Genomic DNA, 144,179 nt, shown 5'->3' with positions numbered 1-144,179 from the left:
CATTAATCCAATATCCTTTGCTCCTAATCTTGGAGTCTTTTCGATATCTTAATATCTTCTGAGGAATAGACATTTTTATTTTAATGGAATTCAGTATGTCATTATTTTTTCTCTTACAGTTAATGCTTTTTGTCGCCTAAGCAATATTTTCCCTGCCCAAAAGTCCTGAAGATTTTCTCCTATTTTTTTTTCTAAAAAATTTAATTTTTTTCTTTTTAAGACTCTAATCCAATTGGAGATAACTTTTGTGCTGATTGTTTTTCCATCTGAACAACTAGTTTTTGTAAAGCCATTTGTTGAAAAAACGATTCTTTCCCCCACCAAATTATCTTGGCACCTCTGTTGAAAATCTACATCTCTATGTTGGTTTATTTCTGGACTCTCATTCTGTTCCACTGATCTACATGTCTATTCGTACAGCAGTACCACGCTGTCTTGCTTACATAGCTTTGTAATGCATCCTTAACTCAGCTAAGAGTTCCAGCTTCCTTCTTCTTCATTTTTTTTTTTTTTTTTTTGAGACAGAGTCTCACTCTGTTGCCCAGGCTAGAGTGCAGTGACACTATCTCACCTCACTGCATACCAGGTTCAAGTGATTCTTGGGCCTCACCCTCCCGAGTAGCTGGGACCACAACCACCACACCCAGCTAATTTTTGTATTTTTAGTAGAGACGGGGGTTTCACCATGTTGGCCAGGCGGGTCTCGAACTCCTGACTTTAGGTGGTCCACCCCACTCGGCCTCGCAAAGTGCTGAAATTACAGGCACAAGCCACCACGCACGGCCCACCTTCTTTTTAAATTTTGTTTGGTTATTCTGGATTAGTTGCATTACGTTATCAGGTTTAGAATTATGCTGTCAATCTCTACATAAAAGCCTTATAGAGTTTTGATTGGGATGGTGTTGACTCTATTCACCACTTCACAAGGAGTGTGAGAATCTTTCCACAATACACTTCATTTCCCCTCCCACTGTTTGCACTATGGTTGTCAAACATTTTATTTCTACATATAAGCCCCATGATATTGTTATTTTCATGTTAAACTGAACATTTTCTTGTGAGAAAGTTTTTTAAAGAGAGAAAATAAAGTCTTCACTCACATATCTACCATTTCTGATGCTTTCCATTCCTTTTTCATGATCTGAGTTTCCCTCTACAATCATTTTTTTTTAATAAGCTGGAAGAACTTCTTTTAATATTTCTTATAGTATTCTTACCTGCTGGGAAAGAATTATCTCTGTTTTTGTTTGTGTGTGTTGTGAGTGTCTGGGTTTTGTCATCTTCCTCTGAGGAGCATTGAGTTCTGCTTTGGCAACCAGTTAAGTTACTTGCAGATCAGTTTGATGAAAGAATCCTCAAAACAGAGTCTTGTTTTTTAAGGATTGTTATTGTGGGTCCAGAGTGGCCTTTATGCCAGTTTAGTTTAGTTCTACCAACTGCCCTGACCAATCTGGGTCACTGTTGCCTGTTCCAAATATTCAGTGATCTCTCTTCATTTTGGCTGATCAGAGCAGATGTCTCTAAGCCTGGTGCAAAGTTGGGGTGTTTTTCAGCTTATATCTCCCTGGTAGCTCTCTGCACAGCCCCATGGAGGCTCACCTTCCACGTATATTCTTAGTATTCAGCAACAGACTCAAGCGGACCCCTATGCAGCATTCTTGAGCTCTTTCATTCTGTAGCTCCCCCTTCTCCAGTCCTTGGTTCTGGAAATCCTAACTACTTCATCCTCACCGAACTCCAAGCTCTGTCTCCCCGTGTCAGTGAGATTGCTGCCCTCTTTTTGGGTTCCCCTCCCTGGCCCACAGTCTGACAAATGCCTCCAAGCAGGAAATGAGAAGGATGTGGGGCTCTCTCATTTATTTCCTTTCTGTCGGGGAGCAGTCCCATGCTGGTCATTGTCCAATGCCCAGAAACAATTATCTCCCATGTTATGTTCAGTTTTCTAGTTCTTTATGACAGAAGACCTTGTCTGGTAGCAGTTATTTCATCATGCCTGGAAGCAGAGGTACCTGTAATATCTCACATAAGCCTGTAATCCCAGGACTTTGGGAGGCCAAGGCGGGGGGGGGTGGATCACGAGGTCAGGAGTTCAAGACCAGCCTGACCAACATGGTGAAACCCCATCTCTACTAAAAAAAAAAAAAAATACAAAAATTAGCCAGGCGTGGTGGCACATACCTGTAATCTCAGCTACTCAGGAGGCTGAAGCAGGAGAATCGCTTGAATCCGGGAGGCAGAGATTGCAGTGAGCTGAGATCATGCCACTGCACTCCAGCCTGGGCGACTGAGTGGGACTCCATCTCAAAAAAAAAAATATATATATATATATATATACATCTCTCTCTCTCACATAAGTGCCGTATATATATATATATATAGTGCCATATATATATATATATATATAGTGCCATATATATATATATATATAGTGCCATATATATATATATATATAGTGCCATATATATGTATATGGCACTTATGTGTGTGTGTATATATATATATATGGCACATATATATACACACACATATATATATTATGAGATATATAGAGATATATATATATGTGTGTATCTCTCACATAAGTGCCATAGCTTGAGCAGTGTCTGCAGCTCCATGGTCTGATTCCTAAGGACAGAGAAATGGTTGACATCCTACCCCATGCAAAGCACAATTCCAGGCTCCATGGGGCATTAAATATTGTGAATTAGTTGTGATGTATAAACACATAAATATGCAAAATAATTTCTTTGACTTAGAATTTTGTTAAAATCTTTAACATCCTATGGGATGAGCATCTCTACATTATAGTTAGAGCTACTTCTCAACATTATAGTTTTAATTTCCATCACATAAGATTTTCTCATTAAGGTTTTGTTGCTGTTGTTCTGTGAATGTGTGTGTGTGTGTGTGTGTGTGTGCTTATAATGGAATTTTGATTGTGTACCAGTGCAGTAAATTTTCTACACAAAATCTGCACAATAATGGGTTGGGTGTGGTGGCTCACGCCTGTAATACCAGCACTTTGGGAGGCAGAGGCAGGCAGATCACTTGAGGTCAGGAGTTTGGGACCAGCCTGGCCAACATGGCGCAACTCTGTCTCTACTAAAAATACAATAATTAGCCAGGCATGGCGGCACACGCCTGTAGTCTCAGCTGCTTGGGAGGCTGAGGCAGGAAAATTGCTTGAACCCAGGAGGTGGAGGTTGCAGCATGCCATTGCATTCCAGCCTGGATGACAGAGCAAGACTCTGTCAAAAAAAGAAAGGAAGGGAAGGGAAGGGAAGGGAAGGGAAGGGAAGGGAAGGGAAGGGAAGGGAAGGGAAGGGAAGGGAAGGGAAGAAGGGGAGGGGAGGGGAGGGGAGGGGAGGGGAGGGGAGGGGAGGGGAGGGGAGGGGAGGGGAGGGAAGAAGGAAGAAAGAAAGAAAAGAAATCTGCACAATAACAGGATTCTGGCTGAAGTTGGCCACCCCGCCCTCACCACGCTGGGACCTGTGCCCATGGAGGGGATGTCAGCGTGTTTGCCATCCAGTTCTGGTTCATTTCATAACTGAGGCTTGGATGACCTGCCTCTTGCCACCTCGTGCTTATTTACTGTTTAAATTTCTGTCCCACATTTTCCTTCCATTGGGTTTCTGCTTTGAGTTTTTGTTTTGGGTTTTATTCCTTGTTTGGCTGGTTAGATTTTTTGGTTTTGCCTTTTGGCTCCCAATACAACTTTGTTCTATTCCAATTTCTCTAGTTTAAAGCTGACAAGGGTTGGGGTTGGCTATATTTACTTACTTGTTTTTCAAAATTAATTAATTTATTTTAGAGGGAGGGTCTCACTCTGTCGCTCAGGCTGGAGGGCAGTGGTGTAATCATAGCTCACTGCAGCCTCAGCCTCTTGAGTAGATGGGGCTACAGGCGTGCACCACTATGCCCAGCTAATTAAAAACAATTTCTGTAGAGACAGAGTCTTGCTATGTTGCTCAGGCTGGTCTCCATATCCTGGCCTCAAGTGATCCTCCTGCCTCGACCTCCTAAAGTGCTAGGATTGTAGGCATGAGGCACCGCACCTGTCCTGGTGTTTATTTATTGATTGATCTTCATCCGTGTCTTCTTATGCTTCAGCTGCATCTCACCAGGGCTAGTCCCAGAGAGAAGAGAAGAGCAGGTGGTGCCCTCCCCCACACTCGTCTCAGCTTTCTTCCTCTGACAATCTTCTTTTTTCTCCATTCCCCTGTTATCAGAATCCAGCTCCCCAGTTCCACACAGAGAGTCAGACCTCCCAACACAGCTTGTAACTGAGTCTGGCAATGTCCTTTCTTTCCAACCTTTCTCATCTCCTCCTCAGCAAAGCTGAGCCATTCTCTATGCCAGTTATTCCCAGCTGCAGCCTCACCCTCAGAAAACTGGACTGATCTTAAGGATAATGACTGATAGTGGCCCCCAGCACACCTAGCTCCTCAGTGGAGGAGAAACCCAGTGAAAGAGCTTCCTGTCAGCATTTCAGGCACAGGAATGAAGAAGCTAAAGGCGTCATTCTGGGGACTGCCCTTCATGGGAGCGCCTCTGTTCCCATCTCCGCCCCTTTCAGCATAGTACCCAATTCAGAGAACCTCTGAACCCACTGAGTTTACCAAAAGACACCCTCTATGAATGAAAGTGGCAACTCTAATAGTACATCTGAAGGCTCAAAATCATAGTCCTGGAAACTCTGTAGATTTCGCCATTCTTGTTTGATATGGAAGTTGATTATATCAATGAACAAGCTTTAAATTCACCCTTTTCTAGAGGCACGGAGCTGGAGTGAGGGACTTGTCTGCACAGCATAGCCTGGATAACTTTAATAATTGATGTTTAAATAATCTCCCAACTATTTGCATGTCTGATGTCTGTGGGGAAATTGAAAGGCCTTGTTTTGTTGGCAGTGATAATCATTGGATATGCAGCAACATGGTATGAATGACTAAAGTCTACTCTGGTCTCTGCATTTTTGCCATCATCAGGAATTTTGATGAAAAACAAAAGCTGATCTGGAAAAACAATTTGTGCCAAAGCTTTATATAAATGATTGATTCCACTCAAATTCATAGTCAGTGGTATTTAATCAGTCCTTTTCATCGAGATGTTTGACAATTAATCTTGAGCCAACTAAACATTCAATTGATTTAGATGTTAGACTTTCATGAAACTGAAGCCGATTCTTTTAAACTGAGCAAATTCTAGCCAGTGTCTTCCTCTCTCAAATTCTCCCAAAGATATTTATTTTAAGTTTCTCTCAATACCAGAGGGAGGAGTGACTAACTGAGGTACTTGGGCTTGTAAAGAAGCATTTATCCTGTGGAATTTTTTTCTATTCTCATGGAGTATCTAAATGCTTATGGCTCTTTTTCATGCAGTGTAAAATATGACTTGCTCCATATAAAAAGCAACAAATATAAGGAACCAAAATGCTTGGTATAATCAACAGGAGCTGCTTCCATGTAAGCTCTTAAAGGAGACAGGACTTCTCTTTGCATCCAAGTCTGATCTTGAGTTTGACAATGCAGGCATAGGCATGGTAAGGGGTGGAAAGACTGTTGGTAGAAGGAGAGCTGCTTGATGTGGACAAAATGCCTTAATGTTAAGATTATCCAGAGGCCCTGGCCATTTAATGAGGAGGCTTTTTGCATCTTATTAATGGAAATGAATGCTCTTACTTATCCCAGTCAGGTTCCAGCATTGCTGTCCATATGCTATTCGAAGTATCTGAACCCTCCCAGATGCCAGTCTCTGTGGGTGTAACACAGGAAATGCAAAGTGGGTTTGGCCCAAGTACAAAAATGTGAACTGTAACAGAGAAAGCTCTGTGGGATGGCCCCTATTATTTTTATACTGTTTCGAGCTAGGTGTTGAATGATGAGTAGCCCGGCTCTGTGGAAATTTTGGAGCATCAGGCCACTTTGTGTCTTAAGTGACAAAGTCCTAATTTAAGGACTAAAACTGAACTTGAGCAACTGATTTAAGCAAGCAACTAATTTAATTCATTGGGAAGATTATGGAATATCTCACACAGGATCAAGAAAGTCACAAAGCAGAGCCCAACCAGGTCCCTAGGATGCCCATTCTCATCTCTCTGCTTCCTCTGTGACTTCATCCTTCTCCCTTCCTGCAGACTGCGTTCTCCACAAGATTCCACCAACAGGCCCTGGACTTTCCTTTCACAGCTTCAGCTGCCTTGAGCAATGCTGTCACTGGCATGGGTCTGAGTGTCCCTGGGAAGGGACTTGGATCAGCTGTGCGCTCCTGGGTGGCTCCACGGAGGCTGAAGAGAAGGTCACCCAGGAGGGGGAAGCACAGGTTGGAAGAGAAGGGAGTCCCTGGTGGAAGCAGATAGGAAGGGGAGCACCAGTGGGCATGTGCAAAGCAGAAAAAACAGTGCTCCAATGCACAGGGCAAGATAGGCACTTAACTCACTCCAGGCCGTTAATCCAATTGTGGTTGGCCACAGGTTTTCTATGGTCTTTTAACCAATATCATTCTGACATGGTTGTCATTTAATAGTTTAAAACCAAAAAACAGCAAGCAATGTCCTAACCTACCTATAACTTTCCATTATACAACCATGGAAAGAGAGACAGAATTTGGTGGGTTTGGTTATATGGTTGTGCGTCACAGTCTAAAGCAAAGACATAGCAAAATGCATAATTAAAATAGACTATGCATTTGTTGAGGGCAGGGGGCATGTCTTGTTCATCTTGGATTCCCCAACAGTGCTTTGAAGTTTATGAAGACATAAACACACTATAAATGCATACTAAATTAAATTTGGGGGGAAAATACTCCAGCAATATTGAGGCAGGAAATCAAAAGCAACGGCTACAGATGCAGTGTTCTTAGTAGAAATAGAAAGAAGCAGTTCAATGCTGGAATAAAGCCGGACTCCACAAAGCACCACCATAACGTCACAGCATGGAGTTCACCATGCAGAGGGACCAGCGTGCCTCAGGCAGGCAGGGGCCTGATGACATCTCTTTTAGGGGCTGACCATTGTGACTTTCCCAGGAGTCTGCAGCCACCAGCATGCCCAGAGGACCGGGCATCCTGTAGGAGGCCGAAATGTGTTTGAGGTTTGACTTGCTGTGCGGCTCCTGGAGTTTTATTGAGTTCCTTTGATTTGATGTCCTCATGACATTACATTAAACTATACATTATCACAAAAAAGTTTTAAAATACGCTGAGATTACTGTAAAGGTAAGATGATAACCTTATGGCAAAATTTACCCTATCCTGGAAGCTAAAGGTGCCTGTTAACCTGTGTTGTCCAGTTTCACGTATTTTAAAAATACTGCCATCAGTACCAAAGCATAGATTTCTGTACTCATCTGCAAGTCACAACTGAGGCTTGCCTCACTGTGGCCACCCTGTTCTTGCTGCATTCCCGTCCGTATGGCCCACACAAGCCCGAGGCCTTCATTCATTCAGCAAACACTTTTCCCTCCTGCTGTTTTCTTTCCCTGCTGCTTAGTACCCTCCTTTCTCACCAGGGTCTTCTCAGACTCACCCCTGCCTCTCCTCCCTGCTGGTCCTCTGTGTGTCTGCTTCTCAGGACTCTGCCTCACAGATCCCCTGAGGGGGCCCCTGAGCCCAGGCACTGCCTAGCCTTGTGGTGGAGCTCAGATTAGAAAAGACTGCTGTTGGGCTACTTACAGCTGCATAATGAACCACCCAAACCAGTGGCTTGACAACAGCAACTCATGATTTCTCACAATTTCTGTGAGTTGGGCAGCTCAGCTGGAGGACTGTGCAGCTGGTCTCTCCTGGACTCAGTCAAAGCTAAGAAGGGGCTCTGAGGATCACAGGCTGGGTGGAGAGGGTTAGGCTTACTCCAGACAGCACTGTCAGCTGAGAGCGACATCAGCCCACCCTGGTGAAGAGCTTCCTTACAGTCACAGAGCAGTGCCTTAGTGGGGATGGCTTCCTGTGGCATGGTGAGTCCCTGACGTCAGGATCGCACACGCGGGGGAGGGTTGGCTGTTGCTTTGAGAAGCCTTAATGACATGGGTTCTAAGAACCCATTCCACTCACTCTCTGTCCCTTCAGGAGCTGGCACCCTTTTCTGTGAAATGGCCTCCCCTCCAACTGTCAGCCCCTTGAATTGGCTTCGAGTTCTTCATGACTTGCCTGGCACAAGTTGCTCAATGCACACTTGGGCAATGAATTGGTGGCCTTGCACATCCTCATTATCTCGATGGAGGTTAAATAATGTAGATAAACACAAACTACCATGTTGCTCAGCCATCATACTCCCACAGACCTACCAAAGAGACAAGAAAATGAGCCCACACAAAGACACGGATACAAATGGTTATAGCAGCTTTATTTGTAATGGTCCCCTAAAATGGACACAGCACACATATACACAAATTGGTGCGTAGATACATCAATAAATGGCCTATGATGGGACGTGATAGTTCCCTTGACTCTCTTCGCTGCGGAAACTGGAGTGTCTCATTTCACTCAGCCCGCCGAGTGCAGGAACCCGAGCAAATGAACTCTGCAACAGGCCGGGCCAGTCTCTCCTCTCCAGTGGGAGCAGGCTCTGTGCAGGCTCTGCAGCAGCATCCGGGCATGTGACAACCAATGCTCTTTCAGCTCTGCCGTCCGGGGACAGTCAAGTGCCAACCAGCTCAGTGGAGGGTCAGTGTGGCAGCCCCTGCCTTCTCGGCACCCAGGTTCTTGTCTGGTATCCAGGAAGAATCGAGTTGCATGATCTCTTTGAAAGATGATAAATGTGGAAGACTTTATTCACCCATGGGTGGCTGTCAGTGGAAAGGGAGGCTGGAAAGGGGATGGGAAGGTCTTTCTCTGATGCTCAATCGGGCTCCTCTCCCGAAGCAGCATCGTCTGATGTTAGCTACGTCTATCCTTAATGTCCACCGTAAGTTGCTTCTCTGCTTGCGGCTCAGCTGCTTGATCCTGGACGCTCAGCCACTTGTGTTACTCTGCCAGCTGAAGTCTTTTATAGGCAAATGTTAGGGGTGGGGCAGGCCAAAAAGGCAACATTTAGGCACTGTTTTCACTTGGGGCCTGGGTTCCAGGCTTAAGGGTGGAGTTTAGCCAGGAGCCCCACCCTTCTGTATCAATACAATGGAATCATCAATAAAACTCCTCAATAAAGGAAACCCTCCTGATACAGCAACGCGAATTTGGAAACATTGTTCTAAATGAAAGAAGCCAGATATGAAAGACGTCATTCTTACGATTCCATCCATATGAAATTCTGGAAAAGGCAAAATTATAGTTGGTAGAGAAAGTAAGACAGCGGTTGCCAGAGCCTGAGGGGATGGAGAAGGGAATCACTACAAAGGGAAGGGAGGAACATTTTGGGGTGACGGGAGAACCATGCTTGTGTGGTAGTTATGCAACTGCAGACACTTGTCAAAACTTGTTGAATGAAAGAATTTAAATATGAGTGATTTATTGTACTTCAATTATACCTCAATAAAGTCACCAGAAAATGTGGATGTGATTAGACTCAGTTTTCAAGCTTGAGAAAGTTGGGAAAAGTCATATTTAAGTAGCTCAGCAGACTTCATGATGGGAAGTGGGGCCCCAATCAATTCTGTCTTTAGGGCTGGGGTCCCTGGACTGTGTTTCCGGCGACTGGTGCCCAGGGTCCATCAGATGGAAGGAAGAAAGATGACAGCACCCACCCACAATGGCTGCAGGGGGACGACCTGTGGCTGTGCCTTGGCACCTGTCATTCCTGCCTAGAGGCAGGAACTTCCCCATTCCTCGGACCTTTAAAGTGAGACAAGACTAATGGAAGCACTCTGTGAGAGATACCTCTGCACCAAACCCCTCAACCAGTGCACCTGGCCCCTCTCCAGCAACCAAGACTACCCCACCCCTTCCTGCACCACCAGGCAACTCTCCAAGTATGAAACACATCAGTCAGTGGTAAACAATGACTCAGGACTGTCTACCCAAAGCCAGAGGCTCTAACTAATGCAGTATGAAAAATGACTTAAAAATACCTGCCCTGCAACACACTCAGGGGGAAACAGAGCAAAGACTAAATCTCACAAAGGAAATACCTCAATTATTTCAAACTAATATGCTAATATGATACAAATGGCATTATGACCACCAAAGGGGAAAGAAATCCTGGAGCAGAATCTCAAGCCAAAGAGGCACGTTTTGGTAGAGGAATGACCTCACCCCAGAACCATAAGTTTGAGATAATGAACTCTCTGTGTAAGGTATTTTGTAACCTGTCAATCACTTTTATGAATCTTTATCATTCTTGTTTCTAATAATACAAACCTTGATTGATTTTGGTCCTTAAAATACCAGTTCTGCAATGAGAACACACGGACACAGGGAGGGGAACATCACACACTGGGGCCTTTCAGTTGGTTGGGGGCTAGGGGAGGGATAGCATTAGGATAGATACCTAATGTAGATGATGGGTTGATGGGTGCAGCAAACCACCGTGGTACGTGTATAGCTATGTAACAAACCTGCACGTTCTGCACATGTACCCCAGAGCTTAAAGTATAATAATAATAATAATAAATACCAGTTCTGAGACAACTTTCAAACAGCTTGCAAAATCGAACTACAGTCGCCGCTGCTTGTCACATTAGAGTTTGTGTACTGTTGCCCAACTAGACAGACAGCCTCCTGAGGGCTAGGATTCGCCCTCACACCCTCCCGAGCACAGCACCCAGCACAGCTTGTCCTCTGGAAGCCACCAAGATGCAGACTGGATGGCTAGAGCAGAGGGTAAGAGCCCGGGACTGAAAGTAAGAAAACCTAGACGCTGGTGCAAACTGCTGACTGGCAATAGCATCCCCCGACGCTCGGGTTCCTTATCTGTAAATGGAGGCTCTATTCCTGCCCACTCTGAAGGACCTGGGGAGGTCAATCTGGAAATCGTAAAGTACCATTTATACCAGAGGCTTCACCTGAGCAGGGGCAGCCATTGTACCTCATGGGTGCCTAGACAATTGTTGGATAAAATGCTTAATATAGATACGGTTGCCTTTGCTGCTTTCTCCTTTCCGCAATGACTGGTGGCTGTTTTACTGTTACTACCTTATCAAACTTTCATTTAAACAAAGTGTCTTGGTGATATAATGCCTTAACAGAAGGACTGGAACTCTACTGCTGACGTGCGCTTGAGGGGAGCTGGTTTCAACTGCATGTTCACCAGAACCACAGGATCACTACACGGTCACACTCGCATATAAAGCTGCATTTACATTAGCAGCCTTAGAATCCTGTGCACAATAGACATAAATATGTAAATAAATAACATAAACAAAACTAAGTATGTGACAAAACAACACACAAAAAGAGAACATTTTTTAAAAGAATGAAAAAAACTATCTGGGGGTGGCTCTGTGGCTTGTTGTGGCTGTAGTCTGCACTTAGTTGGAGAACTGGCTCTAATGGCTTGGCCCTGCATAGAGCTGAGAAGGGCCCCAGCAGTGATTCTCCGAGACCGTCAGGAGCAGTGTGTCTACAAGAACCCTTTCCCACTACTTGGGGGATTGAAGATGCCTGTCAAAGCTGAAGGGACTGGTTTGGTCATTCAATAGGCAAGAAATCACTTAGGTGACTCCTATGGGTTTTTTTTTTTTCTCTGCTTGCTCCCCTGGTTCCAGGTTGCAGGCTGATCTTGCCCAGTTCCTGGCTAACCAGACTGCAGGCTGGTGAATCATGGGACCCATCTTTGACAGCAGGCATCTGGGTATTGGTCTTGGGTGCCCGAAGGCTGATGCCCACCACCCATAGAGCTACAAGCTCCTGCTGTGAACCTGTGATTTGTGTCCAGTTGGTTGAGGGCTGCTCTGAGTTTTAGATGAAGAAGTCCACCATGGGCCTCTACCGCATGAGGCAAAGGAAATCAGGAAATGTGGGTGGGTAGTATCTTAATGAGGCAATCCGTGCTTCAACCATGGCGGGCTGGATAATGTCTTCCTAGTCTCCTCAGATTTTCAGTACCTTTTTAGTTAAAGTGCTGAAAATTAAAGTTTGAAAGAGACTAGAAACTGGCCTCATTCAATGTGTTAATCTGTTTGAATAATGTCATCTCATTTGACCAGAGGACCCTTACAGATGCAATGGCCATTTATCTCACAACTTCTTTGGCTGTGTCCAGGTCCCCTGGCTGGTAATTTATGTTCATACTCACTCATGGGCCACCCCTCCCCATGAGGTCCTGGGCCCAGTCACTCAGGGGCCATGTCTACCTGTGGGGTCTTGGGCACCTCTTTGCCAATCCCACTCACAGAACCCTTCTGTGAACTAGAGCCTTATATAATAAGAACTTTGTGCTTCTCAATATTTTTTTTAGACTGAAAGGAAACATTCCCCCTTTCCCTGACTTTGGCTTCAGTTAGTTATTTCAAATGGCAAATGGCACAAGTTATTCAAATTCCAGCATGGAAACTTGCTTAATAAACAGGAAAGGAGTTTTGAGGACACACCACTGAGCATGAATGTTAACCCTGTGGTTGCCGGTCCCTTGTTTAGGCAGTTTTCAGGCTGGCCTTGGGCAGGGTTCTCCCTCCATAGTGGGCCTTCCTTGTCACTGTTCCTGGCTGCTGCTGTGAGCTATTGTTATATGTACCACACACTTTTCTAATATCAAACTTTAGAAAACACAAGCAGGGTCATATGAAATAATCTCATTTATACATGATCTGTGTAATCATAGATCCACTTTTAGATGACATTTATTCCCTCATCAACTAAATACAGGGTGTTTGGTTCTATGAGGTAATTCAAAAAGAGAACAAACAAATTGAGGAGCGAACACATTAAAATCCAAGGGAGAAAAGAGAAATAAGGCACCAAATACATCTAAGATAGGAAAACATTCAGGGGAGCCAAAGGTTTTTGGGCCAGGACCACACTTTTCTTTTGAAAAAAAGAAAGAAAGAAAATGTGGTCCTGGCCCGAACGGAGAAGCAGGGAAAGCCCCTGAAGGAGGTAGCATCAGAGCTTGGTCTTGAAAGGTGGGTAAATGTGGCAGATGAAAGGTGTGCACAAACCCTTTGACATCCTCCTCTTGAGAAATAGAATCTATACCCCTCCTCCTCAATGCCTGTAGGTTTTGTGAACTGCTTTGATCAATATAATACAATGGCATTGATTTATGTCAGTTACCAGGCCAAGACCTAAAAATACTGGCAGCTTCCTCTTCCTGTCTTTTGGAATATCTGACCTTGGAATACTCTCTCTGGGATCCTAAGCCATCATGCTGGAGAGGCCACATGTAGGCACTTCAGTTGACAATCTTGGCTGAGTCAAGCCTTCCAGCCATCCGTCCCAAGGTGCCACACAGGTGAATGGAGCTGTCTGGGACTCTCAAGTCCAGCCCATCTGCCAGCTGAGTATCATTGATGATCTCCGTCAATACCACATGGAGCAGAAGAACTGCTCACTTGAGCCCTTCTTAAATTCCTGATCTCCAGGATTGTGAGCATAATAAAATGGTGGTTGTTCTCTAAGCCTCTAAATCTGGGATCAGTTTTGAAGCAGTGATTGGTAACTGCAAGAGTAGGGTTTTGACTAGCAGAGATAAAGGCCCAAAGGCATCCCAGAAACTAGGAATGTTGTAGGTAAAGCCATGAACCTGTGAAGATGCAGAGAATAGATACACATATTTTGAGTTTTGGGGAGATTAGGAAAACTATAGGAAGCATAAGAAAAAAATCACTATTGTACATGTTTAAGGGCTAACTAGAGAATCTGAAGGTCTCTGTATATGTTATGTATTCTTACATATGTATAGTTAATGAAGTGCCACTAAGAGTCTATATTTTAAGTTTTTATTATGAAAATGTATAAAGATGTACAAACAGAGAATAGCATAGTAATCCCCTGTTGTCTCAGTCTGTTTAGGCTGCTATAACAAAATACCATGACCAAGTGACTTATAAACAACAGAAATGGATTTCCCACAATTATGGAGACTGGAAGTCCAAGATGGAGGCACCAGCAGATGTGGTGTCTGGTGGGGGCTCACTTCCTGGCTCATGGATTCATAGATGGCGCCTTCTCACTGTGTTCTCCCATGTTGGAAGGAAAGAGGGAGCTCACTAGAGGACTCTTTTTAAAGGATACTAATCTCATTCATGAAGGCTCTGCCCTCACAACCCTATCACCTCCTAAAGACCCCACCTCTAATACCCTTACCTTGGGGGCTAGGATTTAAACACATGAAATTTGGGAGGACAGAAACATTCAGACCATAGCTCCCAAACACATAATAATTAGGAGTCAAGGACTGCGTAAGTGGTTTCCTGGCAAAAGAATGATCTCTGTTTGCCAATCTTTTTCCTGAACTATTTTAAGTGAAATCCCATACATTTTACCCATAAAAATTCAGTGTATAGTTCTAATAGACAGGGCTTTAAAATTGCAAGTACCATTTTCACACCTAAAATATTTAGCAATGTTAAAATGAAGCCCACTCGGCTGTCAAATCTCTCTTACTGCTGGCTCCTTGGAGGCAGAGTCAAGATGGACCCGGCCTTGCTGTGGTTGGTCTCTTTGAGGCCTCTCATAATCAAAGGCAGCTCCATCTTAGACCCTGCCCCCTTTCCCGTGTGCATTCAGCTCATGACACGATCACAGGGTGATGGCACTTCCTACAGTCCTCTATCCGCTTTTGCCAGGTATCTGTGAATTGGAAGCCACAGAGGGAGGACCACTGAGGCCCCTGAGGCATGTGGAGGAAGGGAGCGCCATGTCTGGACTGTGTTTGAGAAGGTCAGTCTGACAATGTGTGACAATGATATGTGGAGTGGATTGGAATCGTCCAAAATGACAGCTCCTGGCCAAAGGAAGGGAGGATCAGAGAGGTGTAAGAGCACTGGGTGGGGAGCTCAGAGGCCAGAGGGAGTTTGGTACTGAAAATAATTTCTAACATTTGTTGAGTGCTTACTGTACACCAGGCTCTGTGCATGTGATCTCTTATCCCAGTGTGATAGATAATATTGCCCCCATGTTACCTCTGGCCTAGAGAGGACAGGTGATCTAATTACACAGTTTGTGCATAATGCAGAAAGAACTGGAACCCAAAGCCCGCATCCTTAGCTACTGTCACACGGCAGAAACGAAGGCCCTGGGGTTCATTTGGTATGGTATATCAAGGGAAAGAAACTGCATTATTAAACTGAGTGAGGCCAGGTAGAGACTTTAGGAAGCAGATGAGTTTTGGTGGAGAGCTGAATGAACTGAGTTACTCAAAGTGCAGTCTGAGGACTACTGATATCAACATCCTCTAGAAGCCAATAAAAACAAACTAGAAACACCTGGGCCCCACTCAAGACCTACAGAATTCCAGGGGATGTGACCCAGAAATGTGCACTAACAAGCCCCTTGGGATTTTCAGACTAAGTTTGAGAAACACTAGAATGAAAAATCAGACCAGACTTAGCAGTGGGAGAAAGGAGGGTCTTGTACATGAAAGGGATGACAAATTTAAGTGACTAGTAAAAAAGGACCTTTAATAGTGTCTCACATGTAGTTAGCATTTTATAAGTGCTACAAACCAAATTTTTGTGTCTCCCCTAAATTCGTACATTAAATCCTAATTCCTGAAGTGAGGTGTTAGGAGGTGGAGCCTTTGGGAGATGATCTGGTACTGAGGATGGATCCCTCATGAGTAGGATTCATGACCTCATAAAAGAGCCCCAGAGAGCTCCCTCACCCCTTCTACCATATGAGGACACAGCAAGAAGGTGCCATCTAGGAAGTAGGAAGCAGGGCCTGACCAGACACCAAATCTGCTGGGGCCTTAGTCTTGGATTTCCAGCCTCCAGAACTGTGCAAAATCCATTTCTGTTGTTTATAAGCTACTCAGCTTACCGTATTTTGTTTGGCAGCCCAAATGGACTAAGACAATAAGTAAATATCGTTGAACAAATAGACAGATGAAAAGGAACTTAGATATCAGCATAAGAACTGACATAGTGTCTCCAGGCTGAATACATGAGTTTAGCGGCCCCTCTGAAGGCACAGTAAGAGGCTCCCTGCTATAGAACTCTCTCTGATCATATCCCGATTAAGTGAAGGTAATTTCTTTTTTTTGAGATAGTATCTCGCTTTGTCACCCAGGCTGGAGTGCAGTGGTGCGAACTCGGCTCACTGCAACCTCCACCTCCTGGGTTCAAGTGATTCTCCTGCCTCAGCCTCCCAAGTAGCTGGGACTACAGGCATGAGCCACCATGCCTGGCTAATTTTTGTATTTTTGTAGAGAGGGGGTTTCACCATGTTGGCCAGGCTGGTCTCGAACTCCTGACCTCAAGTGATCTGCTCTCCTCAGCCTCCCAAAGTGCTGGGATTACAGGCATGAGCCACCATGACCCCCGTTAAGTCATGGTGAATTTGAATGTCACGAGACATTAAGTCACGAGAATTTGAATGTCATATTAGAAGCAGATATTGGTGGCAATCTGCGGTAAGGGGGATGAACTGCACATGATAAATAAGAGATTACAGCCATTATGTTTAATGTATGTTCTAAACCAATCCAAACAGAACATTGGCTTTTTATGTGCCTTGATTTTTCTTTGTATGATAAATTTCTTGTCCTCAGGCAAAAGTAAATACATGCCTAGTTACTTTTAAAACTCCTATTCCCTATTCTACAGTTTCCTCAAGGGTTTAGAAGCACTTCCCCAAGATAACTAGATGCGTGACATTATTCTTCTGATTGTCTCTGACACCCTGGGCAGTATCATTATTTAACTCAGACCCACTTCGCACTTTTTTCTTTGGTCGGCCACCATCTGTCTTTACTAACTCAATGTTAGAAGACTTCTTTCTCCTTCCTGCTGGAGAAATTCAACTGCATTGCATGGAGAGCTAATTATATGGAGAGATAGTAAGTGCTTACCGCTGGAGGGTATAAAAATACTGGCCGGTGCGGTGGCTCACACCTGTAATCCTAACACTTTGGGAGGCCGAGGTGGGTGAATCACCTGAGTTCAGGAGTTCAAGACCAGCCTGGCCAACATGGTAAAATCCCTTCTCTACTAAAAATACAAAATTAGCCGGGCTTCGTGCCGCATGCCTGTAATCCCAGCTACTCAGGAGGCCGAGGCAGGAGAATGGCTTGAACCCGGGAGGCAGAGGTTGCAGTGAGTGAGATCACATCACTGCACTCCAGCCTGGGCAACAAGAGTGAAACTCCGTCTCGGGGGGCGGGAAATAAGTGAGAACCTTGGTGAAGGAAAGAGGTAATCAGCTCACTTCACGGCAGATCTGAGATGGGAACACAGGAAAGGTAATCTCACATCACCATCCTTTTGTAGCCCAGGCCTGGAGAGAATAATTAGGTGACCCGCTCAGAGTCCGTTGGGATAAAGTTGTTCTAGTTTTTGTTCACTACGCCGCCTTTCACGTGTCCTCTACATTTGAACAGGCCCGTTACTGGGATGCAGTTCTGTGTTTCCCTTGGGTCTCACCTTAACATCGCTTGCTGAAGTGTGCCCGGATTACAGAGTGGACAAAGGGAAGCAGTGGTTTTGCTCACAGCTGCAGGGCAGCAGGTTCCTAGTTTCTCAGAGGCTTTTCTATTGGAGAAGTTTGGGTGAGACGATCTCCTAGACTGCAGCTCTGAACCCAGACTGTGGAGTCTTTCAAAATATCTCAAAAAACAGCCCCGCCTAAGGCATCCTTAAGAGCAGCTCTGAACTAAGGAAATTCCAAAGCCCACTTTACAAATCAGGCAGAAGGCCCCCAAGCAGGGAGGGAGGGAGATGGGGAAGGAAGGGGCTAGGAGTAAGGGGAACAGTGGCGTGGCTGGGGCGGGCGGAAGAAGTGGGGGAGCCAAGGAGACACCCCAGCGCTGGGATCCGGCAAGTCCTCCCTCTGAGTGGCCAGGGGGCCTCGTCCCTTCTCCTGATGCCTTCTGCCCTTCCCTGGGTCTCCGGAACCCAGCTTGTCCTAACCGCTTTCGCTGCGGGCAGCGCTGGCCACGCGGCGCCCTGCCGCCGGCGGTTCTCCGTGGCCGAGCATCCTTGGCCTTGGAGCCCAGGGGCTGCGTTCCCCTTGGGGCCGGGGCCGGAGAGAGGACCTCGGCGGTGCTCGCCCGTGCGCTGGGCGCAGCTGCTTGGCCTTCAGCCCTTTGGCGCGGCGCCCACCCACTAGGTCCCGCCCCGGCAGCGACGCAGGGATAACCCGCGGCCGCGCCTGCCCGCTCGCACCCCTCTCCCGCGCCCAGTTCTCCCGCGCAGCGGCTCCAAGTGCGCCCCTCACCCTCCTGCTCGCGCTGCGCCGCCATGGCCGCCTCCCCCGCGCGGCCTGCTGTCCTGGCCCTGACCGGGCTGGCGCTGCTCCTGCTCCTGTGCTGGGGTCCAGGTGAGCGGGGCGATGCCAGGCTGATTGATAGCTGCGCCAGGGGTTGGCCCCGTGTGGCGCTTCCAGGGTGCCCAGGGAGAGCGATCGGTGATGGGGTGGCGGCGTAGGGACACATCCTTAGCCTAGGCAGGGCCAAGGGGGTGGTAGGGGACCGGGTCTGGGGTTTTGCACTCGCACGAGTGCGAAGTGGTGAGCTTGTGCGGGTGGACAGAGTACCGGGGTCAAGGGCAGGGTCTCAGATCTCCCGGGCAACCTTGGGCAAGGAGGGCCAGGCGTCCGAAGGGTGGGCAAGTAGTGTTTCGGGGTGTAACGTAAGGGGCAAAGGGGTTGTGGGGGCTTTACGCAGCTGGTAACCCAGAGGAGGCAAATGGCATCATCACCGCGATTCCCTTCCAGGCAGTCGCTTGGCAACCGAGTTGACTTGCGCTTCCCAGGTGGTCAAGTTGCAATTTGCAAAGCTGGGCACAGGCCTCACACCCCAGAGAGGGGAAAGGCTCTTAAAAGGAGTAATGCTTAATCTTTTCTGCTTCGTGGAGCTCCCAGCGAATCGGTTGAAAACTCCAAAATTCCCCGCTCGCTCTCTGTAAAACGTGCATTCATACGCACACCTAGAATGATGGGTGCTCCGATATCTGAACGCTGGGCTCCACAGGCCCCACTTTAGGAACCATAATCTAAAGCCGTGGTTTGTCCTGAGTTACCACCTTCACTGGGTAGGAGGAACCTTTATGGTTCACAGGTGGCCTCAAGGACACATGACTGCCTTTGAAGCTTACACCTTGGGGAGGCAGGGATTGTGACCTCAGAGTTACTGGTGTATGAAGTGACTTGCCCAAGAGCCTGAGACTGGCGCTGTCCCACTGCAAAGCAGCTGGGCACTGCCTAATGTGAAAGGGAGGCTCACTCGATTGCTCAGTTTCTGTATTGTGCTCATTCAAAACAGGTATGAAAACTGAACTCCAGGTGAGAAGAGGCAGGGGACATTCAGTAGGAGCCCTAGGATGCAGCCCCAGGGTTGCTAGAACAGCAGGAGAGGTGGTGGGGTCTGTTCAGGTGAGGAGGATTACTGTTCCACATTAGAATCACAGGTGAAGCTAGTCAGTCATTTCCCATTGTATGGTTTACCTGCCTCCCACTCTTTGTTCTTCCCATTTTAAGAAGCACATCTGGGCCGGCCTCGGTGGCTCATACCTGTAATCCCAGCACTTTGGGAGGCCGAGAGGGGCAGATCACCTGAGGTCGGGAGTTCGAGACCAGCCTGACCAACATGGAGAACCCCTGTCTCTACTAAAAATGCCGGACGTGGTGGCACATACCTGTAATCCCAGCTACTCAGGAGGCTGAGGCAGGAGAATCGCTTGAATCTGGGAGGTGGAGATTGTGGTGAGCTGAGATCGTGCCATTGCACTCCAGCCTGGGTAACAAGAGCGAAACTCCGTCGCAAAATAAAAAAATAAATAAATAAAAGAAGAAGAAGAAGAAGAAGAAGAAGAAGAAGAAGAAGAAGAAGAAGAAGAAGAAGAAGAAGAAGAAGAAGAAAAAAGCACATCTGAATAAGTAGAGTGAGCACTGGCTACAAGCCATTTATTTTCAGGACTTGTATTTTATTTAGTTTATACCAATAACTCAGTGATAGAAGTCAGTTAAAATATCATCACTGAGCTGGGATGTGAAAGTTCTTATACAATTAAAATATATATATATTTTTTGAGATGGAGTTTTGCTCTTGTTGCCCAGGCTGGAGTGCAATGGCATGATCTTGGCTCACTGCAACCTCTGCCTCCCGGGTTCAAGCGATTCCCCTACCTCAGCCTCCCAAGTAGCTGGAATTACAGGCATGTGCCACCACACCCAGCTAAGGTTTTTTTTTTTTTTTTTTTTTTTTTTGGTATTTTTAGTAGAGATGGGGTTTCTCCATGTTGGTCAGGCTGGTCTCGAACTGCCGACCTCAGGTGATCCGCCAACCTTGGCCTCCCAAAGTGCTGGGATTACAAACATGAACCACCATGCCCAGCCTACAGTGAAAATCTTTATGTAATCCCAAAGGTGACTCTTTATGCCACCTCCAAACGTTTTTTTTTTTTTTTGAGGCAGGGTCTCACTTTGTTGCCCAGGCAGGAGTGCAGTGGTGTGATCATAGCTCACTGCAGCCTTGATCTCCCGGGCTCAAGCAATCCTCCCACCTCAGCCTCCCAAGTAGCTGGGACTACAGGTGTGTGACACCATGTCTGGCAATTTTTTTTTTTTTTGCTTTTAATTTTTAGTAGAGATGAGTCTCACTATGTAGCCCAGGCTGGTCTCGAACTCCTGGGCTCAAGTGATGCATCTGCCTCGGCTTCCCAAAGTGCTAGGATTATAGGCTTGAACCACCACGCCCTTCCTCATTCACAAATATTTAATAAAGAAAACAACCGTGGCCCCTTCTTGATCAATGTATTAATATTAAGCTCCTTCAGAGGAGCATTTTGCAGCTCTGAATTTGCTGGGAGAGCTAATACTAGGCAACTGGATTGGATAAATTCAGGAGTGCTTATTATTGCAGTCTCGAATGAACAACTGATGATATTGGGTGAAAAATCCGTAATACAGAAAAAAATCACAGCTATTCTATTGTTCCTTATTCTTTTCCTCAAACAAATTTAGTGTAGTGTCCAATTATATGTACTGATATGGAGTTCAGTGTGTAGTACCTGGCACAGTAGCAGCATTCATAATTCATAATTTGGGACTTATTTGTGCTTTTCAGTCTATAGCTAAGGTTTGTTTCTGGAGTAATAGTGACATACATTTGCTGCAGGAAATTGCAGCCTCATAGCAAATGCCTACACCCAATGTCTATTTCAACATCAGACCACATTTCATTCATTAATTGTTAAACACTTTTACAGAAGGCAAACAGATGGAGGGGCCATACTTAATTCTGTATGCACTACCCTGTGAGCTGTTAGAGACTGACAAATGTTAAGACATTAATGAATGCTATTATCAGTGCCAAGGAACATATCTGTCTCCCTTGGCAAATATTTTCATAGATTTCTTCATTGAATTTAAGTTTGGAAGGGAAGTAGAGGGTTTAACAGTAGTCCCACCCCCATCTAATTAGAAAATCCCCTCTACAGTAGCCTGGTCAAGTGCTCATCTTTGTTTATTTATGCTCAGATGCCTCCAGCAACTCTTAATCTCAAATCCCCCAAGGCCATTTGTCCCATCTTGGGTGGTTGTCTGTCTGGGTGTTAGAAACCTTACTTCATGCCCTAACCTATGGCCCAGTGGCCCCTCAAAGCCTTTGCTCTCCTCCCACAAGTTTCCTTCCTTCCTTCCTTCCTTTTTCTTCTTTCTTCCTTCCTTCCTTCTTTTTCTCCTTCCTTTCTGTTTCTTTCTTTCTTTCTTTCTTTCTTTCTTTCTTTCTTTCTTTCTTTCTTTCTTTCTTTTTCTTTCTTTCTTTTTTCTTTTCTTTCTTTTCTTTCCTTCTTTCTTTTCTTTCTTCTTTCTCTTTTTCTTTCTTTCCTCTTTCTTTCTCTTTCTTTCTTTCTTTCTCTTTCTTTCCTTTCTTTTCTTTCTTTCTTTCTTTCTTTCTTTCTTTCTTTCTTTCTTTCTTTCTTTCTTTCCTTCCTTCCTTCCTTCCTTCCTTCCTTCCTTCCTTCCTTCCTTCTTTCTCTCTTTCTTTCTTTTTTTTTTCTGAGATGGAGTCTCACTCTGTCACCCAGGATGGAGTGCAGTGACACTATCTTGGTTCACTGCAACTTCCGTCTCCCGGGTTCAAGTGATTCTCCTGCCTCAGCCTCCCGAGTAGCTGGGACTACAGGCATGCACCACCACACTCGGCTAATTTTTTGTATTTTTAGTAGAGACAGGGTTTCACCAAGTTGACCAGGCTGGTCTCGAACTCCTGACCTCAGGCGATGTGCCTGCCTTGGCCTCCCAAAGTGCTGGGGTTACAGGTGTGAGCCACCACACCCGGCCCCACAAGTTTTATTTCTCTAGGTTAAACACCTAAATTCCTTTAATTTCTTCTCATATAACACATGTTTGGGTGCTAGTCCTCTCTGGACACTCTCCTTTGACCACAACTCCAGTTTTTCTACGACCTTCTTCAAGTGAGATGATGTGAACTGAACTAAATAGTAGAGGGGAGGTCTGTTCAGAGCTGTGATGAAACAGCGACAGGACAGTTACTTTCTTTTTTTTAAGTATCCTTTATTAAACAGCCTAAAATTGCAATTGCTTTTTAAACAACTACATCACTGTAGACCGACTTGAGCACAGACAACAAAAACCACTGCAGCTCTCCCACAGGCTGCTGTGCACTACGCTGATACCTTAGCTCGCCACCCAGCAGACTCCCGGTTCTCATAGGGAAGGTGCGAGGGAAACCACCACCTCTCTTCCCTGGCCCTTCAGTGTGGTCCCTAGAGATCTTATGAAGCCATTTCCATGCCATTAAACCTCGAAAAATTGGGTGGCCATGTAATTTATCATCCAAGCTGAAACACTTTTGAGAGCAAAAGGAGGCACTATCATTAATTTACAAGGACAAGAGGTATATACCAGGGCTGTCCCTGGACAGCCAGAAAGTGTGGCCACCCTACCTGTGAATCACGAGGGAGGCACTTAGCAGGAAATAGACTTAAGTTCTAGCAGGTTCCCTGTCCCATCCCAGAGGGCAGGCCAGCAGTCTCCCTGGATGGCCCAATGAATCTGAAGGCAGCTAGGTAGTACTTTAATCCAAATGCTACAGGAGGCTAGTAGGTTAGGTGGCTGCTTAGGGACCATGGGTGTGCTAAGTGACTTGGGCTGAGAGGCATTCAAATTCAAAATTTGTAAACACTGGGTATGCTAATAAAATGCATCCTCAGGTAGGGCAGCCAGCTTGTAACTCTTGGCTATGGATATATTTTTCTCCCCAACTCCATAGTAAATTCTTTATGCAGAGGTTCTCTTTTAAAACATTTATTTTTCCCCCCAGCTTTATCAATGTATAATTCACAAACAAAGCAGGGGTTCTTAATTTTATTTGGGTCACAGACACTTTTAAGAGTCTGGCAAAAGCTATGGTTCCTATTCCCAGAAAACTGTGCCTTTGCAGATGCAAACGCAATTTTACATGCCTTTCTAGACCCCCTAGAGCCTGTCCATGGAAGGAGAGGCTAAGAACCCTGCTGAGAAAGTGGTCACCATTACCTCCATCCTGGGGCCTGACTCCAGTTCCTTACACCCGAAGATGCTCTACTCACTACTTACGATGTCAGCATGTCTGCATGCAACAGTTAAGGGTCAGAGGCTTCTATAGGTCTGCAAGCCAGTTCGCTGGGTGAGGGCATGTGTTCTATCAGGCCAGACAAGGTATTTTCTGTTAACAACGATTGAGCTGATCAGAAACACTTTCAAAAGTGAATACAAATAACAGCAAGTGGTATAAATCATGCTTGATTTTAGGGTGATCTGGGCAAGCTACAAAACCGGGCTGCACTTTTAGAGAGCGAAGGCAAGTTCCCCAGCGTGTGGGAGCCTGAATCCCATTTCTGCCTGCCTCTGTCTTCACATGGGTGACCTCTCTGGATCCTCTCTTCTTCTTATAAAAACACCAGTCACTGGATTTCTATCCATCTAAATCCTGTATGATAACATCTTGAGACCCTCTCAGTGATGGGTAAGGCTGTAAAAAAAAAAAAAAAAAAGAAAGAAAATTAAAAAAAAGAAAATCTTGAGATCCTTAATGGATTATATCTGAAAAGACCCCATTTCCAAATAAGCAAATAAGCTCCCATTCATGAGTTTCTGGTGGATAGGAGTTTCGGGAGGACACTATTCACTATTCAACGTATTACACCGTGAAGTGAAAGTTTGCGGGAGGATGCACATGACAGATGGCTGCACCTCATAGTAAGACACAGGGCTAAAAGAATAGCATCACTCTGACTGGCTCAAATCATAATGCCCTTGGTCGGCTGTGGTCATTATCACCAGTATTAGCCATGGGCAGCCTGAATTGTTTGTCCTGCAGGACAGGGAATACAGCAAGCATTAAGTAATACTGTGATGTTACCAAGTTGCCAAATCAAGGCAGGGGCCCGCAGTTCTTTTTTCCCACTCTGATTTTTGCCTTTGATAAATTGAAGGGAGCAGTGTAACTCTGATATGGATTTCGATTTTCATTTCTTTAGGTGGCATAAGTGGAAATAAACTCAAGCTGATGCTTCAAAAACGAGAAGGTAAATATACCCCAAATGGATAAGGGATGCATTCTTAACTGGATGGAAATAAAATGGCAATATGGATTGTGCTCACTGGAGTCTTGTATTTGGAAAATCAGAAGTGTTTACTCCTTAAAAGGTTAGCAGATATGAAGGGCTTATTCTGTGGGTATGTGGTGTGGTATTTTATTAGATAAATATTATTGCCAGTAAATGTCTGAAGGTTATTTTTCTGAAACCTGTCAGTGTGGACTCAAAAATAAAAGAAACAGTAGTACAGTGTTAATTGCATGCTATTTATTTTAGGACCATGAAGCACTTTAGAGACTATCTTTGGCGCACATAATCCTCAGTTGGTGGGGCAGGCGTGGAACAGCAGTGTGGCGGTAGTCCGTGTATCCGATGAGCTCTTGGGGAAGGGTTTCAAACAGGAAAGGCTTTCTTTTTATTAGCCTCTGTTTTGAATAATGCATCTAAGATAAATGTGAGAGCAGCAAAATGTCATAGAAATTGAACAGTCTGGGGGGTCACAACACACAGGTTCTGGACCTGCTGTAATCAGATCAGGTGGATCAATTGTGGGGTCTCGTGAATGTCATTTTCCCTCTCCCAACTATCATCTTTATCTGTAAAATTAAGAATCCCTTAGAAATGAAAAAGTGTGACCACACTTCTGATGTGACCATTTAGTCATTCTTTCCCTCCTAGTTTACGGGGGATTCTAGCAGGCTGAACTTCCTCCCTGAAGTGGGGTCCTCAGTCATTCTTACCACACTCCCCAGTTCCTGCTCAGGGTCCCTCCCACAGGTGGCTGGAGAACAAGCTTGAGGGTGGTCCCAGCATCTTTTCCTGGCTTTCCAGCCACCCATGAAGCCCTGGCCCACCCCCAATCTCTGAGGCAGCTAGCTCACAGGGTCCCCTCCCTGTGCTATGTGGTGGCCAGAGCCTCACCTCACGGATGCCCAGGGATGAACAACACCCTCACAGAGCCAGTCTGTCATAGGTGAGCAAGCTGCTGAGGCAGTCACAACTCCTAGGTGTGCATCCCGCAGCCTTGACTCAGTTCAAATCAAGAAACACATACTGAGCATCTACTGTGTACAAAACACTGTTACAATCCCTGGAGGGATTGTAAACAAACAAACAAAAGACCCTGCTGATATTTATCCATATGACCAACAAATGCACCAGACCTGCATTTCCATGATCCTGTGCATTTTTCCTAACGTCATCAAGAGGGGCTGTCCATCCGCTTTTATAGATACAGGGACAGAGGCTGAAAACGTGACAGCAGGAGAAAAATGCCTAATGGCACAGTGGCTTCCTCGAGCACATCCTGCAGAAGTGGTTCCATTTCAACAATTGAGACTGTGATGGAAAGACGTTAGCAGCAGCAGTGTGAGGGTGTGAGTCAGTATCCTGCATCAATGGTCAGACTGTGAGGTGCAGAGAGGCATTGGCTTAAGGGGATTCAGTGTCCCAGCAGCCTGGTGTGAGAATCAGCTCTACTGTTGGGCAGGGTCTGGTCCCTGCTCACCGGGGGTTCATCATTCCAGTTCCTTTTTCTTACAAAATCTCCTGAGCCAAGTAAAACCCTCTTGTGTTGGCATATGCAATGGACATGCCCGTATACCTGTGTGGCACTAGATATCCAGTCTGTTTCCTGAATGCGGAGCCTGAGGGGTGGGCCACTTGCCCGTGGGAAAGTGCTGGGTCCCGGGCGCGAGTGGGCTGCAGGGGATGAGCTGAATTTCGTTTCTACCCTGAGGACCTAGAGGCTGAAGTTTAGTCCGTGCCCCTTTATAGGGTTGTACCAAATAGCACTTACTAACAGGAAGCATGGTGACAGAATCTATGAAGCTGTGTCACATTGTCACATGCAAGTAAGAATGAAGTTGAGAGTCAAAACCCTCCTACACATGGTGGTGGGGGATGGGATGTATAACAGGGATTCACCGCAAGTGAGGAAGGAAATCATTCTTTGTGCTTTGGGGATGGGGAATTGATGATTTCAGCACCTGTTCCAACTAAGACTAAAGTGGCCGTTGATGAGAACAAAGCCAAAGAATTCCTCGGCAGCCTGAAGCGCCAGAAGCGGCAGCTGTGGGACCGGACTCGGCCCGAGGTGCAGCAGTGGTACCAGCAGTTTCTCTACATGGGCTTTGATGAAGCGGTAGGTGTTGCCTCCGGCTGCAGGCCTGGCTTCTACGGGGCAGGGTGGCAGGAGGCCTGGCTCGGGGAAATAGGAAGCAGAAAATTCAGCTTTGCTGTTCATTCCTAGAGTAAGAGCCCCATCATATGCCAAGTGCTATCAGGCACTGGATCATGTTACCTACGGTGTAAGGGCGATGGCTGGAAGTTTCCACCAGGGTACATTCAGGAGGCAGAACCCAGGGCAGTCATGAACCAAAACAGTGGGGACCTAGATTCATCGAGAATCTGACTTTCTTGGGAACCCTTTTAACTTGGCTGAACAGTTTTGCCAGAGTATCCTTAAAATAACTCACAATCCCCCAAAACCTTTTAACTTTTACCTTGAAGACTGTCAGAAACAACAGGGATGCCAGGATCTATGATGATAATGAAAAGAGATGAAAAAAGGACCTGTAAAGAGAGGATGGGTCTTTGTAGAGGTTTTGGGGAAAATTTGTCAATGCACTTATAGGAAAAGATGGTTTACAGTTCATGTGCCTAGATGGCATTGGTGGACGTATTCACTGAATGAAAGACAAAGAGTTTATAATCTTAGGCTCCCAGCTGGGGTGCATGTGGAGGTGAGACGGCAGCCCATGGAAGTCACAGACTCGGCCGCATGGGCATCCGTCCATGGTGAGTGCAGAGGCTGAGCTCCCTGTGTGAGACATAGAGGGAGGACCCGTGGCCTTTGCTGCCCCACCAGGGAGCAAATGGGCTTTTCATGGGCAGGACCTCCAATTGGGCAGTCGGATGTGTTTTTCAAAACGGGCACATGATTCATTTAGACAGTGTATACACAATACTGCAGTAGGTGAAGAAAAAACTAAACCCCTTCGACGTATCGTTTTTTTTTTGTTTTTTTTTTGTTTTGAGACGGAGTCTTGCTCTCTCCCCCAGGCTGGAGTGCAGTGGCGCGATCTCGGCTCACTGCAAGCTCTGCCTCCCGGGTTCACGCCATTCTCCTGCCTCAGCCTCCTGAGTAGCTGGGACTACAGGCGCCCGCCACCGCGCCTAGCTAATTTTTTGTATTTTTAGTAGAGACGGGGTTTCACCGTGGTCTCGATCTCCTGACCTTGTGATCCGCCCGCCTCGGCCTTCGTTTTTTTTTTTTTTTTTTGGAGACGGAGTCTCACTCTGTCACCCAGGCTGGAGTGCAGTGGCGCAGTCTCGGCTCACTGCAAGCTCCGCCTCCCGGGTTCACGCCATTCTCCTGTCTCAGCCTCTCCGAGTAGCTGGGACTACAGGCGCCCGCCATCACGCCCGGCTAATTTTTTTGTATTTTTAGTAGAGACGGGGTTTCACCGTGGTCTCGATCTCCTGACCTTGTGATCCGCCCGCCTCGGCCTCCCAAAGTGCTGGGATTACAAGCGTGAGCCACCGCGCCCGGCCCGTTTTTAATGGCTACATAAAATGAAATCATGTGGCTATACCATAATTTCCTTCACATTTCCAACCATTGGACATATTACTTGTTCCCTAAGTGTCTTTTTGCTTTTTTTTCTTTTTCTGTGCAAATAGGTAAACATGTATAGCCAAACTCTGAGCCAAGCATGATTCTAAGTACTTAGAGGTATGAACTTATTTCACATTCACAACAACCCAAAAGGCAGGTGCTATTATTTGCATCTCTGTACAGTTTGCCTCTTACTTAGACCACATTCTTCCCAGTGAGGCTCCTGGGGCAAGGGTGGAATCACATTTAAGTATCTCTGAGTATTGTCAAATTGCACATTCCTGTGAGTCACATGTAAGAGCAACAGTTTTCTGGAATCTTCAGCAGCATCTGGTGTTCTCACTGAAAATTAAAAATATATGTTTGCTTACTTGATAGATGAAAATGCTATATCCTCTTTCAGTAATTTGCACATCTTTGATGACCATCATTAAAATGGGCATTAGGAGTTTAACATGCAGGGACGGGCATGGTGGCTCATGCCTGTAATCCCAACACTTTGGGAGGCCAAGGCAGGTGGATCACCTGAGGTCAAGAGTTCAAGACCAGCTTGGCCAACAGGACAAAACCCTGTCTCTACTAAAAATACAAAAAATTAGCCAGGTGTGTGGCTCATGCCTGTAGTCTCAGCTACTCAGGGGGCTGAGACAGGAGAATCCCTCGAACCCGGGAGGCAGAGGTTGCTGTGAGCTGAGATCATACCACTACACTCCAGCCTGGGCGACAGAATGAGAATCTGTCTCAAAAAAGAAAAAAAAGAGAGTTTAACATGCAGAAACTGCTCAAATAATGTCGGGTGACAAAACCAGAATAAAGATGAGGATCAAATAAGATTACAGTAACTTAATATGCATTAAAAAGAGTACAGTGACTACATCCAAGTGTCACTAGTGGTCTCTGGCAAAGGAATACGATCTTCTTTTTCTATGCTCTTCTCTCACATACAGATTTTAAAATCTTAGTCTACATTATTTCTGTATTCATCAAACATTTTTAAAAATTTTTGAAAATACATATTTAAGCTAAAACTGTAAGCAAATTTGTAAAATGAGAGGCCAGGAACAGTGGCTCATGCTTGTAATCCTAGCACGTTGGGAGGCCGAGATGGGTGGATCACCTGAGGTCAGGAGTTGGAGACCAGCCTGGCCAACATGGCAAAAACCCGTCTCTACTAAAAACACAAAAAAATTAGCCAGGCATGGTGGCGGATGGCTATAATCTCAGCTACTCGGGAGGCTGAGGCAGGAGAATCGCTTGAACCTGGTGGATGGAGGTTGCAGTGAGCCGAAATCACGCCACTTCACTCCAGCCTGGGTGAAAGAGTGAAACTCCCTCTTAAAAAATAAATAAATGAATAAAATAAAATGAGAAAACCCAAGAGGCAAGATCGTTTCACCCATGGCCAAAAATGTTGTATTATGGGAGAAGCAAAACTAGAGATGGAGCCAAAGAAGTCGGTGTCCTCCTTCCCAAAGCAGAGGCTGCGGTGGGCTCAGATGATTCAGACCCCAGGTATAGAGTATGGTAGTGAGAAATTGGAATCGTGCTCTTTAGCCCAGCACTAGCTGGCCCACTACCCACCAAGAGTGGATTACCACCGAGCCCCAGAGACCACAGACACGGGCTAGGCTGGGGATTCCAGCCTCACAAAGTTCTCAATATTAATTAATGTTCATTGGCAGTCTTGTTAAAATAATAACAGGTTTCTGAGTCCCTACATCAGAAAGTTCCATGCAGGAGGCATGGAGTGGCTGGTGCCTGAGAACCTGCATTTGTGATTTAGATGCAGGGGTGCATGGGCCATGCTTGGAGAAAAACTGGCCCTGTACCCCAATGGCATGACCCATTCACCCAGCCCATCTGTCATCTCCCTGCCTTTCTGCTCTCACACTAGATCTCTTGCCATGTCCTGAGCATCAACACCCGTGAGTCCTAGTCTAAATTAATATTGTACCTTCACCACCACCAAAGAAAAAATTAGTCTCTCCTTTAAAAAGAATGTATTAATAGCCAAGATCAGTTGCCCAAACCAAAAACCTGGGCATCATTCTACACTACTTACTCAGCTTTAGCTTCTCTATCCCTTTTATTATCTGCAACTGTCTCTTCTCATATCTGTCACTCAGGAACAGTAGGCTTCTTGAAGGCAGAGACTCTGTTTTTGGCAGCCCTCCAGTGCCCAGCACAGGGCATGACACATGGTGCCCATCTCAGAGCTTTTGCAGAATAAATAAATGCATCTGTGTACTCTCTAACCAACAACACAGGTATAAGAGTCACCATCAAATGTACCCCCAGTTCTCTGCCCTGGCACTATAATAGGCCAATGCAGTGGTTGATCTAACTCAGGCAACATTTTATTAAGCATCTACTACATGCAATATAAAAGGCCAGGCACAGGAATGGGGTAGGAAGATAAGACAGTGTTTGCCACAGTGAGATGTGGCCTGAGGGTCAGGCCAAGTTGTTACAGTATTTGGGCAGCTGTCCATTTGATTTACCAAGAGAGAGAAAAACATTTAAGTCTGGAGTACACTTAGCAAATATTTTGCAAAGGTATGGGCCTGCGCTCCTTTGGGAAAAGATAGCTTTTATCACAGTGAATACTGCTGACTGTTTTGGCCTCTAAGCACAAGACTACGATAACAGGGAGTGACTAAGGTTTGTTAATCATTGAAGAAAAACCACCATGGAGAAAAGCCATAGGTAAGATTAGGTCTTAGGGTACTGTGTGCCCTTAAATCCATTCTCTATCATTCTCTTTTCCTCCAGAAATTTGAAGATGACATCACCTATTGGCTTAACAGAGATAGAAATGGACATGAGTACTATGGCGATTACTACCAACGTCACTATGATGAAGACTCTGCAATTGGTCCCCGGAGCCCCTACAGCTTTAGGCATGGAGCCAGTGTCAACTACGATGACTACTAACCATGACTTGCCACACGCTGTACAAGAAGCAAATAGCGATTCTCTTCCTGTATCTCCTAATGCCTTACACTACTTGGTTTCTGATTTGTTCTATTTCAGCAGATCTTTTCTACCTACTTTGTGTAATCAAAAAAGAAGAGTTAAAACAACACATGTAAATGCCTTTTGATATTTCATGGGAATGCCTAAAATGCATCTCATTTAAAAATAGAAATAAAGCATTTTGTTAAAAAGAAAAGTCTCAGAATTCATTTGGGTGCAAATTAAGCTGGTGACATTTCTCGTTCCCTTGATGTTTTGAAGTTGCATCTGAGAGGCACCTCTCTGTTACCACTGTGAGATTCCTCACCACCACCCAGGCAGACCACGGGACTGAGTGAGAGGTCTTCAGTTTGTTAGAACACAGTCTACATGAAATGCAAGGCATACGATCAGCAAGAAAAGCTAGTTGAAAATAACCTGTGGTTACAGAACGTGGAGGATTCCAATCATTTGACAGAGAACCTTTCTGGTTCTGAGCTACAGCTGGACCTGTTTAATGTTACCATCCAAGAAATGAAGGGCCACAGAAAAAAACCTGAAATTTGGTTGATTTCAGAGCCACAGTTATCTAAAAATAAAACCTCGTTCCATGAATTTAAGACATATTTAAGAATATTCTTTGCATTGTAAACAACCTGAGTGAATGAAAGAAAAGGTGGTATTTGGGTGAGGAGAGGGAGGATAAGACAGGGGAGGTGAGTGAAGAATCTGAGCCTTTGCTGATAGGAAGGGGTCTGGTCCCAGACTATGCAGAACTGCAGGGGGTGAGGTGGGAGAGGAGATTAACAGCATGAGGGGGCAACTCAGAATGGGTCTTAGACTTTTGTGTGTTACAGACTCCTCTGACAGTCTGATGAAAGCTTTTTGCTCTTTTCCTCAGAAAAATTACAATTTTGCAGATAGCCTCTGAAACACACCTCCATTCACAAACCCTATATAGTCAATAACCCTGGGCCCAGTAGGAAGCACTGGATTCAGAGCAGTGGTGTTACAGGCAATCATAAACAAAGGCCATTCTTTTCTTCCTTGAGGATCCATACAAATTAAATTTGTAGTAAAATATACATAAAATTTACCCTTTTAAGCATTTTCAGGTGTACAATTCAGTGGCTAAGTATATTCACATTGTTGTGCAACCATCACTACCATCCATCCATCTCTGGAACTTTTTCATCTTCCCAAACTGATACTGTATCCTTTAAACACCAACTCCCCATTCCTACCCCCAACCCCCTGGCAACCCCCATTCTACTTTCTGTCTCTATGAATGTCCACTCTAGGGACTTTATATAAGTAGTGTAATTTGTCTTTTTGTGTCTGGCTTATTTCACTTAGCGTAATGACCTCAAGGTTCATCCATGTTGCATCATGTATCAGAATTTCCTTCCTTTTTAAGGCAGAATATTCCATTGTATGGATAGACCACTTTTGCTTATCCATTCACCCATCAATGGATACTCAGGCTGCTTCTATCTCTTGGCTCTTGTGAATAATGCTGCTATGAACGCAGGTGTGCAAGTATTTTTTTGTGTCCCTGCTTTCAATTCTCTTTTGAATTGCTGGATCATATATTCATTCTATGTTTAATTTTTTGAGGAACCAGGCCAGGCATAGTGGCTCACGCCTGTAATCCCAGCACTTTGGGAGGCTGAAGTGGACTGAAATACAAAAATTAGCTGGGCATGGTGGTGGGCGCCCGTAATCCCAGCTACCAGGGAGGCTGAAGCAGGAGAATCGCTTGAACCCAGGAGGCAGAGGTTGCAGTGAGCCAACATTGCGCCATGGCACTCCAGCCTGGGCAACAGAATGAGATTCCATCTCAAAAAGAAAAAAAAAAATTGAGGAACCCTCCATGCTGTTTTCTATAGCAGTGTACCATTTTACATTCCCACCCTTAACACTTTTCTTTTTTCTTGACTATGCTGAGCTGGCTCAAATCCCAATGCAATCTTAAAGAGGAGTGAAGGGGCTGACAGAGGACCTTTGCTTCATTCCTTATCTTAAAGGGACTGCTTTCTATGTGCCTTAACTCTGTACTTGCTAGATTTTTTTTTGTAGATGTCCTTTTTCAAGTTAAAAAAATTTCCTTCTAAAAATATGCTAAGACTTTTCTAATGTCATATGTTATATGGATGTTTAATTCTATTTTTTTCTTTACTAAGTTTTCCTTTTAAATCTGTTACTAAGGTGAATTTTATTAATAACAATTCTAATAGTAGTCAAGTTGCTGGAATAAACCCAACTTGATCATGATGTATCATCTTTTATTATTCATTGCTGGATCTGGTTTGGTAATATTTGTTCAGAACTTTTGCATCCATGTTCATAAAGTGAGGTTGAATTGGCCTGTAGTTCTCTGTCTGGTTGTGTTCTTGCAGTTTGGGTATCAAGGCTGTATTGGCCTCATAAAATGAATTGAGAGTGTTTTGTTTACTATTCTTTGTGTAAGAATGGTAAGAATGAAATTGTTGTTTCCTGAATTTAGTTTAGTAGCATTCAAGTAGAGCTATTTCGACTTGGTTTCTTTATGGGAAAAATCTTGACTGTTGGTTGTATTTCTTTTACAGGTAAAGGATGATTCTGATTTTTTGTTTCTCTTTGAGTTGGTTTTGTTAACTTCCGTCTTTCTAGGAAGTCATCCACTATATCAAAGATCTGAAGTGTGCTGAGAGCAGTTCTTATTCCCTCTTGCATTTCTCTGTAGCATCTGCAGTTATGTTCTTTTTTGCATTCCATTTGTGTGTTTTTAAAAAAATGAATAATGCTTTTTCAAATACATAGTTTTTGGTTTTATTTTGTTGATCTCTTCTTTTGTGTGTTTCTCTATTTCATTAGTTTCTGTACTTTTAATTTCCTTCTTTTTACTTCTGTGGGCCTTTGATTCAATTAGATCTTAGCTCTATTTTGAGCCTTCTCATTTTTTTTTTAAGGCAAGCACTTAATGCTCTATGTTTCCTTCCAAGTATTGTATCCCATGTGTCTGATGTAAAAAACTACATGGTGAAATCTTTTAATTTCAATTACAATTTCTCCTTTGACCCATACATTGATGTGTTATTAAATTTCCAAGTGAGTGGACTTTTCTAATTATCTTACATGCTTTGTTTTCCAACTTAATTGCATTGCAGTAAGAAATGTGGTCAGGCGGATCTCAATCCTTTGACGTGTATTGGTCGAGCCTTATGTTTGGGGCATGTCAATCCCCGCATCTGTTCCATGTGTGCTTGAAAGAAGTGTGTCTTTTCCAAATGTCAGATGCAGTAAAAGCCCATTAATTCAAGCTCCATAGTTTCACTGTTCACATTTTCTACTTTCTTACTGTTTTTGTCTGTTTGATCTACATGTGTTAAAATCTTCTACGATGATGGTGGATTTAAAATTTTTGCTTTTAATTCTGTGAGTCTGGCCTTGTATATCATGAGGCTATACACTATTCATATACATACATACATAAATTTAGAATCAGTACCTTTTCCCAGTAAGTGGAATTATCATTATGTAAGAAATTTCCTTATTTTGAGTAATACTTTTTGCCTGAATTCTCCTTTGATATTAATATGACTATACTTGCCTGCTTTGGGTTAATATTTTCCTGGTCTATCTTTTCCACTGTTTGACTTCTAATCTTTCTGTGCGTTAGGTGTTTCTGTTGTAATAAGCACATAGCTGAATTTTGTTTTGCTTCTAAAATAAAACAAAATGTTAACTGGAGAATTTAGTCCACTTATGTTTATTGTGATTAGTGATTTGGTTTTATTTTTAACATCACATTTTGAACATTTGATCTGCTGCATTTTACTTGCTCCTCTCTTCCTTCATTTGGACTCTTTTCTCTCTACTTCCACTGAAGGTATACACTGATCTATTCTATTGGTGTTTGCCTTATTTCATACATATTAATAAGTTAAAGGGACTCAACAGCCATAGTGTTCTCCTGGACAATACACGGGCCTTGCATTCCCCCTTCCAACTTACATGTGACTGCAACTTGGCATTTTAAATCTAGTCTGCTTTATTTTCCCTGCAGATTATCTTTGTTTCATAATCAGTGGTTTGTTTAGATTGTCACATCGTTACCTTAGCTCTACTGTTTCTCCTTAAAACTCAGCCCATGCATCTGAGATCATTTTCCTTTGGTTTGAATCATATCCTTCAGAATCTATTTACTGAGGGCCATTTGGTGGTAAACTCTCAAATTTGTTTGGCACTTTCCCTTGTTTTACTTGGCATAAAATTCTTGGTTATTTAATCAATACTTTGAATTTTACTGTCTCTGGTTTCCATTGCTGATGTTAAGAATTTCATTATTCATCTAATATCCATTCCTCTATAGGTGATACTGTCCTCTTAAATTGTTTTGATACCTACTTTTCTTCTTTGTTATCTATATCCACATCTATGCCTATAAATATTAATATGTTTGAAGTTTGTTGGGCTTAATCTGAGGATTGGTGTCTTTCGAACAATTTGGAAAATTCTCCTCCATTTCTTTCTTTGAATGTTGTCTCTCCCTCATTCTAGTAGTTCTTTCTGGAATGTTTTATTCAAGTATGTAAATTTCAATTATATTTTTCCTTTCTTATTCAAATATGCTTGGCTATATCTCTTGTTCCCTGTTTAGATTTTCAAGTTTCTCTTTTCTTTCTTTAAATGTGTAAAATACTTTTATATTTTTGTCATTTCCAGTATCTGGGGTCTTTGTGAATCTCTTTCTGCCTACCATCTATGGTTTCTCACTCACAGTGACTGTCTCCTTGATTTTATGTAATTTCTAACCATGACCTGCTCATTCTTTTTGGAATGTTGTTTTTAAGACACACTTGAAAGCTGAGTTAAGTTGAAGTCCTCAGGACAGCACTTGCATTTTCTTTTGCTAGTGGCTTGGGGTGCAATGGAGTCTACCAAACTGGGACCACCTTAAATTCTGTGCTTGTGGATTTACAGACCACATAGAGACACCTTGTACTTACTGTTCTCAGTCCACTCCCACCAAACTGAAATTTGAAAGAAAGCATCACAACTGTCCCGTTTTGTGTGATGGATTTATTTCTCATTGGCCCGTACACCAAGGTAGAGCCTTTTGGGAGCTCAGTCTGATGCAGGGTAATCTGACCTAAACTTTATCTCCTGTCCTGAGCCCTTTGCAGCTTTCAAAGATTCTCAAGCTCTACATGATTCTGCAGACATTTTCAGGCAATAGCTGGTTTTCCCTTCGTTTTAGGACTCTGCAGATTCTTCATTTATCATCTAAGGAAAGTGTATATAAAATCACATCCAGCATTTCATTTGCTCCCATTGAGGGGTTTATTCACATTAATCTGTCATACTGCTGGAGACAGAACTATTTGGTCATTTATTTCAAACCAAACATTCTTTACCTTTTCTGTCTCTGGAAATCTTTAAGAATAACATTTGTAGGCCGGGCGCGGTGGCTCACGCTTGTAATCCCAGCACTTTGGGAGGCCGAGGCGGGCGGATCACGAGGTCAGGAGATCGAGACCACGGTGAAACCCCGTCTCTACTAAAAATACAAAAAAAATTATCCGGGCGTGTTGGCGGGCGCCTGTAGTCCCAGCTACTCGGAGAGGCTGAGGCAGGAGAATGGCGTGAACCCGGGAGGCGGAGTTTGCAGTGAGCCGAGACTGCGCCACTGCACTCCAGTCTGGGTGACGGAGCGAGACTCTGGCTCAAAAAAAAAAAAAAAAAAAAAAAAAGAATAACATTTGTAAATGCATAAAACCAAGTACACAGGATTACAAAGGAAATCAATTATATTGAAAAAGTTTCCAACCTTTTAAAAGACAAATTTACAAGATAGTAATAAATGTGTTTCTTCATGCTGTAAGTAACAAGACTTACTGGTAGGTCTACAGCTATTGTAATTTCAAAGTAGTGAAAGTAAATGACATTTTGAGACAATTGTAACAACTATAATGTGATGATATATCTGATTTCTATATGTGGCAGAATCCCATCTAAGAGCTATTTCCATCACAGTTTGTTGTCTACATTTATAATTGAAGGCTAAATTTGAGTTAGGGGTTAGTAGAAACAAAAAGGTTCATTTTTTTTTCCCATTCAAGTTCATGAGACCCCTTATTTAAAGGGATTTCTATTCCAGTTCTTGTAATATATCCAGAGTGAAAGTTTCCAGTTATTCTTAGGATAAAGATGAAAACCCTTGATGTGTTTTATAAGACCTGGCCCCCTCCCTACCTCTTAATATTCCTGTTTTCAATCTCCCTTGCTCTGCACTTCAGCCAACTCTGCAAGACTGTGAACCCCAGGAAAAGCTCACACCTGCTTCTGCTCGCTATAAAACCTTCAGAGCCTAGTATACAGCCTGTCAGAGTAAGTGAGGTTTAATAAGTGTCGAATGGATCCTGACTACACAAAGGAAGGATCTAGTCTCATTTTTACATATGAAGAAGATGATGGCCAGAGAGGTTGAATGACAGTCAGCTCCTGGGATACAAGGTGAGTTAGGAACAGAGCAGGGATTACGACTCAGATGTGGACGTTTTTCCTACACCACATTATTCCTCTCCCTTGTCCCCACCACCCGTTAGCTTATTTATGCCCCTCCCTCCAAAGTATGCCTCTTGGGCCTGGAGTTTCTTGAGCCTCTACTTGGCTTGGCAACAGCAAACTAACATTTTCTCCCACTCAACCACTGCCCTTGCAGCTAGCTGCCTGTGAACAGGAGTGTGCTGTGACTACAGGTGAGATTTCAATCCTGTCAGGTGTGAAGCTTGTTTGTTTGTTTTTGGAGACAGGGTCTCATTCTGTCATACAGGCTGAAGTGCAGTGGTGTGATCATGGTTCACTGCTGGCTCAAACTCCTGGGCTCAAGCCATCCTCCCACCTCAGCCTCCTGAGCAGCTGAGACTACAGGTGTGTGCCACCATGCCCAGATAATTAATTTTTTTGTAGAGACAGGATCTCGCTCTGTTGACCAGGCTGGTCTTGAACTCCTGGTCTCAAGCGATCCTCCTGCCTCAACCTCCAAAGTACTGGGATCACAGGTGTGAGCCACAGTGCCCGGCAGTAGTTCGTTTAAGCTTGGCCAGAGACCCTTGGCCGTGAGCTTTTCAAATCATATCACCTGCTCCCCTAAGGGCCCATTTTTAACAAGCAGCACTGTCTTCTTCTGTGGATCAGAATTACTCACCAGGATTTTGTAAACCAGACATTTTATATAAAGCTGATTCTTCAACAGAGGACAAAAACCCCTACTGTAATATACTGACCAAGAGCCACAGATTAAAGACAGAAAGATGGCGTGTGAACAGGCATTGCTAGCCCTACCCCCAATTTTTTAAAGAGAAGACTGAGTCCCGGGGAACCCATGCTGGGGACGTCAAGCCTAGAAGAGCAGAGTCCAAGGACTGGCCTGACTGCTCATCTTCAAACATCTGAAGGGCTGTCAAGAGGAAAGTCTTTGTCTTGTTCTTGGAGAGCCCCAAGGGCACAACCAGGCCCCATGAGTGGCAGCTCAGTGAAGCCAATTTTTGCTCAGAATTCTGATAATGGAACGGGAGCTTCACAAAGCTAAGTGCCTCCAGCAGGGCGAGTGAGCAGTTGTAAAAACTGTTTATAGAAATTTCTGCGTTTGAAGATGAAAGTTTCTTAAAGTCTGAAGCCATGGGATACCCAATGGTGATTTTCAAGTACAACAGCAACTCACTGCTCCATCCCTGCTGAGCCTTTAGGAAGAGATCTAGTCCCCAATTCTTCTGAAACTTTCACTAAAATAAAACTAGTAGTGTACAAACACAAGGAGTGGTGGCAAGGCTAGACACAGGACGATCCACCGCCCCCCTCAGGCTATAGACAAGTAAACGAAGGCTCCGGGAGGGCTGCTGACTTGCCCATAAACCAGGCCGATGCTTTTTTAGCAGTTTCCTGATCTATCCTGCTTCTCCTATCAGGTTACTGCAGCAAACAGGGAAACAGGTAAGTACAGTCGGGAACTGGGATTTATAAAGACTTGTGTCTTTCCAGTGAGGTACATTTTTTTCTGCCTGTGCCTAACACACCTAACATAAGATGACCTGGAGAGAGAAAAGCACAATACTATGTCATTGCACCTCCATCACGGTTAAAATGGAATCAAGAAAAAGCCCATGCAAGCAGCAGATGTAGCATCTATGAAGAAAGTGTGAGTCAGACTCCACTGCAAATGATGTGTCATGCCTTTGATGTGATTTGGCACTTTGCTGCTGCTTCTGTTGTTTTTAAATTGAGTTCTCTCACCTTACTCTTTTTTGATTTTGAGTTCCCTTTCTCTTCTTGCTGAGAAACAAATTTTGTGAAAATAAACTGGGACATGGTAAGCATCTATTACTGAAGAAGCCCAAATGCAGAGAGGAACCCCATTGAGTGGGTCCTTCCTGCACTGACAACAGATGGATTTTGCTTCCTGCCATTTGATCATGAAGTTGGGAATAAAGAGCGTGGTTCACTGTCCAGGGTGACCTCTCCAGCTGCCCAGCATGCTCAGACAGTTGTTCTGGGAAGTAGTGAAGAAACACCATATCACCGTTTCTGCCTCACATTTGCATATTACATCACTGCAACCTATCACCTTTTAAAGGGGGAAAATAGGTGTTATCACCTTTACCCATATATATTTTCACTTTCAATGACAAGCTTTAACACTTAATGAACAAAATTCCATTTTTAGTGATTATTACCGATTCCTTAGTCCTTTTCAACGCCTTTTAAGTTTTCCTCCCTTTATTTAGACATAATCTTTCAGATTCAAGCTTTGTCAGATAGACAACAGGCATAAAGCAGAGACCATGATACAGGTGAACTATTTAATGTGATTTTTCAGCATTATTTGCTATGACCATGAGATTTTTTCTTTAGCCTATTAAAATGATGGATTATATAAAGATTTTCAAATATTGAGCTAGTCCTTGCATCCCTGGAATAGTCCCCACTTGGTAATAATTCCTTTTATATACTCCTGTGTTCAATTTGCTAACATTTTATTAAAATTTTTTGCATCTGTACGAATTTGGAATACTGGTCTGTATTCTCTTGTACTCTTTGGTTTTAGTATCAGGGTAATATTGGCTTTATACAAAGAGTTGGGTAATGTTCCTTTCTCTTCTAGTTTCTGGGAGAGATTGTATAGGATTGGTGTGAATTCTTTAAATGTTTGGCAGAATTCTCCAGTCAATCTTTCAGGGCCCGGAGTATTTTTTTTTCCTTCAGATTTTAAACTATGAATTAAATCATTAAATAAGCTATTCAAATTACAAATTTCATACTGAGAATTTCCTAGGATATGTTTCCTAGGAATTTGACCATTTCATCTGAGTTTTCAAACTTATGTACGTAGAGTTATATCTAGTATTCCCTAGTTATCCTTTCAATGTCTATTAAGTGACATCCCTTGTTTCATTCCCATTAATGGTGTTTTCTGCTTTGTCAGTCTTATTAGAGGTTTGTGGCTTTTATTATTTAAGGAGCCAGTAATTTGTTTCATTGATATTCTCTATTGCTTTTTGTTTTCAACACTGATTTCTGCAATTATTATTTCCTTCCTTCTGCTTGCTTGCTTTGGGCTTCCTTGGCTCTTCATTTAAATTTCTTGAAGTAGAAGCTCAAATTATTGAGATTTCTTTTTCCTCTACTGATATTAGAAATTTAGTGCTACAAATTATTTTCTCAGCACAACTTTAGCTGCATCTCACAAATTTTGACATTTTTCTTCAGTTCAATATATTTTTGACAAGACTCCCTCTTTGGCTCATGGCTTATTCAGAAGTGTGCTGCACTGTTTCCAAGTGTTAGGAGATTTTCCTCTTATCTTTCTGTCACTGATTTCTAGTTTGACCCCATTGTGGTCCCTTAGTTTTATTCCAGTTCTTTTAAATGTGTTGAAGTTTGTTTTATGACCAGGATATAGTCTACCTTGGTATATGTTCAGTGGGCACTTGAAAAGAATGTGTATTCTGCTACTGTTCTGTGAAGTGTCCTATAAATGCAAATTAGATCCTGTTGGTGGATATTGAGTTCAATATCCTTGCTGATTTCCTGTCTAGTTACCCTATAAATTGTTGAGAATGGTGCTTAACTCTCCAACTATAATTTTGGGTTATCTATTTCTCTTCTAAGGTCTACCAGTTTTTGCCTCACATATTTTGCAGCTGTGTTACTTGTTGCACGCATCTTTATGATTGCTGGGTCTTTTGGTTGGACTGATCCTTTTATTATAATGTCATGTTCCTCTCTGATCTTGGCAATTTTTTTCTTTTTGCTCAGAAATTTATCTTATTTAATATTAGTCACTCCTCTTTCCTCTGATTTTTGCATATTTTTTTTTCTATCCTTTTACTTTCAACCTACATATATTGTTTTCACTGAAGTTTCTCATAGACAGCATATAGTTGGGCCACTTAAAAATATACTCTGTCAATCTCTTAATTTGTGCTGAGACCATTTATATTTAATGCAATTATTGTTGTGTTAAAGTTTAAATCTGCCGTTTTACTTTGTTTTATATTTTCATTTTCTCTTCCCTGCCCCTGCAGGTTGTATTTTTTTTTTTTTTTTTTAGTATTCGATTTTATTTGTGCATTTGAGTACATTTCTTTGTATAGCTTTTTTTTACTGGTTGTTCTAGGTATTACATTACATATAACTTACCAAAAATCTACTAGTGTCAACTTTTGCCCATTTGGGTGAAGTGTAGAAACGTTACCTCCCTTTACCTTCTGATATGTATAATATAGTTGACTATTTCCTCTACATAGACAGTCACATGAGAATGTTACAATTTTTGCTTCAAACTTCAAACATAATTTAGAAAACTTACAAGGAAAAGGAAAGCCTGTTTCATTTATTGATATTTTCATTCTATGTTCTTTCTTCCTGCTTGATGCCACAAGATTCCTTTGTTTCCTGTTAACTGTCGTTATTTTAGAGGTCTGCTCATTTACATTTCTCGTAATTTTCCTTCATCTGAGAATGTCCTGATTTCCCCTTCATTCTTGAAGTACATTTTTGCTGGATATAGAATTCTGAATTAACAGTTTTCTTTCAGGACTTGTGTCACTTATTTCTGGCCTCGGTTGTTTCCACTGAGAAACCTGCTACCACTCTAATTGCTTTGCCCCTAGGCGTAAGGTGTCATTCTGCTCTGGCAGCCTTAGGGACCATGTCTTTGCCTTTAATTTTCAGTTTAACCATGATAAATCTTGGCATGTATTTCTTTGGGTTTATCTTCTTGGGTGGTTACTCAGCATTTTGATTTTTTTTTTGTCAAATTTGGGAAATTGTCAGCCCTTCTTCCTTAAATTTTCTTCAACTCCATCCTCTTTCTTCTTTCTACGATACCAATGACATGACAGATGCTTTGTTCCACGTATCTCCAAGGCTCTGTTCATTTTTGTCAGTCTGTTTTCTATTTGTTATTTAGACCGGGTAATTTTGATTGTTCTATCTTCTGTTCTCTCCACTCTGCTGTTGAACTTATCTACAGAGCTTTTTCTCTGTTATTTTTTCAGTTCTAAAATTTCCATTTAGTTCTTCATATCTTCTCTTTACTGAAATTTTCTATTCATGTTTAGACCATGTTTATCATTGCTAATTGAAGCATTTTTACAATGGCTGCTTTAAAACTTAATTTGTCTGATAATTCTAATGTCTGTGTGATCTTGGTGCTGGTATCTGTTGATTATCTTTTCTAATTTACCTTGAGATCTTCTTGGTTTCTGGTGTGGTGAATAATTTTTGATTTAAACCTCATCAGTTCTGAGTGCTGTAAGACTCTGGGTCTGATTTAAATCTTGAATTTTAGCAGGCCTACTCTGACTGCTCCAGGGAGTGAAGTGGGGAACCTGCCTTTTTATTGCCAGGTAGCAGGTGGAAGCCCAGGTTTCCCTCCAGGCCTCCACTGGTAACATTCAGGCTGTCAGGGGTGGGGAGCTTGTTACTGCTCCCCATGTGGCCTTCACTGAGGTTGCCTTCTTACTGCTGATTATTGAAAGTGCTGAAAGCCCTGACTCTCCACTAGGCAGTTGATGCCATGGGGTTGGGGTCATTACTACCCAGTGGAGATGCAAATCTCAGCTCAGGCCTTCTAGTCCTAAGCCCCTACAGGCCTTTGCTGACAGCACCAGAGCAAAGAGTGGGGGTGGGAGCAGGTTGAGGCATCTTCTTAAAGTTAGGTGAGGGTGGAGCTCCAGGCCCCACTTGGTCTTTGCTGGAAGGGATGGGGAGGGGCTGTAGTGTTTTTCATGTGGTGTTTGGCTACAGTAGAGCCATTTCTGTTTAAAAGTTTTCCTTTTTACTAGGTTGCCCTTTCCCTGGTATGCTGGCAGCAGTGAATAGGTTTCTGTTGGGGTTTTTGACTGTGTCTGTTGGCACTCTTTGGTTAATAACTTATCCAGCTCCAAGGCTGGCATATAGAAGGCAAAAAGAAAACCCAGGGAACTCACTACTTGTATTAGTTTGCTAGGAGTGCCGTGACAAAATACCACAGACTGGGTGCCTTAAACAACAGAAATTCCTTTTTCTCACAGTTCTGGATGCTAGAAGTCCAAGATCAATAGGTGTAGACAGGTTTGGTTTCTCCGAAGGCCTCTCTCGTGGGCTGAGATGGCTGCTTTCTTGCTGTGTTCTCACATGGCCTTCTCTCTGTGCATGCATATCTCTGGTGTCTAAATTTTCTCTTCTTACAAGGACACCATTCAGACTGGATTAGGGCTCACCCTAAAGACCTTATTCTAACGTAATCACCTTCAGAGGCCTAATCTCTATAGTTACATTCTGAGGTCCTGTGGGTTAAGACTTCAATATAAATTTTAAGGCAACGTGGTTTAGCCCGTATCACCACTGCATTCTTCCTCAGGTCCTGAGGTCCCTGGCTGGTCTACCTTTTTCTATCTACTTTCAGCATATTATGCTTGTTTTACATATAATGTCCAGAATTTTAAATTGTACTTAGTAGGAAGATGAGGGAAAGTATGTCTACTCCATTTTCTAAAAATGGTAGAGCCTCTTCCTTGCATTTTCCTTTATCTTCATTTCTTTAAAAACTGACCTCCCCTCATTAGTACATGGTAGAGCCACCCACATTGACTCTTACATCCTGGAATTCTATACCACAGCACATTAGTTTTACTTCAAGTAAAATGTATATAAAATACAGAAACTTAAAATTCAGCAGCACCAAAATAGCAACACTTTTTAAAAACATTGATGTTTTTGATAATAATATCTTTACTTTTTTCCTTCCCACAACACAGTTGTAGATAAAAGTGACTCTTGTTCTCCAAAGTGGCCAAGGTACAAGCAGGACACAATCAGGGCTTTTTAATACACAGAAAACATGTGGGTTAATCATGGTGATTAGAACCAAGTCTTGCTGCTGTCTCTGAAGCTCACTGCATCACACCCCAGATACTATGGCATCAGTTCTCTGGGTAATATAACTTTTCAACTCCCTATCAAAGGTAACAACCAACCACTGAGAATATCTGGATAAAGTCAACAAACCACTTTAAACAGATGAACTGAAACATTAAAACTCACAACTCTTCCGCCCTAGCAAACTGCTGAGGATTTTCTAGATTTCCCAGTCTTAAGAGACCAAACTGTAGTTCACAGTTATCACCAGACCAGCATTTCACTCAATACACCTTTTAGATTGAGAATAAAGTCAAGCTCATACATAACTAAGAACCATGAACCAGAATGGTGGCCCATGCAGCAGCAGAGTTGTGATCAGAGATGCCATCAGGGATGGAGCAGAGCAATGCCACAAGAGTCACAAGAGTCCACCTGGGCCAGTGGGCTGGGCTCAGTATCTAACAGGGTGTAGTGGAAATCCAGTGTGTTCACTCTCTAATATGCACCTTGCTTAAGCCCACTATGACTGTCACTGAAGTTAGTAGGAGCAGCTGTACCAGTGTTGTCCCTGCAAGCAATAGCGGTGATGCCTCAATCGGGAGCCAATCCTGAGATGCAGGAGCACCACTGTGTTAGTTGGTTCAGGGTGCTAGAACAAAATACTCCAGATTGGGTAATTTATAAACAATAGAAATTTACTGCTGGTAGTTTTGGAAGCTGGGAAGTCCAGGATCTAGGTGCCGGCAGATTTACTGTCTGGTGAGGGGCTGTTCCTCATAGATGGCACCTTCTTGCTGTGTCCTTAAAACATGGCAGAAGATGCAAAAAAGCTCCCTTGGGCCCCTTTTGTTGGCACTAAAGGGCTCTGCCCTCATGGCCTAATCCTCTTAGGCACCCCACCTCTTAATGCTATTGCACTGGGGATTAGGTTTTAACTCATGCATTATAGGGGAACACAAACATTCAGACCACAGTAACCATGCTCTGTCTACCCATTCATCCCTTTCCAGGCCCCTCAACTCCACTTCCCTCTCTTCCCAGGACATTCATGGAAATTAACCTTACACTACATCCTTGACGCATTACTTCTTTCTTTAGGATGAATTAGATAGAATTCCTCTTTCCCTTCCTCCGCCCTCCCCTGAAAATATTTTATGAATATCACAGGCAAGAAAACCAAAGAATGAATCCCATGGAAGAATTCCAGATACTAACTAGCAAGTAACTAGGTAAGAGAATTCTGGACCCTGGGGCCTTTATGTTCTCCCAAATCGCACTGCAGAGCTTAGTCCCCGCAAATTCTCAGCTTTCCCTGTCTACACTCCTTCTTCAATGTTTTGGTTACCATTAGTAGCTCCCAAATGAGCTTCCCAGCTCTGTTAATCCCATCTCGGTAAATGGTATATCACTTACTTCCGGTCAAAATAATTAAAATTATAAATAAGAAACCATCTTTGATTCCTTTTTCTCTCTCACACCACATCCAATCTAGCACTGACCCTAGTTCCAGAATCTTCTGGAGAATTTTGCATGACGAACAAACAAAACCACATCGTCCTCTGCCCTGCCCAAGACTGGGATTCCAAAAATATGTCCAATTAAGAAGAATCCTGAGGTGGTTAAAGGACAGGCAAGTCTAGCTTACACTGGTTAGGTATCTTGGGATCTCTCATTTTTAAATGCTTCTGATACATAGAAACCTTTAGCCTCTCAGCACCTGCTCAGGTTTGTGTTGCTGTCACGCGGAGCCAATCTACTTGGAAAATGTGGAGCTTTAACTTACCGCATTGTTCTTCCATTTATTAAGAGGAAAAACAAAATGCTAACACTAAACCTTGAAAGGGTTCTTATTGAAAACAAAAGCTCTCAGAGTTTTCACTCAATAAGCCTAGTTCACAAATCTCTCCAGAGGAGACAATTTGCACCTTTTTTTTTCTCCATCTGCTCTGTGTTCCCAAGGAAGGGCACAAAACTGATTCTAACCCTGGCTAAGATCTGAACACTTCACATGGCAGTGAATATTATACGCCTACACTCAGCCCAAGTAGCATATAAATGTTTTCAATAGCTACAAATCAAATTATATAGTGCACAAACCTGAATGTTTTCAGAATTTTCTTTGAAACGAAATTCTCCAATATTTTCCTTAGCACTCCAACAAGTGCCATGCCGAAGCAGAAAGACAACCTTTAAAACTGGAAGTCCATGACTGGTGAGTTTCAATATTTTATTAAAATAGCATATTTAACCATGGTTAACCAAGAATATGTTAACTTTGTCCCCCCCAACCTGCCCCCACCCCAGATACGCAGCAAAACACAGTAGTGATTTCAAATATCCTTGATCATGACCAACAGGAATATTTCAAAGTCAAGTTTGCAACTCAAAAGTAGACCTTGGAAAAACTCCGAATTAAAAGAGAAACATAAAGCTCTCACACAGAATTCTTTTATCTGCCCTAAAATCAATGCCGGTGCACCACCACCTGACAATACTGCTAGGAGTTTTCTTTATGCATAGTATAAATGACTCATTTATTAAGTACCCACTTTTATAAATAAAATCGGCATTTTTCGTCCCACTTAATGTTCCTTTTCAGCTTCACAAAGAAACCAGTAAATAAAACTGTCAACGACAGTCACAACATATGCTCTCACAGCAAGATAAAAAAACTTGAAAATACGCAGAGATGCATCTATGCTACTTTACATGAAGAGAGAGATTCAAAAAGTGCAAGGCAAAATCTGCAGTTTTTTGAGGGGAGCTTTTAGGCACATCCATTTCATTAAAGCAAGCTTCAGAATGAAATTCCAGTTTGTTCTTCATGACACCTGTTAAAGTCTTTCTTTAAACAACAACAACAAAAAGCCAAAAATACATCCCATCAAGTGTACAATGGTAGTCTTGTGTCCTAAAAGTGAGGAGTTCAGTTGTGGCGAGTCCGTCCTTTCTTTATTCTGGCAGGCTTTGGTTTGGGGATGTACTGATTATTTGCCTGGTACTCGAGTTCTTTACGGAAGTAGTGAATTGCTTTGTTTAAACCTTCCTCCAGTGGGACCTGTTTAAAGGGAAAGCAAGAAAGGGAGACAAGGTCACATTGACAGAAGGGCATCGCAGGAAGGAAGTGCCACCTTGCAGCCAGTCAGGCCTCCTTCAGAGGAACACTCACAGAACCACACTTTGGTTGTGACAGCATCCAGCATCCAGCATCATGGCCCACCGAGAAAAGCCAGAGGTCCTTCAGGGCCGCTTTCAGAATGTACTGCGGAGCTAACAAGCGTCACTCTTACTGAAGTAAGGTGAGCTCCACCTCACAAAAGACCCCAACTACCTCTTGCTGGTATAATGTCTACTCCAGTTTGAATCGGCTGGCAAGATTGTTTTTCAGATAATGCCCATGTGCCCCATTCTTTCAGAAGAAATCCACCTTGGAGTGGCGGGAAGATGCTTTGGGAAGGTGATCTGCGTCTGATCAACACGCCCGATTCTCCCACGTGACATCAACCCTTTGCACTGCCCAGCGGATCATGGCCCACTTGCACCCCCACCATACTAAAAGGCTGAGTCTGAGAGGGGACCCACGGCAGCCCACACCACAGAAAGCAACCTTCATCTGAAGCTGCTTTGCAGCCAACAGGAAACCAGCCAGATCAACTGCTGATTAAGAGCAGAAAGAGAAAAGGTGAAGGGAGGCACTGCCAAGGGGTGCTGGGGCACCGCTGGGGGAGAAGGTCTGTCAGCTTGACTGTAGCGATGGTTTCACAGGTGTCAAAATAGATGAAAACTTATCAAATTGTATCTTCTAAATATGGGCAGTGTGCAGTTTGCCAATTATATCTCAACAAGCTGTTAAACACACACACTTGGGACAATTAAGATGGATAATGCCTATAAGTTTCTTTGGATCATATCCCTCAAAAATTTATTATAAATTAAAACTACTACTAGAAGAGAAAGCAGTGGTAGGTGGCTCACATTCCAAGAATGTTAGAATATTATAGGTCTAAATTCCAGAAAGATAAAGATACTGAGCATACACACGCCTCACATAAAAAGCAATAGTTAATACACAGTGAATGCATATTTAACTCTTCAAAAAACATTTTGTTTAAAAATATAGGCTCTCCTTACAAAGGGACCAATGGCCCCTTACAAAGCTTCAAAAAACAAGAAACCTAGGCTGCTATAACCTGTTTTGCACAGCTTGGGATTATTCGATTTTGTGAAGTCTGGGTGTTAATTGTATTTTTATTTCACTCAACAAATTTCTGTGGTTTTTAGCAGATCACGTAGACTTGTACATCACAGAATGAAATAAGGATCAGGCTGGAACTCTCATGTCCCTTTGAAGTTCAATATTCTAGGATTCTACTCACTCAGCTCTGACTATGCACATTTTAAAAAGGTAAACTGAGCTCTCTACTGCATCCCTGACTCTCTGACTGTGCCACAACCCACGGGCCATGCCAAGATGCTCCTACATTTGTTGAGCACCCAGTGTGTGTCAGGTCTGACAGGTGCTGGGCTCCTGCTGGACACAGGGCTACACGCCTCTGCCTGAGGGGAGCCCGAGTTTCAGTGGGGCACATGAGGGTGGGCAAAGAGGGAACAGCCAGGCAGAGGTGACAGTAAATGAGGTGGGCTTGCTTCTATAGATGTGGCCAACCCAGCCAACCTCCCTATACAGATGGTCTCTGAAGCACACAGGCAGCCCTGAGGGCGAGCGTTCTCTGGCGGGGAGGAGCCTGCAGTCACCCAAGGCAGGAAGGGCACAGCAGGCGGCAGAGCAGAAGCAGGCGGGGTTCAGGCTCAGCCCCAGGGAGGCGGCAGCCGCCCCCACCCTGCCCCCTTCAGTAGACACACTGAAGACAACAGGAAGGCACGCAGTTCCCCTTCCTCCACACCCTTCAGTCTCACACGCTTCCAACCAGGGGCTCCACTGCGGGGCTGATGCGGACCACTTGCCCCTGACCTTGCCCTGCACACTCCATAGGCAGGCAACCGGGGCTACGCGGGGCTCTGAGTGTGTGCCGCCAGCGCTCTTGGCACAGCGTTCACAGTCGGGTGTGTGTGTGTGTGTGTGTGTGTGAGGGACTGTATGTATGTGGGAGTGGGAGTGTATGTGTGAATGTGTGTGCGTGTGGATAAGTGAGTGTGCGTATGAGTGTATGAATGTGAGAATGTGTATGATAGTGTGAATGTATACGTATGAAAATGAGTGTGTGTGAGTATACTTGTATTAAGTGTGTTCATATGACAGTGTTCGTATGACAGTGTGAATGTGTGGGAGACAGTGTGAGTATGTGTGCATACAAGTGTTTGTATGGCAGTGTATGTGTATGAGAGAGTGTAAGAATGTGCATGTGCGTGAGAGATTCTGCGAAAACAGAGCCCAGAGCAGGGGCTTCCAGCCGCTTCCCAGGTAACATACTCTGAGATTCCTGATACAAGAGAGGCTGTTTACCACTTGGAGAAAACCCCTCTATCTGCCTGGATGCCGAGCCCACCTTGCTCCCTCAGGGGTGCCTGACAAGGGTCAGTGCCTACAGGACAGCAGACACAGGACATGGGAGGCCTCTCCCCACAAGGCAGCATTAACTCCCTGCACTTACCACGGGCTCCCACCCCAGCATCAGCTTCGCTTTTTTGATGTCTGGTTTTCTTTTCTGTGGGTCATCCTGGGCTTCGGAGAGAAACTGAATTTCACTTCCGCTACCTGAGATGTTTAAAGAAAAAAAAGGTAGGAGAGAATCACAAAGCATGGGTAAGCACAGCCTTACCATCCACATCAAAGTCAAACCCCATATGCGGTGTGAATAGGGTGCAGGCGGTGGAAATGCAATTCTCGAGAAGCCCCGGAGCTCCCGAGGGACTGTTCTGCGTGGAAGTCCAGGGAGCGCTCCTGCAACTGCTGTGGCCAAGCTGACTGTGTGCAGGCGCCCGGCAAGAGCTCTGTGGGGGCACGTTACTCTGTCTCAACAGGCCTGAGTTACCGCCCAGTACAAGTGGGTTGCTCCAAGGCAGACCACCCACACCAGGTAACAAGTGCAGACGTGCCCACCGAGCATGACCCCGGTGTGAGACCACAAACGTGGTGTGGGGCTATCCCTGAGGTGGATGCCCCAAGTGGGTCACACTTGGGTGCTTGGAGCCTAGACAGCCCCGAGACCCAAGATGTGCAGCCACCCAGCTGGAGGGACCTCTCAGAGGATGGCAAAGGCTGGCCTGTTCCACATCCTTGCTGGGCCCAGGCCCCACTGGCCAGCAGTATACAGCCCCACCAGTGACTGTGGGCCAGACCTGCAGAAGAAAGCCTGTGGAGGCTTTCCCTGCCTCCCTGTCACGGAGGCCACATCGCAGACTCTGCAGTGAATCACCACCACAGGTGGTTCAGGATGGTGTGTCACAAAGCTATACACAGCAGCACAGCAGGGAAGCTGCACGCCCCTCCCACAACCTTAGGTTTCAAATAGAGTTTCTCAAGCGTCAGCACGCACGGATCACCTGAAGAGTCTGTCAACGGGCAGATCCTGATCTGGGGGCCTGCCTGGGCTAGGGCATGAGAGTCCAAATTTCTCACATGCATCCGATGATGCTGCTGCTGCGCTGGCCCACGGGCCTCACTCTGTGCAGTGAGGGTGTGAAGGAGTGGATGGCACAGAGCTGTGATCTGAGCCTGCCCCTTCCTCACGCGGGAGGAACACACAGATTCAGGATGGAAAAGCTGGGAAGTGCATCGGAGCAGCTGTGGGAGCCACAGATGATGGAGGCTCTGTCTGAGGAAGACCGCTGCCTCTGCTGCCACGAGCAGCGAGAGGATTCCAGCCGTCCGTGTTGATTAGACCAACGCCGGTGAATGGCAGCCTGATGCCAGGAAGGGCACGCTGGAGGAATTAACACAGCCAAGTGGGGTCTGAATGGTCACCTCAGGACACACTGTGGCATACTCCTCCTTGGCCTACCTGCCAGTCCAGTCTGGTTGTGACTTCACTCAAATTTCGTGATCAACCCCAGACAACAGACACCTTCCAAGGGTCTGACTCCTCAGAGCTCCAGGAAGTCTGAGGATGAGGCCAAGGGCTCATCCACTCTATGTCTGCAATCCAGGGCTGGCCTGGAAGACCTGACCTTCTCGTGGCCTAAGAGCCCACCTTGATGGGGTGCTCCCAATGCTACACTGCCCCCAGTGGGTGGCGGCCAGGATGACCAGAACTGCAAACAATTTCAAACCTTCCTGAAGCACACAGCTGGTGGTTGCTGTCTCTTGCTGTCTGAAATTCTATGCTTGACATGACCAGTTTGGAAATCCAATAGTTGTCACCCATGTAGGATGATCTAATACAATCGTGCCTCAAACACTGGGAGCAAATCTCCTCCTCCCTCCCACTCCATGCAAGCCTGCAATGAAAACTGAGGAGAAACCAATCCTGCCCTCCTTTATCTTTCTATTCCTTAAAAATTAGAAAACACTTAAGTGTTCCTGATAAAAAGTTCTGCTTTGATCCAATTCAATTAGCTTGTATTAATTACCCACTTTCTAGTCAAGGTGTTATCAACAGATAGGGCAGGCACAGCCGATTTTACTCAGGAAACGACTTATCCTACTTACCAACAAGGTTTTTAATTAACTGAGCAAATTCTAGGATTGTGTGTTCTTCTGGGTTCCCCTAAGGAAAAAATAGTTTCCAGTTATAAGCGTCATGACAACAGCAGCAATCCACCACCCAGATCACAGGCGTGTCTGCAGAGACGTCTACTGGCCGAGTCTGACCTCCCTGCACTGCTTCAGCAGAGCTCCGTGTGCCAGAGGGTACTCTGCTTCCAAGATGACAGTTACTCACCTGGTAGTGCTAAACTGCACCATCTATACCTTCAGCCTCTAGGCTGCTGTGTACAAGGCTGGGCTTTGGATAGGTCAAGAGTCTCTGATGAAGGCACACATTCACTCACTGAGTATCAGATAATTTCCATATCTAACATAACTTCAATGTCACTTTTATAAAAGCTTGGGTTTACAAAATTAGCTCTCCTAACACCATCTATTCCCCTCTGGGTGAGCTGTGTTAACCATGTCACTGATGAAGGACTTGTAATCTCACACCCAGAAGCTAAGGCAGAAATGAGTATGCTCACAGGCGAGTGTCCCCAGCAAGCCAGAGGACAAACTCCATGTGCTTCATAAAGAGAGAATACTTGTGGGGGCTTTAAGGAAAACCACTTGCTCTTTTTCTCCCTCCCATCACACATCAGAGCACCTGTTACTCTTACTCTGCCACCACTGCCCCCGTCATAAGAGACCACCATAATGTCTGATAATTCTATATCCTAAAGCCTCTTCATGCCCAGGTCCTCAGTTAGCCTGAAGCTAGATGGTAAATGTGGAGGGAGAGACCCTGGGCCTCACTGGAGCACAGAGGGGACTGACTAGCAAAGTGGAGCGACAGGAATTTGCAAGAAAGTGATTCTGCCTTTCTCCTGGCAGACACACGATTCCAATTTTAGGAATTGTCCCTGTGCAAAGACCCTCCACAAAGAGGGAAGGAGGAACATGGTATCTACAGAGAAGAGCCTGGCTGCCCAGGGAAGTCAATGACAACACCCCTGCTAAAGAACCTGCAGCAAAAACGCACAGCAGGGGCGGCTCGGGCCTTTCCAGTGTACACAGGCAAACGCTGCAAGCAAAATGAGGCTTACAGTGTGAGGCACGTTCTGGTCTGTTTTAAGTGAATGTTTTTTCAAAAGTGGCACACTGTACCCATGAATCAGCAACAGTCCCAGAATGGAGTCAGCACTCCAGGGCACATTCTTTCCTACGTGATGAGAATTCCCTTTCACCTCGGGGAAAAATGCATGGTCTGCACTGTATTTGAGATGGCTGGTTACAACAACATGCATAAGCAAAGGTGACATGGTTTGCAAGAAATAGGTCACATGGCCAACATTTTAGAGTTCCCCTAACTTTAGAGTGTTGTGTAGGAACCAGGAGAGGTAATTTGGGAGAAGCACCTGAAATGACCCCAAGGTAGGGTTAAGGGGGAGGTCTCTAGTGAGCTAAGGGGTTCTTGTGTCCACTGCCATCAACATAAGCAGAACATCTTGAATGCTGGACAGTCCACATTGGAAACGTGCATTTTAAATGAGATGGAACAAAACTGCTCAGAAAATCACTCAGTAATAGAAAGGGTAAGAGGTCCTACCATGACCTTGGCTGACGCAGCCAAGGAGGAAGAGGCTTTGGGGGTAGGACCATGTCCTTCAAATCCTTGGAGAGTTACCACAATGTAGAGGCATCACACTAGCCATGAATGGCCCCCAGGTGGAGAAGTGAGGTCAGTGGATAGGTGTGCAGAAAGTGAGATTTCTGGTCCAACATAAGGAAGAGCTTTCTGCCGGCCAGAACTGTCCAAAGACAGGGTGAATTTCTCTAAGCAGAAGCAAGTTCACCAGCACTGAAACTGCTCAAGGCTGGACAATCCCTCCAACAGGGAGGTTCTGGGGCTGTGGGCAGGCATGCAGGGAAGGCAAGAAGCCATGAAGGTGGTCTGTCCGGCTAAATGATAGACATCATCAGCAACTGGAAAACTTTCCCTCTGAACAACCTCCATCTTCTAAAAATGCAATCAGGTCTTATAATGATGACCTGTCTGTTAGATAGAGAACGAGATGCATACACATGTCCACCTACTACCACCAAAAGGCTTCATACAATTTTAGACCTGGGCCCTTCAGAAGGTGGAGGGACTGATTACATCACTCACCCATGCCTTGCAGATATTTTACTTCTTTGTATACTTTTACTTTGTGTTTGTTTTTCCTCTAGTATTTAGCAAGCAACAAACACAAATGCCTTAAGTGTGCTGATGGCAAATAAAGCAAAGCCTGGTGCTGCTCATGGTTTCACAAATGAACGAAAGTCTGAGCTGTCCTGCAGAGTGGAGGGAGAGGAGCACTTACCAGGTTGACCGGGCTGCTGACGTTGCTGTTCATGAGAGCCACGAGGCCATTCACTAGATCACTGGAAAAAAAGGGGAGGCGGGTGAGGCTCTGCCTGCTGGAATGTGCTAGTGCCATGCACCACGCAGAAGCCCTCCCAGAAGAAAAATTACCACCCCCAGGAGAAAACAAAGACTCAAATGGAAAATTGAATGTCAAAATAAAACCCTACAAACTAAGATGGTGTTTATAATGCGAAGGTATTTATGGATGAAATGACATATTTGACGTCTGGGATTTGCTTTTTTTGGGTGTAGTGGAGATGGTTAAATAAGATGGAAGCTGAGCAATGGGGCTGAGTTTGCCACTGCATTTCTGAAGTCCTTTAACAATTAAAAACTAAGCGTAAGTTAAAACAGGCATACACTCAAAAAAGATGGAGTTTACATAAGTTTCCAAAGAAAATTCATGTTTGATGTGAACCCAGTAGTTGACCTGTACGAAAGCACGTGATTACTTTTAAAAACAAGATCCACGGAAATGAACGAACTCCAGTATGTGATCCCCATACTGGCAAATCACAGATAAAGCCAAACAATACTGAGGGTTGAAATAAACAGAAATGTCACTCCCTACTCCCCCAACCTTGAAGTCGCCACCCCCCAAAACACCTCGTATGAAACGGTCAGGGATATTTGGATGCTTCAAATGGATTGTGATCAACTGGGCCATGAAGGTGAAGATAAGTAAGCAAACTTTCGCTTACCAAGGTTTGGTTCTTATTTTCAGAAGCTTTAAAGTGTGGCTCTGTTAAAAAAAAGTTACTTCGTAAAAATGACACCTCACTGCTAAGCACAAGCACTTTTTCTATGCCAATTTTCCATGAGCTACAATTCTTAGAAGACTTTTAAAGCTCTGACCCTTCTCCTTCTCCTCCTCCATCGTTACCAGTGAGGAGCAAGTCACTCTGGGTCAGGATAAATTTCCAAAAGAAAACCGCAGATAGGTTTTGCTTTCAATTGAAAAAAACTATTGGGGTATTTAGTAAATCACATATTTCTGCGTTTTCCTTTACGACAAATGCATATTTCATATGAACATGCTTAAAATGTTCTATTCTCAAGGATCAAGCACAAATGCAAATCCCTGCTGACCTTGGATGATTTCTCTTTTACAGAAACTAGCAAAAAGTCACTTCATCACTATGGCGGTATTGTTACATTACAATAGTGCACTCATGACATACATCTGTGCACGTTTATAAAAAGACATTAAAAGCTGCCATTCCACTGCAACCACAATATGATTTAATATTGAAACTGGGGAGTGGGGTTTATTTGGGTTGGAAGAAGGCTGACTCAGGTAGTCACCCTCAGTGGGGCAGACGGGACAGCCATGGGCCTTTTATATGACAAACTGGCAACTTTTAAGGTCAAAATTGCATAGAACACACTCCTTTAACCTGAAGCTCTTTACAAGTGTCATTTTGACAAAGTGACTTTTAAAAAATATAGCATGCCTTTGTTATGTAAATGAGGACAAAACCGGCCATGAGAATATTAAACACAGTCATGCCAAAATGCCGATGCGGATGGCCGCCTAGACCTCAGACTCCCTGCACTGTTGTATCCAGGCAATCATGGGTTTGGGGAATGGTTAATTTAGTACAGTAACTTATGGACCCAGACATCGTGCATTACTAAAAGACGCTCAGTTCCTAAAAAATTGCTGGTGAAAAACATCAAAACTTTGGTCAGTTAATGAACTCAGCTGAGTCCTCAGTAAGTAAAAAGTTTAAGTCAGGAAACCCTTGCCCAAGTATGGCAAAGTCCCTGAAGCCTCATCATCTCAGACTCTGCTAACGTGAAACCAGAGAGGATCACCAGAGTGAGGAGTAAATAAATACTACGGAAGTGTTATGAAAAGGGGTTTTCTAAAAGGGTTAACAACCACGTGTCTAGGGAAACTGCTCACGCCCTCTTTTCAAGTAGTCAAGTGGTGTGGGAGAGGACGATGCACCTCATGGCAGCTAGGAGCATGAGCCACGACCATCAAAGCAGGCGCAGGACAGTGACCAGGCCATCAGAGCGGGCCAGGCACCCTGGGTGCATTTTGTCCTGAGCTGGGACAGCACATAGCACAGGCATCACTGAATGCTCAAAATATTTTAATCCCCAGCAAAAAGAAAAGTCTCTGAGGCAATTTTAAATGAATTTTGCACACAATGCCCTTGAGATAATGAGAGCAGAAAGAAGAATGGGTTCTGACTGGTTTCCTTTCACCGCACAACATCTCATTGATATTCCATGTGGTGTGGGGGCTGGATAAGCCTGGGGGCCACTGGTGAGGCAGCCCAAGGCAGGCACACATAACCGAGGACAGCAAGACTCCCTCAGAAAAGGGCATAGCTGGGTGAGTGGAGGAGGATGGGATGAGAACGTGTCACTACGGAAAGACGGTACTCAATTCACGGGAGGCCCACAATTTGGTCCCCATACAGAAGTGTGCCATGATAGTTTCCTCCAGGGACATAGTGCCTACGTTAAGTGCTTTGAAATGAACACAGTCCCAAAGCGGGGGCAGCTGCCATTTCCCTGTTAAATCGCTTTTTAGAATATGCATGCCTATTTGGGCAACATAGTTGGTTATAGTACACTTCCGGGCTTTTTGCCCCTTGAGGCAAGATACTAATGGGTGGGGAGGAAAAAAACCACTGCCTGTGTAAATGTTTACTCATAGCTTTCTTTTGGAGTAAATGGAAATTCACACATACTTTCAGCAAAAATCTACAGTGGTTATTTTGAATTCTTTTTAAAATCTCATTTTACTACCAGTTCCATTTCTCCAAGGGACTCCTACCCAGGACACTTACCCAAGGGTCCTGGGTAGATAGCTTTGGCTATCTCAGCTTTGGCTGAGGTGGGACTTGGGGGCTGCCCCGACCTGCACCACAACAGCCACCATCTCACCCTAGTGCCCCTGGGATGGCCCCAAGACAGCAGGAATAACACTTCCTGATTGACAGGCATACTGGGGTATTTGCAATGAAGAGTGAAAATATGTGGGTTCAAAACATAGAACTGGGTTTTACAACAATTCAGGATACCAGAAACTTTCACAGAATTTACAATAGCCACATACTGGTGGATGCACTTTGGCATACGCAACTGCTTCTATCCTGACTACTCTGAGAATCCATACTGACTTCTAAAATTAATCACCAATGGAATGGAACAACAGAACAGTGGATTTATAAGGGTTGCCAAGAAAACAATAAAAATCACCACGTGAATCTATTCAAAAAATATATTTTTATCTGCATTTAGTTTCAGCATGAAATTCAACATGAGAACACTATCCACCTTGTGCCCTCCACAAGGACTATCTCCTCCACCCCGCGAGCCATGTTTGCAATGGATCAGATTCTGGCATTCACAGGTCTGCTGGATGCATAAGGCCATCTCTTAACTCCGCCTGCGCTGAAATCACCCAAGTCACCCTCAGAGTTGGGTAACTTCACCCACACACCGCTAGGTGGCAGTAAAACACTAGCACATGAGTCACAATAGTCATGGAGATGAATGCAAATTTTAACTTTCAAACAGAGAACAGCAAGTTTTCCCATCATAAAATTAAAAATTTTTAATCAATATATAGTGTTGACGTTGTGGAAATGGTTAACATATACAAGACACTGAACTGTCAAGTCGGCATGACCCCTGCTCCAAAGCACTGCTAAGGCTGGGGCAGGGCAGGGCAGGACAGTCTTACCTGACGTACTGGAACGCCCTTGTCTGAGACCCAGATCCGTATACCTGGAAGGAAACCAATAATTAGGCCTCCTGAGAAAAGCACACCAGTACTGCATAGGTGTCCTTGAAACTCCAGGGGACACAGGCCGACCTCGAAACTGATCCCAGGGGGCAGTGATACTGACTCAAAGTATCTAGCGCCACATCCCACACTCTACTTCGAGACCATGCCCTGATAGTGAGACGGTGGCAGCAATACCTAAAGTGTGCACCTGGTATAGATGTGTAAAGTTTTCCCTAAAAAGACAGTGCCTGAAGGAATTCGCTTCTGCCGGAGTCTTACGATGTGACAGGCATCATGTGAGGCTCTGGGGGCTGTGACCTCAGAGTCCAGCTAGGTGACAGATCTACACATAAACATTAATACATGCATTTAACTGGGGTTCCTCACTCTGACTGCCCAGCAGCAGAGCTGGGGATGCCGCCCAGACTGGTCCACAGAATGTTTGGGATGAGGCCGGCATCTCCTGGTATTGTTACAGCTAGCTCCCCAGGAGATTCTAATATAAGGTCAAGGTGGAGAGCCACGCAGGAGACTCTGAAAGTGATATGGAGGTGGCAGGAGGGAAGGTCACATTCCCCTTTGTTTCCACTGCACATTTGCTCCACAGTTCCATAGCTTGGCTTGTGTTCTTTGCTCTGCCGGCTAAGACCCTCTTGTCTACTTTCCACCTGGCAGAGTGCTACTCATCCTTTAGGGACAAGCTCTGATGCCATCTCCTGGAGAAGCTTCCTCTGGCTCATTGCCCAGGGAAAGCCCTTTGCCAACTGCCCCCAACTGTGAACTCCCCAGAATGACTGGTGTTCGAACCCCCTTTGCCCTGCTGGAGCCCAGCATGATGCGTGGTGCGATACCAGCATGGGATGAGCATCTGCCGAATGACCTGCGGAGCGCCATGGATCACGCCACTCACTGAGGCGGAGACGGCAACAGAGGTGCTTGGGGAGATCTCCTACGCGCAGCATCACAGGAACGAGAGTGCCCTCGGGGGTTTTGTTTGCTTGTGTACCTCCCTGTGGTGGAAAGCAGGCAGCTGGGAGGAAGGGACTGTCTTTGGGAACAAGCTTGATTATAACAACCCTGGGGCCTCCTCCTGCTTGACAGCAAAAAAGAGCCCCTGCCAGCAGCTCTGTGAACAGCACCAGCCCCCTCAGCCCCAGACACTCAGCCTGGCTTCCCTGGAGCTCCTCCATCCAGCTCTGAGAAGGAAAAGGGGAAGGAGCAGGTGGAGAAGAAAAGCACATGCATGGCCGGGCGTGGTGGCTCATGCCTCTAATCCCAGCACCTTGGGAGGCCGAGATGGGCGGATCACCTGAGGTCAGGAGTTCGACACCAGCCTGACCAACATGGAGAAACCCTGTTTCTACTAAAAATACAAAATTAGCTGGGTGTGGTGGTGGCTGCCTGTAATCCCAGCTACTAGGGAGGCTGAGGCAGGACAATTGCTTGAACCTGGGAGGCGAAGGTTGCAGTGAACTGAGATTGTGCCATTGCACTCCAGCCTGGGTAACAAGAGCGAAACTCCGTCTCAAAAAAAAAAAAAAAAAAAAAAGCACACGCATCGAACCCCCTGAATGCCTTATTTATTTATTTAAAAAGCAAGTTCAAAGGATATCTGTTTTTTTTAACAAGCATTTATATGCCAGTTCACAGGTGTATCAGTTCTATTTATGTAGGTTCTGTTCTTGGGGGGAAGGCCTTCCACTGAGAAAAGGCTGGGGATACTGAGGAATGGGGATTCCTGTCAACATAGAAACTACAGCTGCAACAAATCTCAGTAAAGGAACATCGAGGAAAGATGGGCATGGGCCTCTTGGAAGCAGAGGGGAATTCCTTGACAGTTCTGCCTGAACCTGATTCTCTGGCCCGGCTGATACTTCTGATACATGTGAGGAAGGTAGGAAGCAGTGGGCCTGATTTGGTAGGACAGGAGGTCCACCCACTGCCAGCTCCCTCAGCCTGGAAACTCACCTCTACACCAGTGCTGTAGGTGTAACTCTTTTTGTTTTTTACAAACTTATTTTGGAGATGAGGTGATAGAAGGTCAAAGCACTGGAGTGACCTGCACTCAGTAGAGTGAAATTTATCTTGACTCCAAGTTCAGGATTCTTTTTCCCACCCTATTGTGTTCACAATTTCAGAACTGTCTGTAGATTTTTTTTTTTCTTTTTTCAAACTGTGGCTCTCAGGCTGGCACCAGGCCATTCTCCAACCTCACTGTAGTGAGCATCAGATTTAGGCAACTCCCACGTCACAGGCTCCTCTACAGGTGGGTTTCGGGCTGTGCTGCTGTCCTGCCTGTTGCCTCTGCCTGCATCTGGGGCTCTGCTCTCAAAGCTGAGCGCAAGATGCATCTCTGCTACTTGTTTTGCACCTTCCCACCACACTCAGTCAGGGCCACTGTGATGGTGGGCTCACCAGTCTGCTAGTGCATTCCAGCCATATTCACAGAAAGCCCACCTTTCCATTCCACCCAAACATGCTGACCCCAAGCCCTGGAGGAACACAATCCAGGGCACCATATGCTGGGTAAGCCCCCAGACCGGGATGGGTTAACCAGGCTGCCAGGGTCAGGATATGAAGAACCATGCCAGGTACCTGCTCAACCAAACAACAAGGCACTTGTGGTGGAGACACTCAGCAGCTTGAATGTCACTTAATCCCAAAGGGCTGCAGCCTGGGAAGTCCAAAAGGCTCCTGAAATAACCTGCAGTCTGCTGGGTATTTCCTACCGTTGCCTCATTCAAAGTGCACTGGAAGGAGAGTTACAATTGTGGGCGCATTTCCCTGAGTGACTCGTCAGGGGCAGCTCCCCACCCAGCCAGCACCGACACAAGGTTCATCTGCAGGCACCATGGTCACCGGGTAAGCTCTGCTCCCTTCAGGTACGGTGACACAAGGTGCTCAGCAGCACCCTCTCTGAGGTCCCACCTGATGTCCACAAAGCAACTGGGCTTCAAGGAAATAGTCCCTAGTACAAGAGGAGGCTGTTCTGCCTGGGCTGCAGTGGAAAGGCGTGGATCCCATGGGATGCCCACTGCACACCCCCACAGGCCTTGCTGGCAGAGTCTTGAAGGTCTGTATGCTCCAGTGTGTGCATTAGGCTAAGATGCAATGTCAGTGGCAGCCTGGAACACTTCCTTCCTCGTATCCTTAAGAGTCCTGCTGGATTTCAGTTTCTATAGCATATGTATCATATCCATCATCTATACTTTGGTTTAAATTAGCCTCCCTATCTCACTAGCACAGTACTTTGCAAGATGAGGATTTGTAATTCATGTGTGAAATATTCACTGTGTGCGCTAATGTGAAAATGTAAAGTAAAAGAAAGGGGTGTGTGTGCAAGAGAGATGCTATGCAATTATGCCCCATCCAAAATATGTGTCTTCCCTGGGCTCTAGAATGCAACTGCAGCCCCTGTGTACACCCCTCCCAGCGTGGTCTGAGGCCTTCCACCTCCCCCACTTCAAGATAAGGCCCGCAGGGACTTGGCACAAATTGGGTGTGCAGCAAAATCCAGGGCATGAGTATCACAGGGATCTGGTGTGGACAGGTGATGTCAGCAGAGCTCCCTCAGCCTCCTCATTGTTCTTCTAACAGAAGACAGTGTGAGATTCGGTCCCTCTGGCTTCATTTCACAGAACAGAAGAGATGCAGGGAGATTCGTGCAAGAGTCAAGGCTGCTACTGAGGGCCAGGGAACGAATGGCTCTGTGCAAGTCAAAGCAGCATGATGATCAAGGAGTAACCAACAGCAGAGAGGACCGGCTGGGGGTGAGGGGCAGCAAGGAGCTCTCATGATCACTTGGCAATGTCCCCAGCCGCTGTGCTTTATGTGTTTAAGATGTAACAAAGATTCTTTGCTTGGCCAAACTTCATTCAGGCTTGAGTACCTTCTACTAGGCCCATTTGTGCACTTCCTTGTAAAATCTAGTTTTAACAAGAACCCTGCTGAGTCAGTTTAGCAAGAAACCCTTACCCTCGGTATCTGATCACCCTCGATATCTGACATTCCTCACCCCCCATATCCCCCAGAGTGTGTCCAACCACCCTGGCCTGTTGTCAGCAAGAATCCTGTTAGGTTGGTTTAGCTAGAATCCTCCTTACCTCTGATGCTTCCTCTTAATAATTTTCCATCCACTCACCTCCTCCCTGCTCCTTGGCTGTAAATTCTGCTTGCCTGTGCTGTATTTGGAGTTGATCCCAGTCTTTCTCCCCCTGAAAAATCCCACTGCAGTGATCTGTATTCCTGTCATGATGGTCCTGAATAAAGTCTTCCTCACCATACTTTAGTACCATTGAATAACTGTTTAACAAATCCTATGGTTTTCCGCCACAAACGAAGGCCCAATGTAAGAATCACTTAACATACCACAGTATCAGTAAAAAGACTAAACATCATACCAGCTTTGAATTAGTCTTAGAAGTATGATTTTTCCAAAATTTCCCTTTGGAAGAATAGCAAGGCTTTTAAAATGATATAGAACTGGATTCAAACCCAAATTCTACCACATCTGACCTGTCCTGGGCAAATCCAAACCTGGGATAAATCATGTAAGGTGGAAAGCAGAATGGACCCCTCCTGTGAATGTGCATGCTGTAACTGAGCTGTGGGCCAAAGCCTCTTCGAAAATAAACTTAGGACAATAGCTCTACCTGAACCATGCTCATCTATTTTCTAAGCTGAGATGCAAAATTTGCTGAACTTCTACATGATTCCACTTAAAATACAGCTTTGATGTATGATGCACTTAACCTAGTGACATACTCCCTGAGTCCTCCTCACAGGCATCTGGTACAGCAGCGAGTGAGAGGCTAAGACAGGCATGAGGAATCTGCTCAAAAACACAGCTGCAAGGTAAGCAATCACACCCATCCAGCTTGGAAAGGCAGGATGAGACACTGAGCTGTTTCCGGCCACCCTTGAAGAGGTCTTCATCCTGGAAGTGACTTGTCAGAAATGTAGCAGAAAAGGAAATAGGTGGACACACCTCCTTATTTCCCTTCCTCAATAAGCCAAGTATTCCTAAAGACAGGCTGGCTGAGGCAGGCCTGCGAGTCTCTCCCTAGACCGCTCCGCAGAGCCATCCGACAAGAGCAAGGCATGATATCTCAATCGGACAGAAAAGAATGAAGTCAGTGACTTCATCAAATTCTTGCTGGGAAATAGAATTCTGTGTGACAAAGGAAACAAAACACATTCTGAAAGGCCTCCCTCGGGACTTCTCCCTCCTGCCACCAGAAGGTGCCTACAGAGACTGAAGCCCGCCACGTTCTGGATTAACTGGTCATGGACGGCTCCAGAGATCTTCTCCCTTCTGTCTCTGGCACAAAAGTTTGCTCAATGTGAAGACAACACATGAGTTATCGCCTCTGCCAACAATGCATACATTCTTGGGGCGGCTAGGGGACACCAGGAGCCCTGGCTGCGGCCAAGGAGGCACTAAATCAAGCTGCTTCTTGGAGGCTTTCACAGTTTACTCTGCAAACAAAGCAGCTCTCATCTCACAGCATGAGGGAGTTTCTGAACACAGTCGCTAAAAAGTCACCAGGCTGTCCTCAGATGTGGAATTCTCAACTGATCAGGTGGACTAAGGGGTTCGCAGGGCACGGCACAAGCTCCTCGGAACCCCAAGTAGCCATAAGAGGGGAACATGAGATGACAGTAAGTTGCACCACTTTCACTTACCATAAAGGAAAGCAGCCACTACAAACCTAGTAATTAGTCAACCCAACATTTCTCTCCTGCGCCTGGTGGTCTTCTGGGAGCCGGGGATGCAACCGTGAATGAAACAAAGTCCCTGGTTTTGAAGAGCGTACACTGTACTAACAGGGATTGGGGCTGGAAAATTTGTATTTCAGCTGGTTACAAGGGCAGTGAAGACAACTAACATGGTCATGGTAACCAGCCTGGTGCCGTAATGCAGAGAAGCGTCAAGAAGTTTCCCTTAAGGAGAGGACGAATGAACAAGAACACCTGGAAGAAAAGCAAGACACTCCTGGGACAGGCAGGAGCAAGGGAGCAAGGAAGCCCGGCCTGAGGGAAGGCACGGAGGCAACAGGGCCATGTCCCGTGCTCTGCTGGAGCTGCAGTGCCACTCGAGCTTCTGACCTCTCTTTACAAGGCTCCTTCCAGCTGCGGGGTTGAGAGTACACAGGACAGGGAGAATGAGAGTGGCTCCGAGGCTACGGCAATAAATAGGGGTAGGGTGGCGGCAGTGTAGACCAGGGACTGGAGTCTGGCTCTACCTAGGTAGGGCATGGCCATTAGGATGTGCTGGTGGATCTGTGCAGCGAAGGAAAGAGAAGAGCCATGTGTAGTCACAGAGTTTCCATTTAGAGGCACTAAGATAACCACTTCGTGACAGGGGGAGGTGGGAGAGCTGGCATGGGATGTTGGGAGCCTAAAGCTGAGTTAGGACTCACCTCTCCCCGGGAATGCATTCAGTGAAACTCAGCTATACAATGCAGTTGCCCTCGGAGAGTCATCCCACTGTGTAACAGGCTAGGCTTTTGGTTCTACGTTGGTAGTGGAGCAGCTAACACAGACAAGGAGACATACACACCACGGAGAATGCTCATGAAGAGCGGGGGCTCTGGCTTCAAAACCCAGGCTACCACTGTGTGGCCACCTAAGCCTGAGCAGCTCATATAACCTCTGCGCTCCAGCATCCTTGCCTGAAAATGGAGGGGAATAATGTCACCTGCAGATCATAGGACAGAAGAGTGAGCTAACATTATCAATCAATCAATGGGTAGGTGCATATGTACTACACAGAAATACACAGAGCTATAATTCTTCCCCCTGGAATACACTCAATTGACAACTAAGCATCCCACAGGATTTTCAGAGTAACAGGATGCAAATCGACTCTTGAGTCCCACAAAATGCCACGCTGGAAAGTGCTCTAGGAGGCTACGGATCAGAAGAGCGAAGCAGCCTGGGCAGACAACCACGAAGAGGAGTGGCCGGGGAGCTGGGGGTGGGAGGGAGGATTAGCAAAACCAAAGACGCTGGCAGAGCCTCTCACCAGGCAGGCCTGGGGTGCTCCTCCCCAGGGAGGCCAGAGGGCTGTGGGGACAGGTGTGGAATGAGCAAACCCACCCTGACCCCAGATGGTATCTGAGGGTCCCAAGCAGTCAGTGTCGGCACAGACATCTTTGCGAAACACTCGGACCACTGACCACAGATCACTGGGACCTCTGCTGGCTCCAGAAGTTTCCCTGGATTGAGAGTGGCCAGTGGAGGATGGTACTGAGGGCCTGCCGGCATTGTCAAGGTGACGGCCCAGCCTGACCAGATGCGGCTCGCCTCCCTACCCTACCTGTCCAGACTTCTCGGCCATCCGAGGACACCCAGTACAGGCACATCCCTGGCTACAGCCGGCAGGCCAAAAATATGTCGGAGAAGGTCTTCACAGGCCGGCTGGTACAGGCAGGCAGGCAGACCTGGAGGCATGGGCAGGGACCCCAGTGGCCACGGAGGGCAAGGTGACTCTAGTTTCGTGGAGCAGCCATGCATCTGGGTTATGTCCCCGTGCCTGCCTTCCCCTTAGTGGAGCGTAGCGGGTATACACGGCAGCTTCAGAAGTGTCACTCCCCGAACCAAGATGCACTCATCCCTCACCTTTTGTGAGCTGACTTCGATTTGGGTTGTAAGGTGTTCCCTGAGCCGAGGCCAGCACCTACCGTGAGCGGCTCCCCTTGAAGCGCCTGCAGGATGAAGTTGCTGACCACCCGCCCATCGTTCATGTGCATGCGTGGCCCAAAGGTGTTGAAGATTCTGGCCACTCGCACTTCCACGCCTTCCTGGAACAGAGAGAAGAGGAGGTCAGGCGTGCTCCCCTGTGTGGTCCATGCGTCCACTTTGCATTTCCAGTGCCCTGCATGCAATGCAGAGTGGAAACATTCTGCTTTCCATTCCAAAATGGAAATGACTTTTTTGTTCTGATTCCATAACGTGCTCATTATAGACCAATCAGGAGACTACACAGGGCTATACCAAAGAGAGTCAAAGCTGTCTCAGATCTCGCCACTGAAAGGCCACCAGCATTAATATTTTGGTAGAAAACCAGCCAAACAGTACAAGGAGGAAAAACGTGTGTTTATATAAATTTTTTTCCCAGTTAAATATATATTTTCCCAAATGGGATCATGTTATGAATATGCTTTTCAAATCTTTTTCACATAATATATTGTGCAAACTAATCACTCAATAGAGATTTAGATGTCAATGAATATTTAATAGCTAGGGAGAAATACAAGAAAGCTCTCTATCTTAAGAAAAGGGGACACAGAAACGTTCTTACTGAGTGACCTTGCACCTACACTCCCAATCTATTTTACTAAAAAACATCTGTTTTAGTGAAAAACTAAATACAACTTAGTGCCCAGTGTAGGTTATTAGCTAATGGCCTGGAAAGAGAAACATACTGACACTGTCTAAAATAGTCATCCCTCCTGTTCATTTTCATCTCTATGTTCATTTTCTTCTATGTATTTTTAATGCTTCTATTTTTACAATAAACATGTATTACTTTTGTAACCCAGAAAAGCATGTTTTCAAATATGCAATCAGGGAAGTGCATACTTGAATAACAAAAGCCTGCTCTAAATGATCGTGTTAATTATTAACTTCACAGACTGCTTTGCCATGGATGGAAAAATTAAATGTTTTTATCACAAACTCTGAATTAGTGGGCTTTTACAGTGTATATGTATCTAATGTTTGATCCATTGCAGAACAAACGTGCACTTTCTGGGCATCTGAGGGCAGGGAGCCTGGGGCGTGAGGACCTGGGTTCCTCCTTTTCACTGCGCCCATGTGTCTGCCATTCCCGCTCCACCGCTCACTGCCCAGGCCTGCTACTGACTCAGTTGCAGTGAGACTGGGAAAGAAGCGGTACTCACCTGACTGCCTCAGTGTTCTAAGACTGAAGCACAGGCCCAGTGGCTGTACTGGGTGCCAGTTATCACTACCAGCTGAAACAGTTCTTTTTTCAATTTCAGCCAACACCTTAGGCTGGCATGGGCTGGGAATGGGAATCCAATGAACCCTTAGCTAACAAGGCTTACTTAGCACAGAATTTCTCCACCAGTATAGCGAGTTAAAGGGCATGAGCCATGAGCCCCAGAGGCCCCATCAGCCCTCTCAGTGGCTGGAGTGACACGGCCGCCACCTCAGCCCACAGTAGGTTTGTCAATTTCCCTAGGGTGTTCCACAAACCCAGGCAGGTTTTTATGTGTGCTGTGATATGAAAAAGGGTGAGAGGCATGGAAGCACACAGTTAACTTTTAGAAGTCAGAGTGCTTTATTTGTGCTAATTCTTCCCAGCAATACACTCTAATACTTCACATGAGCCACTCAGATACTCAGGACAAAGATATGAGCTAAGTCCAAGAATAAATCAACCCTTTTTCCCACTGAACTAATGAGTGTATTAAAAAGGGTGGGGAGCAGAGATGCTGTTCTCAACAGAAAATAACTCAGAAGCACCCACTTGCATTTAATTGATAAGATGAGGAAAGAAAGTGAACGGCTATGGCTTTATTCTAGGAAAAGACTAGAAAAACCTCAGCAAATTTACAATAATCAACGCAATGTGCCTGGCAGGGGAAAAGCTCAATGGGTTAGGCAAAATTTGCAGCAAATCAAATGCTTTTATCTTCTTGACCTTCCCTTTCCACAAAACAATATTCCAGAACATGGCCTCATTAGGATCAGCAGACATTAAGTGTCCAACCCATAAACAGGCTTGCTTGCTGTGGCTTTTCTATTTGGGCCTGTAATGGTTCAGCGACAGAGGGCAGCCCTTCTACACAGGTGCAACAGCTGTGAGCACAACAACACTTCCAAGAACGCTAGCTCTCAAGGCCGGTCTACACTAATAAGACAAGCTACTCATGAAGCCTAAACTCCTTACATGAAATAGACAGGAACCCAAGGCTCACTCCAGTGAAGACCTGCTCTCCTCTGGGATGATGGTGTATTCTGCAGTTTGTATGCCCATCTATCCCTTTCTAGGTAGCATCAGGGAACCCTTGGCCTTCACACAAAGGTGACCCCCAGTCAATATGCATAGTCCACTTGCTGCTGAATCCTCATTCCCACTGGTCCTCACAGTGGGACCACGTGGGCAGGCAGGGGGACAGTCGGTGGGTGCCAACACCACTGTTTACGGTGGCAGTTCAGTCGCCACCCACTTGCATGCCTTGGAGGAAGGTATAGTTATTCCTCATCTCAGAGCTGAGGAGAGGTCCAGGGTCTGACCCCAAGCCACCTTCCTAAGAAGAGAAGAGCCAGGCTGAAAACCCAGCAAGTGCACACCAGGCAATGCTGTCTCATTTAAGGAAGAGCCCACCTCTGAAGGACCAAGAAGCAAACACATTCATGAACCCCTGACTCCCACACAATGTTCTGCCTGGGAGTGGTCAGGCCCTGCTGACAGTGAGCTGGTGCCTTTGAGCATAGACAAAGCTGTCAGTCAGAAAGCTAACTGCTGACTCATCCTAGGCATGGCTGGATTTCACTTTATGCTCTGTGGTTCCGTCCCGTGTGGTGGCCCATGAGTCATGGACAGCTCCAAGCATCAGGAAGGTCAAGACAACTCCTACAAGCCTGAGCTGCGCCAACATAGAACCAACGGAAACTTAGAGAGGATGGATGCTGAGGGACCTGCACAGGGTGGAGGCTGCAATGTCTGGATGGCCTAGTCTCATCCTGGGATTCATTATCCCAAGGAAGTCACTTTCTAAGATTTAAGATCCTAATCTTTGAGATGAGGACAATAATATCCATTCTACCTACAATACAGGGGTTAAAACACTGAAACTGTTTTGAAAACTGCCATCATTATTATATACCTCTAAGGGATGGTTCTCAACCCAGTAATTGCCCTTGACCTCTGTCCCCAGTTTTCTGATGACACTAATTTACCTTGAAGTGATGGTGACCACGTGTGGAATAGCTCACAAACATTGCCACCAGGACACTAGGATTACAAGGGACAGGCTGAGCCTCCCAAAGGCCCTTTGGAAACACCAACTAGGCTGGAACAGTGTAAGCTGGCATAAAACGCCTCCTTGCCTCATTCGTAGCAGCTGAGAGAGGGGTGAGGCTTGGGTATGCAGGTCCTGAGACATGGAGCCAACTAACAGCAGGCCTGACAGGCAAAAGAGGTGATCCAAGAGGAATAATGAAGGTACAGGGATTCCTCCCTCCCCAGGTATCTCCCAAGGACAGAAATGTTACCAGCAGGGATTACACAGTGTACAGAGCACCTCTGACATAAGTGATTTTATCTTAGAAAATGACTCCATTTCACATTTCAAAAGGCATCCAGCCAACATGGTCCAGATGTTTGCGTAATCAACAGAGACAACACCCAACCAGATTAAGGGCATACATAACCCTTTACTGTCAGTCCTCACCAAAGGGCTCAAGGACCGTAACTTCAAGAGCAGGACTTCTACACCTAGAGATGGCCATCTTGACAGACTCCGTCTTGCTGTCACTCACGATCAGCACCCAGCATCTGCCGCCAAAGACTGCCCAAATCAAGGGCTCTTCCATGCAAGATGATGCTGTGCATCCAGATAAGCCCAGGACTCTCTCTTTGTCCATGTCACTGTCCTTGGACTGGTTAATGAACCCCTTTTCCTCTCCCCTTATCTCTTGATGTTAAATGTTACTCTGTTTGATGTGGAATGCTTAATCTAAACATTTATATATTAAGTATACTACTAGGTATGGTTTGCAGTACTGACTGACCTGTGGGGTGGCTTGAGCCTGTGTGACCACAGCTCTGATTACCGAGTGAATGGAGAGTACTAAGAAGTCCCTCCTTGGAAACTGCATGGAGCACATGGATTTTATGATGGAAATAGTATCAATAAAAGCCTGACCTTGTGGAAAGACACAAACGTTCATGGACTTGGTTATGTCTGACCTTGCCCTGCTCACGACACATGGATTCTCCCTCAATATTTCTTTTAAAATGCAATCATTCAGTGGAGAGTACAACAGGTCCCCAAATAATATCATTTCATGATAATACGGATGAGAAAAAAAATCACCTCCTGGCTGGGACTACTGTCTGCATGCAGCTGGCAGGTTCTCCTCTCCCCACGTCTGCGTGGGTTTTCTCCGGGTATTCTGGTTTCCTCTCACATCCCAAAGCTGTGCATGTCAGACAAGTGGGCTGTTCCAGTGGTCGCAGTGTGAGTGAGTGCACCCTGTGAGAGGGTGGCATACTGTCCAGGGCAGGCTCCTGCCTGGAACCTGGAGCTGTTGCGATAGGCTCTGGCCACCTGAGAGCCTGTAAATAATTATCTTGTTTTTATTAATCTTCCTTAGGTGGACAGCTCACATTTATTTCAAATCCTTAATATTAGAAGTGTTTTAGTCTTTATTTAGAATTTTGGTGATGTTTTTGTGACCAGAAATATGCCTGGGAACTTAACTCTTGTTTATAGCAGTTAGCCTGTGGTACTGCTGATTTTGTTCTATGTCCTTCTGCTTAAAGTAGCAGTTTCCAAGAACCTGCTGATGCTGTTAAGTGATGACTTACTGTGCTATATCAAGCCACTGAACACTGTGACATGATCACTATATTCGCTGACGGAAGGTACTATTGATAGAAGGTGGAACAGAGCCCTGCATAGTGGGAGCAGGTCCTGAAGGAGGTGCCTGGGCATATTCACCTGTAGGGAACAGGATGGAGAAATGCCAGGAAGTGCACCGAGATACAGCAGCCCAGGCTCTCTCTGATGCTTCTCTCAGAGAAGTACATGCACATCCCTAAAGCAATAGGGCCAGGCTGTGAGGGCCGAACCCCCTAACTCCCCTAGGGCCTGTCATGCATACATCTCGATGGGTTCTGCTCCCTACCTGTGGATAAGACTAAGGCCACTGCAGAATGCACAGCTCACTGTGCTGAAGCACGATTCTCAAAGGTGCTAAAAGGTTCAAGTTGACTCGAGGGGTTAGCTGAAGAAGGGGGTCCGGGAGGGGTGTGTCTGCGTTTGTTTGGCCATCTTCCTCAGCACTCCTGCTTCAGCATCAACAATCAGCTGACCTTCCCTGAGGTTTGCTCTGCAGCAGGCCAGGAGGGGTGGATATCACTCTGCCAGTGTCTAGGTGGGACACGTGGGATGCGGCCAGCAGGCACCCAGTGAGTGAGTCACAGGGCCAGGAAGCCAAGCTGCTACTGGGCAGGTCCAGAGGACAGGACAGGCCTCCTAGGGTGTGATCCTACCCATGGAACACTGCACCTGGTTTGGCTGCTTGCTTTTTTTTTTTTTTCAACTCAGGTAGAATATGTATACCAACTCTGACTTTTTCAAAAGTACTCTGATGCCAGGAACTAAAAGAAAACCATACCTTCAGGGCCATTAGACTAGGTGATTTCTGAGTTTGCTTTCTTTCCACTCTGCCATTTGCTGGTTTTATGAATGGTGGCCTGTTTTGCAGATCCAGCTCAGTGGGTGGGCCACAGACCTGAGTCAGACTCATGAGAGGGCAAACTCAAATGCACACTAAGCACTGACCACAGCCTACGGGGGAGACCCCCACATTTATCAAGCCACTGAGTCCAAATGCACGCAGAGGTGACAATTTAATTCCTCCCTGGGCAAGTTCTAACTATTCGGGAGAGACTCTGCCCTTTGATCTCAACCTCCATCTCACTCCATCCCACGAAAAAAGATTCCAGGGAGCTTCTCTTTTTCTAAGGGATGTGTGGTACATTTTTCTGGAAAGTAAAATTCTATTTTGAATACATTAGGACAGTTCATTCATTAAAAGAAACTCAGAAGAGAATCCTTAGGAAAAGAGAAATTTTTCTATAAAAAAAATTATTCCTACCTCTATCTTGTTTATATTTTCAAACTTTATGTATTATTCAGAGTAAGACATATCCACATACTACATAGGATCTTGACAATAAAATCACAATTTATACTTAAAAGGGGGTATGTTATTATGTATAAGAAATTAATTAAAGTTGTTAAAATAATGAATTAAAAATATGCCAGATGTACTATTCCACCTGGTTCATCCTCCTTGATTTTTCATTTGTCTTCAGATAGCATAAATCCTAATACACAAAGTTTTAAATTTTCTCCCCAAACTATCTCAAAAGATCACATGTTTAGAACTATAAACTGACAAGGTCACAGTGCAGCTCCTGTTGCTGAATTTCCCAGCTGAGAGGTGCAGGGGTGACGCTACTGCAGGCGCGTGAACTACTCGTTCTGGGCAGTGTCCCACAACTGTGAGAGCTGCAAAGGAGCCTTGGCGCCTTTGGACTTGGAGCTGCGTGGTCTCCTCTTGCTCACTCACGCTTCTTTACCTGCTTCAGCCTGCAGGGACAGCCAGGGAGTGTGGGGAGGAGCAGGCCCCACAGGTAGCCAGCTGAGGGTTCCAGCCCCACTTATGGGCTAGGAACCTGGAAACCAGTTTTGGAGCCCATCCTTCCATCTGTGAGAGGGGCTGACCACTCCCACCTGAGGGGGCTGCGGGGAATTAACTGAGATTAAACGGACCGAGCCCTAACAGAGGCTGAGCACGCGGCAGGCATTCCAGCCCCCAGTTCCTGCTCTCTCACAATACCCACGGCAGGCACGCAGAGCATCCTCAAACAATGTCACCTCCAGACAGTGGCACATCCAGAAAGGCACAACATCCTGCAGGCCGCTGTGCTCAGAACACAGTCATAGTCCCAGAAAACAACAATCACTTTGGAGTTGTTGCCCCAAAGAGGTCCAGTGATTTGCCCGAGATCAGGCCACAGGTAGAGGGCAGACCCAGTGTGGCAGGAGGTGCTCGGACCCACCCTTGCTGCCAGCTGTCACAAAATCCTGAGTTAAAGAATCATCTCAACGTCTTCATTTCAACGTTTTATATCTCTCACAATCTTTATATAGTGGTGTTTGTTTTATTTTACTTTTCCCCCTTATGTTTGTCTCTAGATGGGATTATGCATAGCAATTTTTCTTTTTTCTTGCTTAATCAGTATTTTCTTATTTTTCTATACCTGGCAAAATATACTGCCATAGCAGGAACTGAAACCTGTCTCAGCTGTGAGGTGTCTGCTCCTATGCGCAGAGAGGAAAGGCAACATTTTCCTCCCTCCTCAGCACCCATTCAGACAAAAGTGGGAGTGATTATTCGGGTACCAATCTTAGGGCCCAGGGGGGCTTGTGGCCTTGGACCCATGGCTCTTCCTACAAGGGAGCACAATATTTACAACATGAATAACAGGATGGAAGGTGGGAAGAACACACTGCACCTTCTTCACAGGCCTCCTGGAACTCAGGCAATACCACAGTGACCCTCACAGGCTCACTGCTCTTGGTCACGTCATTCCTGCCTCATCAGGAAACTACAACCTCCTCCTGTCTGCCTCACAGCCACCAGAATTGGACAGCGCCCCAGCACCCCTAGGGTCAAGGGCATGGTCACTCCCTGACATAATGACTGCACAGTGGGAACGGGTAGGATCCATGGGGAAGGGTGGCAACATCACACCTGCTTACATGCCCCCCTCAACGTGCCACCAGAGGTGGGCCTTCCTCGGTGCCATTTCTCACCTGGGCAGATGCAAACCCTCAGCACATATGCTAAGTAGAGTGTGAGCCCCAATGAAACTACAGTTTACTGACCTGTTGGCCAAGAGCCCAAGTTCCACACTCTCCTTCCTAGAAAGTGCTGCACCTGTCTTCCATGGGCCAATTCTCAAGCCTCCCAGTGTGATAGAAAGCAGCAAGCGTGGTTCCCACATGAAGAACCCACGGCACCCCTGTGTGAAGTACACTGTGAACCTGGCCACAGAAGTGACTCTTGCAGCCATTCTGCAACTGTCTGTTAGGGACTCCAAGGTGGGAGGCACATGCCTGGTGACTCCATAGAAGGCGTATCATGCCAAGGGAGTGACAGGGACACCCTCCTGATAGGGTTCGTGTCAGGGGTGCTACCTTGAGCAGGAGGAACCAGCTGACCACACGGGGGGCTTCTAACAGGTATATTACTCACGGTTTTCAGGGCAACGCTGCCCATGCCATTAAGCTCCCGAGACCTATGTGAGCAGGAATTTAAATGCTGATGTTCCAGAGTTACTAGGTGCTACCTTCCTGAACCCCCAGGCACAGATGACAGGAATGGATCCAATGTTAGCATTTGTGTGAAATGCAGACCCTGGCTGGAGTCCAGGACCCTAGAACAGTACCTAACATACAGTCAGTGCTCAAGAAATGCTGCCTCTATTATTACCAAATACCATAATTATTGCAAGCATATACTTAAGGTAATATGTATACCCATAAAGTTATCAACTACATTAGCCAAATAATCATTTAATTAAAACTAAAAGCTCAATCAAAATGTCCCATTTGTCCACCAGCTTTACCTATATGAAAATTCACTAGGTAAGAAATACAATTATAGGACTGAAAGCAAAAGAAAACAGTTGAGAATCATATCACTCCTGGAACATATTCTAGAATAAAATGCAACAATGTGCCTCAGTACTCCTAAGTACCCATGCACACAGAGTGGTCCTGTGTGTCTGGGAGATCATCTGAAACTTTTGAATCAAGATATTCTAGGCCCCAAAATGATGAAAGTATGTGCCTACTAAAACTGATCAGCATTTCATAGAGGAAGTGGATAACGTAAGCCAACAGACTGAAGTAGCTTAGAAGGCAATTAGTTCTGCTTCTGGCCAAGAAATAAAGCAGAAAAGTTTAAATATCAACAATAGCATAAGGTTAATTTATGGATCTTTAATGCTGGCATTTCATTAAACACATGATGAGAGAGTCCTCGACATTCTCTCCTACCCCTCAGAGAGCCTACCTGGCTTTACATTGCCCTGTCCTCTGTGGTACCACGGGGAGGGAAGGCGATTAAACTCTCATCCCGAGGTCAGGAGCAGGTGACCTGGCCCTTGGCACATGCTTGATTGGGGCTCTGCCAGAGCCTGAGACAGACGGCCAGGAAAACTCCTGGATGCTGGCCATGCTGACGACACTTTCTCCTCCTACAGAGCACACAGCTGACAGTTCCCCAAGCTCACTTGCAGACTGGATCCTGGGCCTGACAGCATTGCTCCCAGAAACAGACACTGCATCTACCAACAGCCTGTCCTGGACCAATGTTCCACAGCCACGTTGATTTACCTGCATGTCCCACTATACCAGAGGGCATTTTCATGAGGATGTGAAAATTCAGACCCAAGCCCAAGGACACACTCAGTGAGAACATGAATGGGATATCCTGTGCCCAGGCCTCCACCTTCTCTGCACAGTTCATTGGCTCCTGCACCGCCCTGAGATGGGCAGGGGAGGCTTCACAAACCCTGTGTCAGAGGTAAGAACTGAGAGAATGACGGCTTAAATCTTGGAGTCACACGGCAGTACGGCCAGCGTGGCAACCTTGACCTCTTGGTCTGTGAGCAATTTCTGCTATAACATGCGGGTGACCAAATCTGTGACATAAAATATCGTCAGCACAACAATGACTAATGAAGAAAGCATGAAATAACAGTAACTAAATATCAATAACAATTCCTAAAGAGGTTCAAATTACAGCAATAACGCACCCATTTTTATACTTAATTGATAGAAAAGTAAAAAAAGAAGATCCATTGATTTGGAGGCTTCAGGAAAAGAGGTACTTCTTAGCTGCTGGTGAGCAACTGGCAATGAAGAAGCATTCTGTTCATAGCCATAAAATAGTATTCCAAACTCAAGAACTGATCTCTAGGAAATCATTTTTAAAATAAGGAGATACATGGAAAAAGCTGTTGATAATACCATTAATTTATAATACTGGGAAACTGAGCTTCCCAAACACCTATCCCCAGACAAAATCAGTCATGGCATTCATTCCTTTACAGCACTTTACATCTGAGGTCAGGGTGCTCAGCATGCCTAAACCGCAAGCCCAGACCCTGGTGAAATACCTGCTTCATGTAGGCATAGCACATGGTCTCTGCAACACGTTTGCCTTCATCGTAGCAGGCCCGAGGTCCTATTGGATTCACGTGGCCCCAGTAATCCTCACTTTGAGGGTGGACTTCAGGATCTACGATGGGAGAAAAGTGAGACTGTTTTCATCTTTTCTTTTTCCAGTTCATATCAATAATACATATTTATGATGCAAAAGGGAACTTCGGAAAGACACATTTAGAGATGGAGGGATGTATTAAAAAGGCAACCTCAGGTTTCCAGTCCATTCTCTAAGTTCCAGTAGGACATGATATTAAGCAATGACAACATTTTACTTACAGGGAAAAAAAAAAAAAGATCAGGTCTCCCAATTTTAAGTCTTCCCTCTCTTCTGTAAATTGTTCTTAACTTTTAGAGTGCTACCCAAATTACAATTAAATGAAATCTATGTGAAGAGATACATGGTTTTGTTTTATATTTATAAAATTGATAATTGGAGCAAAACATGTATTTATTGGAAAAAAAAAGAAAAATGCAGCATCTCTGGAACATGATGACTTTGACATGTGCCATCAGCAGAACAAAACTGGGACCCGTGACGAGACAACATGGAGGCTCCTGTAGGGCAGGTGGAGGGACCGGGTGACCCCTGGCAAATACGTGCCTGTTCTTCTAGCCCTCATTTTACAGTCCCAATTCCTGTTTCTCTAGTGTACAAATCAATCACACTTTAAGACATACCAGGGGAAGAGACTATTGGAAGAAAACAAGTGACAAATTCTTTTATTCACACAGGTATATTTCTGGAATGTGAACATACACCTAATTTATTTAGTACACCAAGAATTTTATACATACTTGAGTACAACTATGATATAAAATGTATAAGTCTTTGCCACGAAATCTGGACAAAAAGATGCATTGTTATAAATTCCCATCTTGTTTATCTTACCCCTGAAGTCTGACTTGGGACTCAGTGGACCTGAGCAGGTGCAGGGAAGTAAACAGACAGGTATCCTGCCACATGTCTGCTCGGCCGATCCCTCTGGGTCAGCACAGCCTCCACAGCAATGCAGAAGTGTGCTGTAAAGAAAGGTCTATGTATCTGCTGCTGTGGTTTAAAATTCCCTTTCGAAGGGCAAACTTCTCACTAGTCAGTGAGAGAAAAGTTCTAAGGAAAATACTTCCTGAGAGAAAGGAACCATTGACTTAAATTCACAGAATGTACCAGATGATTAATATCAGACCTTTTTCTGGGGATCTCTGACAAGAGCTGGGCAAGCTACACTCCAAAAAAGATGGTCATAAATTTGACAAAGGACAAGAAAGAAAAGGCTGGGTATGCCCATCTGTCCCTGGACTGGCACCATCTGGACTGAAATGCCCAGGACGCCAAGCTTCTAAATAAGTCCCCTCACAAAATTACCATGGAAAAAAACAGGGCAAAACTTACATTGTTAATACAAAAGTAAAGATCTAGAGTCAAAAATAATTTCCAATCATCTCCCCTTTCCAGCATTCTGCGAGGCTAAGACACTAAGCAAATACTCCACAAAAGTTTACTTTGGTTATTCAAGGTCAGAGGAGAGCACCAGGTGACTTCCATAAATTACACTCTCCAATTATTTAGGAAGCCTAAGGAACACAGGCTCCTGTCAGACATGCAGATAATAAATGAGATGAGTGGGGGAAGCAGGGTGGCTGTGGGAAAGATGTCACTGTTCCTCTCTGGACAGATACCATACCCCATAGGTAGGGAGGGGCACACTCTGCTCTTTTATTAATAACTGCCCAGGACTTCAAAAAAGTAGACAATGAATTACCTTTTCATAGAGATTACAAAGAATATCACTGCATTTAGAAGAATTTCTCTGTTGCTATGATTTTTTTCATTCAGTTTCCTTAATTAAAAAAAAAGTCTCTTCTGATTTTACCCTCTTACTTCCTTCTCTTGTACACAATAATAACATAAAATAGAAAAATTACATCATACTAAAACCTGGCTTCTGCTGCATCAGCTAAGCAGTTCTCCTAAACCTTGCACACCCAGCTGGTTTGGGGCTGAAGAGAAATAAACACACATTGAAAATATAGCCCCTGGTCTCCACTCCTCAACTCCTTCCCAGGCAGTGAAGGAGAAGAAGGCTGTAGCTTGGTAAAACAAGCTCATGGGTGTTCTGACACTACCTGCTTAAGGTACTTCCAGAACTCGTTATACAACAGGGGAGGCAGTCAGCGTGTGTCTCTTCTCCCAGCAAGCTTTAAAGGCCAGCCCACGAGCTCTTGGGAGGTCAGGCATGCAGCATGCATGACTCATATAGAAGAATGGCATGTGCTAGCCAAACAGGTAAAAAGATAGTGTGATTTCTGGGATGTTTTCAGAGCAGAATGGCAGAAACACTTCTGTGGAATCATAAATGGTGGGTCTTTATTGGCCAGGTGACAGGGTACAGTCCTCCAGTGATGTGTGATTAAACAAGAGAGGTTGTCCCACCAGGAGGAGGAGCTTGGCGACCCAGGAGGCTGACAGGTAGCCTCTTGCGACAGGAGGAGCATGGGCAGGCTGGGCCTCCTCAGAAAAGAACCCTGGCCTCTTCTGAGACAGGATGAAAACAGTCCAAGCGCTAGAGTGAGCATCCCCTGAGAGAGCCTCCTACTTACCTCCATACACCTCCGACGTGGAGGCCAGGAGCAGACGGGCACCGACTCGTTTTGCCAGCCCTATAGAAAGCAAAGACATGATAAGAGACTCAATTTACATGTGCAGGCACATTTTTTGCTGGCCAATTTAAGCACTGTTTTAGTATTAAAGACATTTAATTATCTATCCAATTATCTACCCTTACTGCATCTGCTTTGGCACCAAAATAAATAAAACAAATGAAGTAAGAAAAACCTAAATGGATTCTCAGAAGGCCAGTATTTTGTTGAATACTTGTCATAAGCAGGTCCAAATGCAGAATCTGTAAGTTTGATAAAGTGTGATTTGAGAAGTTTCGTGAAGACTCCTCTGCCCCCAAATATTACCCCATATTTTACTGGGTAACTTTCCCTTGGTTGACAGAAGGCAAGGCCCTTCTCTCCTTAACTTCCACAATGGTCCACCTGCTGCTTCCTGAACATGTCCCTGGGCTCTTGTAACTGCCCATGCCACCCTGTCTGGGTAACTCTCCACTCATTCTTCTTCCTCCTTTGTGGTTCAGCTTACATAGCACCTTCTCCAAAGCAACTGTCACATTCCTCAATCCTGCTCTGAACCCCTTTCCTGGACTGATCACTCACATGTAACTGACTAGAACATCATTATCTATGGTGGTCAAGTAAGTATGGAAAGTCTTCCAAACTCATTCACAGAGTCCCTGTGTACAGTGGTTCATTACAGGCTCCAAGAACCCCCCTAACCTTCACTAACCCTGTACTTAAGACAGGCAACATACTCCACCCCCAATCGCCACTACACTAGAGGGGGGCTGTGCTGGACACCCCTCAGCTCTGCCCCCCACAAAGAGCAGGGGCCAACACATGCCCACAAAGCACTGCTAGGAGGGTGAGACGAGCCAGGCGCATGCAACCTATGTGCGCTTCTGGGCGAGGCTGGGTGGGGTGGAAGGATTCTAGTGTGTCCGACAATGTAGTAGCTTCAAAATGAAGGACGCTGAGATCTTTTTCTTCCTGATTAAACTTTTTGAGATATTTGTACATTCAAATTCAACTGTACAAAGTAGTATAGGGACCTTATGTATCTTTTACCCAGATTCCCCTAATGCTAAAATTTGTAAAACTAGATTGTGTCACAATCAGGACATTGACATTGATATGATCAGTGACTATTTCCACTGAAACGGACATTCCATTGATAAAAGTGATAGAGCATTTCCATCTCCACCAGGTTCCCTCACATGGCCCTTCTATAGCTTCTCCTCGCTCCCTCCCACCTGCTGATCCCTGGCAACCACTAACCAATTCTCCATGTCTATAATTGCGTCATTTAGAGGATGATACACAAATGGAACATGGCCTCTTAGGACTGAATTTTTTCACGGAGCATATTTCCCTCAAAATCTATCCAAGCTGCAGTGTGTATCAAAGTTCCTTCCTAATCTATTGCTGTGTAGAATTCCAGGGGATATATGTATGCACTGCCGTTAATCATTCACCTATGATAGGACATTCTAGTTGCTTCTCGTTTTTGACCTCTACAAGTAAAGCGGCTATGAACATTCATACAGGTTTTCATGTGAACATAAATTTTCATTTCTCTGGGAGAAATGCCCAAGAATACAATTACTGAGTCTTATGGTAGGTGCATATTTAGTTTTTTAAGAAAGCGTCAAACTGTTTTCCAGAGTAACTATACATTTTATATTCCCCCCTACGTGAGTTCTTTCTAGTTTATAGTTTTCTCTGAACTTTGGTCACAAACACACATCACAAATGCAATGTGTTATATTTCAAAAACAACTGAGTTAAAAGATTTTGAAACTAAGACTATTTCTGTATCACTTTCATGGAATGACTTACGCAGGATCTATAGAGACAACTGTCAGGGAGTGAAGCCAAGGGAGCTATCCCGCTGCTGTAGTGTCTGGGGGTTACGAAAAACTTTCATCAGAGAAAGAACTCTAGCACAGGGTCTGGGAGGTGGGCAAGTTACATAGAGGAAAGGGCCTCACCAGGAAGAAGCCAGGCAAAGTTCATGGCATCTTGTCTCAAGTGCAAGATGGCTAATGACGGCTCCTCTCGGTTCAGAATACAAAGTCCAATTTGGGTTTCTTTGCCTTTTTTATCTCTCCTGGAAGACTCTTTACCATTCCTGCAAGGCCTCCACATTCAATCTCAGTCATAGCTCAAGCCCTAGCTCGAATCACTTTTGCCTTTAACTCTAATAGCATTTTGCTGAGGCCTTTCTTTGGGAGCCTTTCCTTTCCTACTAGGTATCACCAACGCTTGTGCCCATTCAGCAGCCCCCAACCCCCATGGGGCGCCAAGTGCAGAAAAGCCTGAGGGTAACCCCATCTGAATCTGCCCCACGGTGACAGGACCCACGGGCACAGTGACTGCATCCCCCGAATAGGAAGAATAAATGGAATCTCTCTAAACACCAAGTACATGATGGGCTTTTCCTCTATGGTCTAGTTCTGGTATGATGGAGGGGGGCGGGGCAAAGAGAGTGTAGGGAGGGGTAGGTGCTTGTGATGGCAAGAAGAGGGCACCACGCACACCTCTAAGCAGAAGCAGCAGCACGCTGTTCTGTCTGGTGACCAGAGCAGGAGACGGTAACAAAGAAGATAAAGCTCTTTCCAGATAGGAAGAAGTTGTTTACTCCAAACAACTTGACCCTTGTGATGGTTCATTTTATGTGTCAACTTAGGCCACAGGATGCCCAGGTATCTGGTTGAATATTATGTCCAGGGGCGTCTGTGAGGGTGTTTCTGGAAGAGAGGAGCATTTGAATCTGTAGACTAGGTAGAATAGATGGCCCTCCCCAATGTGGATGTATCATCCAGTCCCTTACAGGCTTGACTCGAACACAAAGACGGAGGAAGGCCGACTGCTTACATAGAACATCGATCTGCCCTCGGCTCTCCGGTTCTCAGGCCTTTGAACTACACCCCTGGCTTTCTGGGTTCTCTTTCTTGCTTGCAGAAGGCAGACGGTGGGACTTCTCGACCTCCATAATCATGTGAGCCAATCCCTCGTAACAAATCTCTTTCTCTAAATCTCTACACATCCTATTGGTTCTGTTCTTCCGTAGAACCTTGACTAGTACCACCCCCTAAAATATTGCATCTAAGAGATAAACCAATCTCTGGCTGTCCTTTCATTCTCTTGACTCCATGCTTTGTTCAAATTAAAATTTAGTGCTGTATTTCCCAAGTCTATTTGCAGAACCTGTACTAAATGTTCCTATACTTAAATCCATCATTTACTTGCCATTTTTAAAAGTGGTACCTTTCTTCCACTTTGCAAATAAACAAAACCCCTAGAGTTTTTTGAAAAAACTGTGCCAAATTTAAGCATGCCTCTAATTTTAAACATTAATATGTGCACATTACCCAGTGCTATAAATCTAAGGGCATGTCATTTGTGAATATACACATGTGGCCACCCTTAACAATGCTCTCTCTTCCATCTTTTATGAATGCGAACCCTGAAGTCCAATCTAGGGCAGGTACTCAGTCTTGATAACACCCCATACAGATGTCTCCATCCATTCCTTCAAGGAGTGCTACTGAATCACCTCTGTGTGTAAGGCCATGCCAACCCAACCTCGGGATCAGAGCCACCACTGCCTCTTTCCAGCATGAGGCATGCCACTTATCCTCAGCATTCATCAGCTGGTTTCAGAGGAGGGGAGGGAGGCAGGCTGGGTGGTCAGGTCACATGAAGCCCCTGTGGTCACTTCCAGGGGATCTCCACCAGGGTGCTGCAGCCTGATTACTACAATGCATGAAAAGTTAGACCATCTCCTCCATAACATATTCTGATGACAAATAAAGTCACACTGAAATAACACTGCAAAACTGCCAAATACCACAGGCAGGGCGATAAGGGATGAGGGAACACACTCAGATTAAACTCTAGTAGAAGATTCAACGACCTATGCTTATAATCATCTAAAATATTCCCAGCAACAGCCAAAAAACAAGAAAATGACAACTTACCCAACATGTTTAATGTCCCAATCGTATTGGTCTTTAATGTCTTGATAGGATTATACATGTAGTTTGGCGGGGAGGCTGGAGATGCCAAATGGTATATCTGGTCAACTAAAGGAGACAAAACAGAAGCCTGTTACTTCAGAAAAAGCACTAAAAAAATACTGACCTCCTAGGATATATGCTGTATAATAAACGTATTAGTATATCTTTCACTGAAATCAAGTTATTTTATTCTTTATATAAGCTAATTTACATTTGTAATTAGAAAAATGTTAAACAAAAATAGAAAGTCTATCTGGAAACAAAAACATGTGCTGGGTCAGCTGAGTCTGTTCTCGTGTAACCAGAGTCAATTCGATTACTGAGTTGATTGTTTTCTGAAATATTTGTCCCAGATAAAGCATTCAAATCAGAAGGAAGACTGAATTTTTTTCAGACACAGAATTAAGCATGAATTTTTTTTTTTTTTTTTAGTTTGTAAGGCAAATATGACTTAAAACCAAAGACACAGAACTATGGGAGAAAGTAGCCTTTCCTTTGTTTTTATGCATCCTGTATACATAAAACCAGACCCTGAGACCATGGGGAGGGAGGGAGGGGGGTTTTTAAAGCCATGAATGGCAAAGCAATTCAGATTCCATACACCCCCCGCCCCTCCTGGAAAGGCATTCACTTTAACGTCACTACCCACAGTGCTCCAGCACAGAACCAAGTCAGGTAACATCTGCACATAGCAGAGAAGTCCTCGGGGACCAACCTCTCCCTGTGGAATGGCAGCAACAGACACACACACACACAGGAGGAACGCCATTCTTCCAGACAAAGTCCCTGTCATGCCATTCTACTTTTAGCCACTGGTGAGGAAACACATCCACCATCCACAGGAGTGAGGAACAGGGATCTGAAAGCTCTGCTGCCAAAATGAGTCCTCCCTTGCACGTGGATGTGTAAGAATACCTGCAGGGGCCCCTCTGCCTGGGCCTTCCGGGCTCCTGCTGACCAGGGAACTGCTGCTGTTTTCCCTTTCCCAGTGCTGGTAATGGAAGAGCTGAAGATCAAGCCTTTGAGCCACAGCAGGTCAGTCTGGAGGTTCTCAATCAATCCTGACTGTGCACTAGTCACCCAGTGAGGTGATGCCTGGGTCCCCAACACCCTGAAGCAGGCTGGGAGACTCTAGACCTTCATTCATATATATGTATGTATTTTTTTTTTCCACATTTGAAAGCCAAGTCTGAAAAACAGTGAGTTAATTTAGAAATAGAACCAATGCTTATGGGAAGAATAATCTTTTTGTAAAGAAAACTAACAAAACACCAAATCTTTAAAATTATTGATGGTCTGTCAAGATACAAGTTCACTGAAAGGATCTGTCCAAGTAAAAGGAAATCCTGTGACTGCTGTTCCCACCCCCACAAGTTATTCTGAGCTGAAAAACTGCTAAAAATAAAAGGTGAACTAATATTCTGTTATACAAATTGTAATTTAACAAGATACCTTTTAAAAATCAGCTCTCACAAAGTCCCATAATTCTAAGGCCAAACTATGTTTTGCAGTTTCCAGCTAGGATCAGCACAGACCAGGTCAGTTCCTGCACACCTACTTCCAAGCTCCAGGGCTGCAGGGTGAAGCAGCAGACCATTAGCCCCAGAAACAGGCACTGTGCTGCCTCCTCTGAAGATGCCTCCTCATACCCACTGCCACTTTGGAGCAGGACTGCACCAAGTTCAAAACCAAATGAGGGCCAGGTGTGATGGCTCACACCTGTAATCCTAGCACTTTGGGAGGCTGAGGTGGATCACTTGAGGTCAGGAGTTCGAAACCAGCCTGGCCAACATGGTGAAACCTGTCTCTAGTAAAAATATTTTAAAAAAAAGCTAGGTGTTGTGGGTGGGCACCTGTAATCCCAGCTACTCGGGAAGGTGAGGCAGGAGAATCACTTGAACCTGGGAAACAGAGGTTGCAGTGAGCCAAGATGGCACCATTGCACTGCAAGCCTGGGCAACAAGAGCAAAACTCCATCTCAAAAAAATAAATAAAATTTAAAAATTAAAATTAAAATAAAAAAAAAATGAACCTGGCCAGACCTTCGGAGCTGAGTACGACACCACAGAGCCCGCTCAGGTGTGCTAGACCTGGAGCCTGCTGCCACCTGACTCACACTCACGGGCATTTCTGCTCACACAGACAGGGTCACCCTACGTTCCTCAAAGAGAGTATAAACAACTCTGTATGGGTTGTGATCTTACACAACAAATTATGCACCACTATCTTTACTCTTGAGGTGACAAGGTATGCAGGGAAAGACAGGAAACTGCATTAAAGGCTAAGAGGGAAGAAGTGTGCCTTGAGAGTACAGGAAGCCTCCCCTACATCAAACAGAAAGCCACTATCATTAACCTCGCACTCTTTCCTCCTCCTCATCTGCTCCAGTCCTGGCTTTCTTCTTCAAAACTCAATCCAGACGTCAGTCTGTATGGGAAACCTTCTCACGGCCCTTGGTCAGAAATAATCCCTTGCCTGCACCACTAGTCCACAACAGCTCAGCACTGCCTTGTCCAGAGATTCACACATGCCTTCCTCACTAGACGAGCTCACTGAGCACAAGATGCAGGCCTTTCCCTTCCCGATGCTCTCCACAGTGTGGACTCTACAGGGAGGGGAGGCCCCCTCGGTCACCCACAAATGCAGACTCCTGAGCCCACTGCAGGTCTCAATGCTTCAGGATTTCCAGGAGGGCCTGGAAAACTTCCATTTAAAACAAATACCCCTCCATGGTGCTCTGGCCCAGGCCAATTTGGGAACAGGGCTCCAAAAAAGTTAGCTGAGAGAAGAGATGAGCGTAAACTGGGGTTTTTCCATCCCCAAAGGCCATTCCATCTGGTTTGGTGTTTCTTCCTTATTGGACAGGTCAGTCCCACTGCTGCTCCGGAAGGCCGAGGGCTGCCCCATCAGACTGTCAAGACGTTCAGTTAAGTAGTGGCACTGCTGCATCCTCCCATTTGAGAGGAAACTGAAAACCCTACGAAAATCAAAGTTTCCCACCACCCCCTCTCCTTTGAGAACGTGTTCTTCCTGTAACATTAACAATAACTCCAGTTCCTCTCCTAAAAAGGGCACTGCAGCAGTCTGTTGGTTAAATAATCTGGTGAGAAATTCTGAAGGGGAGAGAAGAGGGGAAATTCAGAGCAGGGACAAATAACCAGCAATGAGAGGTGCTAGGTAAACACTAAGTAACATTAATAACAACTGGCTTCGGAATATAAATAAAGCAGCAAGGTTAACCCTCAGAGGCCAGGACAAAGGCCCTCGGAATATGTCAACTGCACAGTTCAGAGTACACCAAGCATGAGCTTGACGTTCCAAAATCCAAGCTGAGGTGGGGAGAGGAAGTCAAAGTGGGACAGAAAGGCAGCCCATTCATGGGTGCCCACACAGCCGCTCCAGAGACCGCTAGAGACCCTGCCACAACCCTTCACATTTACAAGGCCACGTGCTGGGAGCTCAGCTAGAAAAATAGAAGTCTCAAGAAATGAGCCTAAAAGAGCTCCAATTAATGATCAGCAGCATTCCTACAAGAAAGCATGCAGTGTAATCTTATGTTGGGAAGAGGCTGGGTGAGGGCACGGCTGTGACTCACTCGGCCCTTCTGTGAATTCTGACTGGGGAAACTCAACCAGTCAAACCACAAATGAACTCCCTATAGGGTCTTAGGTTGAATTTCCCTGTGCCCAAAACCCACATAAATGACACATAAATAGGGAAGAAAAAAATCACCGTAGGAAAAGAACAACTCGAGATAACCTGAAACCACTGTTCAGAACACATCGGAGAAATCAACATTTTCTTCTACCAAAGGGGAAATCCACATAAAAACTGACTGTAGCTTCCACTCCTTTGTTGATTTTCTTTTTTAATTTTGTCTTAAGTTAGTGACATAGTCTGTGTCAAGCCTCATTCTGTGCCACACCCACGCTGTACGAAACTGCCAAGGGCCAGTTCAGGATTTGTACCATCAAACTAAAGACTACAGAAACACTAAAACGCAAAACAGTGGGTTACTTCTTTCTGTGATAACTCACATGATTATTTAGCACATACTAAATTCCCATCATAAGAGATACAGTAGAATTCTCTTTTTCTACACTCGAGTCAGAGGTAGAAATACTCCCCAACGAGATGTCCCTCTCTGCGATGTGAGGTCTCACAGCATGGCCCTAGTCTTTGTCTCCAGAAACAGTATTTAGGATGGAAAACGGGAATGAAGAAGATACAGAACTTCTCAAAGTATAAAGACCAAATTTCTCTCGGCACAAAGAAGCAGAACAGCAAGATTTTCCCTTCATCTCATGTCAAATGTATTTACTTAGGGCAAAGGCTGCACACACTAGAGACTGGCTCAGCCCCCGGGAGCTGGGGTTGCCCGCCAGTGCTGTCAACTGTTCTGAGTGAGGGGCTCACCTTCCTTGTGAAGCCACCGCAGGGGAAAGAATTTCCAGTGTCCTAGGCTGCTCCATAGGAAGCCCCCACAGCTCCAAATTAAACAGAGGGCTATCTCTAAGAGCTGCCACTGCAGTTTTATTTACATTTGCAATATAAACTGAAAGCTGAGAAAAAAATTTCTAAATGATACTTCAACAAAAATATTCTCATCAGAGCTGCATGCTTTAAATGTCTACATAAACACGGACTCAATCCCCTTGGCAAACACTGTTTCCACACATCCTCTTTAGGGTGGGTGCCCAGGGTTGATGGCTTGGCTCTCCCGTCTTCCCTCTCCTGGTGCCCCCACCCCCGGCCCTCCATAGCAACTGAGCATCCAGGTAAAAGGCAGGTAATGGAAAGGGCTCCATGCCTTGGTTTCCTCACCTATAAAATGAGGAAAATAGCTGCCTACTTTGCATGGGTATTGACATAATTAAACTTGCCAACCATAAACAGTGATTAGAATAGCACTTGGAATATAGCTACGTGTTAGCTATGGTCACTTTCTTCTTTTATTTTCCTGGACCTCTTCAACAGAGATACTACAAGTTCCCGGTACTGGTCTTCCCATGACACAATGCACATTTCTGCGTTTTCCTGTTCCCCATGGAAATGCTGGTCTCAAGATCCCTGTTTATACAGACGGTGGAAAAGTAAATTGGGACAGCATTTCGGGGAAGCACAGGTGCTCTGTAGCAGGACCCTGGGAAAGCCAGTGTACTATGAAAATGATGACAGAGACACAGATGTGTGGCTTTCTGAAGCACGGTTTATGATGGCTGCAAACTGCAATCAACCTAAAGATCCAACAACACAGGACTAAGGAAATTACAATACATTCATATGAAGGCAACTTGCTAACAAGTAATGTTGAGGGGGAAAAAAATCCGTGTCTTGGTAAAGAGATCTAGCTAGTATAGCCACAAAACAGAACACTAAGCAGCTGCCAAAAAAGGTCTCTATATATGATATAGAAAGATCACCAGGACACAGTAAGTGGAAGAAAATAAGATTCAGGACAATACATAATAGGTTATATAAAAAGGGAGAACTATAAATACCTATTTGTGTTAGCTGGGTCACATACACACACTGCAGATGAATACAAAGAAAGGATCAACAGCTGTTTCCTGAGGAGAGCTGAGAACTGGCAAGAGGAAGACTTTAACTTTATAGTTTTATCTTTTCCATTTTTATGTTTATTTATTTATTTTTGAGACAGGGTCTTACTCTGTCACCCAGGCTGGAGTGTGGTGCAGTCATGGCTCACTGCAGCCTCAACTTCCTGGGCTCAAGTAAGCCTCCCACCTCAGACCCCTAGGTAGCTGGGACCACAGGTGCATGCCACCATGCCTGGGTAATTTTTGTAGAGACAGGGTTTCACCATGTTGCCCAGGCTGGTCTGGAACTCCTAGGCTCAAGCGATCTGCCTGCCTCAGCCTCCCAAAGTACTGGGATTACAGACGTGATCCACTGTGCCCGGCCATCTTTTCCATTTATTTTTTAAAATAACTGAACCATATAACCATATTACCTATTAAGCATGTTTTTAATTGGAAAAAAAAATCACATTTAGGAAAACGACTGGATGTTAGCTTCAAAGTTTTTTTTTTTTTTGAGATGAGGTCTTATTCTGTCACCCAGGCTGGAGCGCAACGGCACTATCTTGGCTCACTGCAACCTCCACATTCTGGGTTCTAGCGATTCTTATGCCTCAGCCTCCTGAATAGCTGCAACCACAGGCATGCACAAGCATGCCCGGCTAACTTTTTGTATTTTTGGTAGAGACTGGGTTTCACCATGTTGCCCAGGCTGGACTCAAACTCCTGAGCTCAAGTGATCCACCCTCCTTGGCCTCCCAAAGTGCTGGGATTATAGGTGTGAGCTACCGTGCCCAGCCAACTTCCTCAACAGTTTATAGAAAGATTAAAAATAATTTTCTATTTGCTTTGTAAAATACCTTTCTATATTTTCTTTAACATGTATGTATTATTTTCATCATCAGCAAAAAAGATTCTTTTGAAAAGAGAAAAATATTTCAGATTCTCTTCCATCTCACTGTTTATCAAATATATAAACAAGAAACCTAATTATTTAATTTAGTTCAAAGTATGTTTAATCTCTCTTGAGATTTCCCCTTTGTCCCATATGTTACATAGAAGTTTGTTGTTTCATCACTAAATATTTTTGTAATTTTCCAGATATCTTTCTGTTACTAATTTCTAGTGTAATTCCACTCTGGTCTGAGAGGACACTTTATAGGACTCTAATTCTTTCAGGTTGGCTGAGGTGTCTTTTATGGCTCAGAATATGATCAATCTTGGAGAACGTTCCATGTGGGCTTCAAAGGAAGGTGCATTCTGGCATTGTTGGATGAAGTGGGCATTGTGAGAGCAGAAAGAGTGAAGAGATGGAGGGGCAGCAAGGGGGAAATTATCAAGGGCACAGAAGACCTGATGCTAAAGTTGAGGACCCACTGAAGGAGAAAGTGAAAAACAGGCTTCAAACTATAGAGGCAGAGAAGCATCTTATGCTCTCCCAACATAAATGCCAACTGAGGGAATGCAATACTCCGAGCAAAGGACAAAGCACCAATCATTTATTGTATGACTTCATTCAATGTGTAGGGGTGTGTGTGTGTGTGTGTGTTTGCATGTATATGTATGTGTGTGTGTGTGCGCATCCTACACACTGTCACAGAATTGGCAGAAATGGCCTAGAGCAGCTTTGGTATCAAAGCTCACAGTTAAAGAAGATAATTTACTTATTAAAACACCATTTTTACTAAGTTCTGGCTTCTCAGTGGTACTGAAATTACACAAACAATAGTGTCATAAAATAAATGTTTCTTGCCATGTGCTAAAAAAGAGAAGACAGTAGTAATATTAATAGGTATCATCTGGGGGAGGCTGAGGTGGGTGGATCATGAGGTCAGGAGATGGAGACCATCCTGGCTAACAGGGTGAAACCCTGTCTCTACTAAAAAATACAAAAAATTAGCCCGGCATGGTGGCGGGTGCCTGTAGTCCCAGCTACTCAGGAGGCTGAGGCAGGAGAATGGCATGAACCCAGGAGGCAGAGCTTGTAGTGCGCTGAGATCATGCCACTGCACTACAGCCTGGGCAACAGAGTGAGACTCCGTCTCAAAAAAAAAAAAAAAAAAGGTATAATTTGGGCAGCACTTAGCGAAATGAGGGCCCAGTGCTGTGCTAAGTCCTCACAGTAGTTTTCTGTTGCTGCCTAATCAAACTTAGAGGCTCAAAGAATATCCATTCACGATCTGATCTGACAGTTCTATAGGACCGGGCACAGTGTGGCTCAGCTGGTTCTCAGCTCTGCCTCCCCCCAGGCAGAAATCAAGGTGTCAGCGGGGCTGTGTTCCTTTCTTCAGAGGATGATTCAGGATGACAGCAAAATTCAGTTCCCTGAGGCTGCAGGACTAAGGTCTCCTTACAGGCTCTCCCCAGGGAGCCATTCTCAGCTTCCAGAGGCTGCCAACACTCTCCCACACATGGCTCCTTCAAAGCCAGCCAGGGTAGGTTAAGTCCCTTGCACACTGCAAACCTCTCCAGCTTCCCTTCTGCCCGGTCTCCCCGTGGTATCTCTTCTACCCAGTCTCTCTACCTGACTCTTCCATTCTCTGTTGCTGCCTTTGACGGTTCATGTGACTATGTGGGGGCACACCCAGATAATCCAGGATCATCCTCATTTTAAAGCCAGCTGGTTCATAACCTTGATTCTATCAGCAAAGTCCTGTGACAGCACCACCTAGCATCTTGGGTTGAACATTGGGAAGGGGATTCTTAGCAGGGAACTGTGAGAATCTGCTTGCCAGGCCCTGTCACATGCATGACCTCAGTTAACCCCACAGCAATCCCAGGAGGAAATCCAAGAGGAAAGTGAGCCCACTGAGCTATAATCTACATAGGCTGTTACACTTTACAAAAACTACAGCTTCACTCCAAAATGAACCCTAAATAGATTACATAATTAAATGTTTAAAAATGAAGCAAAAAACCAACCAACAAAATAACACCATGGCTGCTTTCTAAATATTAGATTAAATATTCATCTCATCTTGGAATGGTTAGAGTAGAAAGAGAACAGAAGAAACAGCAAAAAGGATATGAACAGATGAAACTATGTTATAAAATTTCGATCAAATGAAAAGGCAAAAACTTTTTGCCTTTGTGGGAAAAATGCTAAATACAAGCCCAACAGTTAACATTCCTATGACAAAGAACTCATACTAAAAGAATATTTTTAAAATGGACTAACAAAACCATTGGTATTTCTCTGGTGAATTAACATGTTAAAGTCTAACCATATTTAGTAACCAAAGAAATGTACATTGAACCAATGGTTTTCTATCAAATTAGCAAGATCAAGGGGTTGGCAGATTGGGTGCTGGTGAGGACCTGCTTCCTGGTTCATATATGCGTCTTCTCGCCATGTCCTCACATGGTAGAAAGGCCAGTGGGGTTTTCCCAGGCCTCTTTTATAGAAACACTAATCCCATTTGTGACGGCTCTGTCTCCATGAACTTATCACCTCCAAAGGCCCCACCTCCTAATACCATCACTATGGGGCTTGGGATGCCAACATATGAATTTAGGGGGACACCAACATTCAGACCACAGCAGATGTGTACTACAGGAAAGTTACTTCAACAGCTCCATGAAGTTCAGGACCAGGGGTGCCATGTAGGAGAGAAGACGGCTATTCACACTGTTATAACCACTCATTATCACAGAGACTAGGACGGCACCTCATACACATCGAGACATTTCAAAAATAAAACCCAACATAGCTTTCAATGTGCTGAGTCAAACAGCTTACCCTCCCGCAGCTCTGGCGAGGCCACCTGCGGAGCTCTGAATAATAACAAGGTGCAGTTTTCACTCACCCTCGATGTAGAGGGGCTCCACCACGTCGTGGTTAATCAACTCGAAGTTCTCATGTCCGATCCAGTGCTCCACGTTTCTCTTCCTGCCCGTGAAGAAATTGTCCACCACGGTCACCTCGTGGCCGTCCATCATGAGTTTGTCAGTTAGATGGGAGCCCACGAACCCTGCGCCTCCGGTTATCTGCATCCGGACAGCGTGTGCAGAACATTCCCAGAAAAAGCACATGAGAACACAGTGAGGACCAGCTCCACGGAGAGACATCTCTGGTGCAGCCACAACTTAAAACTCAGGAGCAAGGCGGGCAAGGAAGACAGCAAAGGTTTTAAGGTAGCATCTTGACTCTTACTGCAGAACAAAGAGGTCACACTATCTGTAAACTCCTAAGCAGCCTAAAATTTCAAACTACCACTCTTGGAAGAATACAAAAAATTGTAGTTACAAATTTCAAAATGTCTTTGCTGACAGAGAATTTCCCATTAGTCAAAGGTTCTTGTTTTATAACAAATGGGATGCTGGACATAGCTCACATGGTTTTAATATTACTGCTGAGAACTTTAAAAATTACTTTATAGAAAAAACAATTAGCAAAATGCAGAGATTTGGTGAACTACCAAGAAAAAAAGAAACTTAATATTTAAGTTAGATTCAAAAACCGCACAAAAAATGAATATCTTTTAAATTGTTTACAAGAACAAATTAATAAGCAATACATGCTGTTTGTAGACTAAAGCCCTAAATGCCTAAGTCCACTGTGTGGTTAATTTCTGAGTGGTGGTGTGAGCACAGTGTGGTATCCACTCCCAGCCACAGAGCACAATGAGGCAGCTGTGAGGGGTGTTGACAGGAACTCAGTAATAACAAAACCTAGACCCCCGCAAAGGTGAAAAGTCAACTGCGCTTGAAAAATACTTTTAAGTTGAACACAGGTATTTTATTCAAATTAAATGGTGTAACTGGAGGAGGATAAAGGGAATTTCATCTGGGGGAAGGTTATAGGCGGTGGGAGTGAAAAGAATAGGCTCAGAAAACAGACCTGCCATGCGCAACTCGATTCTCTAGCCTGCTGTACCCTGTTCTCCACTCTGCCTTCTCTTCACCCAAATTCTCATTCATTTCACCCTTCTGTTTCAAACTGAAAGAATTAATAGGAAGACAGCAATCCTTTCTACCTAAAATAAAAGGTAGACAAACTCCTAGGTCTATGGTTTTAAAACATGTAATTCTCCATGAAACTCCTGTTTAAAATAAATGAAATCTCACACACGATGAAATATTCACCACGGGTGAGAGAGTAAAGCCACCTGGATTTGACTGGAGTGGTAGCTCATGCCTGTAATCCCAGCACTTTGGGAGGCCGAGGCAGGCGGATCACTTGAGATCAGGAGTTCGAGTCCAGTCAGGCCAACATGGTGAAACCCCGTCTCTACTAAAAATACAAAAAATTAGCTGGGCGTGGTGGCACACTCCTGTAATCTCAGCTACTTGGGAGGCTAAGGCAGGAGATTCACTTGAACCCAGGAGGCGGAAGTTGCAGTGGATTGCACCACTGCACTCCAGCCTGGGTGACAGAGTGAGACTCCATCTCAAAAAAAAAAAAAAAAAAAAAAAAAAAAAAGAAAGAAGCCATCTGGATGAAAAAGATCAAAAATGGCAGAGGGGAAGTAAGGGGAGGCTATAAACTAAAAATGAAATCTGGGTTGGGTGCAGCGGATCATGCCTGTACCCAACCAACACTTTGGGAAGCCGAGGTAGGTGGATCATTTGAGGTCAGGCGTTTGAGACTGGCCTGGGCAGCACGGTGAAACCCCGTCTCTACTAAAAATACAAAAATTAGCTACACGCCTGTAATCCCAGCTACAATGGTGGCTGAAGCACAAGAATCACTTGAACCTAGGAGGTGGAGGTTACAGTGAGTTGAGATCACACCACTGCACACCAGCCTGGGTGACAGAGCGAGACTCTGTCTCATAAATAAATAAATATCCTAACTGCCCCCAACTGAATGGGCCCCCTCTTGGCCAAAGGGAACCCCAGAGAAACCTGAAAAGCTGAGTTCCCAGCCATGATGTGAAAGGAGATTGGACATGCCTCACTATACTTTCTCTCTTGGAGTTTAGACACAACTGACCAACGTTAATGTTAAAACAGAGATCATAAACAGGACCTAGGGTCGTGCCAGACAGGAGCTAAGTCACATCCCTCCAGGTCATTCTGACCCAGTGTATTGGTGAACAGACTTCCTTGTCATAACTTAGATTCCTTTCTGCTGACTCCAAAGTTTTACACAAAGATTTACTCCTTTAACCAATTACAAAGTAAAAAATCTCTGAGCCAGGGAGGTCAAGGCTGCAGTGAGTGGCAATTGTGCCATTGCACTCCAGCCTGGGTGACAGAGAGAGACCCTGTCTCAAAATTAACAAAATAAAATAAAATACAGAATCTCTTAACCCGCCTCTACCTGTGAGCCCCCACTTCAAAAGAGCTTGTCTTTTTGGGCCAAACCAATGTAAAAGCCCTATATATTGATTTATACCTCCTTGTAACTTCTGCCTCTCTAAAATGTATTAAAACTAAACTGTAATCCACCTGCCTCGGGCACACTTACTCAAGGCTTCTTGGTTTTGTGTTTCCTGGGGCTGCAGTTATTCATACTGGATCACAATAAACCTCTAAAATATTTTAGAGTTTGGTTTTTCAGTTAACAAGGCCAACCCCAAGAATAACCATCCCTTAACCACCACATAGATATTACATATGCTCTGATGAAATGCAAATCAAATGGTTAAGACAGGATGGGTGAGACTAGGTTGAGAAAGCTATCCTCGTGCTCGATAGCTTTCATTTGGCTTTACCAACAGCACCATTTTCCAAATCCCCTTTGCCTTTGAGATAAGAAACTGACACCCAGAGAAGTTATGTCTTTGACTAAAATCCTCAGAGATCACTAGCTGGGATAGACTGAAGCTACAGTCTTTCTAATTACATGCTCTCTACTGCCTGTCAATTTGTGTGGTTTGTGTTTCATCTCAAGAGCTCCCACATTCTACTGCTATACCTGAACAATGACTATGAAAAACGATTTTCCAGAAAAATAATTGAAATTCAAAGTTGACTCACCACTAGAGCTTAACTCACAGGATGAGATTTCATTTTATCTTCATGTTATTGCATTTTTCCAAGTTTTCCATGATTTTTACATTTAAAAACTTGCAACTTTTAAAAAGAAACTTAACCCCTTTTAATGTAACTGTTTCTCTGTATGCAAATATTTCTGAAAACAAAATGTTCAGTGGCACTCTAACATCATCTCTGCACCCAAAATACCTGGCAGACAGTTCTGAGATATCAGAGATGCAGCGTATTAAATTATACATGATCATCTCCAACATCTCACTAGTCTTAGTACTGACGTAACATTGTTGGAAGCACCTTAGCTTGACTAAAATGCACCAGAATTTTTTTTTTCTGAAGTAATTTCCTTCTACCTAAAATACTTAAGATTTATATAACATAGCTGGATGGTTATGCAATTTTTTATCCTAATCAATGTTAGCCCATTAGGCAAGTGTTTCAAATAGAAACAAATTTGGTGAAAGCTTAGCACTTACAAAGCTCTATCAGGAACACTAATCACCAAACCCAAGGATACTCTTTGAATAACAAGGAGCTAATACCCAAAAGAGAACAGGAGAAAAGAAGTAAGACCTCTTACACTGAGATGGATTAGAACTTACACGGCTTTGCATGGCTTTCCAGTATTGGGGTTTCTCAGTGTGCTTTCTTGCTGGCTATTGTGGGTGCCAATAGGCAGCTAAAGTGGTATAGTTCAAGGTCAGCGTTCAAACCCATGATGCTTAGCAAATTAGCAAAAAATCAAAAAATGTATTTCAAAGCAAGCCTCCTCTTTCTGTTGAAGCTGTCCTAAGGCTTACCAATTTACTGAAAAGGCTTTAAGTTATAGCAACAATATACCAGACTCACATGCCAAATGCCTCAGAAATGTGCTTAACCTATGAGATGGCAGATGAGGGGAAAAAAAAACTAAGTCTGTTTGCTGTGGTGATGTGTAAAGCAAAATAAATTCTATAATACTCAGCATCGACAGGAAGATCATTCCATGTGCACATAATAAAATTCATGGCAAGATTTTGCAGCATTCCTGTATCAGTGCTGCTGTGCTTTTAATGTGTCCACCAAAAGCACGTTTTGGTAATTTAATCCCTAGTGCAACAGTGTTAAAAGGTGGGGTGATTAGGTCATGAGGTGAAGTAAATGGATTAATGCCATTATCAGAGGAGTGAGTTTGTTATCGTGGAAGTGTGTTCCACATAGAAGCACGAGTTCAGTCCCTTTGGTCTCTCTCTTGCCCTCTCTTTACCCATCCACTATGTGATGACATAGCAAGAAGACCCTCAGCATATCACAACCCCTTGATCTTGGACTCCCCAGTCTCCAGAACCATGAGCCAATAAATTTGTTATAAATTACCCAGTCTTAGGTACTCTGTCATAGCAGCACAAAAAGGACTAGGACAGAAAATGGGTACCAAAGAAGTGGGATGTTGCTTATACAAACACCTGAAAATGTGGAAAAAGCTTTGGAACTAGGTAATGAGTAAAGGCTGGAAGAATCTGGAGGTGCATGCTAGAAAAAGCCTACACTTCTGTGAATGGAGTGTTAAAGAGACAGTGGTGAGGGCTCAGAAGAGAAGAGCTGTGGGGGAAGTCTAGAACTCCTTAGAGATTACCTGTAATATGGTTGTGATCCGAACAATTGTGGAAATATGGACAGTAAAGGCCATTCTGATGAGGTCTCAGAAGGAAATGAGGAACATATCACTGGAAACTGGAGTAAAGGCTATCCTTGTTACAAAGTGGCAAAGAACTTGGCTGAAATGTGTCTGTGTCCTCTGGCTTTATGAAGGCAAAATTTACAAGCCATGAGCTAGAATATCTGGTGGAAGAAATTTCTAAGCAAAATATTAAAAGAATTGCATGGCTTCTTTTAACTACATAGAGTAAAATAAGGGAAGAGAAAAATGATTTAAAGACAGACTGTATAACTAAAAGGGAAACAGAACAAAAAAAAATGTTTAAGTCCCCGGCCTTGCCATATAAAGAATGAAAAAGTGTGCAAGAGTGCAGACAATTGACCCTTTGATACACAGAGTAGCATGGTTAGAAGGAAGCCAGGTTCTGTCCGTTAAGACAATGGGATAATGATCCTGAAGGCATTTCAGAAATCTTCCAGGCAAGCTGAGACCTTGAGGCCGATGTTTCCAAAGAGTTGCTCGAGGTCACCATTCATTGCCCTGTGCTGCCGCAAGTCTCTGCTCCTCTTAGCATTCCTCAGCCAGCACAGCTGTGGCTCTGGCCAGTCCAGGTGCAGCTAAGCTACCACTCCAGAAGATACAGGCTGTAAACCTTGGCGGTGTCCACATGGTGCTCTAATTCTGCAAGTGTGCAGAATGCAAGAGCCATGAGAACATGGCTTCTTCCACCTAGATTTCAAAGGATGTCACAAATAGCCCAGGACAGGGTGGGAGGTGGCGGTGGGTAGGCAGAGACTCATTGCAGTGATACAGCTGCCACCAAGACTCCAGAACTATAAAGCTACCAGCATGTAACACCAGCCTGAGGAAGTTACAGGCACAGAACTCGCGAGAGCTGCCAGGTGGACTGAGACCAACAAAACCACAGGGTTGGGGCTCCCAGAGGCCTTGGAGGTCCAACCCCCACCCCAGTGTACCCAGGACTCAGGCCATGGAGTCAAGAAAGATTATCCGGAGCATTACGATTTGATCTTGTTTGCCCTGTTGGGTTTTGGACTTACTTGGGACCAGTTACCCTGTTCTTTCCTATTTCTCTCTTTTGGAATGGGAATGTTTATCCCATGCCTGTTCCACCATTGTATTTTACAAGTAGATAACTTGTTTTGATTTCACAGGCTCATAGCTGAAGGGGAATTTGCCTTAGGGTGAATCATGTCTTGAATTTTTCCCAAATGATGTCTAGATGAGACTTTGGACTTTCGAGTTGGTGCTGGAACAAGTTAAAATGCTGGGCTATTGGGATGAAATAAACACATTTTGCATGTAAGAAGGACATAAATTCTAGAGACCGCAGCCAGAATGCTATGGGTTTGAATGTGTACCACCAAAAGCATGTTCTGGAAACTTAATTCCCAATGCAACAGTATTGGGAGGTGAGGCCTAATGAGAAGTTATTGGTCTATGAGGGCCCCACCCTCATGAATGAGTTATGTCATTATTGTGGCAGTGGGTTATGTGTAAAAGGATGAGTTGGGTCCCCTTTGTCTCTCTCATCCACTCTCTGCCCTTCTGCCACAGGATGACACAGCAAGAACGCCCCTTGATATTGGACTTGCCAGCCTCCAAACCATAAGCCAATACATTTCTACTTATAAATTACCCAGTCTGTGGTAATCTGTTACAGCGGCACAAAACAAACTAAGAAAAGTAGACTATCAGATTTGTGATCAATCTGACAACATGGCAACAAAACATTAAAAAAATTAATTTTTCTATGATACTTGAGACACTAATACATTTACAAATTCATGCTCAAATGTATATACCTTTTTGATGCAATAGAAATAACCTCAAAAGAGGGACATACAAGTATTAACAGACTTCAGAGTCTGCTCACAGCGAGAGTTATGTATGCCATCTCAAAAAGGCAAGAGACTTCTATAACTTCCAGGAGAACAGAGAGATTATATGGGGCAATAGTCTAATATCGATCCAGGAGTGACAATAATATTTTAGGGATGCACAGTCCTACAGCCTAGGTGATGGGTAGAAGAACAAAACAACCTGTGTACTAGTCATTTCAACATCAAGGTCATATATAAATCATTTCTTATAGAATTGCAGTGTAAAGTGGTCCACAGACCTGTTGCCCAAGGAAACAACCATAAGTGGTCCAAATTATTTTTTAAATAACTATTAAAAGTCTCTGGAAATTGTGCCAAGCATGTACAGCAAATGAAGTAACATGTATTCAAGAAAATATAAAATTCACTTTGGGAGGCTGAGGTGGGCAGATAGCCTGAGGTCAGGAGTTCAAGACCAGCCTGGCCAACATGGTGAAACCCCATCTCTACTAAAAATACAAAAATTAGCTGGGCATGGTGGAGCACACCTGTAATCTCAGCCACTTGGGTGGGTGAGACAGGAGAATCGCTTGAAATCAGGAGGTGGAGGTTGCAGTGACCCGAGATCGTGCCACTGCACTCCAGCCTGGGTGACAAAGCGAGACTCCATCTCAAAAAAAGAAAGAAGGAAAGAAGCAAGAGAAAGAAAGAAGGAAGGGAAGGAGAGAAGGAAGGGAAGGAGAGAAGGAAGGGAAGGGAAGAAGGAAGGGAAGGAAAGGAGGAAGGGAAGGAAAGAAGGAAGGGAAGGAAAGAAGGAAGGGAAGGAAAGAAGGAAGAGAAGGAAACAAGGAAGGGAAGGAAAGAAGGAAGGGAAGGAAAGAAGGAAGAGAAGGAAAGAAGGAAGAGAAGGAAAGAAAGAAGGGAAGGGAAGGGAGAAAGGAAAGAAAGAAAAGAAAAGAAAAAGAAAGAAAGAAAATATAAAATTAAGTAAGAACAGCAAGAGCCTGCAACACTTGAGTCCATCCCCACAGTTTAGAGTGGGGAATGTGCTGGGTGTGGCCAAGAAAATGAGAACCCCACTCAAAAGACATGGTATCTCACCAGGAAGGGCCACTTAGCAGTACTTCCCAGACAGGGAAGGCTGAGAATAATAGGATTCCAGTCACGGTTGCCCCAACTTGCTTAGAAGGGAGAAGTTCCATGCCAAGAAGGGCAAAGAAAAAAAAAAATCAGGGGCTATAGCACCCTGATTATAAAACAGAGGTGTTGCTCCCACCCCAGCTCCAGGGCAGTGGTTCAGAGGTTTTCCTGAGGGACAGAGGTACTGAAAACAGCGCACTCAAAAGCCCTCCCGAAACGGAGTTGACTTTATTTGAAAGAGAAAGTGGAGAAGTTCAAGCATAAGGGTGCTCTCAAGAACAAGGGAGATGCAGATGGTAAGCAATAAATAGAAGGCAGTAGATCTATGAGAATAAAAAGCTAAATCCGAGGCCAGCTTGTTTAACAGAGAGAACCAGGGAGTGGACACTTAAGAAACCTTCTGGGGTCAGAACAAATCTCAAAGACTGGTCTCAAAATCTACCCCTGCCAAGGGGACAGAATTTAACTGGATCAGGCTGAAGAGCAATTTAAAACCCACAGCATTGTTGAAAAATAAAGCAATTAGCTAGCAACCACTGCAGCCTAACAGCTGGGTGAGATACTGTGCAGGCTTAATAGAGAAATCAGGGAAAGAGACTGTCAACATGAGCCTATTAGAGCCACCATCATCCCAGGGGGTGTGGCCAAGGCTACATCCTCCAAGGAACAACAGTTAAAGCTTCACGCTGGAGTGGCGGGGAGAAATAGGAAACACTTCACTAAAGTAGACAAGTCATTAAACAAATAAATCAGTAAATAAAATAAAACAAGTTGGGGAAGGTGGGGGTTGGGATGAGGGTACAGTATCCAGAAGTGCTATAATATACTACCTAAAATGCCCAGTTTTCTACAACAAATTACAAGACATGCAAAGAAACAGAAATGGGTGACCCATAAACAGAAAAAACAACCAAGCAGTAAAAACTGTCTGTGTGAAGTCCCAGGTATTGTATATAACAAAGACACCAAAGCAACCACCGTAAATACTAGGTTGATGCAAAAGTAATTGCAGTTTTTGCCATTAAAAGTAATGGCAAGTGTTCAAAGAACGAAAGGCAACCATGCTTAAAGAAGTACATAGATAATAAAGAGAGATTACAAAATAGAAACAAATTGAATTCTGGAGTTGAAAAATACCACAACTGACACTAAAAATTCAACAGAGGGATTCAATAGTCGATTGGAACTAGGCTAAAGAATCAGCAAACTTGGATTGAAAGGGCTTATGCAACCCAAAGATCAGGAAACTAAACACAGCCTCAGACAAATACAGGACATCAATAAGTGCATCAACATGCATGCTGCACTGGGAATATCAGAAAAGAGAAAGGAATACAAAATATATTCAAAGAAATAATGGCAGAAAACTCCCCAGAATTGATGAACATATGAATGTACATATTCAGGAAGTTCAATGAACTGCAATTAGGATGAGCACAAACAAAAATAGATCCACACAGGTAACATCATTCTAGAAATCCCACAAACCAAAGAAAGATGATAAAATTTTGAAAACAGCTGTACTAGGTTGGATACTGTCCTACAAAGTTTATGTCTGTCCCAGAGCTTCAGAATGTGACCTTATTTGAAAATAGAGCCCCTACAGACATATTTAGTTAAGGTTATACTGGATTAGGGTGGGACTTTAATCCAATACTAAAGGCATGCAAAGACCCATGTGCTGCTGGAGGCAGAGACTAGAGTGATGCCTCTACAAGCCAAAGAACACCAAGGATTGCTGGCAATACGAGAAGCTGGGAGAAAAGCATGGAAAAAATTCCCCTCAGAGCCTTCAGAGGGGCATAGGCATGGCCCTGCTGACATCTTGATTTCAGACTTCTAGCTTCTAGAACTGCGAGGGATTAAATTTTTGTTGTTTTAAACCACTGAGATGGTGGTAACTGTTATACAAGTCCTAGGAAATTCATACAGCAGAAAAAGAAAAATGACTTGTCACATATAAGGGAACCCCAATATGATTAACTGCTGGCTCATTACAACAAACAATGGAGAAAGCAGTGGATGGCATACGTATTAGTTCATTTTGTGCTGCCATAAAGGAATACCTGAAGCTGGGTGATTTATAAAGCAAAGAGGTTTATTTGGCACACGGTCCTGCAGGCTGTACATGAAGCATGGCTCCAGCATCTGCTTCTGCTGAGGGCTTCGGAGAGCTTTCAATCATAGTAGAAGGCTAAGGGGGAGCAGGCATGTCACATGGCAAGAGAGGGAGAAGAAGGGGGTCCCATACTCTTTTTTAACAATCAGATCTCGTGTGAACTCATTACAGTGGGGTGTGCACCAAGCCATTCATGAAGGATCTGTCCCCATGACCCAAATAATTCCCACTAGGCCCCCACCTCCAACACTGGAGATCAAATTTCAACATGGGATTGGGAGGCTGGAACAAACATCTGAACTCTATCAACATATTTAAAGTGTAAAAATAAACTGGCAGTCAAGAATCATATACAACCAAAAATAACTTCCAAAAATAAGACATCCCTAGATAAACAAAAAATGAGAGAGTTCATTGCTAGCAGACCTACCACACAAGAAATACTAAAGGATGTTTTTCAGGCTGAAAGCAAGTGACCCCAGATAGTAACTGGATTCCACAGGGAAAAAGAAGGGAAAGGTACCAAATAGGAAATTAATTACAAGGCATTCACTCAATGACTCACCTAGAGCAACTTCTAGTCCCGCAAACTCCGTTTGTGGTAAGTGGCATATACAGATGAACACAAATAACTTACCTTTGTTATTTATAACTACTACAGTATTCAGTATAGCAACATGCTGTACAGATTTGTAGCCTAAGAGCAATAGGTCATACCATGTAGCCTAAGTGTGTAGAAGGCTGTACCATCGAGGTTTGTGTAAGTCCACTCTATGATGCTCACAGAACAACAACAAAAACACTTACCAATGCATTTCTCAGAACGTATCTCCATTGTTAAGTGATGCTTGACTGTACATTTATGGTAAAACGATTTTCAACAAGGGTGCCAGGAAAATTCAATGGGCAATAAATAGTCTTTTCAACAAATTGTGCTGTACACCCGGACAGCCACATTCAAAAGAATGATGACCTAATACCCTATTCAAAAATTAGCTCAAAATGGATCACAGGCCTAAATTTAAGAACAAAATCTATAAAACTCTTAGGAAAAAAATATAGTAAATCTTTGTGTCCTTAGTTTAGGCAATGATTTCCTAAATAGGACACCCAAGTACAAGCAGCAAGAGAAAAAAACACTTTATCAGAATCAAGAATATATAAAGAACTCAATTCAATAACGAAAAGAAAAATAACCCAATTAAAAAATAGGGTAAGTATCTAATAGAAGTTTCTCCAAAGAAGTTATAGAAATGACCAATAAGCACACAAAAAGATGCTCAACACCATGAGCTATCAGAGAAATGCAAATCCAAACCACAAAAAGATATCACTTCACGCCCAGTAGAAAGGCTACAATCAAAAAGACAGACAATAAGAAGTGGTGTTGAGGATGTAGAGAAACTGGAACCCTCATATGCTGCTGGTGGAAATGTACAATGGTGCAGCTGCTCTGGCAAACAGCAGTTTCTCAAAAGGTTAAAGAGAGTCACCCTATGACACATACAACAAACGTACAGTCGTCCCTCAGCGTCCACAAGGAATTGGTTCCAGGACCGCACCCCATCCCCCATATCTAAATGCAAAGGTGCTCAGGTTCCATATATAAAATAGTGTAGTATTTGCATATAACCCGCACACATCCTCCTGTATACTTTAGATCATCTCTAGGTAATTATAATACTTAATACAATGTAAATGTTGTGTAAAAATGTTACACTGTATTGTTTAGGGAATAATAACAAGAAAAAAAGTCTGCACATATTCAGTACAGACATAACCATTGTGGGCCTAACTACATATTCAATTTGTGGTTAGCTGAACCTATGGATATGGAAACCACGGATATGGAGGGCCTACTGTATAAATTAAATGTGGTATATTCATGTAACGGATTATTTGGTAATAAAAATATACGAAATACTGATACAAGCTACAACATGAATGAAACTTAAAAACATACTAAGTGAGAAAAGCTAGTCACAAAAGGTCAAATATTGCATTATCCCATCTATATAAAATACCCAGAATTGGCAAATCTACATGGACAGAAAACAGATTAGTGGTTGCCTAGAGATTGGGGTGTGGAAGGCCTAAGGGGAAAATGGAGAGTGACTGCTAACGGGTATAGGCTTTCCTTGGGGGGTCCTACATTTGGATGTGGTAATGGTTGCACAACTCTGTGAATACATTAAAAACTACTGAATTATACATTTTAAGGGTGAATTGTATGGTATGTGAATTATATCTCAATAAAGTTGTTGCTTTAAAAAAATGCAACATGCAATCTTTTTGGACATAATTTGTTACCTAATAGTTAAAAGGGTTTCTTTCACTGGTGAGTTGATACTGATGTTTAACAAGAGCACTATTAGCCAAGGAAGCCCCCTGGGTGAATTCAAAGTGGTGTGAACCAGAAAACGTTAAAAACCACTGCTCTCAAGTTTCATATTTCCTCAAAAAGTTAAATACAGGGTTTCCACACAATCCAGTAATTCCACTCCTAAGTATACCTAAAAGAATGAAAATCCTGTGTCCACACGAAAACTCACACACATGCATTCACAGCAGCATTATTCACAATAGCCTCAAGGTGGAAACAACTCCAAACACCCATCAGTTGAGAAACAGGGAAACAGTATGTGGTACACCCATACAATGCAGTATTGTTCAGCCATGAAAATGAATGAAGTGTACTGATTCATGCTACAGCTGAGCCTTGAAGACAGATCAAATATCACATTATTTCTTTCAGATGAAATGTTCAAAAAAGGCAGATTCATAGAGATAGAGAGTAGTTTTAGTGGTTTCCCAGAGCTGGCGGGAGGGGGCTGGGAATTGGAAGTGACTACTAATGGGTACAGGACTTTTTTTGGGGGTGATGAAAAAATTGTGGAATCAGAACGCGGTGCTAACTCTGTGGACATACTATAAGCCACTGAATTGTATCTTTGAATTCTATGATATGTGAATTATCTCTCAATGAAAAAAGAAAGTTTCTTAATATTACAAATACTATTCAGGTGTGCAAACTTACCAAAATTCTTTTCCGATCCTTTTCTGATAAAAACTTTACTGGTGGGTATTTCTGGGTAAAGCTGTATAATATAAAAAGATTCAAAAGGAAAAAGTCAAACATCTCATTGGAATATTTTCTCTGTCTACCATCAAAGCATGTGCCAGGTTTTGGGACTGTTATTGTTTGCTCCTTCTCTCTACTCTTGAATGAGTGCTGGAGAAACCAACAAGTCACTAGTTAACTTGAGGTAAAGAGCTATCTAATCTGCTCCTTGTTTAGAACCAAGCTAAAGACATGACTTGAGATTCTATCTCTGAGAAGCGAAAGCTCAAGGAGCTACAGGCTTCCAGCAGCTGCTAAAGCAGGGCAGGCACTACCTCTACTAGTCCAGATAAAACCACACCATGAGGGAGATGGCCGTGAAACTGCCTTTGCAGAATTGTAATAATCTAATATGAAATCTAATAGAAATCTAATATGACTGGCTCCACCTAACTTCACAGGCTCAATTTTTGTTTTTTGTTTTTGCTTATTTTAGTGCAGAGGCCAAGCTAACTAGGAGAGGAATTTATAGTTAAACGATGAGGCAAGGAAAACTGACCCTCCTCCTTGTTTCGAGATTGAAGCCACATTCCTAAGCCGGGGTTAGAGTCATGGTAGGGTCTGAACTTTGCTAAAGGAATAAGCATAAAACAATGACCTGCCATTGCTTAGCTTAGCTTGCTTTTCCGTATGTTGCTTACTGCCCCAGGGTCACTCAAACAGAGATCGCAAGATCTGTAACTTCAACAACTTCTACAGATAACATCACTATTGTGAATCCTAAAGAAACGGTTATTTGAGGTATCTTTCAGATTTAGCATTTTGGCAGACAGACTAAGAGATGTCACCCGGTCCTCAGACTCAGCTTCCATGAACTGATTCAGCTGCCTGAAGACAGTTTAGACACCCCCCCACGATTTCACACCCAGCCAATCGATTGTTTCAGCTCCCCAGGCCCCCGCCCCACCAAACTACCCTTAAAAACTCAAGCTTCCGAGTTCTCAGGGAGGCAGATTTGAGAAACCTCCCCCATTCTCACACGTGGCTGGCCCTGCGATTAAACTCTTTCTTGGCTGTAACACCTGTTCTCAGTGCCTTCGTTTTCTCAGGGCAGTGGGTAAGAAGAGCCCGCCGGGCTATAATCATGGCATTCTCTGGGTACTGTATCAGGGCCCAAGTGGAAGAAAGCAGCTTCGTGAAGTCACAGGCCCAACGCATGAGGACCGCCCCGCAAGAGTGAGAAAAGATATTAATGAAACTTTGTCTCCTGCTCCAGGAATTTTCGCAATCACGGCATCCTCTTCCTGACCAGCGTCCCTGGTAAAATGAATGAGCATCAGCATCTTCTGTCTCTGTGGGTCTGCTCTGGCCCTAAGTCTCACTTATCTTTTGATGCCCTCTTGCTGCCCTAAGGTGCCATGGGTCCCCAGCCCACACTGATGTCCCAGGAGCAGGGCAGTGTGATCTGAATATAAAACGTCCAGTGAGAGGTAATAAACACAGAGCTGAAATATTCATTTTAAAAGTGATTCAGTTAGGAACAAAAGTGCTTTAAATAAAATCTGAGACATCAGCTTTATGGTCATTATACTAATTGGAGAGCTGCTGGGCCAGATGGCACTGTCTCCATCCCTGCCCTGTCCCCAGCACAGACACAGCACTAGGATACAGAATGCACTTCCTTAATGGTCACTGAACTGAAGGGAATATGAAGGGTCATTAGACAGAAGCCCCTGAAGCAGGGGTTTCTCAACTCCAGAAAGCCCCGAGCATGCTTAAATTGGAGTGAAAGGGCTTTCTATTACAATGCAGACGAATTCCCCCATTAAGAACTTCCAGAGTCTCAAAAGCTCAAGTTCCCTTTGCAGACTACAAAATCAGATGGGAGAGTCTGAGGGCAAGGGTGGGAACCTGGGGCTCCCCCTTGTGAACTCGCAGATTGTCTTTAGTACTTGCCACCCATGGGAAGTGCCTCAGGAATGTTATCCATGCAGCTGGGGAGCAGGAGCAAGTTCTGCCTTGAGTCAGGAGCGATGCTGTTACACTGGCGGGAGCAGCACAGATGTCTTGTTTGCCAAGTAACACTTCTTGTCATTCCGACTCTTCCCTCACCAACTCAGCTGGGGGACGGCACTGTAAATCTCAGTTAACTGTGTGCACCTCTCATACCGCTCCAAATGTCCTCATTTCTCCAAGCTCACGATATCCAAGTCTTCAGCCTCAATCCCCAAGTGGCATACCCAGTGCCGTGGCACAGCTGAGACTCTTTCCTTCCCACGACTGCTCACAAGCACCGTGGCTCCTCCGGACTGTCTGTCGTGAAAACGCTGGAGCCGTCTCTGACTCATAACTTCCCCTCACTCACCTTCAGGGCTCCTGCTCTACCGTGTATATGATTTTAGAGTCAAGACCGCTCAGTAATGGGAGTAAGCTACATACGGGAAAATGAGGTGCAGGGAGAAAACCAATTCAGTGAGGAACGGAGGCACAGGACTGTGGAGTATGCATCCGGGGCCATGGAAACAAATGTTAATCCAAGCTGTCAGCTTAGAATAGTCCCTATCTGAAAGCTTAAAATGAAATGTGGTGTGCTACTTATACCAAGAGGAAACGGCCAAACCGTTTTATTACAGGAAATGTACTTCAAAGAAATTGAACTGAAGCAAAGGCATGGTTGCCCGACATACACAGTGACGGGCATGAGATGGACTAAAAAATACTTCAAATGCAGCGTGCTGAAACCTTTAATTTAAAAAACGAAAATAGGTTGAGTTTCTTGCTTTGTTCTTCTTCAATATGTAGCAGCCAAGTTTTAGATTTCATATGTACATGCTCAAGTAATTAAACTTTTAAAAAACTATCTTATACTCCTGACTTCTTCGAGAAGCCACACATACAAAGCTGAAAAACAGGAAGGGGAGAGTGCCTGTGGGGTCCTCCTCAGTATGCATGACATCCTGTTTTCCTCCTTGCAGTAATGGGTGACAGAGCACAGTGGCCGATAGAGTGCAGTGACCATGTGGGTGCTGTTGGCTGGGCCACATGCTGAGCCAGCTGCCTGGTGCTCCCAAGCACCTGCTGGACTGACCCAGGGCTGGGCAGGAGCACAAGATCTTTTTTTTTTTCTTTTTTTGAGACAAGGTCTCACACTCTATCGCCCCAGATGGAGTGTAGCGGAATAATCGCAGCTCACTGCAGCCTTGTATTTTTTGTAGAGATGAGATTTCATTACGTTGCCCAGGCTGGGCTCGAACTCCTGGGCTCAAGCCATCAGCCTGCCGAGGCTTCCCAAAGTGCTGGTATTACACCGTGCCTGGCCCACAAGGCTTCTTAAAGACCTGTAGCAGGTGAAAATCCTACCCAGTGTACTGGCTCATCCACTTATTCAGGAACTTTCCATTAAGTACCATTCTACACTAGGCACTGGGGATTAAGCAGCAAAAAGCGGCAGAGGCGTGAGGCCTGCATTCCTAAGCGAGAGAGAAACCAGCAAGCAGAGGCAGAATGAGGTAACAAATCTTTTCTTACAGCCCCAAATTAATTATATATATTATTAATGTATAATTATTAATATATAAATATTAATTATATATAATTAATATATAAATATTTATTACTAATTAATAATTAGTTCTTTACTAATTATTAATATTTATGCCACTCCAGATTAAACTTACTGTTTAGCCAGTAAGCAGTATTCTTAGAATTTAAATTATCATCATTTGTCATCTATTCAAAGAACATTTAAAGATACAGAGTTAAAATTAAACAAATGGCATATAATCAAAGTATTAAGCAATGGGAGTGTGGTAAAAGAGAAAAAGCCCACATACAATCCATTTACTCAGGATTCTAGAATGACACTGTCTTCTTTCTTTCCCTGTATAAATATAACCTGTAACTTCCAAAAATATCTTTAGTTCTTGGGGGCCACTTTGCTCAAAGTGACAAGCATGTCAAGTAAACCTATTTCCAGTTACATTTTTATCTTGTCAGTGTCAAGACGGTTGTTTGATCATCTTTATCATACACTGAGTCAGGAAAAGTAAGCTAGACGGAGTTCCATCAATTTCCACTGTCACGCTTTTTTTGCCAGGCCTACGCTTGACCTTCTGACACAGTAATGCATGCAGGCACGTGGATCACCTGACTTGCTGACCAACCTGAAGGACGGAACCATTCCAGAATGAGTCACCTGAAAGCAGCCCGAGAGGCAAATGTTTGCCCTCTGCCACTATCTTCAAGGTGGTCTCACAGGTTGACAAGAATAAATTATTAGTAAATTCTTAGGATCAAATTCTTATTTGTGCTTCTCTGTCCAGTTTAAAAGCACATACTCAAAGAAATCACAAAAGTATCAAAGAGATTGCGTAATTCTCACATGTTGAGAGCTCTTGTTTGTAAGCTATTGCCTTAGGGAAGTTAACGAATTGAGACATTTTTCTTTTCATAAATGAATTCTATCGTCTAAAGAAAATAATCACTGGTGGACAAGTTTTTAAACCAATATAGAAAACGTGTGGTGGGTTATTTCTTATCGTCCCAATTTTTCTTAAAAAAAAAAAAAAAAAAGAAAGAAAAAAGCTTCAATTAAAATCTCTCAATTCTGCTGTCTTATCAAAGGCAGATTTTCTGGCTCCCATCCAAGGAAATATTACAAGCTGTATAACTGAAGCACAAAATCATGGCAAAAAAATTTAAAGCACAAGTAACAACCTTATATTACTATGGAATCTGTTAAAAATTACTGACAACTTTTGTTCTGATAAGTGCTGAAATTAACAGTTTGCTTGACTGCTCAGTTGAGGATAAGAAGAAAGTGAATGACACATTTTGTTTAATGACTCTTCTCCAATCATACTTCCCTCTGATCATTTAATGAAAATCAAAGAAAAACTGCTCTTCATTTCTTTATTTTTGTTCTGGACTTGTAAAAGGCTCATTCAATGCTGATACAAATCGTCCAAACTCATCCCAACAAGGGGAAAAAAATCACATCAACTTTAATAAATGCTGTCATTTTTCTTTTTAAAATTTCTAAAGACTCAACTGCTACTCTAGACAGTTTTCCACATACAGTACGTGCAAGAGGAAAGTCCTGGAGGCTGAGGCTCAGCGGCCTCGGGAGTGCCTGAGAGAGAACCTGAGGGCAATAGTGTCCCAAAGGGTGAGGAGGGGTTCTCTCTGGAATCTGACTCAAATAAACATTTCTATCATATTACCTAATTCTTCCTCCCTCCCACTTCACCCGGACTAAATTCTGGAAATCTCCTCATGAACTTTGGTGACAAAAGCAGCTAAATGACTACACATGACACACCATAGGCTCCACATCCTTATTTTGTGGTGTTTGCATATGGTACTACATTTCAGGCCCACCGGATTGTCCTCCTATTTTGGAATTCTATCCAACTGATCAATATATGCAGAAGTTCAAGGAAAATGTGAGGCCTGGCCTCAACTTCTATGTAATAAATTTGCAGAAATTCAGACGTTCAGAGTTTGAAGAAGGAAGATCTTAACACATCTAGATTGATTCTTCTCCCTATGTTCTATCTGGGTATTACACTCAAAGTGGGGGAAATGCATATATAGACATTTGTTTAGGTTGGCAGTTTGGAGAAAACAAACTGAGAATTAATTACTCAATTGAGACAAACTTATTTTAACTATTGATTTTAAGACAAAAAGTACACATACCTTTTTTCTAAATCTCTGATTTTCTCTCTTAGTGGTTCAACCATCTAGAATAATAATAACAAAAATCAGTTTTAAAGCAAAAACACAGTTCTCAACCCCTTTCACTCCATTCTGATGTTTCAGATAAGGCAAAACAAGTTTTAATTTCTTCTACAAATTAACTTCCAGTTTGAAATTAAGATACACCACTTGCGTCACAATGCTAGAACTGAACAGATAAACTGTCCATTTGAACTCTTACTCCATAAATGCCTCAGTTTGTGAAACAATTAATGTTTTTGCTCACCCATCCTACTAGGAAAAATGTAAAAGGTGTTTCAGGCTCATAAAAACAGATCAACGCTACCCATCTCTTTTTAGGAACAATCCCCTGAGAGTGGCCCACAAAAGCTTAACATCTTGTTTCTGCAATTACTGTGTATACTCATGTTATCAGCTGCAGCACATAAATTGCAGGCTGTGAGTCAACCTACATCCACGTCTGTAGACACTGTGGACTCAGGCAGAAAGACAGCAACTCAAGGGCTTCCCAGGACTCCCTCATTTGGCTTCAAATCCAAAGTAAGTAACCTCCCATCCCCTCCCCCATAGCCCATGTTACAATGGTCTGGCTGTATCTATATGTATTTAAATAGGAGGTGCATAACCGAGCATAGGTGCTAGCCTTCAGCTGGGTGGGTGTGCGACGTCTCCATCTGTGACGTGGATGCTCTTTACATTTGTGACCTAGCATCGGCAGCCATTTTTCTTTTCAGCACCTGTGCCAGTGAGAGGATGTTGGTACCCGTCCCTATCTCCCAAAGGCAATCACTTCCCTTTCTCTAAAAAATGCTTACCTGAAAAGTCATGTAAAAGTCTAAATCCATTTTGCCTTTGAGGTAGAACTTGTTTTAATAAGTCAAAAATGGACCAACAGTAACAGATTGCATGTCCTCTAAAATAAGGGAGTAATGTTTTGAGACATGGTTGCAAAATCACAGAACAGCATCAAGCTGCCACAATAAGAATGACAGCACGAGTAAAGGAAGTAAAATTGACAAGTACACAGACAAAATAGATACAAAAATAGAATAGAGACTAACCTCTTCAATCTTGCTTTCAATTTTTAGTTCACCATTTTCCTGGATAGACCTGTTGAGTAGAAAGCTATAAAACTGAGATCAACTGAAAGGCTTTGTGACTTTAAAACTGTTTCTGAATAAATTACCCTAACATAACTCAAAGGATGCAGACCACCTCCGTCTCCTGCTCAAGTATCAGTCATGTGTACAATTCCCTCCAGAAGGGATGCACCAGAGGAAAAGAAGACAACCAAAGGCAGGGAATCCCCTTAAATCCATCTATGAACATGCTAAGTATTACCTAATGGATTATTTCCACTAAACTAAAATAATCTCACTGCTATGCTACATCCAACACAGGATTTTAAATTTGAAGCAGGAAGTATGTCTGTAGGAGTATATGTTTGTGCCTGCTGGGTTTTCCTGGGGATTTAATGCAAAAATGGAGTCTTTTAAGTAAAACCACAGAGCTCCTTTAAATGGGATCTGAGCACCCCACCCAGTCATACACAGCAGCCTTTGTCAGGAGACACACACATGCCCTGGTGGTAGGAATCAAATCAACACCACCCTACCCACCTTGCAAAACCCAACTCCACATGAAAAGCCTCCTGAGGGCATAGTAACCTTTTACCCTGGTAGACATGTGCAGCCGCATTATATTACAATACCAACCTAATCATCACAATAGTGATTCTCACAACATAACCAAGTGGAGCAAACTTTCCTTTACATGGAAAACTATTAACAGTACCAAATTGTTTTTACGATAAATGCTTATTTCTTTTTGCTGATTTTTTAAAAGGCTATTTTTTTTATTTGGTAAAGAGATAACACAAGGATTTTATTTTTACAAGAGTGCCTCCTGCCCTACGAAGAAGCACACATGATGCACACAGGCCTAACGCTGGACTAAATAGGTGGTCTCTGCATAGATATCCACTAGCTGGCCCCCTGAGGTCATGGGCCAGCCATGGCTTCCCGAAGACAGCTCCCTTCTCAAAAGGCTTTGCAAAAGCCCCTCAGTGTTCTTGCTCAATCCACCCAGAAATACGATTTACATAAGCTAGGGTCAACCCTTTACTATCTACACAAGGAGGGAAGGCAGGGGTGGCCGACCATTGTTTTACTTGTGGGCCTTACTTGGTAATTGTGAAAATCACCTGCATTCCTTGAGAATACCCACAGGAGAAAAGAAACAGCTCAGATATGTGAATACCAAGAACCCAGTTTTGTTTTAAAAATATTTTTCAATTAACCCATGACATCCATGGTATAAAATCCAACCACAGTACCCAAGTAATTAGAAACAATTACCTCATATTAACGAAGTTGCCCCAAACAGCTGCAAGAGAAAGAAAAAAAAGAAGTCAATGTTTAAGTCCACAACTTTCAGGGATTCCAATGGATGGAATCTTAAATTTTAACCAATATTTTAAATTTTACAAAGAAAATTAACTTATGTCATGAAGACAACAAAATGCACACTTTGTTTTCAAAACAATTAAATCTTACTACAAAATAAGTAAAAACAGGATCGGTAGAGTTTATTCAGTCCAAGTTTGAGAACTGCAACCCAGGAACATCGATTCAAGTTGCCCTGAATATATGCTCCCATCAGCAGCAGTGACAAGTGGGCTTTCAAAGGAAGAGGCAGTTTCTAAGTTATCAAGAATTTACATTAAAATAACATAAGCTACTGATTGGCCATATATTGTTTTTTGTATGACAAATTCCAGGAAAAAGATAATTGGGTGAGGCAGCTGGGCAGAAACAAAATGCCTTTAAAGAACTGGCCCTGGTCATGGCAGGGCATGACTTTAGTTCCGTGCTCATGACTCTCTGGCCTGATCAATTCTGCATACCTCACATGGCTCACACTGCTCTGAGCTGTTTTTCTTTTCGATCTATCCCCACAGTTTTGGAATACCTCTTTTGGGGTCTGGAGTTGGAGAGTGCGTGTGAAGCTTTTTTTTTTTTTTTTCTCCCAAGTGACAGATCTCCCTATATTACCTAGTCTGGTCTCTAGCGATCCTCCCGCCTCAGCCTCCTGAGTAAGTGGGACTGCAGGCATGCGCCACCACACCTAGCTAAGGATGCATGTGTTTTGATAAACAGTATGTTCTCAACCTTTGTTTGAGGAAGAGCTAGTCACAAAAATCAAATAATCACATGTCTGAAAGAAGTCCTGAGGTTCAGTCTAACCTCTCCCTTGTAATGATTATGAAAGCAAACCCAGAGGGCCGGGCGCGGTGGCTCAAGCCTGTAATCCCAGCACTTTGGGAGGCCGAGGCGGGCGGATCACAAGGTCAGGAGATCGAGACCATCCTGGCTAACACGGTGAAACCCCGTCTCTACTAAAAAAAAAATACAAAAAATTAGCCGGGTGCGGTGGCGGGTGCCTGTAGTCCCAGCTACTCGGGAGGCTGAGGCAGGAGAATGGCGTGAACCCGGAGGCGGAGCTTGCAGTGAGCCGAGATCGCGCCACTGCACTCCAGCCTGGGGGAGAGAGCAAGACTCTGTCTCAAAAAAAAAAAAAAAAAAGAAAGCAAACCCAGAGAGGTTAAACAGTGGCCTGCAGTGCAGCTTAACTCCAACAGGAGTGCCATCCTTTCTCAGCACTTACCACATCTCCCTTCTATACTCTAGGCATCTGGTGGGCAGGCTCTCCTGTGCCTGTATACAGCTGGCCTTCAGTAAATGTGTGTAAGTCAGCCCTGAATCAACAGCAGATGACTTTAAAACGTAATACCGGACCATGAGCATTCACTTTAAGTTACTGAGCAGGATTCTTTCTACGGAAGCCTTTCCTAAGCATAAGCAGTCCTAATATTTTGTACACACTCCTATTTGGCCCTCATTTGGCCACTCAGCAGATACTGAAGGCCTTCTAAGTGCCAGGTGCATTTAGTGCTTCCAGGTGCCGAGGAAGAACAGAGAGATTAAACACAAACGTTCTCCCTGTCCGGGGCTGTTAATTTTGTGAGCTTGGGAAGGCCCTGAGGTTAGGATCTCATAACCCCAGGCATCTTCCCATTGCCATTCTCTTGTGTGTAGTAGGAGTTTAATAGCTACTCATCAAATAGGATTCAGTATCCAAACTACACCCCCACAAGAAATTCCCACTCTCAAGAAGGGGAATGTTGCTAATTCCACAAAAGTACATCTCTCTTCAAACAGAGGAGGAAACTTGATTTAAAAAAAAGACAGCAATATATGACCAAATAAAAGTGGCAAGAAAGCAGGGAAATGGGAGAAATTAAAATAAAGCTATTAACTAGATTCATTATTCATTAAAAAAAACAAAAACTGCTTTTGTCAGAGACATTGGAACCAGAGTAACTCTATCTTGAACAGTAGCTGGGTAAAGTGAGGCTGAGACCTACCGGGCTGCATTCCCAGACTGTTAAGGCATTGTAAGTCACAGGATGAGATAGGAAGTCAGCATAAGATACAGGTCATGGCCTGGGCACTGTGGCTCGCACCTGTAATCCCAGCACTTTGGGAGGCAGAGGTAGGCAGATCACCTGAGGTCAAGAGTTCAAGACCAGCCTAACCATCATGGTGAAACCCCATCTCTACTAAAAATACAAAATTAGCTGGGCGTGGTGGCGCATGCCTGTAATCCCAGCTACTTGGGAGGCTGAGGCAGGAGAATCACTTGAGCCCTGGAAATGGAGGTTACAGTGGGCTGAGACCACGCCATTGCACTCCAGGCTGGGCAACAAGAACGAAACTCCGTCTCAAGAAAAAAAAAAGATACAGGTCATAAAGACTTTGCTGATAAAATAGGTTGCAGTAAAGACGTTGACTAAAACCCACCAAAACCAAGACGGCCACAAGAGTGACCTCTGGCCGTCCTCGCTGCTACACTCTTACCAGCGCCATGACAGTTTACAAATGCCATGGTAATGTCAGGAAGTTACCTACCTATATGGTCTAGAAAGAGGAGGTGTGAATAATCCACCCCTCGCTTAGCATATTATCAAGAAATAACCATAAAAATGGGCAATCAGCAGCCCTCAGAACTGCCCTCTCTATAGAGTAGCCATTCTTTTAATCCTTCATTTTCTTAATAAACTTGCTTTCCCTTTAAGGACTCGCCCTGAATTCTTTCTTGTGCAAGATCCAAGAACCCTCTCTTGAGGTCCGGATTGGGACCCCGTTCCTGTAACACTTATACCTTTGAACCATGTGATTTTGCTTTTATCTTATTCTCAGGAAATCAGTAAACATACAGGAAAAGTGCCCTCACCGGTGTCATGGCCTTATTTATAATCACACACACAAAAAAGGAATAAACCAAAATATCCCATAATTAGAGAATTGCTGTATAAATTGTCATACAGCCATTTGATGAAATCAGAAAGCCATTAAATATGACCACGGAACTACACTGTAACATGATGCAGTTATGACAGTACCAGACAAAAAAATATATATACAGTGTGACTCTCACTTCTATAAAATGCATTGGGAAAAAAAGACTGTGAAATTTCCAAAATACTGAGTTTAAATGGTGACATGAGTAACTGCTTAATTTTCCTTGTGGTTAAGTGTTTACTTACTTTTAAAAAAGTTTACTTACTTTTAAAAAAGGAGGGAAGAGATTTTAACCCTTACTAAACTCTATGTCCTTGTTGTCCTGTTCTTGCCTCTTTCTAGACACCTGGTGAACACCTGGGTCAGTCCTCAGCTTGGACACCAGGCACTGCTGCCACCAGAGTCCACGAAGATCACCTGTGAGCCACCAGTTGCCCAACCCATGTGTGCTTTTCTTTACTGTGCTATATATCTCAAATAAGTATACCGTCTCATTTTGGCTATAGGATTAAGCTGCTTTACTGAGAATATGTATTCCATGCTATGGAAGCATCCATTCTCTTATTGCCTTCTGGGTGGGCAGCACCTTTTGGCAGACTTTTCAAATCATTCCATGGTTATTTGCTTTTTCAGTTTTTTCTTTCAAACCTTTTTTCAAGTCACTTTAAAATGTTGATTTCAGGCTGGTGCAGTGGCTCATGCCTGTAATTCTAATACTTTGGGAGGCCAAGGCAGGCAAATCGCTTGAGCTCTGGAGTTTGAGGCCGGCCTGAGCAAACTGGTGAAAACCCCATCTCAAAAAATTAGCCAGGGGTGGTGGCCTGTGCCTTCAGTCCCAGCTACATGGCGGGGGCAGAAGCAGAAAGATCGCTTGAGCCCAGGAGGTCGAGGCTGCAGTGAGCTGAGATAGCGTCACTACACTCTAGCCTGGGTGACAAAAGTGAGACCCTGTCTCAGAAAAAAGAAAAAAAGTTGATTTCACAGAAATCTCTCAATCCTTCTATTCTCAGTCCATTTCACAGCAGTGAAGGCTGCCACCCATCCCAGACACCTTCTGTTTCCTTGACCATGATGTCCTAAGCCCTTTCCCCTTGCCCACTGGTTCTCCTTAATCATCTCTTCCTGGGGAAGCAGCTGACACCCATGCTTCCCAGGATCAGCCCTGGGGAATGATGCCCAAGCCACAGCCAAAGCTTTACCACCCTTTATAAATGGATAAGAATGGATGTAAGCAGATATGGACCAGATCCACTTCTGTGTCTCAGACCTCTTCCACTGCTCCTTGAGGCTGGAGATGCACCTGGAGACGTGCCCTCTCCTCCCCAGCTGCACCTCCTGATTCTCGCTGCAAAGGAGGCTTCACGAATCCCTTCCTTCCCCACTCAGACCTCCACGCTTCACCACTCACACCTCCAGAGCAAGCCCCTGCAAGCAGCCCCCTGCATGTGACTCTCCACCCTCCCTAAACCACTTGCTGTCCCCAACCCTTCAGCTCATCTACAGGTAGTGTCCTGGGCACCTGCACCTCCAAGGCTCATCTGAGCATTTGATTCTCCAGAAAGCATCTTCAACCTTCCCTCCTGCTCCAGGAGACACTGGTGGCCCTGCTGTGTGGCCAAGGCCTGCTACATGTTTTATTCTAATTGGTACCTTACAGGTAGGTCTCACTGCAAGATGAGGTGTTTTCATATTTACATTTGTTACACCAGGCATACATGGTCCAAGCACTAAAATTAGTTGAATGCATGCCAAGTAATTTTTCCCTTTTCTTACATTTATCCCTTATTACTTTTTATCTTCAGATGCGCTATAACCAATTAATCTTTACAATGTTTTTATGTCAAGTGTTCTGGCCTCCTTTCAAATTATCAAGAGCTCTACCTGCTTTGCTTCAGACAGAATTCAATACCCAGCCCAGACCAAAGAATAGACACACACATACAGCAAAGCAGGACAAACCCCCATGTTGCTGCACAGATTCCAAAGGGAAAGACACAAGCAATTTCCAACAATTATGAAGCCTTAGTTTTGTGTAGAGTAGCCTGGAAGGTTGCAGGGCATATAGCTTAAAAGTTAAACATTACTTTAAATTAATATTGCTTTAAAGTTTTTGCAATCTGCTTGAGTTATTTTGACCCACCTTACGGTGCTTCAAACAGATAGCTGGACATTACTAATAGATGCACTCTACAAATATTTGAACTGAATTAAACCCATTTATATAGTACCAGGAATCAATATTAAGTAAAGGAAGTATTTTAAGAAAGATAATTATTCAGTTATTGACAAAGGGCTTTTAACTGAATGCCGTTACACAGCTTTCAAGATATTTTAATTTTTAATATAAATTTAAAAAATACTTTGTATGTAAACTGAGGCATATCAGCTTCATAGTTCTCATTATGTTGGTATCCAGATTTCAAGCTATGCAGGGAACTCAGTTCAAGAAAATCTAACTCACAAAAATTTTCATTTAGAGTGAAAAATTGAGTTTTTTAAAGGATATGATTAAAATGAGTGTCCTTTTCCAACAAAGAAAATATTAAAACGCTAACCCAACACTTTCATAATCTGAGTCTAACTTGATTTCTTAAATAATCATCAGCTATCATGAGATCAATCCTTTTAGAACACAGTCTTCCCATCTGAAGTCTGTGGGTCTCCATGGATCCCTGAATGGGTTTCAGGGAGACAAGCAGGGAGTCTCATGTGAAAGCACATGTGAAATTGTGTGTTCACAGGTCTCAAAGGTCCTCCAATGAATTCAAGACCCCGAACAAATGAAAAACCACCAACTCAGAATCCATAAAAGCCCGGGATTTTAAGAGGCACATTTGTTTTAGAATAGGGATATAACCTGAGTCCCTGAATGCCAGGCCACACAGAAAGTACAGATTCTTCACCAGGAATCCAGATCTGGGTAGCAATTCCAATGGCCCTATTTCAAGTAATGTTACAAGGCTGGATCAGGCAAAATCATCATTTCCATTTTATACCTGTCCATTTTAAATGGCTACAGTATGCTTTAGCATGTTTTTCTCAGTCATTCCGATCACTATTTCAAACTGGAAAGCATATGTACTTTTTTACACTAAGTCACAGGAAGAAAATGTGATTTAGGGAGACTGCTCTCCTACCCTACGTTATCTATGTAACACTGTATGTAAGGCATGCGCTTCTTTACAGTATGACATCCTATAAAGCAGCCTGCTGGATGCTCAGTGAAATCAGGCAGCCCCTGGCTGCAGGGTCCTCATGCAGGCTTTGCCTTCCTTCCAATGTTTCCTAAAATCCTTCCTTGCTCATCCATCCCCCATTCATTCAACAAACTCAGTGCTTGCGGATGCACAAGTTAAGACCCTGCAAACATCGCTTTACTGTCCAGAGGCAACGTGGGGTCTGTGATGGAAATGCAGCATGTATGGGGAGGATCCCCCAAGAGGGCGTGGAGAACCCTTCCCAAAGGCCTGGCTGGGTGACAAGCAGTGGAGGGGGGAGGTCCACCTCAGACTATGGGAAACAGCATGCCCCCATTCCTGCAATAAAAGATGGAGCAGCCGCCACTGGCTAGATGCTGGAGGACTTACCCCTTTATTAGACCTAGGCCTCTAGACCGAACCATGCCCAGAGAAAGAAAAGGTATGCCCCAAAATAACAGTAACAGGGGCCATCAGTCACAGGGCAAATGCAGGTCTCTTTTTAAGAATTTAAACATTTATTTGAGTATCTTCTAGGAGCCAAGCAATGTGTGACGTCCAGTAGCCAAGGTTCCTAATCCACACTGCCTTTTAGCATTGCAAGGGCTCCGCAGGCCCCAACACTGACAGAGATGGGGCCGGGGGTGGAGCAATGTGGATCTGATTATCCCATCACAACTGATAAAATCTAGGACCTTCCAGACCACAGGTCTGTACTTTAGACCTGCTGAATCAGAATCTCTGCAGAGGCCTCTCAGCAGCTGTATTTTTTAAGTACCCCAGGTGACTGTGACCCTTGGCGAGGGAGGAGGACCTCTACCCTAAGGGATCTGGGGACCTGCTGCCACCACCTATTGCCCACCTCTCTGAATGTTCAGAGTCCAGGCTCAGGCCACCTGCCTCGTCATTCCTCAGACTTGCCACGTCTGCCTGCCTCAGGGCCTTTGCACTTACACTTCTCCCAACTGCCTCTTCACCTTTCCCCCTCCCTCCCTTCCTCCCTCAGTTCATCCAAGGTCTCAGCTTAAAAGTTACCTTATCAAAGAGGTCTTCTGACCAATCTACCTGTAGGAGCACCCCGACCAATAGCCCAGTTAGCCTTTCTTTCTCTTCACAGCACTTATCACCAGCTAATACACCTACGTATCTATGTCTATGTTTATTGCCTGTTTGTGCCCAATAAAAACATGTAAGCTCCACAGCAGCAACAATTTTGTTTTGTTCAGTGCTGTTACCTAGGGTACTGAGACAGATGAACATAATATGTGCTCACTAAATATTTGCTGAAAGAATGACTAAAAATCTCCCCCAAATGACTGGGAATTGCTACTCTAGGGCAGAAGTCAGAAAACTGTAGGCTGGGTGTGGTGGCTCACGCCTGTAATCCCAGCACTTTGGGAGTGTGGACTGCTTTAGCCCAGGAGTTTGATACCAGCATGAGTAACATGGTGAAATCCTGTCTCTACAAAAAAATACAAAAATTAGCTGGGCATGGTGGCACACACCTGTGGTCCCAGCTACTCAGGAAGCTGAGGTGGGAGAATCGCTTGAGCCCAGGAGGTTGAGGCTGCAGTGAGCCATAATCACACCACTGCACCCAGCCTAAGCAACAAAGTGAGACCCTGTCTCAAAAAAAAAAAATTAGAAACCCACAAAACTCTATTAAAAGAGCCAAAATAGCAAATATTGCAGTTTTGTGGGACCTCTCCGTCCCACCTATTCAGCTCTACCACTGGGGAGTGAACACAGCCAAAGATAATTTGTAAAAGCATGGCTGTGCTTCCACACAACTTTATTGAAGGACACAGAAATTTGCATTTTATATAATTTTCAGGCGCTGTGAACTAGTATTCTTTTTGACTTTTTTCAACCATTTAAAAATTGTTAAAACTTTCTAGCTCTTGGGTCTTACAAAAACTAGCAGTGGGCTGGATATGGCCCATGGGCCACAGTTTGCTGACCTCTGCTCTAAGGGATACCAGAATGACTAGGGTGATTCCAGTCCAGGGAGTTCTTATCCTTGAAGGAAAATGGCCAGCAGCCACCTATATATAATGTACGCTGGAGAAGTAAAGGCTGAAGTCACCAAGTCCTGGGGAGTAGTGTGAAGATGCCTGTGGGCCTCATACTCATAAGTGGGATGACTCCCAGACGGAGAAGGAGAGTCTCATGGAGGAAGAGGGGGCAATGCCAGCAGAGGCCTCTGGGGAGGGGAAGATGCAGCAGCAAGGTCAAGATGGGCAGGATGGTTGTTTTCATAACAAGCCCCAGGAGATTCTGTTCATGAACCAAATATGGGCACCACTTTGTTTCCTTTTATTTTATTCCAAGAAAGCTGGGCTCCGGACAGCAGGCAATGAACAGCTGTTCAGAGCATGAGAGACAGTGAGGTAACCTGAGGAAATCTGGAAGCAGGGGTGTGAGAGACAAATGGGCAAGGGAGGAGGTGAACAGAGAGTAAATAATGCAGAGGGCAGAGCCCACAGGTCCTGAGGGTGAGGACAGTAATGTCACAAGATAAGAGCACCAGAGGCAGACAGCTGGGGCAGGGGAGAATGATCTGAGATAAGCACATGTTTAGCTCAGGGCATCCTGTAGCAACCCACATGAAGATGTCTCACAGGCAAATAGAACCTGAGGCCTGGGGCTTGAAGGCCTGCACCAGCCAGAGGTGCAACCAGGGCCTGTGTGGGGCGCACATGGTGAGAGGCCACAGCCCTGGGGGGGACCTTGTAACAGAACCAAGGCATGTGCCCAGTAAGAGTGGCAATGCCAGCATCACTGCTGCTTACTGAGCACCTACTCCACGTGGGCCTTTTATGTTGGTTCTAAATCACGAAGTCATGGTATCACCACCATCCCACAGCGGAAGACAGGCCCCAAGAGGTAGCCAGTGACTTGCTCTAGGACACACAGCTAGCCCATCCCTGGGCCACCCTTTGAAAAGTGAGGCCTCAGTCCAAGGCCTGCATGACCTGTCAAGGGCTCCAGATTCCTTCCCATCTGCATGGAAGAAACACATCTTGTTCATTTCCAAACACATCCTCTAAGCTAATCCCCCATCCTCAATGCCACGTGGCACGTGCTCAAACAAAAACTGAGTGACATCAACCTCCATGAAATCCTCAGTGGAGCAGCGAAGCCTCCTGGAATGTGAAAGATGCCCCCCATTTCAGGAGAACAAATAGCAATTTCCAACCTTCCAGTGCTCAGAGCAGGAACACCTTAATTTAGAGAGACAGTCAACATGGAAATCTGGTACAAACAGAGGGCACCTTGAGCACACTGAAAGCATTATTGGCAGAGAAAGTTCCAGAATGCTGCTGCTGCATGCATTCCAAAGCTGGACTGTTTGCTGTTCCTCTCAAGCTTTTCCGAACATGTGAGCTGTATCGAAAAACTTCATCTGAGTTGTAAAACAGTTTGTCTGCCAAGTGCTTGCAGCAAAGCTACATGGAGCCTTTATACCCAAAGGGAGACTCCAAAGCGACACTTTTAAAACCTGTCCAAAAATTATCTGGCACACCTTGCATGGGGGGACAGGAGGAGTGTCTCTATGTCCTTCTTTTAAGTCTGGGGATCTTGGGCTGCTTGGACCATAGGGAAGAGCAGAAGATACACTATATGATGTCTTTAGATGGTCACAAACAGCCAGTGCTTCTGCCACATTTGCTGAGACACTCGGTCTCAGAGCCCTGAACCACCATGCATGAAGTCTGACCGCCCGAGACTGGACAGGTTGCCTGTGGGCACTCTAACAGCCAAGCCTGAGTCTGTCCTCAAGGTCCAGACCTGCCAGTGAAGAAGCCGCCTGCAAGTGGATGCTCTAACCTGGGTGTGGTCCCAGGCATCACGAAACAAAGAGCCATCCCCAACTCAAATTCCTGACCCACCAAACCCATGGGTATAAATACAACGGTAACTGTTTTCTGTCATTAGGTTTTAAAGTGGTTGGTTAAGCAGTGAAACATAACCACAACCAAAACAGAGTCAGACCTGTCACCACCTTTAATCTACTGATGCTCATACGCCCAGGTCACAGACTTCAAATCAAGCCAAATATAGGGCTAAATCCCTCCTCACCTACAGCATGCCCTACCAAGTGTATCTGCGCCTCCTCCAATCGAAGGCACTGCTTTGCATAGAGACTGGCCCGCCTGGGTAGAAGGCAAGGGCCAAGTCTGAAGTCCTCGGAAAATTCTGATCCCGATCCCCCCAACCCAGGCTGCTCACCACCTAGCTGTAGTCCTCCCACCACCCATCTGAAGAAAACAAGTGTACATAGGATAGATGCATCCTTACTCACCTCTGAAGAACCCCAATCATCCTAGCACTCTGGAAAAGGGCAAATCTTTGACTTTCCTTGGATAAACCCTGAGGTGGCACAACTGAAATGTTTTCTTAAAGCAGATAAGAATATGCATCATTCTTCTAAGAAGAAAAGCATTCAAAGTTTTGCTTAAGCTGACCAGAAGGTTCAAATTAGAAGATATTGCTCTGTGTTTAATTCTTTGAGTAACAAAGGGGGATGTGTCCCTGGGGTGAGGGGGCTTCGTAGTTGCTAGTTCCCACCAAAAGAATGAGGTGCTCAAAGGTCAGGCATCATGATAGACCCAAGAGTGACAGTTGCTGAACGGGAAACCATGCCTTCCTGAACCTGAAGGAGCCTTAGCCCTAAACCCTGGAGCATGCCCAGACTAGAGAAGCACTCTGCCGCCGCCCTTAGCCTTCCAGGCCTGCGCTCATCCTAAGCGGTTACACAGGATGAAAAGTGGCCCAAATAAAAAGGTAATTTGGGGTACCTGGGCAGGCTCTAGCAACCGGCATGCTCCAAGCCTAAAGCAGAAGGCGCTTGCTTATCAGACCTCCCTGTGGTCCTCGCCCTGCTCTCAGCCCTCCAGGAAGCCAGAACTCCAATTTGTTGCCTCCAGAAGCAGGCAAAAGAGCAGCTCTCTGCAACCCCAGCTGGTAGGCTCTGAAATCCGGCTATAAAACTCTTGTTTGTGATGCACACCTGCCCATAGGCTTACCTAATAAAAGCCTACCAATATGCCCAGGGGAAAAAATTTTGCCCCAAGATGTCACTTTTTTTAAAAGGTCGTTAAAAGTATGGGTTTCGTAGATGATATCTGCACCTTTTAAAAGTTTTTGCACATAAAATGCCAACGTTAAGTAAAAAGGACAACTTAGAGGATAATGCATACAGCAGGGTCAGTGTTTTTGCTTTTTAAAGCTACATGCATTTTTTTTTTTTTTTTTGAGATGGAGTCTCACTCTGTCACCCAGGCTGGAATGAAGTGGCACGATGATCTTGGCTCACTGTAACCTCCGCTGCCCGGGTTCAAGCGATTCTCCTGTCTCAGCCTTCTGAGTAGCTAGGATTACAGGTGCATGCTACCACACCTGGCCAATTTTTGTACTTTTAGTAGAGATGGGGTTTCACCATGTTGGCCAGGCTGGTCTTGAACTCTAGACCTCAGTTGATCCGCCTTTCTCGGCCTCCCAAAGTGATGGGATTATAGGTGTGAGCCACGAAGCCCAGCCTAGCTACATGCATTTTTAAAGCTATACATGTATGTATTTATTTTAGAAGTCTGGGGACACCAGGTAATATGACCTTCCTATACTTTTGTATTCTTTTAATTTCTGCAAATCATAAGAATAAACTTTTGAACACCTTTTTTAAGTCTACAGAGGATGCTAAGTTGGTCTGTCTAGTCCAGGTAGGGCAATATCATGGTTTTCAAAGTATAATGCAAAATTCTCCAAATTGTAAATTAAATAATAAATTAAAAGCCTATATAAACTTGTAAGTCAAAAGAGCCAGAAATTCAAAACCATTTACTGAAGTATCTCAAGGAAATTTACTACTCTGTTTTAAAAGCCTGGATAAAAGAAACACTTCCACAGGGGACCCTCTAATGGAGAACAGCACAAACAAACGCTTGTTTAGACTAGAGCTATGCAAAGTGTGTTCCTGAACGGTACCAGCAGCCTCATCTGAGAACCTGCTAGAAATACGGATTCTTAGGTCCCATGCAGGGCTCCTGTCTGAATATTTGTGTCTCCTTAAAATTCACATGTTGAAATCCTAACCCCCAATATATTGGCACTCGGAGGTGAGGACTATGGGTGGTGACTGGGTTGGGAAAGCAGAGCTCTCATGAATGGGGTCAGTGCCCTCTTAAAAGGGACCCCGGAGAGCTCCCTCACCCCTTTGCCATGTGAGGACACTGCGAGAAGGCGCCATCTATGAACCAGGAAGTGGGCCCTCACCAGACACTGAATCTGCTGGGGCCTTCATCTTGGACTTCTCAGCCTCCAGAACTGTGGGAAATAAATTTTTGTTGTTTATAAGCCACCCCGTCTGTGGTATTTTGTTATTGCAGCCTGGGGTAGGACAGCTCCCAAAGCAGAAACTCTGGGGTGTGGCCTGGCCATCTGGCCTTAGCAAGGTTCCAGGTGATGCTGATGTGGCCCAAATCTGAGACCCTCTGCTCTGGGCACCCACCTGTGTTCTCACTTACTCAGTTCCTCTTAAGACATTCCACATTTTAGTAAGACAAAGAACAGAGTCAAATAACCAGAAGAACTCTGCACACACCTCCTCCGTCGCAGGCACTACTAAATTCTAGATGCCCCTTCTCCCTCCTCACTGCTCTTCCATTGTGGTTGGCAGATGCTGACAATGTGTTCTTCCACGTCTCCCCCATGTCTGTGCCTGCCACGTGGGGGCCCTGGCCACTCCATCACCAGGCCACCTCCTTCTGTCTATGCCATCCCCACGTGGCACTTCTCCCTTCTTTACACGGTTTGTCCAAAAAGTCTTTGTGCTTTTCCTGCTCAAGATTTCCGAGTTCTCCAGAACAATCTGGTCACCCACTTCCAATTATCAGTCTTGAGCATGCACCCCACATATATGTATATGTACCACTATATTATGTTCATTATAACAGAAAAAAACAATGTAAAAGGACAAGGCAAAAAGCATGTGTATGTATATATGTATGCGTGTGTATATACATACAAGTGTGTGTACATATATACAAGTATGTGTATGTATACATATACAAGTGCGTGTATATGTATGTGTGTGTAAATATATACAAGTGGGTGTATGTGTGTATATATGTGTGTGTACATATATGTGTATATGTACATGTGTGTATATGTGTGTGTGTATATATGTTAGAGTGGGTGTGTGTATATATAGCAGCTCCACAATCTTTTTTACAATATTCCACGTGGAGTAGGGCCCATGGGGCTTACCCTGCCCCACCCTAGTGGATGCCTGGCACTGGCCCCCACCCCCAGCCCCCTTGCCCCCGCCCTATGTCCACTCCTCCATCACCTGCGGCAAGCTGGGCAGTGTAGTTCTGAGCACACCCAGTACCCCCCAGCCTTCCTGAACCACAGAATGCCTTCCAGCTTCTTCTATCACATTCGTACTTCCTGATCAAGAAATAATCAGCATCTGATCATTAATGGGCCTTTTATCTAACGGACAGCAGGGCGGTGCTGATAAAGCTCGCTCAGCATCAGGTCCCTGTGGGCTGGACTGGGCACAGCTTGGGAGCAGGCTTCATGTTACCTTTGCTCTGTGCAGCAAAGCCCTGCATGGTCACTGGTGGACCAGAGGACCAGCCACTGGTCTGGCTCTCTCCTCCTCCTAAGGGTGCCCAGTCTCCTTCTGTGGCTCCGTCATGCATCAGGCACAGGCGAGGCACCCTCTCCAAATCAAGGCCAATCCCAGGGCTCCCTGCCCATGTTCCTGGACAGGATGCCCAAGGAACCCTTTGTGATGAGGCCTCCACGGTCTCCCCCACTCCATGCTGAACCCCCGCTCTTGCTCTGACTTCAAACCCTGGCCCTTCCCCGACCCTCTGCACAAAGGCCCTGCCCTGCACTTCTCCTGCTCTCCGCACTCTGGCTCTGTCATCTTTCCCGACCCTGTGCGGCCTCACCCCCTCTCAGATGCCCGCCCAGACCCTTTCTTTGTATCACCACGGAGTCTTCCGCCTGCTCCTGTCTCCACCTTCACCATGAGGACAAGGTCCCTGTCCGATTCATTCTCTACTTTACTCTGCAAGTTCAACATTACAAAGGAAATGAAGATTACAATGAGAACTTTAACATGACTGACCTTCAAATCCCAAGACAGGCTTGAAGGTAAAACTTTAAAGTTCTAAATATTGCATTCTATCCTTAAGGGGTTTCACTCTATTCAAGAAGGCTGTAAGAACAACAGTTTGAAGGAACAGGATTTTCCACTACAAGTCCCCACTCATGCAAAGCCTTCTTTTTGTTTACACGAGAAGACACTATGATATAAATCTACCAATGAGTTCCGTGCAACCATAGATTCATGAGGTAGATCTCTGCGTTGAAAGATTTCCTCCATGGCCAGGTGCAGTGGCTCATGCCTGTAATCCCAGCACTTTGTGAGGCTGAGGCAGGCAGATCACAAGGTCAGGAGTTCCAGACCAGCCTGGCCAACATGGTGAAACCCCATCTCCACTAAAAAAAAAAATACAAAAATTAGCCGGGCATGGTGGTGTGCACCTGTAATCCCAGCTACTCCAGAGGCTGAGGCAGGAGAATCGCTTGAACCCAGGAGGCAGAGGTTGCAGTGAGACGAGATCACACCACTGTACTCCAGCCTAGGTGACACAGCGAGACTCCGTCTCAAAAAAGAAAGATTTCCTCCACATATAAAGTAAAGAAGCAAAGCACAGAAAAATCAAGGGCATAAAACCATTTACATTTTAAAAGCACCTAAGACATTCTACAAATGGTACAATGCAAAGGAAACAACCAGTAACCCACGGGAAGGTCAACGGGATTAGCTGGAAGGGACCGATGCTTTCCATACACTTCCAGATTGTTTGATTGTTAAAATTATGAATTAAAACTAAGCCCCAGAAAGATATGTAAAATATCAATGACTCTTGCATCTCACTATCCAAATTATAAACTACTCTTAACCACCAAGTACCTTCCCAGGTTCTCCACCTCAACTTAGGATTTGGCTCCAAAAAACTACAGAGAGAAAGCTCTGCAATAAGTACTTAAGTAACAATTATGTGACTAATTCTTAGAGTGGAAATAAGATACACTATCTGCACATCTCCACCTGAGAAAATCAAGTACTTTCTGTCACTGGAAGCAGGACACCAATAAACTTGCAAACACTTCACCTGAGGTTCTAGTCCAGTGTCACCATTTAACAAGCACAAAACATCTCTTCATCTGAAATACCAGAGGATAGCATCAAATTTGGGGAGAATAGGGAGAAAGAAATATAAAAATTCCAGACCACTTCTGAACCCCAGAAAGCAAAAATGGGCTTTGATCCTGCAAATTACTACAGACAAATATCAAATGACAAGAAATGGACTCTCCTTCCTCCTCTCCTCCCAACTTCGCAAATATCAATGATGCCTGGTGTGGCATGGTAGAAAATGTTGCCATGCTATTTCTTTTGCCTTTTTCTACTTAAAGAGATGTAGGCTCCACCTAAGGAAATGTGACAATATTTTACCTCAAACAATAACAATGGAAAATGAAATATACTTCCCCTAAGGTTACCAAATGAACAAATCTCCTTAGTTTTCTGATGGAATGAACAGATTTATTAAAGAAAAAGAGGGAAACCAAGGGGAGGGAATCCCTCCTAGCTCATGGGGGCATCCCACAGAGTGGGCTGCAGAGAGGTCACTGGAGTTTCATCCCTTCCACGCCTGTCACCAGTAAGGCTAAGCATCAAGGCCCTCATCCTTACAGGCACATCGCTCAGCAGCCCTGTGCTCTTCTTCCCCGCTGCCGATCACGTCCCTGGCTCAGGGCAGGGCTCTGGAACCTCACCATCGAGTGCAGCTTCCTCTCTGAAAACTGCTGACAGGCCCCAGCTCCCAGCACATGCTCCCTTCTCAGCAGGCTCCAGCGAGCACCACCGATTAGGTTTCAGAATAATCGTTGATGAATCTATTTTTAGAATGCCTAAGGCAAAGAAAGCTGGGGCAAGCGGGGCGCGGTGGCTCACACCTGTAATCCCAGCACTTTGGGAGGTCAAGGCAGGCAGATCACCTGAGCTCAGGAGTTTGAGACCACCTTGGGCAACATGGTGAAACCCTGTCTCAACTAAAATACAAAAAACTAGCTGGGCATGGTGGCGTGCGCCTGTAGTCTCAGCTACTCAGGAGACTGAGGCACCAGAATCACTTGAGCTCAGGAGGGCAGGTTGCAGTGAGCCGATATGGCGCCACTGCACTCCAGCTTGGGCTACAGAGTGAGACTCCGTCTCAAAAAAAAAAAAAAAAAAAAATTAATTAAAAAAAAATCCATACTAGTTAAGAAGAAAAAGTAAATTCAGACTTCTCACCAAAACTTTTAGGAGGAACTACTATGATCTAAGAAACCCAGGGGTGCTAATGCTAGGATTTGACATAACATGTAAAGCTCTATTATTTCTTTCAGAAAGTAGGGCACTTTAGAAAAGTTAAGAACAAGATGCGAAAAATGTATACAGCTTAAGGATTAATGCAAAATGCAAAGGAGAAATTTTTTTAAAAGATGGATTATGACTTCAGGGCTCATTTTATTGCTTACCGTTAAAAAGTTTTGTTAGTAATATATTTGATACTTGATCTTGATGTAGAATGAATGCTAAAGAGAAACTTGATGGAAATACACTTCACAAAAGAAAGAAATTACAAAACTTTCCTGAGGGCCAAAAGAAAGGTCTGTCTAAAGTACGGGTGTCCAATCTTTTGGAATCCCTGGGCCACACTGGAAAAATAATTGTCTTGGGTCACATATAACACTAACAATAGCTGACGAGCAAAAAAAGCAAAACAAAACTCATAATGTTTTAAGAAAGTTTATGAATTTGTCCTGGGCCACATGCAGTCCGCAGGTCGCGGCTTAAACAAGCTTGGTAAAGAAAAGCTAGGCGCTATGTCTAGATGGGAAGGCAATTTAATATGCAGAAATTATGAGGTTTGGGATTTTTCTCTTCTATGCACTTCATTCTCTAGCTTTTCCTCATTGAGCACCTTGTTTTCTTATTTCTCCTGTATTTTGTAATTTTCAAAAGGGAGTTTAAAAAGTTTTAATAATGGTTTTAAGCGAGCCTTTTCATTTTGTGTTCAGAAAGGGCAGAAAGGGAAAGAAGGTGAGAGAGGGATCTAGGAGGGCCACCTCCAAACCACAGCACCCACGGGCACGATCCTCAGCCACCACAGCTGCGCCCCAACCCAGAGGGTTGTCAGTGCTCTGGGCTCATTCTTTGTGCCTCAGTTTCCCCATCTACGAAATGGAGAGAACATCTCCCCTCTTCACGCCTCACTGTAGGATAGTCGGGTGCTGCCTCTCCTGCCCAAAGTGAGGGCTGCATTTCAGCATCTACACTGGTGGGTGGGGGTGGGGTGGGAACGCAGGCAAGGTGAAGCCTAAGGAGGGCAGTAAGTAGGATACATTGGGGTAAGGGAGCAGGGAATCAGAATTAAATTCCACAGAACAGCAAAAGAAACCAGAAGGAAAAAAAGAAAACGATCCAGATTTGGCAACATATGAGTTTTGCTGAGAAGCCCTGTTTATGAGGATCCATTATTCACAGCTAATGGCCATTTCCACCAGAGCCATCACTAGCCCCTTTGATGAGTGTCAGAATAACTTGGTTCTTTCCCTTGGTTACAACCAAACTATCCTACACCACCAATGTTCTGTTGCTGATAAAACCCAGCTGCCTGCTCAAGTCTTTTTTATTTTTATTTTTATTTTTTTAAAAAAAAACAAGGTCACCCCCAGTATATACGTCAACCAAATTCTAACTTAGAACCAGCATGCTTTGCTTTCAATTTCTAAAAATACTATAAAAATATTCAAAGATACCAAGAATAACATTCCAAGATCTCACCACCCTAACAAAATTGTTTTCCTTTTCTAGCACATCCAGACTCCCTCTGAAAAAGACTGCTTTGAAGTTCAAATGTTTTCTGCTGTTGCTTTACTTCACTTATTTATTTTGGTTACAGCAACTCTAAAAAGCTTAACTGAAAAGAAACTGATGGATTAACTCCAAATTCACTCTTGGCCCTTCTAAATGCAGGGCGATGAGGAAACCCTTAGCCCCCCTCGGAGGAGAAGTTCCCACTTGCTGGCCTTCACTGCCCTTCCTGCCTGGAAGGAGTCCCTCCATGTTGCAGGTTACTTTACAACACACACACCCACACCTTTTTTCCCTTGAGGCTCATCAAGTGAAGCTATCATCTCTTTAGAGACATCCCTTCAATTTCTCACAGTATTTAAAACAAATTATTTTTACCTGCAAGGCAAAAGAGACCAGAGTATTTTCATTTTACAAATGGAAAAAAAAATTGAAACAGAAGGTTAGAAAGCTTGCACCACGTGATAGGGTGAGCTGAATCAGGGTGAGACCACTTTATTCAGAAAAGGGATGATCCCTCCAGGCACAGTGGCTCACGCCTCTAATCCCAGCACTTTGGGAGGCCGAGGTGGGTGGATCACCTGAGGTCGGGAGTTCGAGACCAGCCTGGCCAACATGGTGAAACCTCATCTCTACTAAAAATACAAAAATTAGGCCGGGCATGGCAGCGCACATTTGTAATCCCGGCTACTCAGGAGGCTGAGGCAGGAGAAATGCTGGAACCCGGGAGGCAGAGGTTGCAGTGAGCCAAAATCGCACCACTGCACTCCAGCCTGGGCAACAGAGAGAAACTCTGTCTCAGAAAAAAATAAATGTATAAAAAGAAAAAGGAAAGGGCTGACCCTGAATTACTCCTCTCCACATTTACCCTTCAGGTAATTTCTAGGACCTGTCATATTTGTAAGACAAAAAGCAAAAAAAGAAATTTGCAATAGACATTAATGTGGATTCAGTACACATGACGAATCTGATAACTGGCCTCACCTATTCAACATTTATTTGTGAAAGCTCTCCAACTTCACATGAGACATATTCTTGACTTCTCAGCTGTCTTAGTCCATGTTCAGGCTGCTACCACAAATATACTACACAGTGGGTGGCTAACAAACAGGAATTTGTTTCTCACAGTTCTGAAGGCTGGGAAGTCCAAGATCAAGACACGGGTGGTGAGGGCTCACTTCCTATTCACAGACGGTGCCTTCTTGCTGTATCCTCACATGGTGGAAGGGAGGAATGAACTCCCTTGGGCCTTTGTTAAAAAGACACTAATCCCATCCATGAGGGCTCTGCCTCCTGACCTAATCACCTCCCAAATACCCCACCTCTTAATGCCATCACTTCAGGGATTAGGTTCCAACATATGAATTCCAGGGGACACAAACATTCAGATCACAGCACTGGCCTGTACAGAAGTACCATACGTATCATATACCAGGACTAGAATTCAGTCACATATCTACAAAAGGTAGGCAGCTCAGGAGACATGCACACCACAAAGCACATTTCAGGCCACACTGGCCAACCCCAAAATGCAAAACTGATTCAACTTTGCCCTACCCTAATGTCTGAACACTGCAGGCATGTTCATCAAAATCCCTCTCATGCTGCACAAATTCTTATGGAGGGCTTACTCATCTCATTAAATCAAGTTTATGTCAGGTCAGACTTCCACGTTCTGCCTTTATGGGCCACAAAGACTCCTGCTCCTGGCATTGTGCCACTCCAGCCTCTGCTCATTCCATCACTTTCACCTTCAACTCCACTGCCCAAATTGTATCCTTCTGCTAAATGCCAACTCAATGCCCCACGTCTTAAGGGCATCCGTTCTCTCCAAGTCCCAGATCTCATTTCTCTCATGGTACTCAGCACTTTACCTTGACTACTTTACCTTGTCCGTTTTCTTAGGAACTATGGTGGAAAATGGGAAAATTGTTGAAAATAAAGATGCCCAAGTCTTAAACCCTGTTTCTACCTACAGAACACTTCTGATACCACATGCGTGTGCTTTTCCCATACTACCAACCAATTCTCCCATTCTCTAGACACCAAGCAAGTGGCCAATGATTCCATTCAATTCTGGCTCCTTGGAGAGAAAGTTGATTCCAGGTTTGGGGCAGAAAAAGAACAAGATGAGCCTGAAACATCTAGACATTAAGGAAGTGCTCAAAGACTAAAAGAAGCTACGGGTCCACAGTGATTAAAGAAAGATCGCCATGAGTTTAACGGTGCCCCCTAAAATATGTCCACATCCCAATTCCTAGAATTTGTGATTGTTATCTTACTTGGAAAAAAGATCTTTTTAGCTGTAATTAAAGATCTCAAGACAAAAAGATCATCCCAGACTATCCAGTTGGACTCTAAATCTAGTGACGAATGTTCTTATAAGAAACACCCAGGAGAGATTTAGCAGACAGAAAAGGAGGCGGCCATGTCACCGCAGAGGCTGGAGCAGTGCAGGCAAAAGACAAGAAACTCTGGAGCCACAGAGGAGCCTTCCGAGGGAGCTCAGCCCTGCCAACACCTTGATTTCAGACTTCTGGCCACCAGACTTAGAAATAATAAATATCTCTTGTTTCAAAGGCACCTAATTTGGAGTAATTTGTTACAGCAGCCACGGGAAACTAATACAGTGAGAGAAGAAAGAGGGAGGGAAAGTTCTTTTCAAAACACCACCAGTTAATAACTATCAAAAGATTTACAAAATTAGAAAATCACTAACTGCAATCCCCAACATAAAAATTGGTCCAGGCAAGGATCATCAATGGACATGAAATGCACTGGCTGGAGAACAAGATATTCACACAGGTGGCAAGAATCACTCCACAGATTGCATATTGCAAAAATGTACCTTCAAAATGAAGCAGCATAGAGGCCATTCCTTCCAGGGGTCACACTGAACACTGTCAAGTGGGACCAGCCCAGACACTACATGTTCCCAATGACACCAATTAGCAAGCACTGTTATAAAAATGTTTAACTGAATTTAATCATAAGGAAACAGACAAATCCAGAATGTGGGACATTTATAGGAAAACTGCTCTGGGCTTTTATATATATACATCTACACACACACACATATATACATGAATACACATAAATATGTATACACACACACACACATATAGGTAAATGTCATGAGAAACAATCAAACAAAAAAAAATCAGGCTACTATGGCTCCAGAAATTTAGAGACATAAAACCAAATGCAACATGTAAATCTTGACTGGGTCCTAGATTTTAAACTAAACAAAAAAAATGTTTTTAATTAGCTGGGTGTGGTGGCACACACCTGTAGTCCCAGCTACTCCGGAGCCTGAGGCAGGAGGATCACCTGAGCCCAGGATTTTGAGGCTGCAGTGAGCTAAGATCGTGCCACTGCATTCTGGCCTGGGCACAGATTGAAACCCTGTCTCAAAAAAACAGAAGCAAAAAAAAAAATCTCAGAAAGGCTATCAAAGTCATTTATGGTACAATGGGGGGAAATTTAAATATAGACTATATCTTAGATAAGATTTAGAGTGTGATAATGGTAATGAGATTATATAGAAGAATACCTTTATTCTTAGGAGATATATGTAAAGTACTTGAAGGTGAAGTACTGTTATGTCTGCACCTTTCGAATATTTCAACAAAAAAAGTATATATAAAATATATACAAAAAAAGTAACAGAAAGACAAATGTGGAAAAAATGTAGGCATCTGGTGAATCTGGGCAGAGAGTATTTGGGTGTTCACTAAAACATTCTTTTAGTAGAAAAGATAGAAAATCTGAAAGTTTGAAAATGTTGAAAATTCACAATTTCCAGGTTGTACCTCCAACCCTCAGGCTTCTACAGGCCTAGGAGGATCCTAGGAACCTGCATTTGACAAACCCAAGCTGATCTCATGCTCGGGTCAGCCTGGGAATGCCACTGGTACTAGGTTGTTGGATTTTGGCTGTCTCCTCTCCCCCAGGGTCCTCTGGTGTCACAGTGATATCTAACTTGCTGCACATCCTCCAAGGCAGAGGCTAACAATTGTGTCCCGAGTGAATTTATGAGGGCAATTGCCAATCATGCGGGAGCTGATTATATTACTGTAACCAAAGTCCCAATCTCAGAGAAGTTTGAAGTCTGTTACCATAAACACAAAACTAAGACACATAAAACACTCTTTCATATGGTTTTCAGGTTTTGTCTCTTTTCTTGTTAAGTAACACTGACAGGAAAGAAAGGTACCACAACTAAAATGTCACTACAACAAAATCCACGAAACACCAAAAATTACATAAATGTTACTAGTTGTCACAACTCTAATTTCCTTTTTTTTTTTTTTTTGAGATGGAGTTTCTCTTTTGTTGCCCAGGCTGGAGTGCAATGACACGATCTTGGCCCACTGCAACTTCTGCCACCTCCGGGTTCACGAGATTCTCCTGCCTCAGCCTCCTGAGTATCTGGGTATTACAGGTGCCCGCCACCACGCCCAGCTAATTTTTTGTATTTTTAGTAGAGACGGGGTTTCACCATGTTGGCCAGGCTGGTCTCAAACTCCTGATCTCAGTTGATCCACCTGCCTTGGCCTCCCAAAATGCCAGGATTACAGGCATGAGCCACCACGCCCAGCCTCAACTCTAATTTTCAAAGGCTAAAGGTGAAAAAGATAATGGCTCCTAAACCCAACTACAATATCAGAAAATGTCTTTTGTCTTTGATTTCTTTTCTTTTTTTGAATATAGGCAATCTATTTTCCTCCCTGCCCCTCTCTCCATATCCCTCCTCCCTGACTTTTTTTTTGTTCTTGTTGTTTAAGGAATCAATCCACGTGGACAGGGAGAAGGGGAAGGGAGAACAGGCAGCAAAATGCTGCTGGATGGGAAAAAGAAGATAGGTGAATATGGGGACACGGAGAGGGCACGGACGTGGGTGGGCAGTGGAATGGCCCATTTATACTTAGACAGGGTCAAGAACTAGCCAGGCCTGGCGCATCTGCAATGGATGTGGAGTCAGCAGAGACAGGAAGTCTAATTTTCAAAAATATCTAAGAAGCAGGACAACTTCCAGCTCCTGTCCCACCCTGGCAGAAGACAAGTGGCTCCATCTCTGGAGAGGGTAGAATCAGGGTCTCTGACAGAGGAGCACAGATCCCCCTGGGACAATCAGGTTACTAATTAGGCCATAGCCCTCGCTCACTGGGTTCCAGGATGCAGGCAGCCAAGCCTCCCCTTCCTGCAGGGACCAGGGAGAGTCTTGTGACAACAGCCTAGGAGGACCAACCCGCAGCACTAAGCTCAGAAGGCCCCAACAAGGAAAGGTTCAGCTCACAGCAGGCACTGCCCATCCCCAGACTCCCCCACTCTTAAACATGGGCAGGCCATCAGAGGAGAGCCTCACACAGAAATGGGAAGGCAGCCTAGAGGAAAGAGATCCTTCAGTAAGGAGAAAAGAAAACAAATTTTTTAAAAATCAAGAGAATATACCACGAAATGAAGACCATGTTTTAGTTTTTAAAAAAAGTTCACAGAACAAAAAAGAACTCTTATACATGAAAAAGTATGGCAAAAATAAAATGTAAAAAAAAAATCACTAGAAGAGTCTAAATACAAAAATAAGGAGTACTTCCCAAAAGCGCAACAACCTTAACATGGTCAAAAATAGGGAATAAGAGGATTGGTCCAGCAATCCTATATCAGAATAGTAGTAGTTCCAGAAAGAGATGAAATAGAAAATGAGAGGGGAAAAAATCACCAAAGAATAATTCAAGAAAATTCCCAGAACTGAAGAATAAGTGTTTCTGGATTGCCAGGGCACAAAAAATGCCTAACACGCTGGATAAAATACACCAAGGCCTAGCACTGTGGATCTTGGAACACCATGGATGTACCAGTCAGGGCAGGCATTGTTAAGCTGCAGCAATGAGCAGCCCAAAAGCCCTCAGAGGCCTACAACAACAAAGATTTATTCTTCAAGTTTATTTCAATCGAACAGGGTCATAGCATGGGTGGGAGGGGGTTCCGCAAGCTGAGTATCATCATTGTCAAGCTGAGTTCAGAACCAAACTAAAGAGAAGGAAAACTCTGGCAGCAACTTACACTCGCAGCTAAGTGCAGGCCCAGAAGTGGAAGTAGCACTTCCGCTCAGCTCCTGGGCAGGCCACTGGCACAGCAACCATGTGAGGCCATCAAGCTCAGGGAGTGAGGAAGGGAGGGCAATCCTACCAAGAGCCTGGGGGACAGGGGGCTGGACATGTGTGGTGAACACTGACGACCAGATCCGAAAGGAAGATGCTACAATCTTCAGAAAGAGAAGGACTGGCTTGAAATTCTTCAACAATACTGGAGGCCAAAAAGCACTAGACCAATGCTTCAAAAATTCTAAAGGAACTTTTTTTCTAAAATTCTACACTATCAATCTATCAGACATGAAGGCAGAAAATATACTTATGAGTAAAGTCTCAAAATTCACCTCCCATCACATCCAAACCAGGGAGTGAAACAACAGGGAGTCAGGAAGAGGAAGTCAGGAAACAGAAGCCCTGCCGTGGGCAGGTCCAGGCTGATGCGGGTGCAGGTGGTGAGGCTGGCAGCTGATCCTCAGATGCATGCACAAGTTGCAGTAGAAGGCTTCGGGGCCCTTCTTCAGGAAGGGGTGCTGACAGAGGGGCATCCTGATGCTCATGAACATCGTGGTGGAACACGCAACAACTGGCAAAGAGTTTGGAGGTGGATCTGTCATACTACATAGAAAGCAAGCAAATTAGAACACCAGCCAATTATTCGCTGGAGAAAACAAAAAGTAACGTACAACATGACTCACTAGGAACAGCATTTACATAGTCATGCTTGTAAACACTGCATGTTGAGCTCCATGAGATTGTACCACATCTATATAGGAGGGTGGAAAGCATGTACAGGGGCAAAGAGAAGATAAAAATCATCTCCCAAAGAACAAAGTCACTAGGTAATATCTACAACTGAAAAATCAGGAAGCCAGGTGATTCAATGGCACGACGATAAATACCAAAATAATCAACTAGAAGAAGTGAAATGCCTAAGTGCTGGGCGCAGTGGCTCACACCTGTAATCCTAGCACTTTGGGAGGCCGAGGCGGGCGGATCACCTAAGGTCAGGAGTTTGAGACCAGCTTGACCAACATGGAGAAACCTGTCTCTACTAAAAATACAAAATTAGCTGGGCATGGTGGCGCGTGCCTGTAATCCCAGCTACTCAGGAGGCTGAGGCAGGAGAATCGCTTGAACCCAGGAGGCCAAGGATGCAGTGAGCCGAAATCATGCCATTGTACTCCAGCCTGGGCGACAAAAGCGAAACTCTGAATCAAAAAAAAAAAAAAAAAAGAAAAGAACAAGAAGTAAAGTGCCTGCTTCTGGGGAGAGGGAAATGGTGACAGGGGATACTGTTTGGCCCTGCAGAGGCTATTTAACTTTTTACACTATATGCATGTTAAAAAAATAATACGTTAAAGGTAATTCAAGCCGAGTCTGCCCAGGAGCTACCTAGTAGGTTGGCCTGATTTTTGATTCAGTACAAAGGGTAGAAACTGAGTTCTTTCAATGAGCCATTAGCACTGCTATAAATGCTTCAAGGACTGAAACACATAAGACACAATCCCTGTCCTCAGAATTGGGATTTCATTGAGAAAAAAAAGCCAACATATGAATGGGAAAGAACTCAAGTACAATGCAAGTTGGCAGGTGGTCAACCCCAAGACATGAAGAAGAGTTATGTGGTATCAAGGAGGAGACTCAGGGCCAGAGTAGGTAACAAAGACTTTGGGAAAGGCGTAAGGAGTAGGAGAAAGGCTAACAGAACTTGCATTCTGTTCCCGAAACAGAGAAGGCATTTCTGCAACGGAGGCTGGCTAACAGTGAGGGTGTATATAATTGGGAAGTATGGACAGTTTTTTCAAACAGTGGTGAGATTTTACTTGTAACAGGGAGGGCAAGATTACTAATTAGGAAAAGCAGAGATTAGAAAACACAGACATCACGGTTGAGGGACTACATTTTCAGCGTCCTTGGGTGTTATCAGTCACAAGCCCTGTAACATTTTTCCCTGCAGAGTGGCTCAGACTTAGCATACCTGCTCCTTAGTAACACTGCATCCACCCTGTGTTAAACCCCTCATAGCTAAAATCACCCATGTCGTGGGCTGCACCCCCTGCCTGCCTGCCAGCCTGCTCTAGCCCCTGTCTGCCTGGGCAGCCTCATGGCTGGAATTTTGTTTTCACACTCCAACAATACCATCCTTCTTTGCATTCCTAGAATACTGCCTGCTCTTGGCTGCCGCAGGACCTCTGCACACACTGCTCCTCCTAGAACACACTCTCTCCTATGACTTCCCTGTTAACTCCTACATAAGCCTTCCATTCTCAGCTCACTTTTTGATTCCTCAAGAAAACAAACGTACCTGATTGCTCTCACTCAGGAGTTCCTGACACAGTTCTCATGCATTCCTTCTCCTCACACCAGTTTGCAATTTAACCTTCATTTCCAATTCATGCCCACCTCACCATCCTGGCCAGTGGGTCTCAAAGTGGGGTCAGGTCACAGCAACAGCATACAGAACAACCTATTAGTGATGCAGATTCTCAGGCCACATCCCAGACCAACTGAATCAGAAACTTGAGGTGGGAGACAAGCAGTCTGTGTTTTTAAAAAAAAACCCTATTGATTCTGATGCATGCTTAAGTCTGAGAACCAATGTGCTACACTATGTGGTATATATGGTCTGTACCATAACAGCACAGACCAGGTAAGTTTTAGCACCCCATGGTGTCTCCTGGTGCCAAGTTCAGCAACAACAGTAAGGACTTGGTAAGATTTCCTGGTCAGATGAATGATTGGTTAAAAAAACTTTCCTGCTGGGCACGGTGGCTCACGCCTGTAATCCCAGCACTTTGGGAGGCCGAGAAAGGCGGATCACGAGGTCAGGAGATCAAGACCATCCCGGCTAACATGGTGAAACCCCGTCTCTACTTAAAATACAAAAAATTAGCCAGGCGTGGTGGCCGGCGCCTGTAGTCCCAGCTACTCAGGAGGCTGAGGCAGGAGAATGGCGTGAACCCGGGAGGCGGAGCTTGCAGTGAGCCGAGATCACGCCCCTGCACTCCAGCCTGGGCGACAGAGCGAGACTCCGTCTCAAAAAAAAAAAAAAAAAAAAAAAAACAAAAAACAAAAAACTTCCCATGGCTCCATAAATCCCCTATTTTATTAATTCTAAACCCTTGCAGCAACTATAGAATGCCCCCAAAATAAACATTGAAACTGCTGTCCGAAGACCTGGGTTCTAGCTCCTGCTCCCAGGCCTTTCTGGGTTCAAATTTTGGCCCTCCTTCTCTTACTATCTGTGTGATCATCCATAAATTTCCTAATCTCTCTTGGCCTTAACTTCCTCACCTCTAAAATAGGCATCATTATAGCACCGATTTCCCAGGGTTGCTGAATGATTGAGACAATGGCACTAAGAATCATGACTCACACAGTTAAGCACTCAACAAATGCAGGTAGTATTACCGCCATAATAATAGTTATTCAACTTTAAATGGTCTTTCCTCTTGGGTCTCAGCTTTCTTACTCAAGATTGACCACACACACTTCAGACTAGTTCTTCCTCCCTTGCAAAACTACACACATCTAACACCCATCCGAGGCCTGAAACCTCCCCTAGCAACCCGGAGTCCTGCTGGGGTTTTCCAGCTCCACCTCCTGAACAGCTGGGCTGTAGCAGACAGGCTGGATCTACTCATACTTGCCTTCCTAGAGCTCAACTGAAGTCACTTCAGACAAGTGAAGTACCCACTAACCTCGGGAATCAGATCTTGGTAACTCAACAGGTTAGCAGGTGATTTCATTTCAGTGTGTGTCTGGGTGGCTAGCATTCAAACGCAGCTCACACTGGGAGCTATTTCTAGTCCAATTTTGGTACTTGGTAACGTATTAATAGCAGCAATTAAAACATATTCCCAACGAATACATCTTTAAAAGGACGGTTTCTGACTTCTCTAATAAGCAGAGGGCCGACCACCTGCCTGCGAAGTGCCCCTCCTGCCCTGTCTCCAGGCAGCACGCTGTGAGCGATGACAGAAACTAGAACCGCGCACGGCGAAGCTGCAGGCACGCCCTGCCCGGCCACCGAGCTGCCTGCCTGCTTGGCCTGGCCGCCGAGCCCCGGGGGAAAACCTAGAATGGGGGTGCCCGTGCGCCCCGACACCTGGGCACGGCCGCGGGCGGGGGGGCCGCCCACACTTGGCTCCCCAAGAGTTAAACGCTAATTTTCCGGAGCAGCAAACAGTCGGAGTGGGGGCTCTGCCAATGGCCACAGTATTTTTATCCGACTTAACCAACACCGCGGCGCGACCTCGGGTGTCCCCAAGGGTATTCCCACGCGGCACGCTCCGGAGTCGCCGACCGGGACCCTCGCTGGCTCCCAGCGCGACGAGGACGACAGCGCCGCCGCCGAGTCCCTCGCGCCCGGGCAAGAGGCAAGGACCTGGGGCCGCCTGAGGAGGGCTAGGGGCCCCTCCGCCCAGGGGCCCCTCCGCCCGGGGTCCGCGCCCGGGCCTAAGCGGTTGGGGGTGTGCGCCCAAGTTGGCCCGCTTTACTGCAAGAGTGGAAAGGGGTGGGAGCAGAAAGCGCCGGGCCCGCCCGGGGCGGGGAGCAACGCGGGGCTGCAGGGCCGCCTCGGGGCCCCGCACCACAGCCGCCCGGCCCACCGCGGCGCCGGGGAATGAATGGGGCTCCCCAGCTGGCAGCGGGCGCGCACTCACAGGCGACGTAGGCCAGCAAGGCGATGCCCAGCAGCAGCTTCATCCTCCTGCGGTTGACGGCAGACACGAGGCGCAGCAGCGCCTTGCTCACCATCCCCGGGAGCCGCGTGGGTCCAGGGCCCTGCCGCGCGGGGGCCCGCCTGCTGCACAATGCGCGGCGGCGGCAGCGGCAGCGCCCCGAGAGCCCCGCCTCCTGCCGCCGCGCGACCCCGCCCCCGCGCGCCGGGCTTCCTGCTGGCGAGGTCAACGCGCACGCGCGCCTCCACCCCCTTCCTCCGGCTCCGCCCCCGCCCCTCCGGGTTCTCTCCCCGCAGGCGCAGTTGCCGCCTTTCTTCCCTTGGTTTTCGAAGAATGTGGCCTGGAGGGCTAGTGGGCGGTGCGGCACGGCGCGGCGCATGCGCGTTCCGGTCTGTTTTCCCCGAGTTAGAGCGCGCGGGCGCCAGCCGGGAGGTACGGCTGGGTTTGTTTCGCTGAGGTGCGTCTCTAACCCAAGGGCACGACCCGGGTGGCCAGTTTCCGAGCCTCGCCCGGCGGGGGGCACGCGGTGGGCATTCTGGTGTTGCCGTGAAACGAAACTTATTTGCTAAACTTGGCCGAGCCTTAGAAGTTGAATGCCTGCCTCAGAAAGTTGCCTCGTTCTTTGGGCTGTTTAGTTGGCTTTTTTTAGTTAGAATATCGGCAGCGAAAATGATAAATCCCCTAAATCTTGCCGAACTAAAAACTGGCTGCGTTTTTTTTCCTTGGCTATGATCAACTGGGGTGCCTTTCTTTTAATAAGTCTTTTATTATTATTTTAAAAAGCAGTGCTAAGTATATTAATTTAGGATAGACTAGGAAAAGAAAAGATGAAATTGTGCTGTCTCTGCCTAGAGAAAAACCCTGAACATGTTGTCGTGTTTCATTCAATCTTTTTGTTGAGTATATCTGTTTTATGAGTGCTGTACTGATTGCATAGGAGGCACCTGTGTTTAAAAAGCATTTATCAAATGATGATTACAAGCAAGGAGATGTATCAAAAGATCCACAGATAATCGGAGGCTTGTCGTTGGATGTGCAGAGAGCTGGTCCCATGGAGGAAAAAAAAGACAGGTACACACAGATGTGTGTGATGCCACATTAAGAGAGATCCCGGATTTGGGATCTGCAGGCTTCAAGAGCTCATCTTCAGCTATACGGAGAAATTGAAGTCAGCAGCAGCTCTCCTACCTCTTGGGACCTCAGGCCATTTTGCTAAACTTAATAGAACACCCTCCTTTAGATTTATTAGAAACCTCCAAGAAAAAGAAATATGGCAGCTGGTACTAAAGCAGGAGCTTTATGTTACATCTTTCAAACTATAGTGCAAATGCTGTGATTATGATAAAACGTCCCTCCATCCTACCCCTCCCCTAAACCTATTGAGAATCCCTGACTAGGAGGAAACAGACTGAGCGGTTTGCTAAGGCGGATTGCCCCTGCTATGCATGCTGCCCATAGATGGAGTGGACTTCTTTCGAGAAGCCCAGCTCCCTGACTCTGACATGTCCAAGGAGGCTGCCAAGTGACAAAACACCTGGCATGGGAGCCTGAGCCCTGGGTTCCCAGAAGGGCCAGACCCCCAGAGCACGCCAGTTTGGAACAAATTGATTTTGTCTGTAAGTCTGCATTTCCTCGTGGCTGGCTTTCTGGGTTTGCCTTAGACCTATGGTTTTTGAAAAGAGAACTAGAGCAAGTGGAGCTCTAGTTCTTTCCCATTCCATGACTCCGTGGTTTTTAGATTAAAGATGAGGAGCAGAAATGAAGAAAAGAAGAGTTCATTAACACTTGACCTACGGGCAAAATCAGACTGAAGCTTCTAGGTGGATTTCAAGCATTTTAGGTTTTAGGTGGGGTTTAGTTGATAGGTATCCTATTAGATGAAAAAGGTCAGAAATTGTGGGGTATTTGCCATTTCTGTACTAAACTCCTTAAGCCCAGCATTCCCAGTTAGCATTTTTT

At 44.6% G+C, this 144,179-nt stretch overlaps 2 protein-coding genes across 12 annotated transcripts; one reads left to right on the top strand and one right to left on the bottom strand.

Annotated features, from left to right (window-relative positions):
- The first annotated feature begins 17,936 nt into the window (after positions 1–17,936).
- On the top strand, positions 17,937–31,363 carry ECRG4 (ECRG4 augurin precursor). 5 transcript variants are annotated; one of them, XM_055243885.1, is made up of 5 exons: positions 18,273–18,348; positions 23,785–23,998; positions 24,513–24,560; positions 26,558–26,715; positions 30,964–31,363. In XM_055243885.1, the coding sequence occupies exons 2-5, from the start codon at positions 23,995–23,997 to the stop codon at positions 31,123–31,125; spliced, it is 372 nt and encodes a 123-aa protein (XP_055099860.1). In that variant the 5' UTR covers positions 18,273–18,348; positions 23,785–23,994; the 3' UTR covers positions 31,126–31,363. The 5 variants fall into 5 exon arrangements, with proteins under 5 accessions (XP_055099857.1, XP_055099860.1, XP_063472742.1 ...); XM_063616672.1 differs by lacking the exon at positions 18,273–18,348 and adding an exon at positions 19,125–19,291; XM_063616670.1 differs by lacking the exon at positions 18,273–18,348 and adding an exon at positions 23,467–23,691.
- Positions 31,364–46,748: 15,385 nt separating this feature from the next.
- Positions 46,749–142,415, bottom strand: UXS1 (UDP-glucuronate decarboxylase 1). Of its 7 annotated transcripts, none has more exons than XM_055243875.2 (15): positions 142,203–142,415; positions 113,294–113,321; positions 111,998–112,046; positions 110,916–110,959; positions 105,192–105,252; positions 92,280–92,460; positions 82,895–82,999; positions 78,891–78,950; positions 76,244–76,365; positions 65,970–66,089; positions 58,240–58,283; positions 54,490–54,550; positions 52,145–52,202; positions 50,148–50,251; positions 46,749–47,593 (listed from the first exon to the last, which is right to left on the bottom strand). In XM_055243875.2, exons 1-15 carry the CDS (start codon positions 142,294–142,296, stop codon positions 47,462–47,464), a joined length of 1,263 nt encoding a protein of 420 aa, XP_055099850.1. In that variant the 5' UTR covers positions 142,297–142,415; the 3' UTR covers positions 46,749–47,461. The 7 variants fall into 7 exon arrangements, with proteins under 7 accessions (XP_055099850.1, XP_055099849.1, XP_055099856.1 ...); XM_055243874.2 differs by having other exon boundaries at positions 111,998–112,061; positions 142,203–142,414; XM_055243881.2 differs by lacking the exon at positions 50,148–50,251 and having other exon boundaries at positions 142,203–142,414.
- Positions 142,416–144,179: the final 1,764 nt, after the last annotated feature.

The sequence above is a fragment of the Symphalangus syndactylus genome, chromosome 14 (genome assembly GCF_028878055.3).
Source record: "Symphalangus syndactylus isolate Jambi chromosome 14, NHGRI_mSymSyn1-v2.1_pri, whole genome shotgun sequence".
Classification (NCBI taxonomy): Eukaryota; Metazoa; Chordata; class Mammalia; order Primates; family Hylobatidae; genus Symphalangus; species Symphalangus syndactylus.
The sequence above is the reverse complement of the archived record's forward strand: the minus strand, read 5'-3'. Positions and strand labels throughout refer to the sequence as shown.

Excerpts from the sequence above, each read along its gene's own strand:
- ECRG4 (XM_055243882.2), top strand. The coding sequence starts at position 18,270 with ATGGCCGCCTCCCCCGCGCGGCCTGCTGTCCTGGCCCTGACCGGGCTG. Across the intron at positions 24,561-26,557 it reads GATGCTTCAAAAACGAGAAG|CACCTGTTCCAACTAAGACT; the intron begins GTAAATATACCC and ends TGATGATTTCAG. Across the intron at positions 26,716-30,963 it reads ACATGGGCTTTGATGAAGCG|AAATTTGAAGATGACATCAC; the intron begins GTAGGTGTTGCC and ends CTTTTCCTCCAG.
- UXS1 (XM_055243874.2), bottom strand. The coding sequence starts at position 142,296 with ATGGTGAGCAAGGCGCTGCTGCGCCTCGTGTCTGCCGTCAACCGCAGG. Across the intron at positions 105,253-110,915 it reads ATCAGAGATTTAGAAAAAAG|CTTTACCCAGAAATACCCAC; the intron begins GTATGTGTACTT and ends TATATTATACAG. Across the intron at positions 78,951-82,894 it reads TGGGACATTAAACATGTTGG|GGCTGGCAAAACGAGTCGGT; the intron begins GTAAGTTGTCAT and ends TGCTTTCTATAG.